This window comes from Macrotis lagotis, chromosome 4 (genome assembly GCF_037893015.1).
Source record: "Macrotis lagotis isolate mMagLag1 chromosome 4, bilby.v1.9.chrom.fasta, whole genome shotgun sequence".
Classification (NCBI taxonomy): Eukaryota; Metazoa; Chordata; class Mammalia; order Peramelemorphia; family Peramelidae; genus Macrotis; species Macrotis lagotis.
The window spans coordinates 19,523,964-19,668,142 of NC_133661.1; the positions used below are offsets into that span (position 1 = coordinate 19,523,964).

Below are 144,179 nucleotides of genomic sequence, written 5' to 3' on the forward strand. Positions count from 1 at the left end.
CTATAAAATGGGCTGGAGAAGGAAATGACAAACCACTTCAGAATTCCAAATGGAGTTTTGAAAAGTTAGACACAACAGAAAAACAACTGGATGCCAACAACAACAACAAATTACAAATATTATCTCACTGATCTTCACAACAACCCTGCGAGATAGGCGCTCTTATTTTCCTCATTTTCTGTAAGAGGAAACTGAGGCAGACAGAAGTTAAGTGACTTGCTCAGGGTCACATGTCTAGTAAATGTTTGAAGTCAGATTTGGACTCAGCTCTTATTGACTCTGGGGCCTTAATAAATATTTGATTGATCCCATAACTTTCAGACCCAATTCCATCTCTTTACTCTTCACCAGAAGTTAATACGATTTCTGGTTCATCCTTTCAATGGAATGTCACAGGAGGAAAATGATCAAATGTGTTGGTGATCTCATTAATTTAGAAATTTCTTCTAATGCTATGTATCACAGGCCATCCATGGTTGGAAGGGGCCTCACCAGGGGAAGTCTTTTTCATATCTGACCACAAATTCATCAAGGAAGTCCACCTAAAATGGACTTGCTTTCTTCTCACATTATCAGAATACCAGAGGATCATTTTGTGAATCACCCCTCACCCTAGCCAGATGACCAAACTACCATCTCCACCAATCATACAATTTCCTTGATAGCATGTTTTCCTTCCTGTTCATTGAACACCCTACCCATTCTCTGATGTTGCCTCTTACTCCTCTCATGAACCTCTCCATGTTTTTTTGGACCGATACTTAATCTTAATTCATTAGAGACTGCTGAGTTCCATTTCTTGCTGCCGTACAGCAAGACCAGTAGGATGTAAGTTTTAAAATGATGGATTCTTTATGGGAGTCAAGGAATAGGTCCAATTCGTTGTCCATCTTCTGATGGACAGACTCTATGGGTCATGTCTCCAAATTTCTTTCAGTTTATGTATTTGTCCTTTGTGCTAAGTCATCTGTGAATGATATGACCTCAGTGACCATTTGTAAGGGGAAGCTCTGGACCGGGGCCACCCATGAAGGTCATATGACCTGGGCCGTGAGACCCCTGGAAGTCTGAACCTGCCTTGTAAGGTATCTTATAGGGTACTGGGACGGCTTCGCTAACAGGATGTGGCTCCGCCCATGGGTTGGAACTTGGGAGGAGCATGTACCCCGGGAAGAAAGGGTTACTGGATAAAAAAAGAGCGCTGTGCAAAAGTTCGGGGGGCCATTTTCTGCTGTTCATGAATAAAGATGCTGCTGTTGTAAACCAGGCTCGTGTGTGGCTGTGAACTTCCTTCCCATCCCCCAGGGCGGAAGCCGGAGTGCACCCGAAGACCTCGGAGAGAGGTAAGCCCGCGGCTAGGCTCATTCTCAAGGCAGTAGCAGGTGCTTGGGTGCACGTTTCAAATGTGCATGTTTCAACCATTGTATCCCTAATCACTGGTTTCCTGTTCTTCAAGATTTGAGCAATTTTAAGTAGAAGAGTATCATATCTAATGGTTGCTTTCCACTGCTAAACTTTGAACCTTTTTCATTTCTTGATCCTGAACCACATTTTCTAAGAATCATTGTTATTCTTTCCTGAATTCACTTTCATAGTATAGTAATCCAGGATCAAGAGATATGTTGATATTTTGAAGGACCTTATAGTCTTTCATAGAGCCTCTCCAGTTTATCTTCCATTATATATAGATAGGTGGCTCATCTGTTGCCATTTTCATCTCTAACCAAGAATCCCAAATGATCTTTGGGTACATGATGAAGGCAACTGCTATAGCCTATGCATTTATTCAACTCTTCAAAGAGTACTCACAAGATGTCTTTATTTAGTTGCAATTTCTTTTGTCTTCTGGCTTATTTTACAATAGAAGTATTAATATGAATGTAGTTTATTTCTTCTAATAGAACAGCTTATCGATGATCATTGAACAAAGATCACATGTTAAGAGAAATCTATTAATCATAGCTAGAATTTATTTAGGTCCTACAATGTGTCAGAGACTCTGCCAAACATTCTACAAATATTATTTTATTCTTACAAAAAGATATAGGGGGTCAGTGATTTGCCTAAGAACATACAGATAAAAAGTGTTTGAGAACTATCTCACTCTATCCTCTGCAGCAGCCTATATTAATGTTTGCTCTGACGTAAGTGGTATAAGATTCTTAAATACTGGAGTATTTGCTTGAAGTATTGCCATTTCCTTCTCTAGCTCATTTTGCAGATGAGAAAACTGAGGTAAACAGGGTTAAATGACTTACCCAGGATCACAAAGCTGTAAGTGTCTGAGCTCAGATTTGAACTTAAGGCCTCAGGGTCAGCACTCTATCCATTATGATACTAGCAAGAGGCAGCTAGATGGTGCAGGAGATAGTGTTGGTCCTAAAATCAGGAGAACCTGACTTCAAATCAAACCCCAGAAACTTACTAGCTGTGTGACCTAGGGCAAGTCATTTAAAGTCCTGTTTGCCTCACATTGAATGCTATCTCCATTCAACTGGCCACTGGACCCAGATGGCTCTGGAGGAGAAAGTGAGCCTGATGACTTAGCATAGCCCCCTTCATTCAAATCCAATTCTTGTACACATCAGGTTACTACTTCCCTGATGTCATAGTTTCCTTCAAGAATGAAGGACATCAAAAAAAAAAAAGGACATCAGGGTGGCTAGGTGGTACAGTGGATAGAGCGCCTGCCCTGGAGTCAGGAGTACCTGAATTCAAATCTGGCCTCAGATACTTAATAATTACCTAGCTGTGTGGCCTTGGGCAAGTCACTTAACCCCATTGCCTTGCAAAAACTAAAAAAAAGAAAAAGAATGAAGGACATCTCTTCAATTGGGGAATGGCTTAACAAACTGTGGTATATGTATGTCATGGAACACTACTGTTCTATTAGAAACCAGGAGGGATGGGAATTCAGGGAAGCCTGGAAAGATTTGCACAAACTGATGCTGAGCGAGATGAACAGAACCAGAAAGAAGAACATTGTGCACCCCAACAGCAACATGGGGGTGATGACCAACCTTGCTTGACTTGCTCATCCCTTCAGTGCAACACCCAGGGACAATTTTGGGCCCTCTGAGATGGAAAATACCATCTGTATCCAGGGAAAGAATTGTGGACTTTAAACAAAGACCAAAGACTATTATCGTCAAGTTATGAAAAAAACATTACATTATTATGTAATTTTACTATCTCATACTTTATTTTTCTTCCTTAAGGATATGATTTCTCTGTCATCACACTCAACTGAGATCAATGTATAATATGGAACCAATATAAACACTAATAGAATGCCTTCTGTGGGGGTGGAGGGAGGGAAGCAAGAATGGGGGAAATAAATAAAATCTTAAAAAAAAAGAATGAAGGACCATCATCATCATCATCATCATTATTATTATCATAAGATTCTTAGCATCTTCTGCCCCCTTTTCTGCCATTCTGCTACCATCACCAGGCAGTGGAAGTGGACATAAAGAAAACACTTTGTCCTTGTAACTATTTAATGGGTAATTATGTAAAAAACCAACAAAACCAACAACAAAAAACCCCAAACCACAACAACCCACATGGTCCCAACTTTCTAATGTTGAACCTCTTCACCTGAAATTCTTAAGTAAGCCTTTTAAACAGTATTCAGCTCATTACTGGGACCAAACTTGGGATCTTTGTAGCTTATGGGAATCCATCACTTTACTGATGTTATGGTCTTCCATACCAAAGGACAACAGCATCCACTACTTACTAAGATCCCATGATCTTCAGGCTCTTTTGTAGGTTGGGCACGAATAATCTGTATGAATATTTAGAGTGGAGATTTCTCTAAATTTGCATAGCTCATGCTTCTTTTGAACTACTGCAATTCTGCTTTGCTCATAGAACATAGCACCTCTTCTTTGATGTGGGTATGATGAGTAATCCTGTGGCAATGTCTCCCATGTCTTACAATCAATTCCAAAATTCTTCAGAGACCTTGAGAATGTCCTTGAATCACATCTTCTGACCTCCATGTGAGTTGGTTTGTGGGAGATCTTCATAAAAGTCTTCTAGGCAAATGTATGTTTAATATTCAAAACATGCGGCCATCAGAGCTGTGCTCTCCATAGTAATGTTTGAATACTTGGCAATTGAAATGGAAAAAGGACCTCAGTGTCTGATATCTTCTCCTGCTAGGTGACCTTCAGAATCTTCCTAAGACAATTCAAATGGAAATAGTTCAGTTTGCTAGCATGTCTGGTAGACTGTCCAGATTTCATAAGCATACAGCAGTGAGATAGCACAATAACTCTATAGACCTTCAGTTTCACAAGGAACCTAATACTTTTTCTCTCCTATACTTTCCTTCAGAGCCTCCAAACACTGATCTATCTCTGGAAAGGCTGGCATCAGCCTCATCATCTATGTGTATATCCTTGGGAAGTGTACTGCCAAGGTAATTGAATTCATTAAAGCATTCAATTTATATACCATTTGCCATAACAAATAGTTCCATATATGGATGGTGTTTTGCTGGTTGGTGGGGAGCCTCTGGGTTTTTTTGGTCTTAACTGTCAGACCAAAATTAATATACGTGTCAGAGAATTAGTTTGTCTCCTGTTTTGTCTTAGCTCAGAGGTTAAACACAAACAACCTCTAATCCTAACCTGAGAACAAAAAGTTGCTCACCAACTGTCCCTCCACTTTAGTCTCAGCTTGTAGCTGTGTTTAGTCTGGTTATAAATATAGAATTTGTATAAGATTGCTTTCTGTCAGGGGGAGGGGGAAGGGAGAGAAGGAGGAAAATTGTAAAACTCAAAACCTTGTTAAAAAAATAATTGGTAAAAACTACCATCGCATGTGGTTGGAAAAAACAAATAAATACAATATTTTTTTTTCTTTTAGGTTTTTGCAAGGCAATGGGGTTAAGTGGTTTGCCCAAGGCTACCCAGCTAGGTAATTATTAAGTGTCTGAGGCTGGATTTGAACTCAGGTACTCCTGACTCTAGGGCAGGTGCTCTATCCACTGACACCTAGCTGCCCCAAAATATTTTTTTAAAAGGAAAATATGCTAAAAACCATGGATCCAACTTGACTCCATTGGTGACTGGAAAATCCTGAGAGCATTGTCCATTATCCAGAGCGTTATATGAATACAAATATAAAGACAGTGCCTTCCATCAAGGATATTATTTCCTTTTTAATTAACTCAAATTCATTATATTTTCAAATCCAAACTCTCTTTCTTCCACCTCCCTCTTCCCCCCACTGAGAAAGCAAGAAAAACAAAACTTGTTATAAACATGACTAATCAAGCAAAACAAATTTCTACATTGACTATGTAAAAAAAAAACACACCAAACACATCAACAAATGTCGGTCACATGCCTCAATCTACCCACAGTTCGTCACTTCTATCTTAGTTTCTAAATCTTTCACAGTTTGTTTTAATGAAGTTAATATTATTGTATAAATTATTCCCCTGGTTCACTTTATAATAGTTCATACAAATTTTCCCAGGTTTCTCTGAAATTCTACCCTTCAACATTTCTTTTGGGTGTGTGTGTGTGTGTGTGTGTGTGTGTGTGTGTGTGTGTGTGTGTGCGCACAAGGTAATGGGGTTAAGTGACTTGCCCAAGGTCACACAGCTAGGTCATTAATAATTGTCTGAGCTCAGATTTGAACTCAGGTCCTCCTGATTCCAGGATGGGTACTCTATCCACTGCACCACCTAGCCACCCCCCCAACACTTCTTATAAAACAATAGTATTGCGTCACATTCGTATATACCATAGCTTTTTTAGTCATTCCCCAATTGATAGTCACCTCCTTGGTTTCCAATTCTTTATCTCCATGAAAAGAACTGCTATAAATATCTTTTACATTATGAGTCCTTTTCCTCTTTAATTTTTGATAAAGAGATATATAATGGTATTTCTGAGTCAAAGGGTATACAAGTTTAATGTATTTTTTCAGCAAAGTTCCAGATTGCTTTCCAGTAACTGGACTAGTTCATAGCGTTGCTAACAGTGTGTTAATTAATATGACCTGTTCCCGACTCCAGTACTTGTCATTTTTCTTTTTTGTCAATTTTTCCAATTTGCTGCTTGTAAAGTAATAACTCAGAGTTTCAACTTGCATTTCTCTGATTATTAACGAGAAAGAATTTTAAAATATATATTCATGGATTGGATATACTCTTCTGAAAGCCACCTATTCCTATCATTTATCAGTTGGGAATAATAGCTTTTATTCTTACACATTTGACTCAATTCCCTATATATCTTGGAAATGAAACTTTTGTCAATGAATTTCATTTTCCCCACCCACAGATTTCTTTCTCTTCTAATTGTAGCACAACTGGGTCTTTTGTGCAAAAGCTTTTTTAATTTAATGTAATCAAAATGGTATCTTTTACTTCCTGTGACACTCTCTGTCTCTTATTTGGTCATGAACTTTTTCCCTGTCCATAGATCTAACAGGTAATTTCTTCTGTGCTTTTCTAATTTGTTTATGGCGTCAACTTTTATGTTTAAATCATGTTCCCATTTTGAGTTTATCTTGATATATGATGTGAGATGCTGCTCTGCACCTACTTTCTGCCAGACTACTTTCCAGTTTTCCCCATAGCTTTTGTCAATTATTACCCCAAGCTAGGATCTTAGAGCCTCTCAAATATTAGGCTGCTATATTCATTCACTTCTGTCTATTTGATTCCACTGATCAACTTATTTTTTTTACCTATCAAATTGTTTAGATAATTGGAAGCTTATAAATTAATTTGAAAATGTTATTTATTGCTAGGTGCCCTGCCTATTGTATAACAAGTTTTATACTAGGAGCTTGGGGCCCAAAGACAAATGGTAGCTTAGAGGTCACAGGCTGTTAGACTTTCAGAATTTGTAGGAGGTCCATTAGTTACCTAGGTCAACTCATTTCTGAAACCTAACAATGGGAGGAAGAATCCCTCCTGAGAACAGGGCAGAAGAAGGCCATGAGAGGCAAGACAGCCAAATGGCCTGAGTTAGAAAGGGAATTGAAGCAATGGATTAGAGAGCCAAGGGTCATTGGAATTCCTGTGTCCACAAAGATGGTTCAGCAGGAGGCCAGAAGAATGGCTGGTGAAAAAGAAGTGACTGATTTCAAAGATGCTTCAGGTTCATGAAACGGAATGGACTGAGCATGCATCCACACCCCAGACTAGCCCAGGGAGTGTTTGTGGTCAACCCCAGAGCAGAGCACAGGCAGGGAGAGCAGGCAGAGCCTCTCCTAAGACAGTGATTGGTCATCAAACACAGATGAGGACAAGCTCATGGATGGGAGTTTTGACAGTGATGAGGAGTTATATGAATTTGATGAATAAAACTTGAGTTCAATAACTTTATATAATACTTTTTTTTTCAAATTTCGGGCCCCAATAGGGGAGCGGCTAGGTGGCACAGTGGAAAGAGCACCGGCCCTGGAGTCAGGAGTACCTGAGTTCAATTCCGGCCTCAGACACTTAATAATTACCTAGCCGTGTGGCCTTGGGCAAGTCACTTAGCCCCCATTGCCTTGCAAAAAGAAAAACCTAAAAAAAATTTCAGGCCCCAAGATTAAGGTGTATCCTAAACATTTGGAAATATGATATCTCATAATTGATCATCTCTGCCTTTCTTAATACAATTAACCCCCCCCTTTTGCTGCCATATCACACTCTTCTTACTCATATGATTTTGCACTAAAATTTCCAGATTTTTTTTTCAAATGAACTGCTACCTCACCATTTATTCTCCCATCTTATATTTAGGAAGGTGATTTTTGGAGTCTACATGAGATTTTTTATTATGTGCATTGAGTTTCATTTTCCTTAAGTTGGTTAAATGTCTTGCTTATCGATTGATTCATTGATTTTAATTCCTGTCCTTCAGCTGTCCCTCCCAGCATTGTGTCATCTGCATACTGGGTGATCATGCCTCCATAGAAATCATCTATAAAAATGTTCAAAGCACAAGACTAACCTATGTTCACATCCGCCCTTTTACGAACACATCCTGACTGATTGTGTCATCATGGGCAAGATGCCACACCCTCTCAGGAGTCCTGGCATCTTTTTCAATTTATGTTACAGGTGAATCACTGGTTGATATAGATGGAGGGAATTTCCACACTAGGAATTTCCCACACTGATGAATCAATGAATAGGCTGAGAGCTGGAAGGGGCCTTAGAGTGTATTCAACCCAACCCCCTCATTTTACAGATGAAAAGACTAAGGTCTTTTCAGAGGAGGTGAGTCATTTGCCCAAGGTCACCCAGGCAGTAAATGATAGGAGCAGGCTGGAGAATCTTTGACCTGATGTCAAATCCAAGGCTCTTTTATCACTCCACCATGCTTTAATAAGTCTTTCCCTCATTCATTAAAAAAAAGAAGATGCTTGTGGCAGAGAATATTGTGTTTTTATCTTATTATATCCAACATTGAATACAGTGATAGACACATAGTAGGCACTCTATAAGGGAATTTATATAGTACCTACTATGTGCTTTTACAAACATCATCTCCTTAATAAATATTTGTTGAACTGATTGTAAAGACACTGTGCAAATTTACAATTTCATATTTTTCTATCACTGGTACCTGATATATAGGAGACACAATAATCTGTGACAATGTCCCTTCAATCAAACAATCGTTCAATGGGAAGGCAATCACTAATCAAAGACTATGTACCAGGAGGTACAGCTAAGTGGCACTGCAGTAGATGGAGGGCCAGACCTGGAGACAGGAAAAATTCATCTTCCTGAGTTCAAAAGCAGCCTCAGACTCTAAGTGTGAGACCCTGGGCAAATTATTTCAACTTGTTTGTCTTAGTTTCTTCATCTATAAAAATGACCTGGAGAAGGAAATGGTGAAACATTCCAATATCTTGGTCAAAAAAACCCCACATTGTAGTTTTGAAGAGTTGACTGGGGTTGAAAAGATTGAAAAAGAGCAACAAAATGTGGCAGACTGTGTAAAATTTTGAGAATGCAAATACAAAAGTGAGAGTCTCTTTTCTCTCCTTGAGAAATCCAGGATGTTCACAGAGAAGGTGAGATAGCAGGGTGAACTGGAAGATTTGGGTTCCTACTGTGCCTCAGACCCCTTGTGGATCTTTGTGTGACTGCAGGCAAGCCAGAACCTCTCAGAGCCTTAGTTTATTCAGGTATAAAATGAGGGGATTGGACCTCCTTCCTGTTTTGATTTGAAATCCTATGAAGTAAGTATAGAACAGAATATCATAAATGCAAATCAATTTGGGAATGAGTGGCACTAATAACTGAGTAAATCAGGAAAATCCTCCTAGTATATGGCTCTGGACTTGTTTGGAAGGGAGCTAGGATTTCCAGTATTTTCTAGATGAGGAAACTGAGGCTCAAGGAGGATTAGTCATTTGCCCAAGATCACACAGGTAATAAGCAGAGTCAAAAGTTGCATCTTTAGTTTCTGATTTCAAAATTCAGTGAGATATTTTGTTGTTTACTACCCAATTACTAACCTCATTTTCTCATAATTCTCCTGCATCATTCATTGTATCTTCACAAGAATGCTAATAAAAGGGACACAGGAATTTCTATTCATTTTTTTAAAAAATCTAGGACTTTCCTGTTGAAATCAAAGTTGTTATCTAAAATTCACATGCTGATACCTCCTTCTTTGGTCACTTTATGCCTCTAAGAATTAGCTCCCTATCAAGAAATTCAGTGCTGGTTTCCGTGGATATAACTTTCACTTCTCTAGAACTCAGAACTTTGTTCATGTACAGTTGGCATCTCTGGCTTGACCAAGAAGAGGTCATTGAAACTTCTGACCAGAACTCTGGCCACTGGCTGCTGGTTGGGGAGCCAACTTCCAACTCTGATAGCTCTGAGATAGATGCACTTGGAAGGTGGGGGGTGTTACTGGAAGAGGTGCCATTTATCAAGATAAGCTGAGATACCTAAATATCGACCTGTTAGTCCCTTTACAAAAGTTTAAGAAGATAAACCTTCCATAGTACATTATTTGACATCTCTCTAATGCACTAATTAATTTGGGTTGAATTTTGACCCCCTGACCAAACTGGAGCAAGCACCTGGTGGTAAGCATCTAGATACCCAGTGGGTTATCTTCCCTTTCCATTTTCCTTCCACTTTAATCTGGCAGGCACTACATATTCCATTGCATTATTGTAATATTGTATGTTAGATATCTGTTTTGAATCATGTTGTTTTACCATATGATCAACCACTATCACATAGAGATTTGTGTCTTACGGAAACTGTTTCCTTTAGGGGTTAGTATGGGAATTTTCATATACTAAGAGTTTGATAAAGATTTATTGCATTTAACTATAACCTTATGTATAATGGTGCACTTGGAAATGATAACTGCTAAGAGCAGGGGGAGGAATTTTAGCTATACTTTATATACCCTTCACTGCCCCTAGGTCGCTCTGCCTTGGACCATACTCTCCAGGAGGTTTTCTTGGCAAAGATAATGGAGTAGTTTGCCATTTCCTTCTCTAGTGAATTAAGGCAAACAGAGGTTAAGTGACTTGACCAGGGTCACCCAATTAGTAAGAGTCTGAGGCCAGATTGGAATTCAGGGTTTCCTGATTCCAGACTCAGTGTTCTATCCACTGAGCCATCTAGCTGCTAGCACAGAGTAGGTGGCACCTAAAATGTTTGGCTTGAATATATTGTGTATTGCGCTGTTTGTGGTGAATTGTACTAATGTTTAGAAGTTAGACAGCTACTTCTGGGGAATGTTAAAGAGAGGATTCCTGTTTGAGAGCAGCTTGGTCCACATGACTAAGGTAGCCTGCATGTTCTAATGACGGGAGTCATTAGAGTGTCATCTGACATTTAGTAACTGGTATGACTGGAGGCAAATCGTTTCTGGATTCTGGACCTCTGTCTTGCATCATCTGGAAGGGAAACATGAACTCCAAGGCCTTCATCAGCTCTGTTCCATTCTTGGAATTCTTGAGATTCTCCGATTCTGGGTCTTCAGCTGGAATGGTCTTTCAGCTTATTCAGTCTGGTCAAGGGGAGGTTGGGCGACCACTTGTCAGGGATGATAGAGAAGAGATTCTTGTCTACGTTGGAGTCAATATAATACATGCTATAGAAAGGGCCATGATCCTTAGCAATTTTCCATAATAACATGCTTGAAATTATTATGCTGGCTAGATTTATTAAGACATGGCTAGATGCAGCTAGCCAGGAAGCCCTGGATTCAAGGCTGGCCTCTGACTGGGTGACCATGGGGAAAGTCACTTCACTTTTCAGTTTGCTAGGTCACAGGTATAAAACATGTCAACCTCATGGCCCCATGTTTCCCACAAAACTTTGGAGTATAACCTGAACCAGATTAAAATGTGACTGGCGTATATTGAATACGAAAAATTATAAATACAATAAAACATAGGTAATGTTACATTTTAAGCCAGTTATATGCGGCCAAGCAGGAATCCTTATGTTACAGATCAATGGCCTCTGTTTCTCTCTTGAGTTTGACACTGCTGCTCCAGGTGACTTTTTAAAACTAAAAGTGCTGGGAAGGTGCCACCCTGCTGCACCTGGGAGTCTCCTAACCTTCCAGCTTCTTATACCAATGAAATCACAGTTCTTCTGTCTCTATCTTTCTCTATGACTCTCTGTGTCTCTGTCTCTCTCTCTCTCACCAGCTCGGTGGCACAGATGAGAGAGTACAGGACTTGGAGTATGGAATGGAAGACAAGTTCAAATCCTGCCTCATCAAAAACTTACTTCGCTGGTGACAGACTGAGCCTCAGTTTCATCATCTATAAAATGGAGATAAAAATAGAATCTTCCTCCCAGGGTTGCTGGTGAGGGCGAAATGAGATAATTATGTAAAATCTAAACGTGCTTGATAAATGCTCACAGTTCATCAGCAACATCTGGGCAAGGTTGATGCCTACAATTGCCATTTCTCTGTATTTCTGCAGGGGGGGCAGGGCGAGAGCAGGCCTGGGCTGTTCACATCAGACTGCCAAGGTTAAAGTCAAACAGTGCAGGAATTTCTTAGGAAGAGATGGCTGTGGCCTAGTGAAAGGGAGGGGTGGGGCGCGGGGATACAAAGTATGTTTGTTAAGGTTGGAGGATCCCCGGGGTGGGGGGCCCGGGACCCCGACTTCAAATCAGCCTTAGACTTTGGGTGATTTCGTTTACCTCGATCTCCTTCCCTGTAAAAGGATGGAAGGAAATGGCAAAGCGCTCCTGTATTTCTGTGGAGAAGCCCCCGTGGGGTCGGGTCCCCCGGACCACACTGCGCCCTGGGACGCGCGGTATCCCTCCCGCCCCGTAGGCCGGAGTCTACACGTGTATACATTGTAGCCCCTCGGTGGACACATTGTTTCCTCCCAGAGGTCTCGGTCGGGTCCCACCGGACCACGCTGCGCCCTGGGACACGTGGTATCCCTCCCGCCCCGTAGGCCGGAGTCTACACGTGTATACATTGTAACCCCTCGGTGGACACATTGTTTCCTCCCAGAGGTCTCGGTCGGGTCCCACCGGACCACGCTGCGCCCTGGGACACGTGGTATCCCTCCCGCCCCGTAGGCCGGAGTCTACACGTGTATACATTGTAGCCCCTCGGTGGACACATTGTTTCCTCCCAGAGGTCTCGGGCTCCCCGATTCCCAGCTCGGGCGCTGAGCCGCCCCCCGCCCGCCCCCATGCCGGCCAAGGGAGTCGAGAGCCCAGGCTGGAGGCCCGGCCCCGCCCGTCACTATGTCTCGGGATCTTGGAGATGCCCCTTCACGCTCGGCACCTCAGTCTCCCCATCTGGAAAATGGCCGGGGCGGCGTTCCTGGGCCGCGGCGGGACTACATCCCCCAGCGGGCCCCGCGGCGTCACGGGGCGTGGCGGGGGCGGGGCCGGGGAGGGCGCAGGCGCCTTCCCCGAAGCGGAAACAAAAGAGCCCGGGCCCGGGCGGCCGCGGCACTCTCCGGCAGGCTCGGCGGCCGGCTGCTTCGCGGCTCCCCGCTCTCCCCCGCTTCGCGGCTCCCCGCTCTCCCGCCCGCTTCGCGGCCCCCGCCCGCCGACGCAGGCACGCAGGACGCGCGCAGGCGCACCGGCGCCGCGCCTCGCTCGCACACGCAGGCACGCAGGGCTGTCCCGGGGCCGCGGGAGTCGCCGTCGCTCGGGAGGCCTCGGAGGCAGCGCCGCTCGGAGGCCGCTCGGAGGCCGCTCGGAGGCCGCGCCGCGCGGAGCCAGGGCCGCTCGGAGGCAGGGCCGGTGCGGGGGCCGCGCGGAGGCAGGGCCGGTGCGGGGGCCGCTCGGGGGCCGCTCGGAGGCCGCGCGCCTCCCACTCGCGCTCGGCGCTCGTCCACGCACGCCCCGCAGCCCCGGCCGCGGCGGCCCCACGCCCCGGACCATGGCGCTGAAGCGGATCCAGAAGGTGGGTGCCGCCTGCGCCCCTGCCCCCAGGGCGGGGCCCCCGGCCGGGCGGGGGGCGCGGGCCCGGGCCCCTCGTGGGCAGGGGGCAGGACCCGGAGGCCCGGGGGCGCCCGGCAACTTTGCTGTAAAGTTTGGGCCTTTGGGGCCCGCGCGAGGAGGCCCCCGGCACTGGGGAGCCGGCCGGCCCCGGGGCTGCCTGCCCGAGTGACCTTGGCCGAGTCGCTTGGCCAGACGACCCCCTCCCCTCCCGCCCGATCCCGCACCCCCCCCCCCCGGCGAGCCAGTGCTGCCCCCTCCTCTGTGTGATGACTGGCTTAGGTCAGGCCGGGGGCCCAGACTCGTCTGGGGGGGCCGGGGAACTTAGACAGGAAGAAAGGGCATGGCCGGGGTCACCGGCCCGCCACCCCGAGAAGGGCCGCAAGCTCCCTTTAAGGAGCCCTGGACTCCGTGGCCCCCCCTGGCCTTCCAGCCCCGAGGAAGGGCCAGCCAGTCCAGATGCTGCTTCACCCTGTCCCACCCAGCCAGGGCATTCCCCCTGGCAGAGGCAGCAGCCTGCAGCCTCTGGCTGAGTGACTGGGCACCTGGTTCTCCCAGCTTCAGCCTCCCCTTCTGCAGAACGGGGACAGTGTTTACCAGTTGTGCCTCCCGCCTGGGTGATTCTTGTCCACATTCTGTAAAGCCTTCCCCAGGGGGCTGACCCAGCACCGAGCGCTGAAGCCCTTCCTCTGCGGCATGTCATATGGCCTGCTAGCGGGTGCATCTGTTGACCTGGCCACATGGCTGGCCGGCCTCCTTTTGGCTGGCTCTGCTCAGAACTTGTAGCCCGATGCTGGCACTTACCTTTGCAGCCGGCCTCCCACCCACTAGCCAGGTGTGTGTGTGTGTGTGTGTGTGTGTGTGTGTGTGTCTGCAACTGAGAGAGAGAGAGAGAGAGAGAGTGTGTGTGTGTGTGTGTGTGTGTGTGTCAACAAGCCCTGCAATTGCCATTTTTCAACAAGGACATAAGAAATCCTACTGATTTCCCACTCCTTGCTATGGATTCCATCTCTCTGCAATGGAATCTTTTCTAGATGGTGAATTGGGAGAAGCTGTACCTCCAGGTACCATCCACGACTGCATCTTTTATTAGAGAAGGCAGCTCATTTCTTTGGATATTTAAGGATCATGGACTCGACTTAATAAAGCCACATCTTCTGGTTTTCCAAACTGATGGGAGCAATGGTGACATTCCAGGTGTTATTTTTCTCCAATCCTGCAGGATTGAGCAGTGATGAGGCATTGTAAAATATACTTGGGTCAAATGGAATATAGGTTCAAACTAAGTTTCAGAATTCCATTTTCTTCTTCAGCAGTGTTTTTCATATGATTTGTGCCTATTTTCAATATTTTTTAAACTTTTATTTAAGGCAGTGGGGTTAAGTGACTTGCCCAAGGTCACACAGCTAGGTAGTTATTAAATGTCTGAAGTCAAATTTGAACTCGGGTCCTCCTGATTCCAGGGCTGGTGCTCTATCTACTGCTCCCTCTAGTAGCCCCATTTTCAATATTTTAATGTCCATAATAGCATGAACTTTGTTCTTAGAATGAGTAGCTGTTATGGAATTATTTTTAGTGTCTTGGATTTAAATCTGGGAGTTAATACACCCTATGGATATCTTTTGCATTTGGTAATGAGTTAATTAGCTTGTGTTTGTATCTATGCTTTATAAAGCACTTTAAGGTTTTAAAAATAGTATCTCATTTGGTCCCCCCCAACAACCTTGGCTTGTTCGAGTTTTTGTGGCCCCATTTGAGATTTTCTTGGCAAAGATCCTGGAGTGATCTACCATTTCCCCCTCCAACTCATTTTATGAATGAGGAAACTGAGACAAACAAGGTGAGTGACTCACTTAGGGTCACTTAGCTAGTAAATGTCTGAGACCTCATTGAAATGAGGACGAGGAGTCTTCTGGATTCCAGGCAGGCACTCTATCCATTGTGCCACCTGACCGCCCTATTATCCCCATTTGACTAATGAAGAAATGGAATCTGAGTGTGGCATGAGACTGGATTTGAACCCAGTTCTTGCATTCAAGTGCAACATGCTGGGATAAGATTTCTTTCTTAGAGGGTAATGACTTGCACAAAGTCACACAGTAAGTATCAGAAACTGGACTTGAACTCAGGACTTCCTGACTCCAAGGTCATATAGCTCAATCCAGTGACTGTTTTCTTGTAAAGTGCTCTTGTCTAGGCCACTGTCCTTTTGCCTGCCGCATAACCCAGCAGACACCACAGGGACACTTGTTTTGGTTGTTGTTTTGACATCCTTGCTATATGCTGTGAGTCACTTAACCTCTGTTTGCCTCAGTTACCTAAGCTATAAAATGGGGATAATAATAGGTCTAACCATCCAGAATTGTGAGGATGAAATAAGATAATGATGTAAAATACCCTGCCAGCCTATTATGGTGGTGGTGAACTAATATTACTCCTTCTGGCCGAACACGTTGATTTAGTGCTTTAAAGTTTTCCAGGCACTTAGCAGCTCTTATCTCACCTTGATGCTAATGACTTCATCTGGTTTTGACCTGCTTGGCTACTTTCGTATTCCTCCTAGAAAGGGAGTCCCCTATAGTCTTTATGTTCCCAGTTGGAACTGGGGGTGGGGGCAGTGTAAATGGTTCCTCTTCTGCCAGTTCTTTATAACCAGGGCCCCTGGTAACTTGCCCACCTTAAGCTTCTGCCCATTGCTTTGTTCTGGCCATCTTTGTGTTTTAAATTCCTTGTCCAGAATTGAAGCTAATGATTACCCCACTTACTGGATGTGAAATTAGGAACAGGCCTGGTGGTTTTCTAGTTCCTCTGTTGAAGAGAGAGACAAGGCTTGTTGTGCAAATATGGCAACCGTGGTAATTATTCCCTTGTGCCTCAACGTTCCCATAGAGAGCCTTAAAGATTGACTTGTACAGGAGCTGACTTTGAGAGGAGCTATTTAACTTGACCCTGTTATGTTCATGCAGAAGGAATATGTGTGATCCATCCTGTACCTTTGAGCCTGCCATTCTCCTTGTCAGGTACTACGTGGGCTAGACCTTAGCCAGGTCTGTCTAGAAGCTTCTCAGAAATGGAGATGCCACTTCAGACCTGGAAATTGGCCCATCATTTATAACTGAGCATCTATGTCCGGGTCAAAACAGTGCTTGGCCCGGGTCTTAGAAAGCACTTCCTCAGGACTTTGCTATGGGGGGAGGGGAGTAGAAATGAAGCCACTGAGGCCCAGATAGCCAGCTCATGAATTGTGGGACCTCAGTCTTTGATCTTACAAGCCCAGTACTGTTTTTCTTTTCTAGCTAGGTAGCAAAGTCTTTATATACTTGGACAATTCTGCATATTGATCCCAATGAAAAGTTCTGTTTAGAAAAGATTTTGTAAGGTAGATTCTTGAACCAAACTTTAATGAATGTTAGAACTTTGTATTGTTTAATAAACATTGTTTTCCTTTAAAAAAGGGAGACTCCTTTTTTACATCCTAAAATATCAGTTCCAAATGTAGGTCATGTCCTATACCTGCTAAGGGAGTTCATTTTCATGAGTTGTCTGTAGGTCCAATTTGTGAAAATGAATCTGCATCCCAGACAGCTGATTCTGGCAGTAGCTTTGAACAGTTTGTCATTATCAACCCAGCTGGTATTTGAGGAAGACTCCTCCAATTGGGAAAATTTTCATCTTGGAAAAAGAAAGATTACCAAATTCCTTCAGGGGAGGGGATGAGATATAACTTAAAGATAACAATGTGAGAAAAAATGTAATCTATTTAAGAATCTCCTTCAGGTGCAGTGGATAAAGCACCGGCCTTGGAGTCAGGAGTACCTGGGTTCGAATCCGGCCTCAGACACCTAATAATGACCTAGCTGTGTGGCCTTGGGCAAGCCACTTAACCCCATTTGCCTTGCAAAAACCTAAAAAAAAAAAAAAGAAAAGAAAAGAATCTCCTTCAGGCCCCTTTGTGGATTCAGAGATTTATAACTAATAAGTCCAGTTTTTCTTTTGCCTCTGATAGCTTTTCTCCCCCCCCCCCCCAAGTGTAATGGTTTGTAGGAAATTACTCAAGCTAACAAATTTGGATGTAGGCCTCTTCAGTTCTTCCTCATTGGGGTTATTAATAGCATATACCAAAATAAGTAGCTAAAAAACAAAAATCAAACCACCCCAAAATGAGGCCTAGCTCTGTGCAGGCTCACCTGCACTGAAGCTGATATAGGGACTTGATTGACTGAAGTTGAGGATAAGCAGAAAATACATTAGTTCAATTCAACTGACTAAGCTGTCTCTACTCTCTGGGATCTTTACTCTCCCTCAGGGTCCCTTGCATCCTTGAAGTCCTCATGAAGCATTCACTGACCAAACTCTCAGCTGTCAACCTGCTCAAAAGATCATGAATTGATTCCTATGTTATTCTCTTCAAGAGTTCATATACCTCTACATACTTGATTTGTCAAATAAATGTTTGTGATTGGAATAATTCTTGATTGCATCAGATGGAAAGCCTGAGGTATGGCTTTGCTTCTGCCAGCCTCATTGGTTGAGTCTGCATGAGCCCTCCTGGTGTACAAGAATGTATCTGAGGAGGGAAGGGTCAGGGTCAATGCTAGCCTGCCTTTGACTCTAGAGGACCCTTGAAAAATTGAGTTACCTCTCTGACCCTTGGCTTTTTCTGCCTTAACTCGGAATGGTGGACTGCTTCTCATCCCATTCTCTGCCTCTTCTGGTAGACTGTCATCACTTTTTTTTCCTGAATTATTTCTTTATTTCTGATCTTATTCCTTAATCAGTTTTCATTGTAGTAGCCAGCTAAGACTTCCAACCCACCCAATTATTTATGGCAGAAGACTCCCAAGGCTTAGTGGAAGGCACTTTGATAAGGAGCAGTGAAGTCCTTCTAAGTAATCCCCCTAGCAGCAAATATAATCTGGTGGTTTTCTCTAGGTAGGTTTGTCTGAGATATTTTAATAGAGAGATTTGTAAGTAGAATGGTGGAGGTGTTAGGAGAGCTCCGATAGCCAGGGCTTGCATCCTTCAAAAGCCAGAATTGAAATGTCGACCAGTATTTTAGCATATCTGCATGGTGATAAGGTCAAAAAAAGCTTTCTCCTGTATACTGTTTGTACACTTTCAAAACTAGTTTTCATGAAAGTCTTCATGATTGATTGTAGTTCGGCATTTTCTGGAAATAACTTAGGCAAAACCACCACCACCACCACCATAGCTCCCCCTTGCCTTGGAAATCATCACTTCCTGGTCCTTTAAAAAGTTCTCTGGTAATTTTTGTCTGTGCAGTGTTGCTAAAGCTTGTGGTTTTTACTTTGCTATTTAGAAAACAGCAGCGTGAGTAAACACAATGTAATACATTCTTATGCACTTCTACCCATGACTGCCTAAGTGTGACTACAAAGTGTCATTGTTTAGTGTTTTCCACTAAAAATGGAAGTGTTTTTGTGACCTCTTTGTCTCCTCTCCAATCTCCAGATTTAGAACAATGGCCATGGTCAGCTTTAGGAGAAACAGGTAGGAATTCCTTAAGTGGGTTGTTGTATAAAGGCAGCCATGATAGTTGGAGGTAAGATATTGTGCCAGTGGATAGTCCACTTAAAAAGTGTTTTTTAAAAAAGTTTTTACACTTATTAAAATGGCTATTTCTAATAGTCCCATTCTCAATAGAATTCTTTCTTCTATTATTGTTAGTAGAAATAATGAACATATGTGTCTAGTGAAAGCATTTGCCTCATAGGGATCGATCTAGTCCACCACCTCTCCTGAGAAGTGTCCTCATTGGTCCTCCGCAATCTAGATTGGTTATTTTAGTTCATCAAGTGTTGAATCTGCCCTCTGATGTCTCTTGTGTGTTTACCATTGCATTATCAAGGCAGTAGTCTGTATTCTCTTGATTTTGTTGCTCATGGTCAGAATCACTTCATTAGAACTTTCCCAAGTTTCTGGGTCTTTTCATTTGTTATTTCTCAAAGCACAGTAATATTCCATTAAATTCATATGCTAGTTTTTGTTTAACAAGTCCCCTATTAGTGGGCACCTACTTTGCTTTCATTTTGTGTATGTTGGTAGAATGTGGGTGTTAGGGATATTTTGTTAGAAATGGGAAGGTTTTTTCCCTTTCTCACTAACTCGGGACATATCGGGACATATACCCAGTAGTAAAATTAATGTCAAAGATTATGAAAACTTTTATTGCAACTTTGTCTCACATAGGTCTGCATTGTTTCCAGGAGGATGTGGCCAGTTCATTATTAATCAGTCTCTACAACATTGATTCTTTTTAATAGATTATTGCTATTTTTAATTTATATGTTTATCTAGATTTCCATCACAAGTTTTTTGGAATTGTCTTTGATCACTGTATTGTTGAGAAGAGCGAAGTCTATCATATTTGATCATTACACAATGTTGCTGTTACACAATATAATGTTCTCTTGGTTCTACTCACTTCACTCAGCATCAGTTCATGTAAATCTATCCAGGCTTTCCTGAAGTCAGCTCCTTAGTGATTTCTTTCAGAACAATGGTATTCCATCACATTCATATACCACAACTTGTTTAGCCATTCATCAATTAATGGGCATTCCCTCAATTTTCAATCTTTGCCATTATAAAAACAGCCATTTTCTATAAATAGTAAATAATGATTGTTAGTAATTAGTCTGTTAGCTAATTTGATAAAATAGGTGACTATCCTGTTTTGACTATCTTTTTGCAGATAGCATTTTATTGAAAGATACCAATCCACCAATGAAATAAGAGGTCCTAACAGGCAGTGAATTAATGGCTTTTCAGGTGTGTCAACTGGTATTTAACTCCATATATAAGATATTAAAGAATATGAAAACATGAATTGCTTCTGACTTCAGCTCAGCAGAAAGTTTTCTACACTTTGTCTTTACCTAGTTCTGCCTGATAGATTGTATCATTCTTGAATTTTCTGCTTATATCTAAAAAATTTTTTTGTATGTATGTGAGAAAAAACAACGAAAACAGTTTGTGTCTTTTTTTTTTTTAAGTTTTTGCAAGGCAGATGGGGTTAAGTGGCTTGCCCAAGGCCACACAGCTAGATTCTGAGGTCAAATTTGAATCCAGGTACTCCTGACTCCAGGACTGGTGCTCTATCCACTGTGCCATCTAGCCGCCCCAAGGAAACCAATTTGACTGAACTGTTATCATTAGATGGGAAAGGAAGGTCAAAGGTCAGAGACACATTGGGAAGAACTTGAAATGTCAACTGTAGGAATCTATATTTGACACTAGAAGTAAAGGGATCTGAGATTTATTGAGTAGAAAGTGATCTAGTTAGACCTTTGCTTTAGGAAAATCACTTTGATCAGTGTGTAGAAGAGAGAGAGAGAGCAGAATCAGGGAGAGATCTTGGGAAAGGAAATTCATGTAGTTCATGCAGTACTAGTTTAGGCAAGAGATTGAGGCCCTGATCTAGGTTAGGAGACCATGTGAGTGAAAAGAAAGAGTCGTGTGTGAAGGTCGGGAAGATAGAAATAGTTTGGGGTAAAGCAGATACCTAGGACAACTTAGTTTGGAAGACTAGAATGATGGAGGGTGAGAAATTTGGAAGGGGAAGGAAAGATAGTGTAATAAAATCCACAATGCAGATAGCAACCCATCCATACCTGATCTTCCTGGGTGAGGAAGCAGGAGGGGTTCTACACTCCATGGAGCACTTTTCTGAAACCACAGATGTTGGGGACTGGAATTGTGTGTGGGTGTTGAGATAGTTGTACACAGATGATAGAAACAGAATCAAATAGACACCAGCAGAAAGATGTGCTCAGTAGCCTCTTTGCAGCTGCTGCTGCTGTGGGTGCTGGAGTCTGGGGTGTTGACTCTGATTGCTCTGAGAGGCCAGTGTCCAGTTCAGAAAAGGGAAAGTGGTAAACTTGCCCAGAAGCCAGGGTGGGGAGGTGTGGTTCATTTAAAGACAAACCTTCCTCTCCCCTTAATCAAGTTCATGGCATATTTTCCACTTTTTTTGAATTTCAGGGTTTTTTTTTCTACAAATGATTATTTTTCCCCTATCTGAATAATTTAAAAGAAAGAAAAAAGAAAATCTTTGTGATAGCCAACCACAGTCCAGCAAAACCAATTCCTGCCTTGACCAAAATGTATATCTCAGTTGACATTTGAAGTTCACTACTGGGGTGGCTAGGTGGTACAGTGGATAAAGCACCAGCCCTGGAGTCAGGAGTACCTGGGTTCAAATCTGGTCTCAGACGCTTAATATTATTACCTAGCTGTGTGGCCTTGGGCAAGCCACTTAACCCCATTGCCGTGCAAAAAACCTAAAAAAAAAAGAAAAAGAAAGCTTTTTTGAAGTCCACTACTACCCTACCAGGAGGGGGATAGTGGACTAGCTTCATTTGGCATGTTCTGAAACCCAGCATTATTATGGATCAGAGCTCTCTAGTTTCTCTGAGCTTTTTAATCTTTTAATGTTGTCATTGTAGAGATTCCTCTGGTTCTGCTTACTTCACTCAGGACCAATTCATTGACGTCTTCTTGGTTTCCTCAGAACCTGTCCATTTCATCATTTCTTATGGCGCAATAATATGCCATTACATTCATAAACCTTATTTTGTTTAGCTCTTCCCCAATACTTGGGCAGTTTCCAGTTTTTTGCTATGATGAAAAGAGCTGCTATAAATATTTTTGTGCATATGGATCCGCTTCCTCTTATTAAACAGATTAAAGAACCTTTGGGGTGTAAAGGCATGGCCCGCGCTGTCACAAGAAGCTTGTAGCAAAGAAGAGACTCCTACTCCAGATTGCCAGCTGTTGTGCTGAGTTGGAAAGGGAACTGCTGATTGTAGGTAATGTGACTTGCCAAGGTCCCACCCCTAATATGTGCAAAAGTAAGACATAAGCCCCCAGATCTGCCTGAGCCTGAGATGGATTATCTGCCCATTACTTCGATGGACCATCTCTTTAGCAGGAATAATACATTCAGATAAGAAGCTACCATATTATTCCTTTTTTTTTTTTAAGCTTTTGCAAGGCAGTGGGGTTAAGTGGCTTGCCCAAGACCACACAGCTAGGTCATTATGGAGTGTCTGAGGACGGATTTGAACTCAGGTACTCCTGACTCCAGGGCCCGTGCTCTATCCACTGTGCCACCTAGATGCCCCTACCAGATTATTCTTAACCATCACAACCATTCCCTCCACTCTAAGACCTCCCCCCCCCCCCCAAAGCTGTGTCCCAGAAATTCCCCAGAATTATTCCAAGTACAGTAGAGAGAGCACCAGGTCCGGAATTGGGAAGACCTAAGTTCAAGTGTGGCGTCAGTTACTTTAGAGCTGTGTCACCCTGGGCAAATCATTTAATCCTCTTTGCCTCAATTTCCTCATCTGTAAAATGAGTTGGAGAGTAAATGGCAAACCAACTCAATATCTTTGCCAAGAAAATTCCAAATTGGATCATGAAGAATTATGCATGGCTGAACAACAGAACAAAATAAACCAAAATTGCTAGCTATGTCTCTGACAGGAACATCATCCATCATGCCTACTTCTTCCTCTTCTTTCCATGTAGCATTTGTCTGTACTTCTTAGGAACTGCCATGGCCACATTGGATATAGACTTCTTCCAGGGATAGACTCAAGCCTCACAAAATTTGGGTAAGGGCCTTTTCTATAATGGGCAATTTCTGGCGGCAACCCAGGTCCTTCAATCCTTCATTTGATTATTACAGTGAAATTATTGGGAAAATTCCAATATTTTGTATTTGTCTGGGGAAAGACCAGGCAATGGTCTGATTTGTAGAAATTCTGCCATGATTACTATTAAGGATGTTCTGTTTCTGAAAGCATTTCTGCCAGCTCTTTTTTTGATTCTTTTAAAAAAATCTTGAAATAGCTACTGTCCCCTGCCTATAAGTGGATCAGAGTCTGAACTGAAAGTACAAGAAATGTTTATGTATGAGTAAGCCAACCATAGCTCATATGTCCCTGTAGTGGAAACACCCAGCAAGGAAATCCAGTAAGAATTGTTCCCTTGTTGTAAGAGTGGGAGGGTCTGAGGAGAACCATGGTGGCAGCTCACTGACTCTTGGCCTGCCTCTTGGTCTGACTGATGCTTTTTGAAATGAGTCAATAGTGGGTGTTTTTAGTCTTTGAGGCTCTTGAGCTTCAATTAAACTAGTACTCTAAACATCATGGACACTAGTTCTTTACATCTTATAGAATAAATTGAGATTTAAGTTGGCAGAACATCTTGAGGCAAAGAAATAACCAAAAGGTCCTTTTAATAGGGTTGAATTTTTTTTTCATTCATTTACACAATTTGGGATAAATATTTGTTTGCTACCATCACACCTGAGAACAATTGTGGGTGGATGACTGATTGAGTAAGCCAACTTTATAACATGTTTAAAAAAAATAAAAGACATCTGAACCTCCACAATAAGCCTTTTAACTATTAACATCCTTTTAGATGTCTTTGGTCCCCATTCATTCGATTGCTTGCTTTGCATTAGTTTATCTTGCCTACTTTTAGATTTTCAGTTCTTCAGGGGCAGAGACTATGTGTAGATTGGTTTAATGTAGACCCTTTGGCATATTGGGTGACTCTTGCACTTTCAAATTCTTAGCTGTGCCTTCTCACTAGTATTTTTATTGTGTGAGGATGATTCAGAGAAACTAGGAAACATTAGGTCTGGGCTGACACTAAAAGAAACTGTTTTGTTTCTTTTTGATTTCCTGTCATCTCTTTGTAAACTGAGCATTACCATACTGTCTTTCCTTGCATAATGATTCATCTTTAAATTTTGGATATAAATCTCTTTCAATACCCTTGGAAAAGGATTGGATAATGGTTTATAGCAGTGCCACTCCTTTTTTTTGTGTGCGGCATGTTGTTATGTACATGTTGACAGACCTCCGCCAACTATTCTTCTCACCCCTCCCTTAGTATGTGAACTTCTTGAAGGTGGAGACTTCAGCTTTTTTTTGTCCTTGTAACCTCATTATTTAGCACAGTGACTGATAGCACTGATAGCACATAATGTATTGCTGATCATTTCTGTTGGGTTTTTTCCTTGATAGGAAAAGAGAGGATTTATTTAGAAAAAGTAAAAGGTATAAAGCAAATCTCTTCATAATTGAGAAGTCCTTGCCAGCAACATTTATGGTGGAGTTTATGAGATGCTGTATGCTCAAGATTATACGAATTGCTCATGGTAAAGGAAATTGTAGCTAGAAGCTTTCTGGGGATTTTACATGAAAATTATTGTCAATCAGTTTGTATATTTAAGTTTGCCAGTTAGGTATATTTAAATTTAATAATTATAGATTGGTTTAATGTAGACTCTTTGAACAAATTATATCTATTAAGTATGTAATTGCTATCCTTAATACATCTATAATTAAATTAAATTAAAGAAAGTTAATTATAACTAAAATTAGAAATATTTTAGAAATATTTCAGTAATTGTAAAGTAGCAGACTGATTGAATGATGAGATTGGCTTTGTAAGCCAAACATACCAGTAGATAGTCTTAGATTACAGTGACATTTTGTATGTTATATAAATCAACTCCCAACTTGCCCCTCCTCTCTCTTTCTGGACTCACCTCAAAGGAATGTAATATCGCAAAGACTTAGCTCTTGATTCCTTCTATCTTATTCATTTCCCACTGTCATGCCACCTGTTCCCCCTTTCTCAAATTGGTTGATGTCAGAGAGTGATAAATCTCCACAGGGAGATATTATATCTCCGGGACATGTCTTGTACAAGGAACAATCTCTTTAAGGTGTGTGTATGGTCTGTCTTTCATGCTCATGACATTTGGGATCAAACCATAATAGCTCATTTCCTTCTCTTAATAGAATTAGAAGTGTGACCTGGTTTAAAGGAAATATTTATAGTTTGACCAAAATGTTGAGATGCTGAGAGTGATACCCTTTGTGAATTGCATTTCAGAAGTTTATTCTTGTTTTTATTTTTGTACATACCTTTCCTTAATGAAGTTTTGCTGTTTGTGAATAAGAGGAAAATAGAAATGAACTTCTGTGTTTCCAGCAGTGGCTTTTGTCCCGGAAAATGAACTTGCCCAAAATGACAGGGCCAAAGTGAAATAAGGTAGGAGGTGAAATCTCTCTGAAAGAATTTGACTTCCAGACACATATTGTTATCCATATGATGATGGATATTGTTCATAACCCCAGCATTAATGTCCTTCATGTTGATTTTTATCATCAGTTTAACAATTTCCAGCAGCTCTGTTTGTAGTGGCTAGGAATAGGAAACCAAAAGGGACACCTCTCACTTAGGAAAAGGCTAAACAAATGATGATACAATGTGGTAGACAGCTAGTTAGCCCAGCAGGTAGAGTACTGGGACTGGAGTCAGGACAACTTGAGTTCAGATCCAGAGTTAGAACTTACTAACTAGATGACCTTGGACAAGACTCCTGAGTAATTTTCTTCTGTGCAGATTGGGGCTCTCTCATAGAGTTGTTATGAGGATAAAATCAGATCCTATTTGTGAAGCACTTAAAATGCTATAAAATTCCTAATTGTTAATGTAATGGAGCACTTGTGAGATTAGAAATGCTCAAAGGAATTGGTTCAGAGACACCAGGGAAGATTTGTATGGAATGATACAAAGCCAAATGATTCCAGAGGAAAAGGATGAACCCCATTACCTCCCTCTCCACAGATTCTGAATTCCCTAGAATGAGGCAATGGGATTAAGTGATTTGCCCAAGGCCACACAGCTAGGTATTATTAAGTGTTTGAGGAGCGATTTGAACTCAGGTCCTCCTGACTCGAGGGCCGGTGCTCTATCCACTGGGCAACCTAGCCACCCCAATGCTTGTAGTTTCTTATCAGACTTTTTGTCCCTTGACTTTTGAAGTTTTTCCTTCATTAGACTGTATTGTTAGATATGGTCTTTCTTTCAATTACCATAAAATACCGTGATTGAGTTCAGTCTTATAATATTTTCACCAAGTATAACCTGGTGTATTAAATGAGTAGCTTTTATAACAGAAAGAAGGTAGATAGAGTGAAAAAAACACTGAATTTAGAGTCAGAAGCCTCAGATTTGAGTTCTGGCTCTGCTTCTGCGACCTTAGATAAGTGACTTGAGTTCCCCACCCTTTCCTCTAAAATGAGTGCATGGGGGGTGCTGCAGGAATTGGACTAGGTGATCTATAAACTTTATACTAGCCCTCCGCCCTGTGATCTAGATTTGCATCTTTTAAAAATTTTTGTCCTAGGCAGATTTTGCTCATTTTTACCCTTCTTTCCCTAATGACTATCTACAAAATAAAAATAGGATTCGAAGGACTATGTCTACCTGACTATTGAGGCAAAACCAAATTTACCTGTACACTTTAAGAACAACATTGTATGATGATCAACTATGATGGACTTAGCTCTTCACAGCAATGCAATGAATAAAGACAATTCTAAAACATCTACAATGGAAAATGCCATTCACATCCAGAGAAAAAACTGGAATCTGAATGCAGATCAAAGCATACTATTTTCATCTTTTTAATTTTTTTTGCTTTTCCCCTCTTATGATTTTTCCCTTTTTGTTCTGATTCTTCTTTTACAGCATGACTAATATGAACTACCTATATAACCTATATCAGATTACTTTCTGTCCTAGGATAGGGGAGGAAGGAAAGGTGGGAAGAAGAAAATTTTACAAAAATGAATGTTGAAAATAATCTCTACATATAATTGGGGGGACCTTGGATGTGCTACTTTTTGCACATTAAAAAATTTTTTTAAAATCTGGAATTGATGATTCAAAATATGGTCCCAAAACTCAAGAGCTCTATATGGAAAGGTTCCCTACTCATGTGTATCTCCTGGATTTCTACGTGATAGCAGAATGTGAAATCCATGGTTGTAAGAGAGAAGTACACAGATTGGCCTTTGAAGTTGAATACCCTAGCCTCAGATGATTAAATCTTATCTCTGACCTCCAGTCTGAGATCACATGAGTACAAATTGTGTATTCAGATGGCAGCTTTTATTTAACACATAGAAGATAAATATTTTTGTGGATAGCAAAACTATCATTGGGCAAAAACATCCATGTACAAAAGCATGTTATTTGACTGAAGAAGATACAAATTGTTGTCTCAAGTTTTGAAAGAATCTCAGATTTCCTTGAGATAGATGGTCACCTGAATACCTCTAGAGTCACGCAGCTCTTTTACCTCTTGAGGCACCTCATTCTAATTTGGGACAGCTGTCATTGTTGAAAAGCTTTTTATCCTGCGCAGGACTTCTTCCTGGTTTACAAGCCCTTTGAGGTATCAGCACTCCATTCCACTCAGTTTACCCTAGCCTTTCAAAGTCATTTCTCCACTTCCTGCAGTTGGTATTCTTGAGACCTGGTTTTTAAACTCAACCCCCATTCTGATTGACTTTGTCTAACTTCTTTGTGTCTTTCCTACATTGTCCTCCATAGACTAAATACTCATAACCCCCAGGAGTGGCAAATGGTAAGTTTTCAGCCACTCCCCTTGTGGGGGGTCCTCCTGTAGCTATTCAAACAGCCTAAGAAGTTTGGTGGTCTAATCTACCAGGCACAGTGGTAGTGTGCAGCAACCAGTCATCAGCTCAGACTCTATGGCCTGTGAAGCCCTTCCCAGCTCTAGGTCTCTGACTAAAAGGTCCCCAAGTTTTTAAAACAACTGGAAGATTTTAGATTGAACTCTACTAAAGTTTATATTACATTCAACTCACATAGTTCCAGCTTGCTGAGCTATTTCTGGTTGTCACTTCTGTCATCTTAGATATTGGCTATCCCTCCCAGCTTTGGGGAACTTTCTTATCTCCTACCATCCAAGTCAGCAATCTTAAGTGTTGAATTAGATAGGACCAACTTCCCTGGAGGTTTCTCTCCAGTCTGATTTCAGTCCCATCATCAAGTACTCTTATGATTTGTCTGGTCAACTGTTTAAAACCTACTGAACTCACTTGCCCATTTCCTACCCTTCCATGTTGTCTATAAGGCTCTTGGGGGAGAATTTTTCAACTGCTTTGCTAAAATTCACATAGATTGTGTATATCCTTCACCAGGTCAGTAACCACTTCTCTGTTCAACAAAAGAATGAAGTTATATATATTTTTTTTTTAGAAAATTGAAATAATTGCTATTTATTGCCTTTTTTTCTTAATGGTTTTGAGATTTTACAGCCTGTTTATTTACAAATATATAGATCTCTTTCCCATCCACTCATGTTATCTTCCCTTGTATGAGAAAAAAAAATTCAGCAAACCCAAGTAACTCATGGACTATTATCTGACAGTATGTATAATACTTCACACCCATCTTTTCTCACCTTTACAGTGAGGGTAGTGAGTGCCTTTTCTCCATTTTTCTCCAAGGCCATTGTAATTACACATGTCTGCTTCATCTATTCTAGTCATCTATGTTGTTATATTTAGTGTGTTTATTGCTTTTCTCAATCTGCTTTTATTCTCTATTAGATCAGGTAAATCTTAGTTTTTTCTGAATTATTTCTGATTGTTTTGTCATTGCATCATAATATTCTATTGTATTCATGTATCATTCTGCAATTGATAAGTATGTACTTTTGTTTCTGGTTCTTTGTAAGCACAGAAAAGGACTACAATGAATATATTGGTGTACCCTCTACTTTATATTTACCTTTGACTTCCTTGGATTATTTGCCTACTAATAGAATTTCTGAGTCAAAGGTATATATCAGTTTAGTAACTTATTCAGCCAATATACAGATTCACTTCCACACTGGTCATTCCAATTTCCTGCCCCAGTAGCAGTAATAATTTTATAACTGTGCCTTTCTTCCTATAGCCCTTATGATATTTTCATTTCCATCTTTTTTTATCTTGGCCAATTTGTGGGATATGAAATAAAATCTCAGAAATGTTTTGATTTGTATTTTGCTTCTTAGTTATTTGGGCCCATCTCTCATGATTGTCAGTAGTTTGCAATCCGTCTATTGAGAGCTATACCAATCCTTTGACCAGCTATCCCTTGTATATTGGTGTTAATTCTTTGTATACCTTGAATATCACACTCTTGTCAAAGATACTTATTATAAACATCTTTTTTCTAATTTACAGTTTCCATTCTTATCCTAACTGCATTTATTTTATTCATGCAAAGGTTTGCAATTTCATGTTGAGCAGTTTTTCAGAGGTGACCAGGAGTGTCTCAGCAACCATATCCACAATTTATTTCAGTATCCTATTGTGTGACTTAGCTGAGCTTGGGAGTGGCTAGAAATTCTTTTCCCTCATTTTGTCTTTACCAACCTAATGGTCGTGATCTTTTCATTCTTCCAAGGCAACAAAACATAAACAAAAAGCACCTGAAAATCATAGATTCAGAACCTCTGGTTGGATGGAACATCTGAAATTATTGAGTCTAACTTTCTACATGAACAAGAGTGCTCTTGGTAACACAGTGAAGAATGGTCATCCAATCTTTGCTTGCAGACCTCCTTTGAGAAGGAGCCCCTCTTTCTTAAGATAGTCTCTTTTTTTTTTTTTTTGCAAGGCAAATGGGGTTAAGTGTCTTGCCCAAGGCCACACAGCTAGGCAATTATTAAGTGTCTGAGACTGGATTTGAACCCAGGTACTCCTGACTCCAGGGCTGATGCTTTATCCACTGTGCCACCTAGCCGCCCCTAGATAGTCTCTTAATTTGGGGGGGGGGGGACTTCAATTGTTGGAGTTTTTCCTTTCAGTTAAAATCTGCTTTGCACCTTCTATCTTTTGCTTCTAGTTCAGTTCTTTGGGGCTGCCAGAACAATCTAATATCTTTTTACTGCTCCCCCCCCCCCAACTCCCCAGTTATATCTTAAAACTTAGCAGTTACAGTACCCAGAACCCTGAAGCATGTGTAAAAAGAGAAAAACTGTAAGATAGTGGGGGGGGGCAGTAAAAAAAGGTCAGAAGATGATTTATTTTGATGTCCTTGTCCAAGTCGATCATGTAGATGCATTCTGTCCTGGTTAAAGAAACACTGAATAGCAAATTGAGAAGGGGCAAAGATGGTCAATGAAGGAGAACCTTCTGTTTCCTGATGCAGCCAGTTCCATTTTTGGAGATCTCTTATTAAGATATTTCTGCTTCTATCCAGCCTAAAGTTTCCTCTTTCAGTTTCCATTACTCTTAGTAAACAAGTGTAATAATCCCTCTTCCTTGTGACAGCCTTTCAACTACTTGAAGCCAAGTATTACGTGCCTCCCCCTAAATCTTACCTTCTTCAGCCCAAGTATTCCCATTTCCTTGAAATCATCCCTATGGGTCATGATATTAAAGGGTTTTCCCCATCCCATTTTCCCTCAGATTATCAGTGTCCTTCCTAAGACAAGGCACACCACAAACAGAACATGGTACACCAGATATGCTCCAACACAGAATACAAGTGGGGCCTAACCTCTTCCTGGCCCTGGACACCAGGCCTTTCAGTATAGCTGAGCACTAGCTTTCTGGGATACATAGGACATTGTTGACTCAAGATGAACTTACTGTCTATTAATACCTTTGGATCTTTTTTCATATGAATTGAGCTGGAGCCTCCCTTTTGGCTTTTTATATTTGTGAAACTGATTTTCAAAAATCTAGCTATATGACTTCACCATTCAATTCCATCTTACTTGATTTGGTCCAAATTTCAAGTCTGTCACATTCTTTTGAGTTTTTGACTCTCATCCTATGTGGTAGTTATTTCTTCTGCTTTGTGTCTGTTACCCTGTCATCTTTCTGGCTTTTTCTCCATCAGATTATTACTTCATCTATCTAAGATTGTGATCTTTTTTCAGCTTTGATCTTTCACATATCTCAGAACATTGCTTTTAAAAAGCCTTTTTTGTTGATCTTAGAATTCACCACAAGCCTCTGCTCTTTCTGTGTGCTTCAGGCTTTCTGATAGCTCTTGTATCCTAATATTTTATAGGGAACCTCCTACTCTTTTGTATTCATTCTCAATGATCTGCCTTTGGTTGTTTTATACCTATCTTTTAAATACTTGAGTTTCTTGTTGTGTATCCTTGTCAGTCTTTTTAAATGAATTCCCTTTTTTCAAAGGCAGAAGAAGATAATAATTTTGTTCCTTCAAGAGGTTTACAGGCCAGTGAAGAAGAAATGTACTTAAATAGAACAGAAAACTTCCAGTTTTGGAGAGTTCAAAGTAGAGGAAGAAAGTCCATGTTGCAATAGGAGGAATAAGGGAGAAGCAGCTGCCATTTTAGCTAGACTTCCAAGAGCTATAGAAATGTCAGTTCAAATTATGTTCTGAGAACAGTGAAGGGAGGTAGAGAAACAGTTATGGAGAGACTGGAATGAGAAGGAAAAATGGGTTGGGAGTTCAAATCCTGTCTCTGCAACTTGTTGCTTGTTAGACCTTGTTTCTCGCAACCTCTTTGAGCCTCAGTTTTCTAATCTGTAAAATAAAGGGTTTGAACTGGATGACTTTCTGGGGTTCCTTCCAAGTTTACATCAGTGATCTTGGAAATGCAAGGCTAAGATGTTTAGATTTTATTCAGTAGTCAATGGGAGGCAATTGCCATTTTAACAAGGGTAGAATGGTATAAGCACATCTGTGTCTAGGCACACTGGAGAGCCCAGGGCAGTGGATTAGGAGACCATTACTGACTTCTAGATGGAAAAAGGTGGTAGCAGGAAGACTTGAAAGGTGGAGAATAAATGGGAGAGAGATGGAAGAGAGAAAACTGACAAAATTTGCCAAAAAGGGAGGGATAGCCAAACATGATGCTTAGTTCTGTGCTGGTAAGAGATGGAAGAAGGATTGGAGAGGGGGAGAATGAATTTGAGGGAGACTTACGGGATTCTAGGTACTAATGATACCACTTAAAGAAGCCTTTTATGCAATTTGAATTGAAGATCTGGATACCAGTAGGGACAGAGATTGAGCTATAGAGATATTGGGGCATCAGGGTTAGAACCTTGAACAATTTTGCAACAAGAGTTTAGCAGGCAGAAGAGAAGGCGAAGAATTTAAAAGGAGAGGTCAGAATGAAAGGAAGAAAACTAGGAAAGTTCATTGTTTTGAAGGAGATCTGTGGGGGTGGGGCAACAGTGCTATACATCATAGAAAGATTGGCATGGATGTGGCCAAAACCATCCATCCTTGGGTTGTGGGTCACATACTGGCTGTGTGACCTTTAGTGTTTTCCTCCTCTGCAATGAATAGCCTATAAAGTCCCTTGACTAACAATATATCTTTTTTTTTAAATAGAGGATACACTTTATTGGCAACAAAGACTTCTACATACAGTACTGTGTAAATTAAAAATGGATCAGCAAAATAATATTAACTATCCAAGTTTCCTAGCACTTCAGTAATACTAATTTTTTTAAAAGTTTTATGCTTTTTGGGCATCAGGTTCCTATGAACAGGTTGTGAGTAAACAGGATAAAGAACATGACAGTCTTACTTAAAGAAACTCAAAATGACTTCAGTTTTGACAGCGTTAACTTTCAATACGGAGCCTTGATCCTGCTACACAAAAGAAAGCATTCAATGTGTCAAAGCCTGCAGAATCAAGAACTAGGTCACAAAATGAACACAGGCAAAGAAAACTGTGGGGAAGAGTCTGAGATTCTATTCATTTTTCCTTTAATCTTCCAGCAGTAGAAGTTGGGATTCAGAAAAATATGAAATTAGAACCTTTAGCAAAAATAATCTCATTCTACTGAAGTGGGCAGAACAGCTGCAGCAGGGAAACAAATTTTTTAGATTTTGCTCCGTCACTCCCTGTCCTTGACTTTCTGAACTGTGGGTATAGAGATGTAAAGAATGAATGAAATTAGAACAGCTTTCTCTCCAAATCTGACCACTAAAAGAAAACATGGCACTTTACTGAACTGAAGGACTAAGACTTCAGTAACACTGTCAACCAGCTCAAAAGGCCACTTGGTGCTTTTCACAATCAAGACAAACATTCCCCTCTCCTGCCTGATAGCTTAGACCTAGTTGATCTGCTCCTATAAGGAGATGAGATGTGGATATGGAAAAAGGTGCGCTGCGGCCCAGTGCAAAGCCTGCCTGGGAGCTAAACAGCATGTAGTGACCACCACTTCTGGAAGTTAAGACTTGCTGATAAAGAAAGCTTTGAGAGGCATTGTAAAAGACTGACAAATTTGACCTGGTGAGAGATCTCCGAAGACCTTTGCCACCAGGAGTCAGATTTTCTGCCTATCAATTTCGAATACCAAAAATAAGATGTGAAAATAATGAAAAGTTTCCATAATTATAACCTGCTTGTCAGATATCCATTATATGTACAACTATGGGAACTGCATGACTGAATCTAATTAATAAGACAAGTACAGTGAAGATTTGTTCTGAAAAATAATAAATGGAGCTCTAAACTTCAAAGAAGGATTGGGGTTTTTTTTTGTCCCTTTACAGAATGGTAATAGGGCTAGAACTCAATCAGTCATCTAAAAGTTGGTAGAGGGGTGGCTAGGTGGAATAGTGGATAAAGCACCAGCCCTGGAGTCAGGAGTACCTGGGTTCAAATCTGGTCTCAGACACTTAATAATGACCTAGCTGTGTGGCCTTGGGCAAGCCACTTAACCCCATTTGCCTTGCAAAAACCAAAAAAAAAAAAAAAAGTTGGTAGAAAAACTTATTTTTTTTCCTGGAGTTTAACCCAGTGATTTTATTTTCAAAATGCAATACCTTGATTGTCCTCCTAAGGCAGCCGATACTTGCTAGGCCCAGAAGCTGAAAGAAATACGAATTTTTTTTCCAGAAAGCTCCATGGTTGAATACAGTATTCTTAGTAGCTAATGCCAAAGTAGTCCTGAGATTTTGAATGTTAAAACTTTCTCCACAGCTACAAGTTCCTTTGGTGTTTGAGTTATTGCAAACAAACTCATCGGACAAGTTATCTTCTCCATAGTCAATTTCTATTCCTAAAAGTGTTCACTGTGCTTTCTTTTTGATGAACACTCCAATTTCATCCTGAACAACTTCATCACTCGTCTTTTTCTAAAGTGTAAGAAATTCCATTCCAATCTCTTGTTTGGACCCCAACTTTCAAGCTTATATTTTCAGGCTTATCTTTATGAAGCTATTTTATCTTATTTCCGGCTGCTAGTGTCAACTTCAGGGCTGCCCGGAGAGTGGGGTGTAGGAGTGTGTCTTCCTCACCATGTCTCTCCTCCACTCTGTGGCTCTCCCCAGTGAAGCAGACCTCCCAGGGAAGTCCTTCTGATGATGAGGAATTGGGAGGGGGCTGGTTCTGCCACAAAGAATCAGGGCTCTTGGAATTGAAACTCATGACTGACCCTAGAGGGGTAAAAGCTCAGATTTTTTTTTTTAATTCCCAAGTCTTTCAAAGTTCACAAATTAAACGTTTTTTTTTTTTCCCTGGAGAGACAGTACATTACTTAAGGATAGCTGAATAAAAAAGACCTAGGCAAGAAGACCTGAGGGAAAGAGAGGAAGAAAAACAGCTATATGAGATGACTGGGTTAGGACCTGAACTAATCCAGCATAGAAGGGAACATGGGCCTCATTTTTATAGTCTTTATAGTACAGGGAAGAGTCAGGAGAAACAGAGTTAAAGGGAGATAACCACCTCTCCCCGCATGAGTGGAGTCAGGTACCCACTTTGGAAGACTGAGAGACTTGAAATTGGAGGAGGGGTGAGGGATGAACTGAGATTGCTTTTATCTTGGTGAATTTACATTGAACCATTGAAGGGAATTTACTTCTCAGAACGGGCTTATGCTGAAAAATTTGAGTCAGAGGAAGCCCTCAGAAACTATCAGAAGGCCACAAATAATAGTTCCTTTTTATTAAAAAACTAGACTATTTCTCCTTCAACACTACTGCAGCTTAGCTGCTTTTCATAGACACCCCCTAACTGTTTCTCTTTGAGAAATCATTTAATTGATGACAGTCATTTATTGGAGACTTATTATGTGTCTGGCATTAGGGAGTCAAAGAAAAATCAGAAGCAATCCTTCCCCTCAAGCATATGCATTCTAATGATGGAGACCAGCATAAGCAGGGAGGGCAACCACCACTGGGGAGGGAGAGTACTATGAGAAAAGCCTCCTAGAGGAGATGGTGCCTTGAGCTAAGTCTTATTAGAAGCCAGGACTAATAAGAGTTGGAGGTTGGATGGGAGAGCATTCCAGACATGGTAGACTGCCAACTCAACACCAAAACTGCAGGTGGAGCTTCAGGTATGGGGGAACAATCAGTGAGTCAGGATGTGTAAGATGTGTGGAAATGAAGCAAGGGACAGGGTTGTGAAGAACATTAAATAGCAAACAGAAATGTTTATATTTGGTCTTAGAGGCAATTGGGAACCTTTGGAGTTTATTGATCCAAGGAGTGTCATAGTCAGACCTGTACTTAGCAGTGCAGAGGATGGACTGGAGTGGAAAGAGACTTGGAGAAGGCCATCCAATTAGAACTCTATTATGGCAGTAGCCCAGGTGAGAGGTGATGAGGGCTTACAGTTAGGTGGTGAGTATGTATATCCAGAGAAGGGAACAACATTCTTTAGAGAAAGAATTGACAGGATTGAAAAGCTAATGGTATGTGGGTAAGGGGAGAATTGTACTTGACCATGAAGTTCTTGTGTACCTGGGAGACTTGAAGTATGCCTTTGGGAAGTTCAAAAGAACGGAGGGTCTGGGTGGGGGGTGAAAGAGAAAAGAAAGCTGTATACAGTTTAAATGTCCACTATGCTTGACTGGAGCTCAGGAGAATAGGGCTGGATAAAAGAGATCTGGGAATCATTAGAAAGATAATAATTGAACCCAGAGGAGTTGATGAGATCACCTGGTGAGAAAGTAGAGGAAGAAAAGAGACCAGAGACTTGGGGGACAGACACCCACAATTAGTGAGTGTGTCATACATAAAGATCCAGCAAAGGAATCTGAGGAGTGTGGTAGAAGAAGTGAGAGAATTGTAAAAACCCAGAGTTGAGAGGGTGTCCTAGAGGAGAAGGTGGTCACCATTGTCAAATGAACTGGGTGGGCGTTGGGGAGCAGAATGCCTCAGAAGGTTGTCTACACCAAAAAAATTTGGAAAATGCTACCTTACTAGAATTCTCTAGTCCAATCAAATTATTGATCTTTTTTCCTTGAACACATATCTTTTGACTTCTGCCTCTTCCTTCCTGGCTTGCCCTTTCTCATCTTCTCTATTTAGGTCCTAGGACTCGTTTAAAGTCCAGTTTGAATCTTCTACCCCTTCACCCTCTGGTAACTTGATTCTTTAAAGTGTAGGTACTTCACTTACTCTAGGGTATTAGCCTTTTTTTCTCATCCTTCCCCATTTGGATTGCCAACCCCTTGGAGGCAGGTCCAAGTTTTCTGTATCCCTTAGACCTTTGGAATAAATGTTTGTTGTTGGTGTGGGTGTTGGGGTGTTAATTAGCAAGAGTATAATGTGTTTAATTTGCTTGGGAAAAGGGGGTAATTATTTCCTGAAGAAATCTTTCCTGTGTGGATGGCCTGGGCCAAATAGTGATTTTGAATGAATTCTGTATCCTTGGGGCAGCTAGGTGGCATAGTGGATAAAGCACCAGCCCTGGAGTCAGGAGTACCTGGGTTCAAATCCGGTCTCAGACACTTAATAATTGCCTAGCTGTGTGGCCTTGGGCAAGCCACTTAACCCTAGTTGCCTTGCAAAAAAAAAAAATCTGTTTATTTGGACGGGGGGGAGAACTTGTGATGGCAAATGCCATCCATAACCAGAGCCTGAATGCGAACCAAAGCAGATTATTTTTGCATTTTAAAATTTGTTGTTTGTTTTTCCTTTCTCCTGTTTTATCCCCCTTTTCGTTTTGATTCTTCTTTCACAAAATGACCAAGATGGAAATATGTTTAGCATAATTGTTCATGTATAAACTATATCAGATCATTCACTGTTGTGGGGAGGAGGAAAGGAGGGAGAAAAATGGGGAATTTATACTCTTATCAAAAATAAATGTTGAAGGGGTGGCTAGGTGGCGTAGTGGATAAAGCACTGGCCCTGGAGTCAGGAGTACCTGGGTTCAAATCTGGTCTCAGACACTTAATAATTACCTAGTTGTGTGGCCTTGGGCAAGCCACTTAACCCTGTTTGCCTTGCAAAAAAAAAACCCTAAAAAAAATAAATGTTGAAAATTAGCTTTCATGTAGTTGGGGGGAAGAATAAAATTGCAGGGGGAAAAAAGATTTTCCTGGGGGGGAAAGAAGAAAATTAACATTCAGATATTTTACTTTGCCACAGGAATTAAGTGATCTGCAGCGTGATCCTCCTGCCCACTGCTCAGCAGGACCCGTGGGAGATGACTGTAAGCTTTGCTCTATTGCTTGCTTTTTGGTTCTCTTAGTATTGAAGGTCTAAACGCTCACTGATGACTCAAACCATCCTTTGTCTGTTTCAGTGTTCCACTGGCAAGCCACTATTATGGGACCTGTAAGTATGCGGTTCCTGCGAACCAGCTGCTCTCTGACTTCCTCTCCCTTAGCCTGCTTCCCCTCGGCCCTGTCCTGGAAGAGGGAGCAGCAGGCCGCCATCCCCTGCCCCCAGATACGAAGGCACAGACAGACACACCCTTCAGAGCCTGCACTTGTGCTTTTCCCTTTTTAACTTCCTCCCACTAAAAAGTATTCTTATTCTCGATGCTCCAAGTAGAACATCCTTATTCTACAAATTGTATTGGCTTAGAAGTTAAGAAAATAGCAGTTTAGAAATTAACACAATAACCGGGTCATAGAATTTCCCCCAACAGCCGGGAAGGCTTCGTTTTTTCCTTTCCTGAGTGAATGCAGGCTGATGATTGATTGCATAGGAGCGCATCTGGCTGACTTACCTTTGTGGTGTCACCGTGGGCTTCTTTTCACTGATTCATACTCTTAATCAAGAGGATTTTTGACCTTTACCAGTTCCTGGGCCTCCTCACAGACTTTTCTATTTAAAAACAATAAAACCTGAGCAGTTTAAATCTGCTTGGTAGGGGCGGCTCTCCCACTAAGTTGTGTTGGCTGTGCTCCTCTCCTGCATGAACTAAATCCAATCACTTGTGAGTAATTAAAACTTTATTTTTACTCTAAATTCTGATTACTTAAAAAGAAATGTCAAGACTGAACCCAGGACGAGAATTTCTAATTAAACATAAAATCAGAAGGGATAGAGCTAAAAAGGACTCTAGGCCAAAGAATATTAGAAAGAACCATGGCCTTGAGAGTCATGAGAACCAGCTGGATTCTGGACCTAGCTCTGGGCTGACCTTAAGCAACTCACTTTGGTTCTCTTTGTCTCACTTTCCTTGTCTACTGGATGCTGTCTGACATTCTTGACTTCTCTACATCATCTAGTCCTTTTCCATCATTTCCAGAAAATGAAGGATGAGAAAGGTCAAATGGTGTGGTTTCCAGGGTTCTTGAGTGAGTTAATAGAAAGAAGAACTGAGAGCCTCTGGACCTTCACTTCTGGCCAGTGCCCTTTCTCCTGTACCACACTTCTCCTAAAATGTCAATTTAGAGTTGTTTCTTTTTTTTTTTTTTAAGGAAGAATAGTAAAATCTATTTTTTAAGTAAGTAGAGTCAGGAATGAATGAATCATTTCTATTTGTTGCCTCTTTGGAACGGTCAGAGTATTGAAATTTAGAGATCCATCAAGACTTGGCTTTAGAGGTATCACATGTAGCCCCAGGTGTCAGGGCTCTTGCCCTTTCCTACATCAATCACTTGCCTGAGAGAACAGAGATGTCACTGAAACTCAACTTTGTTGAACCCCCTTTATTAATTTAACTACTCTTGATGAACTGGATTCTGCTATATTCTTGCTATATGTCTTTGTTTTGACAAATAGCAAGGCGCATATGCATTGGGAGTACCCCCAATTTAAATAGCATCCCTGGTATCCTTATTGATTACTGAAGCATAACTATCAGAATCAATAGCCTAATGATGGTCCCTAAATGGAAGGATTATATGACTTACTTTGCTACTAAATCTTGAATTTGCTTCTTTTTAAAAATTACTTTGTAAATATTAAAACTCATTAAAGGTTGTGCTGAATATTAAAGCCACTCTGTATACCAGTGATGTTGAATGAATCCTAAACCATTGAAGAGCACCATAAGATGGAGGGTGTCACCACTTTCACTACTTGGCAAAGAAGTCACACTGAGATAATATCCATCAGATGGGGTTCGAAAACAGACTTCTTTTATTAATAACTTTTGGTGGTTTTGATTGAAGTCCCCAGGCCCAACTCTGAAGATCATAGATTTGCTTTGTTACAAATCCAAAGTTGGATGTTTGAATTACATGGGATCCATTTCACTTTCACCCTTTTTTTTTGTAGGAAAAATGTGAGTTGTGGAATACAGAGAGACTTGGTTTCCAATTTCACCATGGTCTCTAGCTTGGTTTCCTTTGTGGCTCTAAACCATCATTCTGCATCTATAAAATGGGTGGATTCTATGAGTCCATTGTACCGAATTCCATTTTGGGGATAGGTAGGAATTCCTCTATCCTGCTTCATCCCCACCCCACCATTTATCAGAGCTGTCTTCTAAAGATGAAAGGAAAAGATTTATTCTAGTCTTTTTTTCTCTCCAGTTGATTACCTTTACGTTATGTTTTTTTTTTCATGGCCCATTTTTCTGAGTATCACACAAATCTGCTCTTCCTGATGGATTTGTTCAATGATAGGTTTTTGTGTTGTCCCTGTATGTTTGGAAAATCTTCCTTTATATCTGGAAAAAGAAAGTACTTTTTAAGGTAAATGATTTGGAAGCCTTTTTTTACAAATGGAAAGTCTTAGGGGGAAATAGCCAACAATTTTGCAGTGAGGGTGAAGGAGTGGGGATTCCAAGGTGATGAAGTACATGTCTTCTTCTTCCAGCCGGACAGCGCATATCAAGGTGGAGTCTTCTTTCTCACTGTACATTTCCCAACAGACTATCCTTTTAAGCCACCAAAGGTAAATGTACATTTTAATCTCCCACGTTGGTGATTTTAAATCTTGTCCATTTTATCAGCAGTAGAAGGGGAGTCAAAATATTCAAGGTATATTACTTAGGTTCATTGGAAAGTATAACTGAGTTTGATTTATTGGTTGGTTCTTGTCCTTCATCATCAAAGAAGACCAAGATGACATCACTATGTTTGAGACAAATGACAATGTGCCTGTGGTTGATCAGACCAATATGAGCTCAGAATGTGTTATGATTGTGGAAAGAATTCAGAAATTAGAACTAGGAAATCTAGGATATAATTGTGACTCTGAGACTACTGGCTGTGTGACCTTGGGCAAGCCATTTACATTTTAAACTTCCTTCTCTTCATTTGTAAAATAGGCTTACTGATTCTTGGGGATAACTCTTGGCATTGTGGGAAGTAGAGACTTGAACCATCCTTTCTTATTTGATATATCAATGGAGTGTTTACTGCTTTAATTTTAGAGGTTTTTAGGGGCCAGTTATCTGATTTTCAGGAATCTTAAAATCGATGATATTGTTCGCATAGTATATAAATAAATTTAGGGTCCTGGATTTCCCTATTCTCACTTTTTTCTATGAATTTTGACTTTTGACCTATGGTTTTCATTGAATCATTAATTTTCATTTAAGGGGGAGGGAATACTTTTAGATGTCACTGAAAAGATTTAACCTCTAAACTGTGGAAAGAGTGTCCATACTGGAAGTTTCCTGTCCACACTGAAGAAATTACAGTTCCTCACTCCCTCCCCTCTCTCTTCTCCAAAAATCAAGTCCCAAAGCTCTGTCCTTTAACCTTCTTAACTCCTACTGTACACAGTTAATATTGATCAGTTGAAGGCCTGGAAAAGGGAAATGGAAGAAGAAATAAAGGGAGAAGTTGGAAAGAAGGAGAGTTGGGTGTTGATAGCTTTATCTGGGTTATATTTAGTTTGATCAGTACCTTGACTTCCTACCCCTTCACTCAACATCTTGCTACTAAGATCACTTAGAGAAGAGGAAGTTCATCCCTAAATGAGTTGGTTGATACTCTTTTTTTACTGTTTTTTTAATCACTAGGTTTGTTTGTTTTTTCCCTTTAGATTGCTTTCACAACAAAAATTTACCACCCAAACATAAATAGCAATGGAAGTATTTGTCTTGACATCCTGAGGTCACAGTGGTCACCAGCTCTGACTGTATCAAAAGGTAACTTCATTTCTAAGTTTATTAAGTTGGGAAAAGGAACCAGCCAAATCTATAGTAAGATGAGAATTAAAAGTGGCTGATGAGTGAATGTAGGGACCAGAACCTCAGTTTCTCTCTGTTGCCGCTCCTTCTTCCTTCCAGGGTTTGGACTAGAAACCCACACTACCTAACTCATCAATGATTTGCTTCTCTCTCTTTGCCAGGAAAGTGGCCAGGATTCTTTAAGAGACCAGGGCACTTCTTAGAGCAGGATGAGGTGGTTTGAGGAGGGAATTCTAAATATCCTTGGGAAGAAGTCTAGGTTTTTCAGGTTTGGTATCTCCTTTAAAAAAGGGGGGGATGATGTGAAGAGGCTGCCATGAATCATTCAGTCCTCAGAGGAGATATTAGTGTGAGGTACTAGTGTTACTAAAGTGAGAAGCAAGTTCTGGACTAATCATGAAAAGAAGAGTGTTTAGATGGGCCTGATTGAAAAATTAGACTTGTAAATGGTGAATCTCCAAGTCAGAGCAATGGAGGATTAAAAAAAAAAATTGTCTTTTCACATTTAGGGGTGATAAAAGCAAAATTAATATTTTTGTTCAAAATTTTGATTTAATTTTCAAACAGTGGCAGTTACTGATTTAACTCATTAAAATTCCAGAACATGCAAAGATCCCAGAACCCTTATTGCCTGAATCGACTTGTTACATCTATCAGAATTGTAAATTGTAAAATTATCTTCTGTGTTTTTTCCATATCTCAGACTCTCCTGACTGATAATTTGAGAACAATTACATAGGGTCAGAAAGACCACCCCCTAAAATTCTAAAACACGAAAAAACCCCAGAACCCTCTCTTCTCTTAGTGTTGTTGTTCCACAATAGCATTTCTATAAAAATGATGAAATTAGACTGCTTAGATCTGCTTAGCCAGAGCTAATTCACATGCTAACTTGGTCCTATCTTTTCATTAGTGCAGAATGACAAATTTTCTCATCTAAAACGTCCAAGTGTTTGTTACTGTCCTTATTTTAAAAACAACTACCTTATGATATGAATACTGTGTAACTTATTTATCCAAGATTGATTGACATTAGCACCCCATTTCCTGGATTGGTGGTGAGATGCATCTCATTTTACATAAATAGCTAAGTACGAACACTTACACAAGAGCTGGCGGCCTGCCAAGAGACTGTCTTCTGACACTGCTGGCTTTATTTCAAGAATATTGAGCATCTCTGGCCTCTGGAAACTGTCCTTTGGATTTCAAAATGATAGTGTTGTTTGCCATTCTCATTTGCTTTTTGAAGTGCCCTTGAGGCAAAGGGAGGCTTTTTTCTGCCACTAGAGATAGATGGAAAAGAGGAAACACCATTTCTCCCCCCCACCCCCATCCCCACCCTGTTTTTGACATAATTATAATATTTCTTTGTGTTTTTTGTTTTTGTTTTGTTTTGTTTTTTAGGTTTTTGCAAGGCAAATGGGGTTAAGTGGCTTGCCCAAGGCCACACAGCTAGGTAATTATTAAGTGCCTGAGGCCAGATTTGAATCCAGGTACTCCTGACTCTAGGGCCGGTGCTTTATCCACTGCCACTTAGCTGCCCTTCATTGTGTTTGTTTAAACATTTTATTTTTTCTGAATCCTAAAACTTTAGTTCTGGCCCTTTTCACATAAATTTGATGGAAGTAGAGTATCACTGAGACCTAGACTTGTATATAAGTGAAATAATCTTACGATATCCCAGAAGAATTTTTTAGTTCTTTAATTCTTCTTTAGAAAAATTTTAGTAGTACTTAACACTATGTGCCTTGAATCCTGCTAGATGGGAGAAACAATGGTCTTTGCCTTCTCGCACATTAACTTTTCATACCCTTTTCCTCCCCACTGATTCCACCCTGTCATGATTAACCTGCTTTGGACAGAAAGAGGATGTGGAGAAAAAGGAGATGGGGGAGGGAGGTATTTCATAGTTGTTTTCATTTGCTTAGAAATGAAGGAGTGTGATGAGTACCACCAGTAAAAGCAGCAGCATCTTCCCTTTTGCTCCCTTCCTCCCAGGGCACCAAAGATTGCTATTTAAAAGTAGAATCCTTCATGATAATATTTGAGCATTATAACAGATGAAGCCAACAGTGTTATTGTTCACATGGTGGAGCTTTGGCATATTTTATAAACCTTGGCAAGATATCATTTATTGACACTGGATTTCACAAACTGCATATTAGACCAAAACGAGGGAAAAGGAAAGGTTGGCCAGTGCTTTTTCTCCTTTGTATTTAATCAGTGTGAGACTGTGGGTGAGGCAGATGACAAATGGACTACCCACCCGAGTTTGGACTGATGGCTCCCAGTTTGACTGACTTGGATGCAGCCTTTCGGTATTCAACCCATAGATTTAGTATGTGAGAAAATGCATATTTCCTGTGATTAAAATATACATAAATCTACAAAACATCAGAATTCAAATTGGTATATATTTAGCAAACACCTCCGAGATACAAGCAATGGCTTGATGGATTGTCTGCTGGGCTTTAAGCACCACTGAGCTGTGGCTTTAGTCCCATTGCTGATCCTAGCTAATATGTGTGATCCTGGACAGGTCATTTAGCTTCTCTCCAGCTCCAGTAAGCCTCTGGAGCTTATATAGATGAAGGAGCATGATCTGTATTATGTTGGCAGAGAGAGTTCTCCAAATGAGAAAATCAGTGGTCCTCTGGGGACCAAGTGCTAGCCCCAAAGTGTATCCCAAGGTGCTAGGGATACAAAAATGAAATATGACATAGCCCCTGCCTCAGAAAAGACAAAAACAGTCATCTGGGTGGCACAGTAGATATACTGGCCCTGGAGTCAGGAGGACCTGAGTTCAAATCCAATCTCAGACACTTTTTTGTTCTGTTATTATTTTTGTTTTATTTTTTGCAAGGAAATTAATTGGGTTAAGTATTTGCCCAAGGTCACACAGCTAGGTAATTATTAAGTGACTGAGGCCAGATTTGAACTCAGGTTCCCCTGACTCCAGGGCTGGTGCTCTATACACTGTGCCATCTAACCAACCCCTAGTCTCAGACACTTAATACTTAGCTGTGTGACCTTGGACAAGTCACTTTACCTCATTGTGTTGAAAAAAGAAAAAAACAATCATTTGAAGAAATTTTTTTCTGTTTAATATTTTGGGTATTATAGGTAACATTCAGGATAATTTACTCATAGAAAATTCACAGAACTCATGTCTACTTTGAAGATGTGTCTCATTCCTAACCTCATCAAATTTTCAGTGCAATTTAAAGTTTTGATGGGTGTAATCATTTAGAGAGGCATGGACCAAAACATCAGAAAGAAGTCCCACCTTTGCCACATACTAACTGGGGTCCCAGAACGAGCCCTTTGGCCTGTTCCTCAGTGCTTTCTGTGTAAAAGGAGGATAATAATACTGTTTACCTTGTAGAGTTATGGTGACAATCAGCTCTTAGAAAGTCTCAGAGAGCAAGGGAAATGTCACCTCTTGCTCTCATTAGTCATCTGGTTCCTGGCTAGTTGGGTGGAGTTCTGGTAGAGCTAGTCCCAGGACAAGTGTTGGTACAAGTGGTGGGATTGGTCATTATTCTTCACTCTAATCATCCTCAAGCTTTATTATGTAGATTTTATGGAACATTTTAAAATCTAAATAAGCACTTGTTCAGTCTGGATGAAGAGATAGCATCTCCAGAGATCAGCATAAGGTAGCTGCCTTAAACTACCTACTGTAGAGACTTAGGTATTTGTGTAGTAGCTTGTAGCATGTGAATGTTCAAAGCAAAATCTGTAAGGCTGGTTTGAAACAACAGCTGAACTGATAATTTGTTCTTTCCTTCTAGTTTTGTTGTCCATATGTTCACTACTTTGTGATCCTAATCCAGATGACCCCCTAGTACCAGATATTGCACAAATATATAAGTCAGACAAGGAAAAGTAAGTATTTGAGGCTCTTGTGCCTCCATGTGCCAAATAAAGGAAAAGAAAGATTTTATAGATGTATTTAAATGAATTAAATTATGCTCAGAAAACAACTGTTTATTCATGACTTGAATTTGTATCTTCCTAATCTTTCTTTCCTTGTTTTATTGGCTACTCTTGTCTTCTTTTCTGTGTCTTACTTTTGGTTTACTCCCCCCCCCCCCCCGGATATTTTTTAGATATGTCATTAAACAGTTCTAGTTACATATAAAACAAATTGCCTTCATTTTTAAAAGTCTTGAGTTCCAAATCTTCTCCTTTTCTACCCCTCATTATGTAGGCTATCAGTTATACTTATCAAGTCAGGCAAAATACATTTATTGACCTACTTTTTAGATGTTCTGTGATACAGGGGGGGGAAAGGATAAAGTTTAGTTCCAGAAGACCTAGTTCCAACTGAGCCAACTGTGATGTAAGGCTAGTTTGTCTTTTCCTGTAAAAAGAAGGTCTGAGAGTAGATGCCAAAGTCCTTTCCAGCTCTTAAAGTTGATCTTATGATCCCCCTTTTCAATTCTTCCCTTTACCATTTTAAATATAAAATTTCATTGATTTCTCTTGTTTCTTACATCATCATAGCGATCCCTGGTAGACATTTCCCTTTCTCTCCTAGAGAGCCAGCCCATAGAATGAATAGAATTTTCCTTTCATTCACTATTATGCAAGTTAGTAAAGGTTCAAATCAGCAAGTAATTACTGAGCATGCTCTGCCTGAGGGGTGTTACATGTCCACCATTTTGGGGAGTAGATATTTGTTTTCACTTTCCAGAAAGAATTAAATTCACATGAATTCAGAACTTTAAACACAAACAAAACCCCTAGAAGTGAGCCTTCAGCTCATTTTTGATGACATTGTTTCAGTTGGTATTTTATTTTCAGGGTTTGTAAGAAGCCTGTTCTAGGTGCCCGGTGCCCCTGGGCACTACCCATAGCCAGGTTTCAGACAATCCCTGACCTAAAAGAGACAGGCTTTTCTGAGCCCGATCTAGTCGATTGAGTTCTCTCTGGAAGATGAGTTCTCTATTCTCTCTCTCTCTCTCTCTCTCTCTCTCTTAAGGTTTTTGTAAGGAAAGTGGCTTGCCCAAGGCCACACAGCTAGGTAATTACTAAGTGTCTTTCTATTCTCTCTTGACTGAAATTTTAACATCCTGATTTTATATTAAGTTAGTGGAGAAATCCATCCAGCTTTGGGAAAGAGTCATGCTTCAATGGAGTGAATTCGGATATATTTGTAATTCCAGGGGTGAAGGATGTGACCCTGCTGTTCACCCTTGGGTAGATTGTTGCGGGGTTCTTTTTAAGGACATTTATATATAAAGCCTTTGAACAGATACCTATGTATTTACATATTTTCCCTGTAACTCTTGTATACCTACAGATACAACAGACACGCAAGAGAATGGACTCAGAAATATGCAATGTAAATTGGAAGATTTTTTCCTATATCCCAGAGTACTGTAAATTCTAGGTTTTTTCAATATTAGAAGTAAACCGAGCACCGTTTACTGTTCCAGTGTCCCCTGAAGCCCTTTGATTTTTACCCATTTTAAATGTGTTTCTGGAGCAAGACAAAACAAACTTCCAAAAATAACCTTAAGACTGTGATGAGAGTATTTATCCTTTTGTATGCTTTGCAAAAGACATTTATTATGGTTTTTAAGATACTTGGACATCTGCATCTTCAGCCTACAAGATCCACAGTGCAGTTGTAAAGCAACCAAATTATTTTTTGCTGATACTAGATGTTTTTACATGAGATACTGTATGTGTTTGTCTAAGATGTCGTCAGTTTTATAAATCTGTATTCAGATTTCATTCTTTGTTAGCTCACTATATAATTTGTATTTTTTTACTGTATAGACTAAATATATTTTATTTACCATGTAAGTCAACTCATTAGACGTTCTCTTCCTGTGCACAGTATTGACAAAATACAACTGCGAGTAATGAAATGAATGAACGCTTCGCCTCCTTCTCTTGCTTAGGATATTCTGTAGACTGATTGCAGATTCTTCAACTCTAACGTGATCTTTTACACTGTAATTCTCGGTATGCTGATTGTGGAGAAACACTTGTTTTGATTATGTTGCATACTTGACTTAATTTTATTGCAATGTGAACTAATTGCACTGCTAAGTAGGAAGATATGTAACTTTGATTTGTTGCTATTCACATTTGATTTTTTTCGTACGTTATGGGCAATATAATATTCTCATGGACCTTTTACAGATCTTACTGTAGCTTTTTCCATATAAATAAAATGCTTTTTCTACTACTTGTCATGCCTGTTTTTACAACAAGACTCATTACTAGGTCTATGAGAAAGGATCTAAATATTGTATATAGTTTTGCATGCAAATTGTCGATGAGGAATACTCCAAATTTTGGAAAAATAAGGTCTGCCTTATTCAGAGTTCATGTATTTAATTTTCATTTGTTGTTATTACATTTCCTGTATAAATCTTGTCTGACATTAAATTAGCATCCCTTCACAGGAAATCATTGTTCTTACAGATAATTCCTGTAACTCTCGCTGTTGAGCAGAATTCAGAATATTGTGGGTCTGTCGTGGATCCTGGTGTTGAGGCGGTTTGTTTGTTTATTAGAGAACCAGAAGGAATCTCTTAGAAAAGATGATTATATTTTGGCAGGCCTGGGGGATGGACCCTTGAGGACAGCACTTGTAGACATAAGGCCTAGTTTAATGAATTAGTCAAACTTAATATCTGTCTACAGGTGCATGTTTTAAAAATGAGTTCAGTAGATCTAACTTTCATTTTATCCTCAATATTTAACATAGAATTACTAATATAGTATTTTAGAAATGGATTCTCAATTTTCAATTAAACCAATTTTTTACTATAGAAGTTTTAAGAAGACACTAAAATCATGCATGTTTGAGTCTATTTTTGTGAGTAGCTTGCTTCAAAGCCCCCAATTGACTTGTGTCAAACTCTCGTTATTGCATAATGAAACCTTTGAAGAAAAGAAATTTTCTAATCATTTGACTTTAAAAGCTAGTGATGACTTCCATTTGTCCAGTGAGTGGCAGTTTGGAAAGCACTGCATCCATGATCTCATTTGGTCCTCATGACAAAGCCCATGAGGGGAAGCAGGCCAAGTGGTAGTGAGTGCTCCCCTTGGACAGAGGAGGAAACAGGTTCAGAACAGACAGGTAACTTGCACACGGTCACACCGTAAGGAAGTGATAGAGCCAGAATTTGAACCCAGGTCTTCTGATTCTAGGGCCAGTGCTATTTCCCCTACACCAAGGTGCTATTATTATTGTTGTTGTTGCTGTTGTTGTTGTTATTATTATTATTGTTGGTGTTTTTCCTTTTTCACCGCCTAATGTCTTTAACACGGTCATTTTTCCCGTCGTTACTGCAGTGATTCCATAAACGTACACCTATTTGTGATGGGCTTATGACAATAATTTAAATCGGTTGGCTAGCTTCTGGATAGAAAGTTACAGCACAAATAAGCTTATGGAAAAAATAGAACTGTCATGTGTTTTATAAATGTATGTAAAATATTTAAATGAATTGTGAAATGGAAATTTAAAATGTGATTGTTAAAAAAAAACCACCTCATACTTTGAGTATTCATGATATCATCTGAAAGATACTTTATATTCTGGGCTACTTTCTCACTGAATTTGAAACGGGGTTGAGGTAGCTAGAAAGAAACTCTGGGCTTCACTGGGGTTGGATAATTAAATCTACTTTGGTAGTAAAGGACTTTGTTGGCTGGAATATCCTTATTATAGCTTTTGTTTTGTGACCTTCATTTATGGAAGTATCATTTTTTTCTTGCATTAAAGTTTCTGAAACTTGACAAAACACTGTTTGCTTTGCTTTACTCAATTTAGTTCTCTTCCTTTGCTTTCCAGGCTTTGGGTTATACAGAATAAAGTCACCAACTTGTTGAATCAAGACAAATGAAAAGGTCCATAGTGGCATCATGATGAATCACCCAGTTAGTCTTCCAAATAGCTTTTAAAATGCAAGAAGCCCCTCTTGTAACTTTTAAAAACAATATGGTGTTGGGACCCACTTGAGGTTCTAGACTCCCAGTTCTTTTTTGAAATGTATTTAATAATTTATTTTCCCCTAATTACATGTAAAACCAATTTTAGACTATGCTCCCTAGTATTCAGGTGGAAATTATAATTGGCATGGGGAGAAGAAAGAGTGAATGAGTGCCCCCTTTGGTCCCATTCATGGGGATGTCATATCTAGAGATTTAAGTTCCAAGCAACTGCCTACATCATTTTCTTCTAATGCAATTGAGATTTTATTACTTTGTTTCCTACTGAACATAATAAATGAAGAGAGTCCCAGTATTTTGTTTACTCCGTCATGAATGTTTCCTCGCAGAATATCTAATGGAGGAAAAAAGAAACTGAATTCCATTACTTACCATCAGTTTTACGGAATCCCCTTAATTAGGTGATGTAGCTAAATATGCAGAATGCAAGGAGCTGAGATTTTTTCCCCCTTATAACTCAACTTGTCATGAGAACAAAAATAGTTTCTTTACATTTTACTGATTTCATACTTGATCAAATCCTTGACTTTTAACAAGAGATTAGTCTTAATTTTATATTTTAAAATACAGGAGACATTGAGAAGTTAAAGTTGAACGTAGGCAAATGTGAGCACTTTGATTGTTGTCATGGTGTGATCTGAACATATTTCAAGTTCTTAAAAGCAAAGTCATTTTTAAAAATATACAGACAATGGAAGGAACCTCATGACATTAGATCACAACTTTAAGTTACTTAAAATGACATGTCTATATCTATACATAAACACATGGCGAGGACGCTATAAGGCCTAGAGCCAAGAAGATTCACCCTTGTGAATGCAAATGTGCCCTCAGACACTTAGAACATATGTGGCCCTTGGTAGATCACTTAACCCTGTTTGCCTGTTTCCTCATCTCTAAAATGAGCTGGAGATGGAGTTGGCAAGCCACTCCAAATGAGGTCACAAGTCAGATATGACTGAAACGATTAAACAAAACATATAAAACATTTTTGCTTTTAACTTTCTAAGTTATGTTCTGGAGAATCACAAGCACATATAATAGTCCTAAAATATTTTATACATTGTTTTTTAATAAGACTGATCCATGTCAATTGTTTTCGCATTAGCTATTTTTGAATATTTCCTCCATTCCCCTGGTTTCTCCCCAAGAATTGAAAACTGACAAAAAATACTTTTTATTCAGCATTCTGCCCTTGTATTCTCACCTCTTCAATGTTTAATTCCCTGAGCAGATGGCACATTATGCTTATATAACAAAGTGGAATAAACCAAGAAACCACATTTGTTCTTTTGTTGACTTCAAGCCTGCCCTAAACTCTTGACTTGTATTTCTCCTTGTGATGTGCACATTTCTATTTTGTGTATTTCCTTTGTATTTCTTTTCATTTTTCACAGTTTTGGAGATAAGTGAATCTTGGAACATCAAAAAATCAAGGGTTGCAGATCCAAGGCACAGGATGCAGGATGGGTAAAAGGTTCGCCATATTCCAGTACTGACTTAAGCTTAAGAGGTGCCATGAGGGACATTGTCCAAGAACTGTCTGATTGGAACAGGCCCAGTTCTGCAGCTTAGTGGGGGGCAACATATGGACAGCCCAGGTGTGCTGGTCTTGGACCCATGAAATCTAAAACTAAACAAAAACACTAGTTAAATCCCTGAAGTATTGGGGAGAGGTTCACCAATAGGGAATCCAGTAGGACCTGTGAGAAAACAGGAAAGAGAATCACACAATGAGAAAGTATAGATGGGTTGTGGTGAGTACCATAAGGAACACCCACCCACTGAAATATTGAACACCATTGTAAGATTTTTTTTATCATATTGATATAATTTGACCATTTTCCAATAGTTGGACAAAAGTTTTTTTTTTTATTTCTTATTACAGATGATTAAATGACATTACTATAGAGACAAATTGCAGTGTGTCCAATCAGATCATTATGAACCTAGAATGCTCTATCACAAGTCAGGCACACTTAACGTCCACTGGAACACCTGGGGTGCTTATTTTAAAACTTACATATCTCACATTTCCTTTGGACTGCTTCAATCCTGCCTTCCTCATACAGCAAGATGCAGATAAAACTGCTTATAAACTATCTTTGTTTAGTTGTCCATCACCACCTCTTTTCATGATACCTTTAGTATAAAAGTGGTTGAATCATTTGGCTTGAAGGGTAGGGATATTTTAGGGATATTTCCAGGTTGCTTTCCAAAAAAGTTTGTACCAAGTTTTTCTGCCAAAAAAAAAAGTAATAGAATGCCTATTTCCATTTACTATTAAACCCACCCCACTACAAACTTAGATTGTGTGTATCACCATATAGTATTCTGACTGTGACTTCCATCTGAATTCTAAAAATCAAGAAATATGGAAGAGAATGAGAGAATTGCATGTTCATGCAACTGAGGGAAAGGTAAAAAAAGTTTCCACTTGTGGTTTTAATTGACATGGAGAATTCAACATGGGAAATAAACCAACTCAGATCTGCAGTTTAAAAGTCATGGTTTTAGTCGTCTGGGGCAGTGAGACTAAGTGCTTTGCCCAGGGGCCCACAACCCCTAAGTCAAAGACAGGTCTTGACCTCAATCTTCCGGGATGTTGAAATCAGTGCCTCCATCACCTATTCACAATGTTCCCCCTACTTCTAGAAACCATCATTTCTCATTTGATACATTTTGGGTTCCCTCTGATGAGGGTAGAAATGTGCTTTGTGTTTCACCTATGCCTTGTTCCAACACAACCAGAACAAGAATGTTCATATGCCCTCCCAAAGTTCTTTGGACCAGGTCATATTCTTATAGGTATGATGCATAGTTTTATGTAAATAAGATTCTCCTTACCCCCTTTTAAGAAGATCTTTTCCTTTTATTTATTTTCCAATTACATACAAAGATAGTTTTCAGCATTCATCCTTTGGCAAACTTTTGAATCCCACTGCCATCCCTTCCCACTCCTCTCCCCATGGCAGCAATCTACTATGGCTATATATGTAAAATTGCATTTAACATATTTCTGTATTAGTCATACTGTGAAAGAACTAGAATTAAGAGAGGAAAAACATGAGAACAAAAAACTAAATGTAAAAAGTTTTAAGAAGTGAATGTAGAATGCTTTGCTCAGCATTCAGGCACTAGTTTTGTCTCTGGATGTGGATGGTGTTTTCTCTAACAGGTCTCTCAGAGTTGCCTTTGATCACCGAACAGCTGAGAGGAACTGTGTCCGTCAGAGTTGACCATCTCACGATGCTGCTCTTAGTGTATGTGATGTTCTCCTGGCTTTTTAACAACATCTTTATAATTAGGGTCCTCTTAGTGAGCATCCTGAGTAATGGGTGCAGATCAATTTGGTAACCGGGTTGCCAGATTGTTCTCCAAAGTTTTTTCATTCACAGCTCTGTCATGTTTTTTTTTCCTTTAAATGGAGGCAAGTGTATTGTGATTTGCCCAGGGTCACTCAGCCAGTCTAAAGCTGGAGTTGAATTCAGGTCCTCTTGGTCCAGGGTCAGTGCTCTATCTTCTGTGCCCCCCAGTTGCTCCTCTGCCTATAATTTATCGTCACTCTTCTCACATGCCAGGCATACCCTTGCCAAAAAAAACAAAACTATTTTAAGGAGAACTCACACAAAGGGGTCAGAAAAAGCTAGACCGTGGCACCCTGAAAGAATCTCTTAAGACTTCTTGGGGGGGGTGGCTAAGTGGTGCAGTGGATAGAGCACAGGCCTTGGAGGCAGGAGTGTCTGAGTTCAAATCCAGCCTCAGACACTTAATAATTGCCTAGCCATGTGGCCTTGGGCAAGCCACTTAACCCCATTGCCTTGAAAAATCTTAAAAAAAAAAAAGACTTCTTGGAATTGATTATGCAGCACAGGAAACCCTGGCACAGGAGTGCCCAGGATGGCATGCCCTCATCAGAGAGGGCTGTGCTCTGTGAGCAAGGCAGAATGGAAGGAGCTCAAAGGAAATGTGAGATATATAAGTTTAGAGAACCCACCCCAAGTGTTCACATGGACTATTTGTGCCCGACCTGTGGTAGAACATGCCATTGGTCTGATCAGTCGCCGTCAGACACACTAACTCTAACATAGTAATGTCATTTTGGTCTTCAATAACGAAGGACAGGAATCAACCAAACTTCACTCCTCCCAATGCTATATTTTCCCCATTTGGGATATATTTGCCAAATATATCTTAAAGTTTTCATTTGTATCCCACTGATTATTAGGTTAATTGTTAAATTAGCAATTTGTGTTTCGCCCTTTAGGAATCATCTTCATCTCTAACCATCCAACCATTGTTATTGCTCTTAGGAAAAGACAAGGAGACACAATGAATGAAAGGCTACCTTTGAATCAGGAAGCCCTCACCCTGCTATAGGGCATTTCAATATGAATTTACCCCCCTACACTGATAAAATTCCAGGTCTAGAACCCCTTCCTCTAAACAAAGGGTTTTTTTGGGGGTTTTTTAGGTTTTTGCAAGGCAAATGGAGTTAAGTGGCTTGCCCAAGGCCACACAGCTAGGTCTCCAGGGCCAGTGCTTTATCCACTGCGCCACCTAGCCGCCCTAAATAAAAGTTTTTAATGCAAATTTCTTCATAAAAAATACTTTTAGAGCTTATTCTCAAATATTTAGGTGATATGCCTTAGCTCAGACTGGGTAATATCCCATTTGCCTCAGTTTCTGCCTCTGTAAATAAACTGGAAAAGGAAATAGCAAACCACTTCAGTTTCTCTGCCAAGAAAACCCCAAGTGGGTTCACAAAGCACAGGACACAACTGAAATAAGAAAACAACAAAAATGTTTTCGCTTGAGCTCACAGTCCTAAAACTTATGGGTTAGTTGTCATTCAGGTAAGTCCAGAATTTTGAAGTATTTCCTTTTTACTCCTCTGGCAAGCTATGTCATCAGGGAGATATTAGATAAAAGTTTCTCTCTCCATTTGTAAAAACATTCCCCACTCATCACTGTTTGATGCTGCATCCAAGCCTCTGGATGTACCTAAGAATTTACAGTCCTAAAGGCTTGGGCTAGGGGCTTAGATACAGAATGAGTCATCTGATAACCACTTCTGCTACATTCCCAGAGGCTGGGAATGGCCACGGTATTTTGCATCCCCTGAAGACTGTGTCTGTGTGTGTGTATGTATCTAGTTTAAGCTTTTTTGAGGAAAATACATCTCTAGCATGGGGCTATGAGTCTGTCCTGGTCACTTCAATACTTGTTGGCAATTGTTTGATAATAATTCATGATTTTTTTTTAAAAAAAACCTTATGTTCCCAGCTCAGTGGTAAGTCCTGCGTATACAAATTCAAAAGCAAAGAAAGTCCCTGCCCTCAAGGAAGTCACTTTTTAATTACTTTGATAGCCTGGAATGTGATGTTTGTCCCTCATTCTTAAAGAAACCATGATATCAGGTAGGTGATGCTATGCCATGAGTAAGGTTGGGGGGGGGGGGGGACTAGGCTAAGTCATCTGTCTTTCTCCTCTGGAACCATCTGGGTCCAGTGGCCAGACATGAATCAGGATGATTGGAGATGGCTCTGAGTGCAAGACAATCAGACTTGGCCAAGGTCATATATATAGCTAGCAAGTGTCAGGTATCTGAGGTAAAATTTGCATTCAGGTCCTCCTGACTCCAGAGCTGGTTCTCCTTCCATTTAACTACCTAGTCTCTGGGAAAAGGCATTTTTGTTTAGAAAGTGAGTTCTATAGTTAGAAGAAGCTTAGGGAAATAGGTTGACATGCCCCACCCAAAAACAATGACAGTGAATTAATCTTGAATAGTTTGGGGTTTCACAATTGAACAAGAGAAGGAAATGACAAGATAGTTGTCAGACTGTGGAAGAGGTAACCAAAGATGAATGAAAGGGAAAATTGGCCAGAATTGTCTAGAAATAGTGGTCCAAAGACCAATCACCAATCAGCAGAGTGCTTCCCCCATCCCCAGGTTCTTCCAAAAGGAATGCTTTCCCCCTTGGACAACAAGGTCATTATAGGGGGGAATTATTGGCAAAAGAGGGAGAAACCATTTATAACACTAATAGAGTATTACTCTTTAGCTAGAAATGTTTTGTATTACACTAACCCATAATGTGCAGCAGTATGAGATTAAACTATGAAAGAGTGGATTGATTTGAAATATATGAGATTTCCTAGAAAATCAAGCATTTAGGCCCTTTGGAAAATGCATAGTTTAACATCTAGTTCCTGGAAACCACCGATTTTCCTTCTGTGAGGGAGAGAGAGTTGCTCTTTTCTTTTTTTTTTTTTAATTCTTTAGAAAGATTTTTTGTTTGTTTCCCGTGCCCCACTTGGGGTAAAACTAGAACTTTACTAAAATAGAACTATGATATATATGATTAGACTGAAACATTTAAAAACATGAACCTTTAAGGTAGATATATCTTTTTTAAAAAACTTGTGAATTTTCAGGAATTCTTATGATGATTGTATTAAGTTTCTTGCCTATACACACAGTCACCATTAGATACCTGGAATGTCCCGGCAAGGTTTTATGGAACACTAAGAATCATTTTTTTCTTTTGATTTAAACCTGTGACTTTGTTGGAGTGGGGGACTCTGGAATCTGTGCCCTCCTTTCACACATTGATATCAGTGACTTAACCAAAGCTTAGTCTGAGACTGTGGCCTATGGGACTGAGAGATTAAGTCAGATTAAATGTTAGTTTACTTGTGGCAGATGCTGAATTTAAACTCAGGGCTTCCTGATTCCAAGAACAGAATCCTCTCCCTACCCCCACCACTGTTTCAGCCTATCTCTTCATAAACTTACCTGGCAATTAGGAGTTACTTTATATCATAGTTCACCTGATCCTTCTAAAACTACCAAATTCCATCCCTATTCAGCTTTTCCAAACTCCTCTTGGCTAGTTTCTTTAGACAGTATCTCCATTCTACAGGTGAGGGAACTGAGGTAAAGAAATGGTTATAGTGGCTTCTTGCTCATGGTTGCATAGCTCAAAAAGTGGAAATATCAGCCTGAGTCTTCAGGTTCCAAAGCTACTGCTCACTCCTCCTACTATTCTGCAGCTGCTATTTCAAACACTGTCCAGAGAATATATGTGTAAATATGTATTCATGTATGTAAATATGCATGCATGTAAGGGTCATGATTTCCTTTTATGATCTTGTGATTAGATCACAAACCCTCCCCCACCAGAGAGCTGAAGAAAGGTATGAGTTGAGAAGCATTATGGTATAGAAACCAGAACAGTCACCAAATGGGGTCAAGTCCACCATCTGGCACCTCCTCCCAAAGGGACCATGGGCAGGAAAGTCAACTTTTATAAGTTCTGGCTTCCTCATATGTAAGAAGGCTATAACAAGATCTATGAAGCTTTTGGGACACTCCAAAGGGAGGGTATTGGAAGCAGCTTAACAACTCCAAAGCACCAGTTTAAAGTAATGGAGGGCAGTAGGGCAAGGCCAGAACAGAAAAGTTGGGCATCTGGTGCAGTTGTGGAGAGACTGCTAGAAGGCAGATGCTTTCTAGTGATCTGACCCTGAGCAAATAGCTTAACCTCTATCTATCTCAGTTTCTCCAGTTGTGAAATGAGAAAAATAGTGGCATTTTCCTCCCAGGGCTGCTATAAGGATCAAGTAAAATTAATAGTATTTGTATAGGACTTGGCAAAGTGGTTCCTGTCAGAGAGCAGCCAGATAGAAATGTTTCTTGCCTTTATCCCTCCCCCTGCCTCCTCGGAAATAAATTCTGGTTCCTTTCCTCTGTGGGAGTTGGGAAAGAGCTCTAGTCGGAGCCATTATCTGTATCAGGGATAAACATGCTCACACCCATTGATCCAGCTTTGTGATATATCAGCCTGGGCAGTTTTGGAAGCTGCATTTAACTCTGGCAGCTCACTCAATCAAGGTTGTTTGTATTTAGTAAGTTATAAGAAAAGTCTCTTGTGCTTCAGAGGAACAGAGCTTCTTCAAGTGATTCTGTATTTTGGGAGATTTCAGGGAATAGCAATCAGCTCCTTTCATTTCAAGTACCTGTGTCTGTATTGACCCAAGCACAGGTGAAACTGAAGTCCTGAACAATTAAAACCCCAAAGTATTGGGCGATTGGCTTTTCTTTCTAAGAACACTTGTATGAAGGGGTGTGCTGGTAGATGTTTAACAATCAGATCTCCAAAAAAAGTGGACAAGCAACACATCTCTAAGTTTCTTCTGCATTGATAATGTTTCCTTTCTTTCTTTCTTTCTTTCTTTCTTTCTCTCTCTCTCTCTCTTTCTTTCTTTTTGGCAAGGCAATGGGGTTAAGTGACTTGCCCAGGGTCACACAGCTAGATAATTATTAAATGTCTGAGGTCAGATTTGAACTCAGTTTCTCCTGACTCCAAGACTGGTACTCTATTACCTAGCAACCCCAATATTATTTTCTTTTTCATCTTCTTAAGTCTAGATACTTAACCAAACAATAAATCAAGCCCTGATTTCCAAGGTGAAAATGATTACATTGAAAATTTAATAAATAGCTCTGCCAGGTCATTTCTGCTGCCTCCAACTCACCCTTAAATGTATGTCACTACTAATAGAAAATCAGATTGACTCCAGTTTTTACCCCAGACTTTCAAACTATCAAATTCTATCCCTATTCAGCTTTTCCAAACTCCTCTTGGCTAGTTTCTTTAGCATGAAATATTTTTCATTTCAGAATTTAAGTGTTCACAGTGGTTCTTGCATAATGCAAGGGAATGGCTAGGTGGCACTGTGGCGGGGAGTCAAGAAGACCTGAGTTCAAAACTGACCCAGATACTAACTGGTTGTGTGATTGGATAAGTCTCTTAATATTTGCCTTGGTTTCTTCATCTATATAATGAGCTGAAGAAGAAAATGGCAAGCCACTCCACTATCTTTTACCTCAGTTTCCTTATCTGTAAGATGAGCTGAAGAAGGAAATGTCAAACCTTTCCAGTATTTTGCTGAGAAAACCCACTATGGGATTACAAAGAGTCAGATATGACTACAAAAGACTGAACAACAAAAACAACAGCAGTAGCAAAACACCACACACAAAAACAACAAAGAAAAGATCCTTCTCAAAGAGTTTGCAAACCTTACTGGGAAGGCAAAATATAAACCCATAAAACAACCAGGCCAAAACGCAGTCCCTTTATTATTACTGCATAGAATGTTCTGTTTGGAATCTGATGATCTGAGTTCCAATCCTGACTGCATCACTTAATATTTCTGTGGCCTTGAACAAATTGCTTCCTCAGCACCCAAGGTGCAGGGTTGGTTTAAGGTCAAATGAGATAACATGAAAAGTACTTTTGAGGCCAGAAATGCTAGTTGTGATTATGGTTATTCTTACTATATCTATGACTTTCTGTCACGGAGCCTCAACTATTTGGTGAAATGAAAGGGTTGGCCAAGATGACCTCATCTTCTAGCTATAATTCTTAGATTCACTGATTGCAGTGAGTCAGGGAAGGCTTCATGCAGGCAGCAGAGTATGTGTATTGTTGGCTAAAAATAATAGCGTATATTTACCTAGAGATGGATGAAAGGTTTGCAAAGAGCTTGATGTCTTTTGTCTTATTTGATTTTCACAACAGCTGTGAATCACTGTCTGTCCCTGTGCCTAGAATGTTCTCCTTCTTCAACTCCACCTCTGGGCTTTAAGTTCAGCTAAAATCCCAACTTTCCCAGGAATCCTTTTCTAATCCTTCTTAGTTCCCTTTGGAAATGATTTCTTATTTATTCTCTATGTCACTTGTTTATACATAGTGATGTACATATTTATCACCCTCACCAGATTAATAAATAATAATGATAAAGAGCTAGTATTTATATAGCACTTCTCTACACTTTACAATTTACAATTACAATTTACATTTGAGTCTCACAACCTCCCTGGGAGGTAAGTGTTTATGATTTGGCTCGTAATACAGATGAAGAAACTGAGGTAATCAGATATTGAACTGCTCAGGGTGACATTATATGGGTCTGAAACTGGATTTGAACTCAGGTCCTCCCAACTCAAGGTTCAACTCTCTTTCCCTTGTGCCTCCTAGCTTACCCCTAGATGATTGGGAGGTCCCCAAGCATAAAAACTTTTCACCTCTCTAATTTTTGCCTTTCTTTGTATCTCCAGTGATCAGCATAACACTTTGCACATTACCAGTATTTTAATAAATGTTTATAGTCTGACTAAGTGTCATCATTTTCCCCATAAAACAGGGTAAAGGAGTCGCCCAGGGGCCGGACTGAAATCCAGATCTCCCAGATTCCACATCTAGTTCACCATACTGGCTCTGTTAACTAAGAATGGGGAAGATACCCCAGAGAAGAGAAATAGTGTGAGGTAAGAGTCATGGTATGTGGTCACCATGATGAGGGAGAAGAATGGCCTTACTGGAATCAAGGTTTTGAATTGGAAGTAGCAAGAGCAAAGGTTCATCTGGTACAATGCAACCATTTGATGGAGGATCTGGATTGTCCACCCAGATAATCTCATAGACTCATAGTCAATCTTGGGAGTAATTTAGGAAGGGAGTGGCAAAATGAAAAATGAATCAGTCTAGTGAGGTCATGAAAGATAACTGGGTGTGAGGAAGACCTAGGTCACCCAGAAACTTGCAATAATCCCTTCATGAATCAGGAGGCCAACAAACATATAGCTACAGTGGAAATGGAGAAGAGCAGAAGGAAGAGTGACGGGACTTGGTTACTGATTATGTATGGATAATGAAACTGAGGTAAAGCAGTAAACTGCTGAGGTGTCAGTGAGAAGGCAATTTGAATTTACCAAAGTCATACTAAGGAGAAAGAAAGATGATCCTAAATAGAGGAAGCATACATAATCCTCAGTATAGGAGGTAATCAGTGTGTGTTAGAAAAAAAAAAAAACACTGGCTCAGGGGTCCTATTTTCCTCAAGGAGTAACTTTCTTTTTGCATTCTAAAAGATCATTTGGTAACATTTGGATGCTTCCTGCAAGTTTTGAGTAAATAGTTTGCTTAGCTATATGACTGTTGATATCATGGATCCATGTGTCTGATTGTTGCAGAGCGCTAAGGTCAGAATTCTCAGCATATGATGTCTCTTTGCAAGGAATATTTTTTTGGGTCAGACTTTTTTAATCTTATTTATCTTATCTTTATATTTTATATTATTTATCAGGGTTGGAAACATAATTCATATTTGAAAAGTTATTTATTTGAAGTATTTTAAAAGTTCCTTCCCTATTTTTAAAATTCTAATCTGTCATTAGATTGTGACTTCCTTGAGAGTATTTTTGCCATTTGAGACTATTTTTGCCATTCTTTGTATCCCTGGAACTCTGCATAGAGGCCAGGGTTTGAATCTTACATCTTCTACTTGCTAGCCATGTGATCTTGGAATCCTTTTTTTTTTTTTTTTAAGTTTTTGCAAGGCAATAGGGTTAGGTGGCTTGCCCAAAGCCACATGGCTAGGTAATTATTAAGTGTCTGAGGCTGGATTTGAACTCAGGTATTCCTGACTCCACTGACTCCAGGGCTAGTGCTCTATCCACTGTGCCACCTAGCCACCCCATTGAAACATTTTTTTATCCTCTCTGGCCCTTCAGGTGCCTCATGTGCTAAGATCATATAGTCTCTCAGGTCTTTCCAGAATACATCTTCAGATCTGCATTCAGATTTATAGACTGTCTGGGAAGTCAATGAGCCAATAGGATTTCATACCTTTCCATAAAATTAGAGCTAACCTTTTGTCTGTCCTAGCTTTCTGCTGACTCATAGAATTGGCTTGAAATCTTTAAAAGGCTATATTTATTTTGTATAATGCTGCCACAGCTGTATCTAAAAATACCCACAATGTGCTCCTCATTAGGATTGCATGGAAGCTTTGCTTTTAGGTTGAGAAATAATTCATAAGCTAATTTAGACTGCTGGGAACTATTAACTATCTATAACCTATTTTTTGGCATAGTCATTTTGAAAACAATCCCCCTGAGGCCTAAAGTTCATTCAGTAGAAGCCAAGACCACGAAATGGCTTAGAGATCAAAAAATAAAACATTAAGTATTTTTAAAATAATCTATCCTAGTGTGCCTTGTTCTATGGAAATTCAATATTTGAATCCAGACTTAAACGAGACAAATTAAAATGATTTTTTTACCTTGCAAATGGAGTTCTTTGAAATATGAAGGATTATGCCAAGTCTTTACCAAACTATTTTCCAGTTTTCCCAGGATTTTTTGTCAAATAGTGAGTTCTTATTCCAGAAGTGAGTCTTTGAATTTATGAAACCGTAGATTACTACTGTTTCTTTTGCACCTATTCTATTTCACTGACACGCTTCTCTATTTCTTAGCTGCATTTTGATGACTGTTGCTTTATAATATAGTTTTATTTTTATTTTTTTTAAGGTTTTTGCAAGGCCAATGGGGTTAAGTGGTTTGCCAAAGGCCACACAGCTAGGTAATTATCAAGTGTCTGAGGTCAAATTTGAACTCAGGTCCTCCTGACTCCAGGGCTGGTATCCACTGTGCCACCTAGCTGCCCTTTCTCTTTCTATTTCTTACTGTTTGGCTTTGTTGGTCACACATAGACATGCTGATGATTTCTGTGTGTTTATTTTATATCCTACTACTCGGCATAAACCCATGAATCATGACCTATATGAAAATAATATAGAAATGGGTACAGGATTTATACATAAAGGATGACACTCTAGGTCAGTTAGGAGAACAAGAAATAATCTATCTGTCAGAGAAGGGAAAAGTTTGTGACCAAACAAGAGGCAGAAAACAATATAAATTGTAAAATGGATGATTTTGACTACATTAGATTATAAAGGCTTTACACAAAGAAATCCAAAGCAGCCAAGATGAGAAGGGATGCAGAGAGCTGAGAAACAATTTTCATAGCTAGCATTTCTTATAAAAGATTCATTTTTAAAATTTATCGAAAACTGAGTCAAATTTATAAGAATACAAGTCAAATTTCAATTGATAAATGGTTGAAGGATATGAATAGGCAGTTTTCAGATGAAGAAATTAAAGCTAACTATACTCATATGAAAAAATGGTTCAAATCATTATTGATTAGAGAAATATAAATTAAAACAATTCTGAGGTTCCACCTCATACCTAGAAGATTGACTAAAATGACAAAAAAGGAAAATGACCAATGTTGGAAGAGAAGTGGGAAAACTGGGATATTGCATTGTTGGTAGAATTGTGAACTGATCTAACATTCTGGAGAGCATTTTGGAGCTAGGTCTAAAGGGTAATTAAACTGTAACCCTTCGACCTAGCAATACCACTACTGGGTCTATATCCCAAAGAGATCATAAAAATGGGGAAAAAATTCACATGTACAGAAATATTTATAGAAGCTCTTTTTGTAGTGACAAAGAATGGGAAATTGAGGGGATCCCCATCACTTGGGGAATAGCTGAGCAAATTATAATTTATGAATGTGATGGAGCACTATTGTACCATAATAAATCATAAGCAGCTGAACTTTAGAAAAGTCTGGAAAGGTGCTGAGAGTCAAAATGGAGGCATGAGGGCAGGAATTTCTGGAAACACATCCCCCCTCCCAAAACTCCAAAAGCCATCAAATGATGACTCTGGTCAAAATTTCGAGGGGCAGAACCCACAGAAAGGAGGAGTGATACAATTTCTCAGTCCAAGACAACTTAGAAGATCTGCAGGAAAGTTCTGTTTCACCAGGACCAGGGGCTGGAAAGATCTGCAGTGCTGCCAGGCTGCAGCACAGCTGCAGAGCAAACTAGTCCAGCCTTCCAGGAACAGCCCGAGGGGCACCCGAGTCCCTGGGGACACCTGAATCCTTGGCAGAGGGAGTGGTTTCCAGACCTCCTGGCCCAAAGATCTCCTGGGACATTTAGAAGGGGTGGTGAGAGATCTCTGTGGCACCAGAGAGAGAGCACAGAGCTCCAGTCAGCATTGGCCTCAGAGCAGCCCTGTGGTGGGGACCCTACAGAGTCACCCAGCTCTTGTAGAGTGTTCAGCCTATAGAGGGTAAGGGGGTGGGGAGAGACTGCAGAGATCTCTCTGCTCTCCCTGGTTGCAGGACTCTGCAGTTTGCCCACACTCAGATTCAAGTCACAATCTAGGCTTGCATACTACCATGGAGGATCAGGTACCCTTCTCACAACTTCAGGGCAATGGGGAGGGCTTGTGGTCATCCACAGACCAGAGCACAGGCCAGGAGAATAGTCATAAGACCTTGGAGGAATTAAGGTCCCTGTGGGGTGTCTCCAAAACCCCTCAAAGCATTAGAAGTGCGGTAAATCAGTCATAGGCTGAGGAAATGAGCAAACAACAGAAAAAGAAGAACCTGACTAAAGAAAATTGCTTTGGCCCTATGGAGGATCAAAATACACATTCATATGATGACAAAGTCAAAGCTTCTGTATCCAAAGCCTACAAGAGAAAAAGGAAAAGGGCAGAGATTATGGATAAGCTCGGGAAAGACTTTGAAAAACAAATAAGGGAGGAAAAGGAAAAATTGGAAAGAGAAATGAGAGCAATGCAGGTAAATCATGAAAACCAAGTCAGCAACTTGGTAAAAGAATTATAAAAAAAAAAATTGAAGAAAATAGCATGTTAAAAACCAGTTCAGACCCATCCCCAAAAGACAAATGAGGAGAAAATGCCTTGAAAAGCAGGATTGGCCAGCTGGTAAAGGAGATAAAAAAGCTCTCTGAAGAAAATAACTCCTTCAAATGTAGAATGGAGCCAAAGGAAGCTGATGTCTTTGCAAGAACTGAAGAAACAATAAAACAATACCAAAAGAATGAAAAATTATAAGAAAATATGAAATATCTCATTGGCAAAACAACTGATCTAGAAAAACAGATCCAGAAGAGATAATTCGAAAATTATTGTACTACCTGAAAGTCATGACCAGGAAAAAAAAGAACCTAGGCTTCATTTTTCAAGAAAAAATGCAGCAAAATTTCCCTGAGATCCTAGAAGCAGAGGGTAAAATAGAAATTGAGGGAATCCACTGATCACCCCCTGAAAGAGATCCCAAAAGAAAAACTGCCAGGAATATTTTAGCCAAATTCCAAAACCCCCAAGTCAAAAAGAAAACACTACAAGCTGGGTTAGACTCTAAAGAAGCATGGAATGACTTATGGGATCTGATGCTGAGCAAAGGGAGTAGGGTCAAGAGAACAATGTAAAAATCAACATTATGAAATGAAAAACCTTGATGGAAGCAACTGCTCTCAACAGTCTAGAGAGCTAAGACAACTGTATTAGACTGATTATGGACTATATTATCCCCAACTAGAGGAATAAAAACAAAACAAAACAAAACAGAAAGGAAAAAAACACCCCTATCAAAACTGATGGAATGCTTTATAAAAATTACCTCATAAATATCTCTTTCCCTTAATCCTAATTCTTCATGCCAAAGATTGCTAATTTGTAAATATGTTTAACAAAATATGTGTGTAAAATACTAACCTGACTGTTCCCTTACTGAGGGGGTGGGGTGGGAAAGAAGGGTAGAGGGAAATTTTGTAACTTGGAAGTATGCATGTACAAATGGTTGAAAATTTAAAAAATAAATTTATTTTTAAAAAGAAAATACTACAAGCTGCCAGAAAGAAGCAATTCAATTACCGTGGCTTTACAGTCAGGATTACACAGGATTTGGCAGTGTCTACTTTAAGCATTTGTAGGGCTTGGAACATGATATTCTGGAAGGCAAAAGTGCTTGGATTACAATCAAGAATCAAATTTCCAGCTAAACTGAACATTCTCTTTCAGGGGAAAAGATGGACTTTCTTTTTTTTTTAATTTATTTATTTAAGTCAATGGGGTTAAGTGATTTGCCCAAGGTCACATAGCTAGGCAATTATTAAGTATCTGAGGTTGGATTTGAACTCAGGTCCTCCTAACTCCAGAAATGGTGCTCTATCCACTGCCCCACCTAGCAGCTCTGAAAAGCTGGATTTTCAATGAAACAGGGGACTTTCAAACTTTCCTGTTGAAATGACCAGAGCTGACAGGAAGTTTGATCTCAGCTAGAAAGAGAAATCCCATTTAAAGTAACTCCGGGCAATATAAAATACTTAGGAGTCTACCTGCCAAGGCAGACTCAGAAACTCTATGGAAACAACACAAAGCACTTCTCACACAAACAAAATCAGATTTAAATAACTGGACAAATATCAACTGCTCATGGATAGGCCGAGTTAGTATAACAAAAATGACGATTCTACCTAAATTAAACTACTTATTTAGTGCCTTACCAATCAAACGTTCTCTTTAATGAGCTAGAAAAAATTGTAAGTAAATTCATATGGAGAAACAAAAAGTCAAAACTATACAAGGATTTAATGAAAAAAAGTACAAAAGAAGGTGTTTTAGCCCTACTAGATCTAAAATTGTATTATAAAGCAACACTCATCAAAACTGTCTAGTATTGGCTAAGAAATAGAGTGGTGGATCAGTAGAATAGATTAGGTGCAAAAGAGACAGCAGGAAATGATTAAAGTAATCTGCTGTTTGATAAACCCAAAGAGTCCAGCTTCAGGGATAAGAACTCTCTCTTTGCCAAAGATTGTTGGGAAAATTGGAAATTAGTATGACAGAAACTTGGATTAGACCAACATCTTACTATACTAAGACAAGATCAAAATGGGTACAGGATTAGACATAAAAAAAATAATATTATAAGCAAACTAGGAGGTCAAGGAATAGTTTACCTGTCAGATCTTTGAAAAGGGAAGCAGTTTATGACCAAGGAAGAGAGATGGAGAACATCATTAAAAATAAACTAGATAATTTTGATTACACTAAATTAAAAAGCTTTTGCACAAACAAAAGCACTGTAACCAAGATCAAAAGAAATGTAGTAAATTGGGAAACAATTTTTAAACCTAGTATTTCTGACAAATGACTCATTTCTAAAATATATAGAGAACTGAGTCAAATTTATAAAAAAAAAACAAACAAACAAGTTATTCCCCAATTGAGAAATGGTCAAAGGATAGGCAGAGACAATTTACAGATGAGGAAATCAAAGGGATTCATAATTATATGGAAAAGTTGAACTAAACCATCATTGATTAAAGAAATACAAATTAAAGCATCTCTGAGGTACCACTTCATACCTCTCAGATTGGCCAATATGACCAGAAAAGACAATGATCAATGTTGGAAGGGATGTGGGAAACACTGGCACCTGTGAACTCATTCAATCTTTCTGGAGTGCAATAAAAATGGGCATCCCTTTTGATCCAGCAATACCACTACTGGGCCTATACCCTGAAGAGATCATGAAAAAGGATAAAAACATCACTTGTACAAAAATATTCATAGCAGCCCTGTTTGTAGTGGCAAAGAATTGGAAATTCAGTGAATCATTTTGGGAATGACTGAACAAATTGTGGTATATGCACATTATGGAACACTATTCTTCTATTAGAAACCAGGAGGGATGGGAATTCAGAGAAACCTGGAAAGACTTGCATGAATTGATGCTGAGCAAGATGAGTAGAGCCTTGTACCCCCTTACAGCAACATGGGGGTGATGATCAACCTTGGTGGACTTGCTCATTTCATCAGGGACAATTTTAGGGGATCTGCAATGGAGAATATCATCTGTATCCAGAGAAAAAATTGTGGAGTTTAAACAAAGGCCAAAGACTATCACTTTTAATTTTTTAAAAAATTATCTTATGTATTATGTAAGTTTGCTATCTCTTGTATTTTATTTTTTCCTTAAGGATATGATGTTTCCTCTCAACACGTCCAATTTTGGCAACAATGTAAAGACTAGCAGACTGCCTTCTGTAGTAGGGGAGGGAAGTGAGATTGGGGGGAAAATTGTAACAGCCAAAAAATAAAAATTATGTTTGATCCTCCAAGTACAGGACTCAGGTGAAGCAAAGAGAAGATGGATGGGAAGGGCAAATTCTGAGGAATTTAATTATGTTGAACTACATGTATTCCTGCATGGGAAGAAGAAAATAACTCATATGAATCTTCTCTTTTATAAGAGCAGTTAGAAGGAGTATATATGGACAAGGCACAGATGGGAGCTGAATATGATGGTATTGTGTGGTATAGAGATGGAGTCAACGGGTGATAAAGTACTGGGAGGAGGGGAAAGGAGAGGTAGAGTGGGCTAAGATATTTCATATAAAAGAGTCAAGAAAAAAAGCTTTTGCAATGGAGTGGAAGGGGGGGAAGCAAGGGGGAAATTCTCATCAGAAATGGCTCAGTGAAGAAATAACAAATATACTTAATAGAGTATAGAAATCTATCTTACCCTAGAGGAAAATGAGAGGAAAGGGATGGGACAAGGGGGCCGGGGAAGCAGGTGGGGGGAGGTGATAGGTCAGAGAGAGGGGAGTCAGATACAACACACTTCTGAGCAGGGACAGGGCAAAAGGAGAGAGAGAGAACAGAATAAATAATAGTGAGGAGGAATAGGCTGAAGGGATATACAACTAGTAATAGCCACTGTGGGAAAAGATAACAAAGCAACTTCCTAGGTGGACTTATGATAAAGAAGGCAGCTCAACTCAGAGACAGAGCTGATGAAATCTGAGCACAGACTGAAGTACACCGTTTTTTCTCTCACTTCATTTCTCCTGAGGTCTATATTTTTTGGGGGGGAGGGAGGTTTATCTTTACTTTCACACCAAGATTATTGTAATAATACAAAATAAATACATAATATGCAAAAGAAGAAAAAAGTCTGAGATGACGTATGAATTGATACTGAGTAAAGTGAGCCGAACCAGGAGAACATTGTACACATTAATGGCAACATTGTGAGATGAATCAGTGTGACGGATGCAGCTACTCTCAGCAGTTCAGGGCTCAGGGACAATCCTTAGAGACCTGTTATGGAAACTGCCATCCACATCCAGGGGAAAAAACAAACAAACTATGGAGTTTGAATGCAGAGCAAAGGATACTATGTTCACTTTTTAAAATTTCTTTTATGTTTTTCTTTCTTTCTCATTTTTTCCCTTAGTTCTTTCTACCTAGTTCCTCTTTTTTTACATGACTAATATATTAGCAGATTATTCTATGTTGGGAGGGGAGAAGAGGTGGTTGAAAAATGTGGAACTCAAAAGCTTTTAAAAAGATGAATGTAGAAAACTACCTTTGCATGTAATTGGAAAAAATAAAAATAAAATAAGAAAAAAAAAGAAATATGAAGGATTTCATTTAATGACAAAGTATTCATGAATGTGTGTGTGTATATGTATATATATATATACATTCATGAATATATATATATATATATATATATATATATCCATTAGATGATTGCTTCTGGTATAAAGTCAATCTTAGTATACACATATTTATTACATACCTTCTATATGCCAGCTATTTATTAAATACCTATTAAGTGCTGGGGATACAAAACAAACACAAAAGACAGTCCTTGTCTTCAAGGAGCTTACAATCTAAAAAGGGGTCAGAAATAACTTACAGAGGAAAGGCACTAGAAAGAAGAGAGGTTGGGGGAGCATCCCTGTAGGAACTGGATTTTTAGTTGGGACTTAAAGGAATCCAGGGAAGTCAGTAGTTGGAGTAGAGAAGGAACAGTATTCTTGGCATGAGGGAGGGGCAGTCAGAGAGAATACTGGGAGCTGAGAGATGGAGTATCTTGTTTGTGGAATAGCCAGGAGGCTAGAGTCATTGGATTGAAAGAGTGCATGTTGGGCAAAAGGTATAAAGAGACTGGGAAGGTAGGAGAAGGATAGGTCATGAAGAGATTTGAATGCTAATCAGAGCATTTTGTATTTGATTCTAGAGATAATAGGGAGCCACTGGAGTATTTTGCATAAGGGGTGACATATTTGGAACTGCATCTTAGGAAAATTTCTTTAGAGACTAAATGAAGGATGAACTGAAACCAAAAGAGCCTTGAGGCAGGCAGGAAGGCTATAATATATAATCCAGGCATAAGGTAATGAGGGCCTTCATCAGAGAGGTAGCAGCATCAGAGAAGAGAAGTGGATGTATTTGAGAGATGCTGCAAAGTTGACATTGATTACTTTGACACCATTTTGGATATGGGGAGAGAAAATGAGGGGTCCAGGATGGTTCTGAGGGTGTGAGTCTAAGAGACTGTGGGGATGGTGCAGGAAAAAATGGACGGTGCAGGGAAGGAGGAAGAGTTTGGAGAGAAAGCTTATGGATTCTGTTTTGGACATGTTCAGTTAAAAATAAACCTCAATATTAAAACTAAAAAAGTATAATTTTATGACTAGAGCTCTGTTCCTGTATTATTGAATATGTATAGCATTGAGAGTCACCCCTGCTATGCGAATGTGGATTTCTTCCAAGCAAGTTCTCTCAAGTTCAAGGTACCATGTGTGTATTTATCTCCTTCACAGTACCTGCTTCTCTTATTGTTATTGAGAGGATTGAATTATTTACAAAGGCTTAGCCCAATGCTTAGCCAGAGTAGAGGTTTAATAAATGCTTTTTTTTCTTTATTCCCATTCAAAAACCATAGCTCTTAAGATCTTATCTGTGATCCAGTAGCGTTGGTTATCTTGGCCATCCTCCTATGGACCCTCCATCTCCACATTCTGAACATTTTCACTGGCTGCCCCCCCCCCCCCACTTTGGCCTCCTTTTCCCTGCCTTTCTTCAAGTCTCAGCTAAAATTCTACTTTTTACAAGAAATCTTTTCTGATTGTGCTTCATGCTAGTGCTGTGTGGGGCATCGCCAACTTACACTGCCCGGGCCTTGTTTGTACAGAATTATTTGTCTGCAGATAGTCTCCCTAGTAGACTGAGAGCTCCTTTAGAGTGGGGGCTGTCTTTTGCCTTTTTCTGTATCCCCACCGTAAGGCACTTCATAAATGCATGTTTACTGACAGGTTTCCTCGTACTAATGAAGCAGAGGAGGTGAACCACTAGGTGGCACAATGTATCGAGGACCGGATTTGGGAAAGCCCGAGTTGTATAAGTATCAGACATTTACAAGCTGTGTGATCCTAGGCATGCCACTTGCCTTGTTTTCTCAATTTTCTCATCTGTAAAGGGAGCCTTACATCATGGTGTTGTTATAAGGATCAAGTGAGATAAAATATAAAAAGCCCTTGGCAACCTTAAAATATAAGAAGTAGCAGCAGTGGTAGTGGCAAATAGCAGTAGCAGCAGCAGTAATGGAAGCAGCAGTAGTGGTAGTAGTAAAAGAAGTCAGCAGCAGCAATAGTAGTAGTAGTAGTAGTAGAAGTAGTGGTAGTAGTAGTAGTGGTAGTGGTAGTAGTAGTAGTGGTGGTGGTAGTAATAGTAGTAATGGTAGCATCAATAGCAATAGTAATAGAAGCAGCAGTACTGGTAGTAGTAAAAGAAGTCAGTAGTAGTAGTAGCAGCAGCAGTAGTAGCAGTAGTAGCAGTAGCAGCAGCAGCAGTAGTAATGATTGTAGCAGCAGCAGCAGCAGTAATAGATGCAGCAGTAGTGGTAGTAGTGAAAGAAGTAACATCAGCAGCCTCAGTAGTAGTAATGCCAGTAGTAGTAGCAGGTGTAATAGAAGCAGCAGCAAGAATAGCCATGGTAGCAGCACAGTAGCGGCAGTAATGGTAGTGGTAGTGGTAGTGGTAGTGGTAGCAGCAGCAGCAGCAGCAGCAGCAGCAGCAGCAGCAGCAGCAGCAGCAGCAGCAGCTGTGGTGGGTAGTAGTTCTGGTAACAGCAGGAGCAGCAACAGTAGAAGCAAAGTAGCTCTAGTCTTAGTAACCGTTGTAGTATAGTGGTAGTAGTTGTTCCCTTCATGCTCCCCCCTTTCTTCTTCCCTCTTCTTCTTCCTCTTTCTCTCCCTCCTCCTTCTTCTAATTCAATCCAGTTCAAAGTTAAGGCATTAAATAGCTCATCTCACACTCAGCCCCTGAATCTGGGCCACACTATTCTATAAGAATACCCAGTCACAGGATCAGCTCAAGGAACGTATATGATTAAGGCAACATGAGGAGAGAAGCAGACACCCAGGGAACATGCAGATCACATGTTGGGTGCTCTCATAGATGGCCAGTGATGGGGCCACCTACACTCCCACTGCAATAAGGCTGTCCCCATTGGGCTTACATGATAACCAGTCTTTTCCAGAGGATCATAAGGAGCTGCCAGGGCCAAAGCAGGGCCTTTGTCTCAGGACATGCCTCCTCCTGCTGCAGCTGCCACCCAGGTGAACCTCCTTCTGCCTCCTCCTGCTCCTCCTCTTTACTCCAGGTGCAAAACTGCCAGTTACTGTTTGATTATCATCTTATACTCTTAATTATCCCAGCTCCCCAATGAAAGCTATAGATTACAGGAGCCAGGAGAGTTCAGAGGAAGTGGGGAATAACCTTGTCTGTGGCGGGAGATCAAGCAGGGCTTTCCAGGTGTGAACTGGCAAGACTTGAAGCCAAGTAGGTGTGCACCAACAGGCAGGGGTAAATGGTGTGGCATAACCAGAGGTAGGGAGGTGAGCATCAATGTCCAATTTGTACATATTTCTTCAGGCACCACCTCCCATAGGAAATCTTTCCTGATCCCTCTAATTATTCACGCTTTCTTCCTCTTGAAGGGTCCAATTATGACTTTACATATTTGTTTATAGAATAATAAAAGGGACCCTTGAAACAATTGAGTTTATCCTACTTACTTTACAGACGAGGAAACTGAGACAAAAGAGGTTAAGCAACTTGCTGAAATCTAACAGTTAACTGTCTGAAAATTGGAAACTGGGTCTTCAAGGTATGGTAACACACACCTGTAATCCCTGGATGACTTGAATCTGTGAATTCAGAGTTATATTAGGGCTAAAGTTTTTTGTTGATTGGGTGTATGCACCAAGTTTGATGATCTCCCTAGGAACAAGGGACCACTAGGCTGCCTAGAAGGAATGGAACAGGTCAAAGATTCTATTTCAATTAGTAGTTAAATTGAATCCATGGTGGCTAATGAGCTTCTAACCTCAGTAATAAAGGGGATTTAGTCTCAAAAATTCATGAAATCAGATCTTTTTGAATCTATGCCCACTCCCCAAATACCACAACACATGACCTCACACCTGAGTTTGTGTGCTCATCTATAAAATGAGGGGGTTAAATTTGACCAAGGTGGCACAGTGAATAGAGCACAGGATCTGGAATTCAGTCTCAGATACTTGCTAGTTGTGTGACTCTGGGCAAGTCACTTACCTTTGCTTGCTTCAGCTGTCTCATCTATAAAATGAGCTGGATAAGGAAATGGCAAACCATTTCTTTGTCAAGAAAACCACAAATAGGGCCATAGCCAGACATGGCTAAAATGATTGAATAACATCAAAACTGATTCATCTGGAGTCACTGAACTTGTTTGTAAAATTATTTTAAAATTATATTTTAACACGGTTTCCTTTGTAATCCTTTGTATTTTGTTTCATGCATTTAAAAACCTTGTTCTGATGAGTGATTCATATTCTTCCCTAGATTTCCAAAAAGGGTCCATTATCCACACAAAAAAATTAAGAACTCTGACTCCATTTGAGGTCCCTCTGAGCTTTCTCTCTGTAATCTCGAAGAGATTAATTCCCAGAGGTAGGGAGAGTTAATATTTGAACATGGTCCCCCAGCTCCAAAGGCAGCCAACCCTTTTGTTATCTTTACTATTACTTATTTGGACCCAGAGGATTTTGGAATTCACTTTTATCACCGTACTGTGTTCGCCACACCTTGCTGCCTTTCCTAAAAGATTGGAGTATTGAAATACGAAATGATTCTAGTTCCAAGTATAATTAACTCCGCACTTAAAGATTATTCCCCTATTGCTCTGAGGCTAGGCTATCTCAAGACTGATAGCTTTTGTCTAAGTTAATAATTACCAGATGGGGTATGTATTGGTCTTTCTGCAACAAAAGAGAGGTCTCTTTTGTTGGGAAACCTTACTGGCAAGGGAAATTGTGACAGACATTTAACTTTCAGTATGGGGTGATTTAAACGAATGCTTAGAGAAATGCATTGATCTCTCCCTAATTATGAAATAGAGGAGTTGTTTAATTAATTTTTAATGTATCAAGAACAGAACTCTGCTTTCAAGGGGGAATGTCGACTTTAATCCAATATGATCCAGTCAACATTGATTAAACTTATTATTCCACTAAGTGCTGGGCATCTAAAGACAAAACACCAATTTAAAACAAATCTGCCCTCTAAGAGTTTACATTCTTCTAAATGGATGGATGGTATTTTAAATAAATTGAAGATGGCACAGATACTTACCTACTGATTCTGTGGATAATCTAGGGAAAACTGCAATAATGCCAAAAGAGACTTACCAATACTATAACTAATCACATGGAGGAAATATGAAAAATAGAAGACAGAAATGACATTTTTTGAGAATACAGGTAAGATCCCACAATGCAAAGTTCTGGGGAAGAGGGAAGCCTCCAAATTGTTTTGTCTTTTTCGGACTTTGTGAAGAATACTATTTTCTGCTAAGAATCACTTTCTTACTGGTTAGGACTACACCAGAAACTTAGGAAATTATTCTTTCTCTCAAGGAAATTAGCAAAAATTGGTTCCCAAGAAAAAGTTGTGCCCACAGTCCCTCTGTGCTTGGCTCTAGCCATGAGTTAAGTTTTCATTGTTAGCTTTTTTTTCTTTTTCTTTTTGGTGGGTGGTATGGGATAAGGGACATCTTCTGTAAAAAAATTTTGGAATCATGCTGAAAAACAACCAGTAATTACAATTTATAAGAAAAACTACTAAAATATTCATAACATTTGATGATGTTTGTATTCTATTCTTGAAGAAGTCCATGCTACTAGATGAGGTGATGCCCGGACAAGTGCATGAATTGGATTTGAATGAGAGGGTGTTGTGCTAAGTCCCCAGCCTCACTTTCTTCTCTGGAACCATCTGGGTCTGGTGACCAGATACGGATCAGGATGACTGGAGATGGCCCTGGATGTGAGACAGTTGGGGTTAAGTGACTCACCCAAGATCACACAGCTAGTGAGTAACAAGTATCTGAGGCTGGATTTGAATTTAGGTCCTCCTGATTCCAGGACCAGTGCTCTATCCACTGCCCCACCTACACACACACACATAGATAGATAGATAGATATAGATACATAGATAGATATATTTTAGTTAGTCCTTAGGCCCTATAACAATCATCAGTCACATTGAATCACTTTCTTCTCCTCCTCCTCTTCCTTCTCTTTTTCCTCCTCCCTTCTGTAATTTTTGATCACTTATATATAGGGATCTTGGGATTTTGGGAACTAGATTTCCCTCACTTATTTATTTTTATCTTTTTTTTTCAAAAAGGTGGGACAGTTAACTCTTTGTCTCATAGTTTTCATTTATGATTTCTTAAAATATAACTCAGAAAAACAGACTTGGAAAAGTCCATTGTGAGCTACTTGACTTTTGCCTTTAAACCCAAATCACTGATTTTTATTGATTGGCTAATGATAGATGCCAGTCCAAACTTGTCTTGCTCATGGGTTCTGATGATCTGAAGGAATATACATACATACATACACACACACACACATATATATATATATATATATATATATATATATATACATATATTAATTGTTTTCTGTTCGGATTAGAAACTTGGAGGGTCTTCCCTACCCAGATTGAGCCTTTTGTGATAGCAAACTAGGCCTTCTTTTGTCTCAATTCCTACTTAACCCTTATCAGTGAATGGGTGTTGCCTCTGACAAAGACTAGGAAAGATCTTGGCCTTTTCAAACTTTGGTCTTTCCCTGTATTTTAGGACATAGCCATTGTCTTGACCTATGTCTTGCCACTGGACTCCAATAACTGGAGGAGAGAGTCAGGCTGACAACTTGCTCATGAAGTTATTGTTGACTTGAAGGAAATTCAAAGTACTTTTGGAAAGTTCAGGGATCTAGTCCCATTTCTAAGAGTAGAGGAGTTCATACTTTTCCTTATAAGGAGTGATTGAAGCAAGATTAGATAAGGCATTTGTTGTACAGGATTCTTACATAGGACCAGTTTAACAATCCATAGTTACTATGTTTTCTGCTAAGATATAGGAATGTTTCATTATTTAGAATCCTTTTTCGTGAAGGTGTTTGCTAAAATGGAAGTGTCTCCATAAAGAATTGATGGTTTGGTCTGAGGATACTTGTATATTTTCCCATATATCAGTGTTCTACTGATATCATCATTAAAGTGGTTAGAAGGGTGTGGGGAAGATGGGATATTTTATGAAACACTGTTACAGGAGACAGTTAATGATTCTACCAGTGAAACATCAGAAATGTTACAAATCAGCTGGATGATAACCATTAGCATCCTCATACCTTAAATTTCTAGAGAATTTTAGAGTTTAAAAGACCTTTCTATACATTATTTCATTTGACAATAATATTTCTATTTCTCTAATAATATTACTGTTTCAGTTTTCAATGTACATTTTTTACAGCAGCTCTTTTGAGTAGATAGTTCAGAATCTATATCTCAATTTTACCCAGGAGAAAAATGAGTCTGAGAGTTGAAAGCAATTTACCTAAGATCCCATGACAAAGATTGGTAGATTGAGGACAGAAACTGAGGTCCTCTAATTCCAACTCTCACTATCCAACAAAGTAGGGATTTATGACTGAAGATGGTGGTGGTGACATTATACAGGGGAAGCCTGTAATGTCTTTAGTTTGAATGGAAAATTTTCAAAACACACTGAAAGCAAGTTGCTTTGAGGTCAGTGAGAGAGCCGAACTTGAAACCAGGAAGAGATCCAATTCAAATTCTATCTCTGATGAAGTTTACTAGTTGTATTACCTTAGGCAAATTTGAACTCTTTAGGAATCAGTTTCTTCATCTGGTAATGGTGGTGATGATGATGAAAATTATAGAATTTAGCTCATAAAATTATGACTCAAAAGAAATAATACCCATGAAAGACTGCAAAATTTTTATATAAAGCCACGACCTCCTTATTTCATATCTGTGATCTCATCATGTCCTCATAACAATCTTTTGAAGTAAGTGGGACAGTTTCCATTTTTATTTAACACTCTAGGAAGCTTAGTATAGAGAAATAAACTTAGATTGGCAGTAGACTGCCCTGTGTTCCTCTCTCAGATAATATAATAATGCTGTCTTGCATTTATATAATACTTTTGTTGTTGCTTAATCATTTTTAGTTATGTCCAACTTTTCATGATCCCATTGGAGATTTTCTTAGCAGAGATACTGGAATAGTTTGCCATGTCCTTCTCCAGCTCATTTTATAGATAGGGAAACTGAGGCAGACAGGGTGAAATGACTTGCCCAGGATCACACAATTAGTAAATGTCTAAGGCCAGATTTGAGCTTAGAAAGGCGACTCTTCCTGACTCCAGACATAGTGCTCTATACACCTATTTGATCTGTATAATACTTAATGATTTACAAAATGCTTTACAAGTATTGTCTTTTTTTAAATTTTTTTCATTAAAGATATTGTTTGAGTTTTACAATTTTCCCCCAATCTTGCTTCCCTCCCCCACCCCCACCCCACAGATAGCACTCTGTCAGTCTTTACTTTTTTTCCATGTTTTACCTTGATCCAATTTGGGTGTGATGAGAGAGAAATCATATCCTTAAAGAGAATAGAATTCTCAGGGGTAACAAGATCAGACAATAAGATATCTGTTTTTTTTTTTCCAAATTAAAGGGAATAGTCCTTGTACTTTGTTCCAACTCCACAGCTCCTTATCTGGATACAGATGGCACTATCCTTTGCAGACAGCTCCAAATTGTTCCCAATTGTTGCACTGATGGGATGAGCAAGTCCTTCAAGGTTGAACATCACCCCCATGTTGCTGTTAGAGTGTACAGTGTTTTTCTGGTTCTGCTCATCTCACTCAGCATCAGTTCATGCAAATCCCTCCAGGTTTCCCTGAAATCCTGTCCCTCCTGGTTTCTAATAGAACAGTAGTGTTTCATGACATACATCTACCACAGTTTGCTTAGCCATTCACCAGTTGAAGGACATTTACTGGATATCTAATTCTTTGCCACCACAAACAGGGCTGCTATAAATATTTTTGTACAAGTAATGTTTTTACCCTTTTCCCCCATCTCTTCAGGGTATAGACCCAGTAGTGGTATTGCTGGGTCAAAGGGTATGCACATTTTTGTTGCCCTTTGGGCATAGTTCCAAATAGCTCTCCAGAAGGGTTGGATGAGTCCACAGCTCCACCAACAGTGTAACAGTGTCCCAGATTTCCCACATCCCTTCCAACAATGATCATTATCCTTCCTGGTCATACTGGCCAATCTGAGAGGTGTGAGGTGGTACCTCAGGGAAGCTTTAATTTGCATTTCTCTAATAATTAATGATTTAGAGCATTTTCTCATATGGCTATGGATTGCTTTGATCTCCTCATCTGTAAATTGCCTTTGCATATCCTTTGACCATTTGTCAATTGGGGAATGGCTTTTTGTTTTAAAAAATATGACTCAGTTCTCTATATATTTTAGAAATGAGTCCTTTGTCAGAATCATTAGTTGTAAAGATTGTTTCCCAATTTACTACTTTTCTTTTGATCTTGATTACATTGGTTTTATCTGTGCAAAAGCTTTTTAATTTAATGTAATCGAAATCATCTAAGTGGTTTTTAGTGATGTTCTCCAACTTTTCCCTGGTCATAAACTGTTCCCCTTTCCATAGATCTGACAGGTAGACTAGTCCTTGATCTTCTAATTTGCTTATAGTATTGGTTTTTATGTCTATGTCCTGTAACCGTTTGGATCTTATCTTGGTAAAGGGTGTGAGGTGTTGGTCTAATCTAAGTTTCTTTCATACTAACTTCCAATTATCCCAGCAGTTTTTATCAAAGAGGGAGTTTTTATCCCAATGGCCAGACTCTTTGGGTTTATCAAACAGCAGATTACTATAATCCTCTCCTGCTTTTACACCTAGTCTATTCCACTGGTCCACCACTCTGTTTCTTAGCCAATACCAAACAGTTTTGATGACTGATGCTTTATAATATAATTTTAGATCGGGTAGTGCTAAGCCAACTTCGTTTGCATTTTTTTTCATTAAGCTCCTGGCAATTCTTTACTTTTTCTTTCTCCATATGAATTTACTTACAATTTTTCTAACTCATTAATTTTTTGGAATTTTGATTGGTAGGGCACTAAACAAATAGTTTAGTTTTGGTAGAATTGTCATTTTTATTATATTAGCTCTCCCTATCCATGAGCAGTTGATATTTGCCCAGTTATTTAAATCTGATTTAATTTGTGTGAGAAGTGTTTTATAATTGTTTTCAAAAAGATTCTGAGTCTGTCTTGGCAAATAGACTCCCAAATATTTTACACTGTCTGAGGTTACTTTGAATGGGATTTCTCTTTCTAGCTCTTTCTGCTGTTTCTTGCTAGACATATATAGAAAAGTTGAGGATTTATGAGGGTTTATTTTATAACCTGCAACTTTGCTAAAATTGCTAATTGTTTCCAGTAGTTTTTTAGATGATTTCTTGGGATTCTCTAGGTAGACCATCATGTCATCTGTGAAGAATGATGGTTTTGTCTCTTCCTTCCCAATTCTAATTCCTTCAATTTCTTTTTCTTCTCTAATTGCTGATGCTAACATTTCTAATACAATATTGAATAGTAGTGGTGATAATAGGCACCCTTGTTTGACCCCTGATTTTATTGGGAATGCCTCTAGCCTCTCTCCATTGAATATAATGCTTGTTGATGGTTTCAGATAGATACTGCTAATTATTTTAAGGAACAGTCCATTTATTCCTACATTCTCTAGTGTTTTTAATAGGAATGAATGCTGTATTTTTTCAAAAGCTTTTTCAGCATCTATTGATATGATCATATGATTTCTGATAGGTTTGTTGTTGATATAATTGAGTATACTAACAGTTTTCCTAATATTGAACCATCCCTGCATTCCTGGAATAAATCCTACTTGATCATAATGTATTATCCTAGTGATAACTTGTTGTAGTTGTTTTGCTAAGATTTTATTTAGGATTTTTGCATCTATATTCATCAGGGAGATAGGTCTATAATTTTCTTTCTCTGTTTTAACTTTTCCTGGTTTAGGTAACAGTACCATGTTGGTCTCATAGAAGGAGTTAGGCAGAGTTCCATCTTTCCCTATTTTTCCAAAGAGTTTATATAGGATTGGAACCAATTGTTCCTTAAATGTTTGGTAGAATTCACTTGTGAATCCATGTGGCCCTGGAGATTTTTTTTTAGGGAGTTCAATAATGGCTTGTTGAATTTCTTTTTTCTGAGATAGGGTTGTTTAGGTATTTAATCTCTTCTTCATTTAACCTGGGCAACTTACATTTTTGTAAATATTCATCCATTTCACTTAGATTATCAAATTTTATTGGCATAGAGTTGGGCAAAATAATTTTGAATTATTACTTTAATTTCCTCCTCATTGGTGGTGAGTTCACCTTTTTCATTTATAATACTAGCAATTTGGTTTTCTCCTTTCTTTTTTTAATCAAATTGACCAGAGGTTTATCAATTTTATTGGTTTTTTCATAATACCAACTTTGGTTTTTATTAATTCAATAGTTTTTTTGCTTTTGATTTTATTCATTTCTCCTTTAATTTTTAGAATTTCTACTTTGGTATTTGATTGGGGATTTTTGATTTGTTCTTTCTCTAATTTTTTTAGTTGCATGTTTAGTTCATTGATTTCCTCTTTCTCCAATTTATTCATATAAGCATTTAGAACTATAATATATCCCCTGAGAGTTGCTTTGAATGAATCCCATAGACAAGTATTGTCTTAATCCTCATAGCAATCCTATGAACTATATTCTACAGTTATCATCATCATCATTCTCATTTTACATATGAGGAAACTGAGTACCATACTGTTACAATTGACCCAAATCAGCAATTCTTTTTTTCCCCTAAGATTTTATTTATTTTGAGTTTTACAACTCCCCCCCCACCATTCTTCTTGCTTCCCTCCCCTCACCCTCCACAGAAGGCAATCTATTAGTCTTTACATTGTTTCCATGGTATACATTGATCTAAGTTGAATGTGATAAGAGAGAAATCATAATCTTTTTTTTATGAAGGACAGAAAGCAATCTGTCACTCTTTACTTTGTTTCCATGTTGTACATTGATCCAAATTGAGTGTGATGAGAGAGAAATCATATCCTTAAGGAAGAAACATAAAGTATAAGAGATAACAAGATCAGACAATAAGATAGCAGTTCCCCCCCCCCCCCAAATTAAAGGGAATAGTCCTTGAACTTTGTTCAAACTCCACAGCTCTTTCTCTGGATACAGATGGTATTCTCCATTGCAGAGAGCCCCAAATTGTCCCTGATTGTTGCATTGATAGAACGAGCAAGTCCATCAAGGTTGATCATCACCCCCATGTTGCTGTTAGGGTGGACAGTGTTTTTCTGGTTCTGCTCATCTCACTCAGCATCAGTTCATGCAAATCCCTTCAGGCTTCCCTGAAATCCCAGTCCTCCTGGTTTCTAATAGAACAATAGCGTTCCATGACATACATATACCACAGTTTGCTAAGCCATTCCCGAATTGAAGGACATTTACTTGATGAGAAATCATAATTTTAAGGAAGAAAAATTAAGCATAAGAGATATCAAAATTACATAATAAGGGGGCAGCTAGGTGGCACAGTGGATGGAGTACCAACCTTGGAGTCACAAGTACCTGAGTTAAAATCCAGCTTCAGACACTTAATACCTAGCTGTGTGGCCTTGGGCAAGCCACTTAACCCCTTTGCCTTGCAAAAAAAAAACCCTAAAAAAATTACATAATAAGATAAGGTTTTTTTTTTCTAAATTAAAGGTAATAGTCTTTGGTCTTTGTTCAAACTCCACAATTCTTTCTCTAGATACAAATGGTATTCTCAGTTGCAGACAGCCCCAAATTGTCCCTGATTGTTGCACTGATGGAATGAGCAAGTCCATCAAGGTTGATCATCACCCCCATGTTGCTGTTAGGGTGTACAGTTTTTTCTGGTTTTGCTCATCTCACTCAGCATCAGTTCATGCAAATCCCTCCAGACTTCCCTGAATTCCCATCCCTCCTGGTTTCTAACAGAACAATAGTGATCTATGACACAGTTTGTTAAGCCATTCCCCAATTGAAAGACATTCACTTAATTTCCAATTCTTTGCCACTACAAATAGGGCTGCTATGAATACTAAATCAGCAATTCTTTATGAAAATATGTTTCTATTTTAATAGCACCTGGGAGATAGGTGCTCTCATTATTTTCAGTTTATAGATGAAGAAATTGAGGGAGAGAGAGCGATTGAGTGACTTGCCCAGGTTTAGGGAGTTTATGTAGGATTGCTCTATCCACTGTACCACCATGACAATGAGACCTTATAGAAATGCCATCCCTTTCTAGAGCTTTATTTGTCAACCAAAACAAGGCAGTTAGTCTTTGTAATCTCTATTGTCCTTTCCAGAACCAAAAATTCTGTGTATCTGTGAATAAGTAGATAGCAATGCTCCCTAAAGTCCAGTCCCTCCTTTATCTCATTCTTTCTTTTCCCATGTCCTCCTGAACTTTGTTCTGTTTGTGGTGATTTTAATCTTTCCTGCTCTACTGATCTTTTTTCTTGAATACAACTATACTTAGATCTCCTAATCCTCAAAGATTTTATAAGTACTAGTCTATATCACCTTCCGCTTCATTTTAACCAGTTTTTTTTAAGAGGAATCTTCTTACTTTAAATTTTTATTTATTTAAGGCAATGGCATTAAGTGACGTGCCCAAGGTCACACAGCTAGGCAATCAATAAATTTCTGAGGGTGGATTTGCACTCAGGTGCTCCTGACTCCAGGGCAGGTGCTCTATCCACTGCACCACCTAGCTGCCCCCTTTAATCGTTTTTTTTTTTTTTTAAATAATTAAAAATCTATTTTTCTCTCTCTCTCATCTTATCCTCCTCACTGGAAATAAAAAGAAAATTCTTGTAACAAATATGCATGTGCTGCCCTTCACATCTGGATTCTATGCCATTCTATGACCGTTCTAGTGAAATATTTATTCAAATGTCAGACTATTAACAAGCATTTTTTTTAAGGCTTTTTTGCAAGGCAATGGGGTTAAGTGGCTTGCCCAAGGCCACACAGCTAGGTAATTATTAAGTGTCTGAAGTCACATTTGAACTCAGGTCCTCTTGACTCCAGGGCAGGTGCTCTATCCACTGTACCACCTGGCCGCTCCTACAAGCATTTTTAACGTACCTACTGTGACATACTTATGGAATGAAACCAGCTCTACTCATGATGAAATCAAAGGTGGCTCAATGGATAGAGCACTGGCCTTGGAGTCAGGATGACAGGAGTTCGAATCCAGCTTCAGACACTTGCTACTTACTAGCTGTGTGACCTCGGGCACTTAACCCTGATTGCCTCATCCAGAGACATCTCCAGTTGTCCTGATCCATATCTGGCCACTGGATCCAGATGGCTGTGGAGAAGAAAGTGAGGCTGGGGACTTACCCTGGTTCTATGAATTACAGATTGTTATTGGGAATACTGTCTGTCCTTTGTTCTCAAAGAGGACTAATGATATAAAAAGGATGACATCTTGATTTTCAAGTGAATGAACTTAAGTGAGACAGAGCTGTACAAAGTCATCAACTTTTCTCTGTTTTCCAGAGTCATCCTAGTCCAGTGGCCAGACATAAGTCAAGATGACAGGTGGTGGCCCCCACAGAATCTTAGAGCTGGAAGAGATCAGAAGAGTTTAAATAGCTCTGAGGAGAGCAAGAATCTTCTCTTATCTCTCAAGTGATCATTTGGTTTTTGTTTAAAGACCTGGTAGTAGGGGAAAGGTATTCTGGTCCCAGGCAGGCCATTCAGCTTTGGGAAAGTTCTGATAGTGAGAAAGACTTTCCTAACATCAAACTGAAACTGGTTTCTTTGCAACTTCTAGCCACTGCCCCTGGATCTGCTGGATCTGTCCTCTGGAATCACAGAGGGCTGGTCTAATCTTTTCTCAGCCACTGATAGATTAATTAAATAAGCATTTACTAAGTGCCTTATCTTGTACTCAACGGAACCAATATGTTCACAGCTAAGGAATATGGGAGCTAATTGAAATATAGACACAATTTTTTTTTAAGGGAGAGGAAATATTGACAACTGGCAGGGGATGGGGGGGGGGGGGAGAATCAGGGAGAATCTTTTAAAGGAAGTGTCACTTTAATTAAACCAGGGAAACTGTCAGGGGTTCCTGTAACAAAATCCAGGCATGAGAGATACTTTGTGCAAAGACACTGTCAACCCTACCAAGATTAGTCCCTAACCTGTGACTGGAGTCAAACAAAGCAGGCCAGAGGAGAGTCAAGACTAAAACGGAAGATTAATGTCAGACAGAGGAAAACAGTTTTGCAAACCAAGTCTTTTAGAGAAGCAGGGATTGTGGCTTGTGGCAGGGGTGGGTGTTTAAGCACAAAAAGCCTGGACCACAAAACCATACTTAGGTTTCCAATAAACAGTTCCCATGGCCTTCACGGGCAGGCATTTTTGGGACAACACAGGTGTTCTTATGAGAACAGTCTTTATTTCTCAAGTTGTCAGGGTGGTTAAGCCTTGTGATTGTTCAGTGGGATACAGAATCAGAGTTAGGGTGGCTGGAACAGGAGTGCAGCACATGTTCAGTTCACTTTGTGGTTACAGATGCAGGATTGCTTTCTGCTGTAACATTTTGGCTGCTTTTAAATCTCAGTCCCTGGAAATAGGGAAGCTCCAACAAATCTAATTAGTTATTAATATGAAAATCAGAAATTCCTCAGAACCATTTGTGCTTGATTAAAAAAAATACATTTTGCCAGAAGGTGAGATCATTCAGAAGGTGAGCACAAAGGATTGGTGTTAGGCTAAATTCACAGCACAACAGTTATCTCCTTAATATTTTTTATGTTATTTTAATTTTTCCAATCACATATAGTGAAAGTTTCTCAACATTTATTCACTTGCATATTTATTTTATTTGCTATTTATTTATTTATTTATTTTTAGGTTTTTGCAAGGCAAATGGGGTTAAGTGGCTTGCCCAAGGCCACACAGCTAGGTAATTATTAAGTGTCTGAGATGGGATTTGAACCCAGGTACTCCTGACTCCAGGACCCTTGCTTTATCCACTGGGGCACCTAGCTGCCCCTACTTGCATATTTATGTTACACAATTTTCTTCTACCCTCCCTTCCCACCTTGCAGCAGCAGTCTTAGTGAATGTTGTATATGGACATTTGTGTTTAACATGTTTACATATCATTTTGTGTTTGAAGAATTAGGATCAGGGGAAAAAGAAAGAAAACCATGGGATAGGAAGTAAAAACATAGGAGAGATTTTTTTTTAAAGTGAACATAATATTCAGATTCTGTAGTTTTTTGTTTTCTTCCCCCATCTGGATGTGAATGGTGTCGTCCATAGAAGGTCTCTTGGGGCTGTCCTAGCTCTCTGAACTGCTGAGAGAAGCTGCATCCATCATACTGCAATTCACAATGTTAATGTGTACAGAGTTCTCTTGGTTCTGATCCCTTTACTCTGCATCAATTCCTCCAATTCTTCCCATGTTTCTCCAGAGTCTGAGGACAGCTAGATGGTGCAGTGGATAGAGCGCTGGCCTTGGAGTCAGGAGGATGGGAGTTTGAATCCAGCCTCAGACCCTTGATAGTCACTAGCTATGTGACCTTGGGCATGTCACTTCACCCTGATTGCCTCACATACAGAACCATTTCCAGTCGTCCTGATTCATATCCTGGCCACTGGATCCAGATGGCTCTGGAGAATGACATGGGGTGACTTACCACAGCCCCCTTACTAAAATTCAATTCATATACTTGTCATGGCATCTCCTCCTTGATGTCATGGTCTTCTTTGAGAATGAAGGACAAATATCAGGGTCTGACCATTCATGATTTCTTATAGAACAACAGTGTTCCATAACATCCATATACCATAATTTGTTCAGCCATTCCCCAATTGATTGACATTCCCTTCAATTTCCAATTCTTTGATACTACAAAAAGAATCTTCTATTTTTTTCTGTCTTCTATTATCTAAACCCTGAGGGGTAATGTTGTCTTTGGGGGAACAGCCCAAAGGCCAATTTGAATGGACCCTAGGGGACACCAGAAAGGGGTCATATGGAACTAACTTGAAACACAGGTCACAGTCAGATTGGGAAGGGCTTTATATATCAAACAGAAGGGGCGGCTAGGTGGTGCAGTGGATAAAGCACTGGCCTTGGAGTCAGGAGTACCTGGATTCAAATCCAGTCTCAGACTTAATAATTACCTAGCTGTGTGGCCTTGGGCAAACCATTTAACCCCATTTGCCTTGCAAAAACCTAAAATAAAAAGAATGTGAAGGAATTCACTTAAAAGACCAACTAGACTTGGAGTATTTAGGAATATATATCCAACAGAAAAAAAAGTTTATATCAAGTCAGAAATCTGTTCCTATTCTACCCCCTTTTGGGTAACAGCCCTTTTTATCTTGTACCTTTGTAAGGCTTCTTCCTCCTTCACTCCCCAGTCTTCTCTTCTTTAGGCTAACCATTCTCTTTAGCTCCTCCCAGTTCACCATAACCTTCTTGGGAAGCTGGAAGTTGAAATCTTAGCTAAGGATGCCTGACTTTCTTTCCTTGATGGCTCTCCCATTCCCAATGGTCCCTGCTTCTGACTTCTCTTTTTCAGTTAACCTTAGACCCATTATTACCACCCAAGCATAAAAACTCTGATTTGTCATTGATTTTTCCCTGTTATTCTTCCCCTTTGTCTGCCTTTGCCTCCAAATCCTGGGAGGCAGTCTCATGTTGGAGTTGACAGAAGTCTGGGTTTGGAATGAGGAATAAGCCACAGAACACCTGGGTGACACTGGGTACTTAACCTGTTCTTGCCTTAGTTTCCTCGAATGTAAAATGTGCATGTGTGTATATTTGATGACTCCTGAGGTCTTTCTAGCTCAGAATTCATGATCCTATCCATTCTTCCACATAATGTCCTGTCTCGTTTCCTAATCTACCGCCATCATTATATCATAATATCATTAGCTGACTTTTTAGCTAATCTCCCTGCCTTCAAGCTTTCCTCTTACAAAACGTCTTCTATACTATTATCTGATTATTTTCCTGAAAATAACACTTTGTAGGTCGGCACTCAAGGTCATTGCTCCACAAGGGCTTCTTCCCTAGACTCATCTTGTATTTTAGCAGGGTTGTTCAGCCATTTTCAGTCACGTCCGACTCTGTGATGCCATTTGGGCTCTTCTCCAACTCATTGCACAGATGAGGACACTGGGGGGGCGGGATGAAGCGACTTGGCCAGGGTCACACAAGTGCCAAGTCTTTCTGATTCCGGGCCTGCCATTCTACCTCCGTGCCGGCTCCAATCTTAGTGACTCCCCTGCTAAGGAGATTCGGGCTTCAGGGTCTGAAGCCGCGCAGCCGGGTCTCTGAGGAGGGGGTTAGGCGCGTTGCTCAGCCCGGTTCCCAAAGCGCGGTCACGGGGGCTCCAGTTTCTTGGGGTGCCCATCACGGGGTGGCGGGCGGGCTGCGGCAGTCCGCTTGTAATCCTGAGCCCCCATCCGACGGGGGTCCCCCCGGCGCTGGGAACCGAGGGCAGAGGGCACCAAGCGGCAACACCCGCGTTGATCTCGGTCCGTGGAAGGCGATGGCAGTGCCCCGCGCCTCGGGGCAGAGGGCGGGAGAAGGCGCCGGGCCTGGCGTCGGGAGGGCCTCAGGCCGCGCGACCCGGCGCCGCACCGGGCAGCCTCAGTTTCCCCATCTGTAACCCCCGGAGAGGGCCGTGGCGCGGCTCCCGCTGTCTTTGCGGGACCCCCCCCCCCCAGTCGGGCGGCTGCAGGAGGGCCGCCGGGTCGCGGGGGGCTCCGAGGCGGCGGGGCGGGGTCTCCCGAGACGCGCAGGCGCGGCCGGAAAGCCCCCGCGACCCCCCGCCCCCGCCCGGGTCACCTTCCGGGGCCGCGCGGCGGCCGTGCCGGAAGTGGGCCTGGGCCGGCCGCTCCCACAATGCCTCGCGCGCGGCGGGGCCCGGAAGCCGCTCGCGGTCGGACCCCAGCGCGCTCGGAGCCCCTGCGGGCCGCGGCAGGACGCGAGCGGGGCCGGGGCCATGGCGGCCAGGGCCGCGGCGCTGCTGCTGCTGCGCGGGAGCCGGGGGGCGCCGGGGGCCCGGGGGCTGCTGCAGCCGCGGCCCAGGTGAGAGGGGGCGCGGGGGGGGAGGGGGAGGGGGGGCCGCGGGGCCTTCCGGGCACTTCGTCCTCCAGCCGGGAGACCGCGGCCCCGCCGGCGCCCGCCGCTGCCTTCTCCCCGTCCCGCGTGCCTGCGCGCCCGGGCACACGCGTGTCTGCGTGCATGGGCACACGCGTGCCTGCGTGCATGGACACACGCGCCCGGGCACACGCGTGTCTGCGTGCATGGGCACACGCGTGCCTGCGTGCATGGACACACGCGCCTGGGCACACGCGTGTCTGCGTGCATGGGCACACGCGTGCCTGCGTGCATGGACACACGCGCCTGGGCACACGCGTGTCTGCGTGCATGGGCACACGCGTGCCTGCGTGCATGGACACACGCGCCTGGGCACACGCGTGTCTGCGTGCATGGGCACACGCGTGCCTGCGTGCATGGACACACGCGCCTGGGCACACGCGTGTCTGCGTGCATGGGCACACGCGTGCCTGCGTGCATGGGCACACGCGTGTCTGCGTGCCTGGGCACACGCGTGTCTGCGTGCCTGGGCACACGCGTGTCTGCGTGCCTGGACACACGCGTGCCTGCGCGCCTGGGCACACGCGTGTCTGCGCGCCTGGGCACACGCGTGTCTGCGTGCCGGGGCACACGCGCATGGGCACACGCGTGTCTGCGTGCCGGGGCACACGCGCATGGGCACACGCGTGTCTGGGCACACACGTGTCTGCGTGCCTGGGCACACGCGTGCCTGCGTGCATGGACACACGCGTGCCTGCGCGCCTGGGCACACGTGCATGGGCACACGCGTGTCTGCGCGCCTGGGCACACGCGTGCGGCCCTTCGCCCCTGCGCCCAGCGACCCATTGTGGGGCCAGGGCGCCTTCGTTGTCCTGGCGAGCCGAGGTCACCGCCCTGGTCCAGGAGCCCCCAGGGCTCTGGGGAAGGGCTTTGCTTTTTTGTTTGTTTTCTCCTTGTGTAATTATATTTAATGCCCCATTTTTAAAATGCCCCAACTCCTTCAGAAAGCATAGCCCTCCCTGCCCCCACCTTGGTTCCCTTTTATTCCATATTCATACCCCTGGCTCAGGGCGTGGGCCACGGGTGCCCTCTAAATAGCCAGTCTAGTCTTTGAACTCTCCCACAGGGTTAGAGATCATAGACGGCTCAAATTCAACAAGACCAAAACCCAACTGGTCCATTTTTCGTGCTCCACACTTGCAGGTGGTTGTCGGGGACCCTCCTCACAGCCTCATCTCCTCCCTTTCAGCCCCCCCCTGCAGCGCCTCACCTCCAGTTCATGCCCCAAGCTCAGCAGCATCTCCCCGGGCACATCTTCTTTTGCTCATGCCCGGCTCTTCTGGTGGCTTTGCCCTTGGTCCTCCTTCCTCAGGCCTCTTTCACTCTACTTCATCTTCCATGCAGGTGACATTATAGGTCTGCTCAATTCACCAGGGGCTGCTTCTCAGCTTCAGGTTTGAAAGGCCCCAGCCTGGCTCCTTCCTCAGCTTACCCCTTCCACACACTATGATCCCTTGGCCCATTTCTCCTTGCCCTTGGCTGAGCCTCTGCCTCTGAAACTCTCCTCATCTCCTCCACTCTGACTTCTTTCAAAACTCAGCTCACATCAGCCTTTTGCAATCCCTTTTACTGATGTTCATCCCTTCTCACTCCCACTTCATCTTCACCTCTGAGGTTACTTGGTATCTTAAATGTGTAAAACACATGTAGCTGTTTATATTTTCCCTGTGAGCTCCTGGAGGACAAAGACTGACTTTGCCTTTGGTCCCCAGTAATAACACGTGGCTTAGCACATGGCATGCCCTTCCAAAATGCCAGTTGACTGAATGAAGGCATTTTTATTTCCAGCTTTTGGTTATCGTTGATAATGTTATGCTTTGTTGTACTTTCCATAACCCCTGTGTATCTTCAAATAGTTACATTCCATTGTCTCTGTAAGACAGTCACTTATTTATCTCAAAGCACATCTGATCTCTTTCTTTGGTGCTCTCAGGTTTATAAGCTATATTTCAGAAGTAGTACAAGTGTCCTTGTACCATTCATACTCCTTAGGTATAAACAGGTCATATTGTGTTCACATAGGTGACTGGGGGAACTTGGGCCAGCATGCCACCTTGACTGCCATAGGCTGGCAATGATTGGGTATTTCCTCAAATTGTCTAAATTTACTGCATCTTCTCCTGTGCCTTCTGTTTGAATCCTTAAATGGAACTCCAACACTTAGAGTGATATAATCAGGGACAAGCCATATAACATCTCTGACCCTCAATTTTTTTGTTCAGTAGAACATTAATAGTGATCGCTGCATTGCCTACCTCTAAGAATTGTTGTGATTAAGCACCTTAAGGTTAGTGTTGCATAAATGTGAATAAATTATGAGATCATTAACATACATACCTGAATCTAAATGCAACTTTTATTCAAAGCAGTGCTCTCTGTGGATTGGAATGGTTTATGAAAGACTGTACTTTATCTAATGCTCCAAAGAAGCCTTTGACTGCATACCTTCGTTTTACAGTGGAACAACGACCCATATTCAAAGAACAAAATCCAGGTAACTTACTTTGGGTGGGGGTTAATGCAAGGCAGTGGGGTTAAGTGACTTGCCCAAGATCACACAACTAGATAATTATTAAGTTTCTGAGGCTGGATTTGAACTCCAGGACAACTGCTCTGTCCACTGTGCCACCTAATTGCCCCTGGTAAGTTACTTTTTGTGGAAGTCTACTCTGGCACTGTGGAAATAAAACAGAAAAGAAAGCATGAACCTTCTGTGGCTTATCTGGATCTGCCATTGACATCCTGAGGCTGTCATCTCACCCTTTTCTGTTTCCTTGTTTGTAACAAAGAAACAATCATTAGAAACCATTCCTTTCTCTCCCTAGGCAGAGGACTATGATGATATCAAGAGATTAAGTGAAAGGCTTTGAATTTTTTAGAATCTATATAACTTTGTAAATAAATACTTTTCATGAGTTTTTAACAAGAAATTTCTTGAGGAATAATTAGAGATGAGTTATCATGTTATATCTTCAAAAAGATGGCATGTGTGACCTTAGGGCTAGAAACCAGCCTATGCTTCTTTTTTCTGTCTTGGTCCTCACCTATTTTATGGTGTTGCAGTGATTCTCAAGAGGAACAGCAGCAGGATAGGCATGAATGAAGGCAGAGCAGCCACAGAGAGTGACTGTGGATAAGGTATTCTGGAAAGGTTTCATGACTGGTGAAGCTTCTTCATGGCATAGGTGATCTTGGACATTTGAAGACTAACCAGTGGAATATAAGTGCTGGCAGGACCCAATAACCTGGAAAGTCTCTTGTCTAAGAACACTGGGGGCCAAGTTCAGAGAAACTGCATCTCCTAGTTCACCACAGGGAGATGGAGTTTTTGGCCATTCAGTAAGCTTTTATTAAGTGGTGGCTTTGCTCCACGAACTGTGCTAGGTGCCCAGCATTTAGAGATGGGTTTCATTCTATGTTTGGGGGGCGGGTACTTATACATCACTGAAGACTTATAAATCACTGAATTTCTGAAAGACTAGGGACACTTAGACATTTGATTTCATTTCTCTGCAAGCATAAAGACAAGAAAACCACAGTAAAGCATGCCAAGGAAGCAGAAACAAGTAACATATCCCTTTAAACTAGGTCATTTTTGGAGTCTGAATGCAGACCAAAGCATACTATTTTCAGTTTTTTAAATTTGTTTTTTCTTCCCCTCATGGTTTTTTCCTCTTTTGTTCTGATTATTCTTTCATAATATGACTAATATGGAACTGTTTAATATAATTATACTTGAATAAACCACATCAGATTACTACAGTCAAGGAGATGGAGGGAGAAAAATGTGGAATGCAAAATCTTACAAAATAGTGAATGTTGAAAGCTATCTTTCCATGTAGTTGGGGAAAAACATAAATTTTTTAAAAAATGAGGAGCTTGGACTTTGAAATGGCTTCTGAGGTTAATTCCAGCTCTGTTGTCATCATTCTATAAAATTATGGGAATGCCCAGATAGGAAACATCATTTAGAGATGAATTTATCCATATTAAATATAATACAATATAGAATAAATATAATAAATTATTTGTGATGTTAAAAAAAAAAAGGTAGGTCACATTCCCAGCTGTATTGTGGTCTGGGAGGGGGAAAATACCCTCTTTTTTAAAAAAAACAACTATATTTCACTCTGATAGTTGAGGGAAGAAATAAGAGAGTAGTGGGTGAATTTGAGAGCAATATAATTTGTTTCAAGATATTTTCATGAAGAGATACAAGATAGTATCTAAAATAAATCATTGGAGCATTTTTTTTTTACAGGTTGCTTGATATAAAACTTGAGGTGATTTGCAGCCTAGCAAGATCTCTTCTGAAATTTATCTTGGATGTGATATAAATTTAACATGTCTGAAGACTTAACTTTTGTATAGTTACCACCAGCTAAATAAACAGTAAAGACTAGAGAGAACTTTGAAGTTGTTTAGGAAATTTTTGTTTGGAATCATTTAATTAAAGATAATAGTGTTTTAGGTTATTTGTATAGTGATTTCACAATATAAATTAGTTTGGGAAAAAAGTAGAAAAGAAAACAACAGTGAATTAAGCTTTTTAAAGGAATTTTTAGTCATGAGAAAAGTAAAATTGAAATATTATTTAATTTCATTCTTCAGATTTGAAAAGCAAAGAGATAATAAAGAAGCTTGCTGAAGCTTGGAGGGAGCTTCCAGAATCACAGAAGAAAGTGAGTATAGTTCCTTGACACTACCCTGGGTTGTTGGTAGTGACATGAATTTTAAGGGTCTGATGGTCAGGGTGTTGTTGGCCAGTGCTCATGAGCCATGACAAAACTGAATCTCATAACCTGCATTTGTTATAGCCTCTGTAGCATAGTTGGAAAGATTCTTTAACTCCAGTTGGGTCTAAGCTTTGAGGCCAATATTTCTTAGCTCTAAATCTGGATTATTCCACTTTACTCCCTTCAGCTGTAATTGGAATATGAGATTACTAATTCTCATATAGTCTGCCTAGCTAGGTGAATGTGAGAGAAGTATCTTATACTTTATTCTATAGAAATGTCAACACTTAGGATGATTAAGTCCTTAGATAGAATTAGAGATGGTAAAGCAATTATGAACACCAAGAAAGCCATAACGAGTCTTATATGCACCAGGCTTTAGGGAAGGATGTCTCCTACTTTCCAGAAACCTTTATTAAGTAATCAAAATTCTATTTTCTTCTTCCCTTGGGGGAAACCCCCAAAACAATAATGTATAGTCCAAATATACCTTATTATTAACATGAAAATATGATTTTAAGAAAGATTTTTTTGTGCTTAAGTGATGCTGTTAAAGCTCACTTGAGTAGGTGGCGCAGTAGATAAAGCACCAGCCCTGGAGTCAGGAGTACCTGGGTTCAAATCCAGTCTCAGACACTTAATAATTACCTAGCTGTGTGGCCTTGGGCAAGCCACTTAACCCCGTTTGCCTTGCAAAAACCAAAAAAAAAGCCAACCAAATCTCACTGAGTAGTATTTGCACTCTTGAGGTTTAGTTCAGTTTTCAGGGAAAATGTTTTCAATATTCCTTATACTTGGACAAAAAGGGTATCTGTGCATACGTGCCAACATGTTTATCTGCCTAGTCAGTAACTAAAGTTGCCTCTGCTTAAAACTTTGTGACTTTCTGTATCAAGTTTAGTGTCATATACTTGGTTGTAACAGCTTACTGATAATAGTTCTTTTGGCTATGATGTTTTCTGTATATTTAGGTATATGAAGAGGCCACCAAGGCAGATTTTAAAGTATACAAAGAGGAGGTCTCTAAATATAAAGCAGAGCTTAATCCTGAGGAAAAAAAAAGTTTGAAAGAAGAAAAGCGTCGAAAAAGGGCTAGAAAAGAAATAATAAAGAAAAAAAGGGTGAGTATATGAGCCTGGTTTCTCCTAAGGCAGTGGACTGAATTTGGCATAAATGTGTAGCTGTTTGTTCTTCTGGTAGTGTTTTTTGAAAAAAAGTTTCCTTTATTATAAATTTGACAAACATTTTTCTATACTGCATCTCTACTATGCAGTTTGTATTTTAGTTTTGCATATTTCAAGTTTAACATGATAATTTCAATTGTACGTATTTATATATGTATGTATGGGTGGATGGGGGAGGTATTTCTTAATCTGTCTTTAGATTAAGGACCTTAATAATTCGGACTATTTAGGACTGAGAACAATCGAACTAGGCATAACAGGATATCTAGTTTACAGAAAGATCTGCTTTCAACCTTTATCGGTCCTTGATCTCATTGCATTTGACCCTGGAAGCAGTGATGAATAAGACCTCACATGGCAAGTGGCAATCTTCTTCCCATCATTGATAGCATCTACCAAGCTCAAGATCTTTCTTCCAGTTTCATGACTAGTACCTGACCCATTGCTTTTTGCCTCTTATCTCCTGTTATTATAGGAACTTGAATGTTTATGTGGACATCTTGGTACTTGGTTCTTAATACCAATGATATAATTTTTATGTGTTACTTTAATGTTACTTTAATGCCAATGATATAATTTTTATGTGTTACTTTAAAGTTTACTGAGTGTTAAGAATTGGAGATACTTTATTTATATTTGTCACCAAAATATGAGTTAGTTCCCCGAAATTTCTAACTCTTCTTTTTTTGTTATTCAGGAGTTAACTGTCTTTGGAAAGCCCAAAAAACCTCGTTCAGGTTATAATATTTTTATTTCTGAACACTTTAAGGAAACAAAAGGACTTTCATCACAGGTAAAGTAAAATTATATTTGATAATTATATAGTGTTATCTTATTGCTCCTTAAACTCATTAATCAAGCATCATCATCATCATCATTTTATAGAAAATCTTTAAAGCCTCAGTTTCTTTTTTTTTTTTTGAAAGCCTCAGTTTCTTAAGTGATATAGCTAAGGTCTGGGGGTAAGTGATAGATAAATTCAGAACTTCTCACCCTAGGTCTAGTCTTCCACTTGTAGAACCATCTTGGTTACAGTGGAATCTCAGATTTGATTGTCATTGAAGATCGTTGTCTAAGGCTGGACAGTTCTGTGCCACATCTCAAATGTTGAAGACAGTGCTAGTCTGAACGTATGAAGGAGTGAGAATTTCCATGTAAAGATTTAATTTTTTGACCATGTTTTCCTGTTAGTCCATTTCATTTGCAAATCTAATTGGTCAACATTTCAGAAATCCTTACTTTTTTTTTTAAACTTAGAGACTTAGATATAATTGAGTTTGTAAGATTATAGACTTAGAACAGAACTGGACCTTGGAGTTTGTCTACCTCAACCCCCTCATTTTACAGATAAGAAAATGAAAGCCCATGGAGGGAAAGGAAATAGAAATAGAAAGCCCAATTAGGTTTCAAACCCAAACCTTTTGATTCTACATCCAGCAATATTTTTTTAATAAGTGAGGCAATTATGGCTCAGATGAAATGACTTATCCAGAGCTAAAAGACATGTGTGTATTAGGATGGCTTTTGATAGAGAAGTTTCAGAATGAAAAAAGAAGTGAAAAATCCTGTAGCTTTTGCAGTTGGGATGATTATATGTGCCTGACTTTTGCGGGTTCTCCTTTCTATAGATCATTAGCTACCTTGTATGTTTAGTTTAAAATATGGTTCAAGTTTAGAGTAGAATGATGTTAGACATTGGTCAGGTGTTAACTGTTTAGAAAATATTTGAATTTCTTGAGTCCCAAGAGGCACCATACAATTATAGTTATTTTTCTTTTTTGTCTCTTCCATCTCTCTTTATCTTCCCTCCCAAAGAGCTAATCAAAATGAATGTTATTTTTTAGGAGACGATGAAGGTTTTAAATGAAGAGTGGAAAGCTCTGTCATTATCTCGGAAGCAGGTATGATTATTGCATCCTAGATTTATATCGGGGATGAAGTTTTTATTGTTTAAAGAGACCTTGGAGGTTATTCAGTCACCCCTCATTTTACAGATGAAGAAATTGAGACCTAGAGGAATTAAATGACTTGATCAAGCCTACACTGGGTGTAGATGGCAGGATTTGAATCAAGTTTTCTAGATTCCAAATCCTGTAAATCTTTGCGTTGTGCCACAATTTTTGGTAAAATTTTTAGTCTTAAATACTCTAATAGTAGAATATTTGTTCCAAGCTTGGTATACAAAGCATCTGATGGTGCCAACAAAACAGTTAAAATATTTTGAAAGAACTTTTGTGTTTGTTCTGGACCTGGCCCAGATTTTATTGCTGAGGAAATTCCTTGTTTCGGTAGGGCAGCACCTCCTCTGCCATTTATACTTTTCTAGATCTTGACCCAAAGCACTGAGAGTGGAAGTGACTTGGCCAAGGCTTCACGGCCAGCAGGTATCAGAGGTGGGACTTAGAAGACCTGAAGTCTTCCTGGCTCTCTTAATCACAAGAGCCTATTGCTTTTCTTTTATACATAATTGTAAAGTTATTTTTTTGGCATCATAGAATTTTTGCTCTGTAACTTTAAAACCACAGAGTTGTTCCTTATCTAAATTTAAATTTGTCCTTTATATGTAAATTGGCAGAAATGTTTCCCCAACTCTTCCCCCAGGAATATGAATTTTTCTTTTTTAAAAAAGTTTCCTTGGTCATACATAGCATAAAGGTCATCATTTCACAAATCCCTCTGTTCTAATAAAAAATACAGTGAAGCAAAACAAATGAGCACTTTACCATGTCTAATGACATATAATGACATATTCTTGTAATTCATTGCCTTTTCTCTAGACTTCCCTAATAGTCATGCATTGATCAGGTGTTTGATGTCCTTTGTAGTCTTGTCATCCTACAAAATGGCCCTTCTGTTTCTGCTTATTACTTCCTTGTTTATCAGTTTCATACAAGTCTTTTCAAGTCAATGGATTCCTCATGCTTTTCATTTCTTATGGTGCTATAATTTCTATTCGTTCCTTTAGTAAACCCTTCCTCGTGTGATGAGTATCAACTTTTCTGTGCTGACATTTTTCCCCTACCAAAAAAAGTGATGCTATCTTTATTTTTATACATGATATACATGTGGCTTAATAACCTGAGGTTATTATTATTATTATTATTATTATTATTATGTTGTCAGTTGTATATTCTTAAGTTACTGAACAACTATATATATTCATTCTTCAGGTATATATGCAGCTTGCTCAAGATGATAAAATTCGTTATGCAAATGAAATTAAATCGTGGGAAGAAAAAATGCTTGAAATTGGAAGAGAAGATCTTTTACGTTTTAGAAGGCTAAAAGCCAAAATTGGAAAACACCTTGAAGAAATCTATTGATGTTTGCATCTTCATAATGAATATGATAAATACTGAAGGAACCAATCAGGTTTCACTATATTGGACTGGCAAAATTTCAAAGAATGATGTTGAACATTTTATATTGATCTCTTTTTGTTAACGCACGGACTTCAGCCAGTATGCTGACATATTTTTTGTTAGCACCTAGTTATGGATACTGTGCTGGTATATACTCAGTCGACGTTCAGACAGAATTTGCTTTTGGAACTACTGAATGCCAAAAAAAATTCATCTAGGTATAGGAGAGTTTAATTTTACCCTTGGCTAAAGGTAAATCAAACTGTGAAATATTTTTGATACTGGATGATGACAAGAAAGTAGTCTTGTTTCCTAATGAGGAAATAAGTATTTGCTTTTCTCAAATTGTCTTAAATTATAAAAGGCACAGTGGTCTAAACTATCACTGTAGTGTATTTTTAACTGGCCTGGGTAAATTTCAATACCTAGGCAGGTTCTAATTCCTAGGTAATACTAGCTTATGTAGTATTTAGAGATGACGAGTAGATACACATAGAATTGCTGATTTCATTTATGACTTTTTAAAAAAAAAACTACTGAAGGATATTTGTAAATGTTTCCGTCCATCCTTTTTTTTGTAAAGTAAAAAGATTATGCCAACTCTGTGCACATTTGTGTTTATATCACAGAGAATAAAATCTTCTAATCCATTCTACCTAATTTACATACTTAAATATGTACTAAAGATTATGTTAAAGCCTTTTTCTTTTAGTGGGTATTAGGTTTAAAAAATATTTTACCTTTTATAAGTATGTTTAAGTATGGAACCATATTTGAAATGAGCTCCTCTTAAATAGAACAGTTCCCTGTCCATTATCATTCTTTATTGGGATGTTTGAAGATTTTCATTTTCTCTAGCTGTGCTCCAGAACATTTAGAAAGTATAAGAAGAGAAAGAATTGTTTTAAGCCCTGTTTCAGGAGTTGTACATTTTTATTAGAATGCTTTTTCTCTCAAGGGGTTAAAAAAACCCCAAGCCTGCTAGTGATGGAGTCCTTAAACTAGAATCTAAAGATGCTGAAAAAAAAAAGTGGCTGATAATTTGTTTCTTATAGGTAGAGATGTTAATTAAGGAACGACTGAAGCTGGGGAATATTGACTCTTTAAATACTGACTTTGGAGTTGATAAGCATCCTAAAAAGGGGTAAAGTGGGGCTAAAGTGGTGAAGTTAGGGGGTATAAGTAATATTTCTGTGAGCATGTAAAAAGCATCCTGTAACCAGAATTATACCTTAGCTAGTCTGGAACCAGTTAATACCAGGAAGACAGAAACTCTCAACTCACACTCTTCATTTTATCAGAATACCTGAAACAACTTATAGATCCATTTGTCTGTTTCCCACCAAGGCAAATATTTTTGATGATTCCAAAGAAATAAGTACAAAGCATGCTTAAAAGAAAGATGAGAATGTATCATATATTTTTTTCCTCTCAAAATGTCATTGTCAGTATTTAAAATTTAAATTGGTTAAGGTGAGAAGATGCCCTCTCTTAGTGACCAGTGATACTTATGTATATAATGCTTTTTGATTTGCAAAATGACATATGCACATTGGCTCATTGCATGGCAGTTGTATGAGGGAGGCATGTTTGTTATCCTTTTCTTGAAGGACTGGAAACTTTAGGTCCAGGAATGGGAGAGGGAATTAATGATGGATTCTTCAGTGTAAGCATTTAGCAAGAATTTGAGGTTCTTACCATGTGTCAGTTGCTACAAGAAATAGTCCACATTCTATTGAGAAAGATAATGGCTGGCACAGTGTTTGTAACATAATAGATTAACAGACTTGTTCATTGACATGTACAAACGTAGGTTTTGTTTTTGTTGGTGGTGATGTAGTAGGGGAAAATTTGAAAATACTTAATGTATCTGAAGCGACACTTGACAGTGAACTGAGCCTTGAGAGATTTCTGAGAAATCAAAGTGAGAAGGGAGTGAAATTCATATATATGGAATAACCATTATGAAGGAGATAACTGGAATGAGGCATATGGAGTGTGCGGTGAATTTATGCTGCAGGGTATGTGGACAGGTAAGGTTGGACGAGTTGGGAAGACCTTTGGGCATAAGAGCCTACTTTGCTCTTTAGAAGTAATAGGAAGCCCCTGGAGTTTGAGTAGGGAATTGCACAGTCAGACCTGTGCTTGAGGAAGATGGATTAGAGTAGGGTGAGTCTTAACACAGGGACACCAGGTTCTAAATGGGACGTGATGGGTTGCTACTCTAGAGATTGAGTACGTGAAAAGAAGAGGATGAATCAGAAATGTGAAAGTACAAGAGACAAGATTTGGCAACTGATAGATATGGGAATGAAGAGTCTAGGGGACTGGGGAGGGGTGTTGCTTTCAGCAGTAATACAGGTTTGGAATTTGGGGAAAGCTAAGTTGTGTTTGGTACATGTTGAGTTTGCGACTCTGTTGGTGATGTGGGAGTGAGAACTCCTGAGAGTCAGAGACCATAGATAGATCTGGGCAGTCCTCTACTTAGAATAATTAAACCTGAGGGAGGGGGCAGCTAGGTGGCGCAGTGCATAGAGCATCGGCCATTCATGAAGTCAGGAGGACTGGAGTTCAGATGTGACCTCAGAAATTTATTGATTGCCTAGCTGTGTGAACTTGGGCAAGTCACTTAACCCCATTACCTTAAATAAATTAAAAACCTAAGGGAGCTACTGAGGTCACCAAGTGAACTAGTGTAGAGATGGGGGGGGGGGCAAAGCAGGGGAGGGTTCAGGACAGCACCTAGGAGAGTACCTGTAGTTAGAATGTGTAATGTAGAGGTACCAGCCAACAAAGTCAGAATGAAAGAACAATTTTCCAAAATAGACTGGGAGAGCAAACCCAACTAATGGTCAGCGATGTCAGATGTCAGAGAGAGAATGAGATGTCAGAGAACAAGAAAGCATTGTGATTTGGTACTTGAGGGGTCCTTGATAATTATAGAGAGTTGTTTTGATTGAGTGTTGTAGTTGGAATCCAATTTACAAAGGGTTGAGAAGTGAGAGGACGGATTGAAGGGAGTTGACAGCATCTCAGAAGAATTCAAAGGCAGGTCTCTGCAATATCTACTCTTAAGATGCTTCCTCTTTGTAGGAGCAGTAAACAGTATATCAACTATAGTAAGGACTAAAATAAAATCACTTGAGCTTCTCATGTTCTGCAGGAAAACTAAAGCATCTTGGCATTCCATTGCCTTTGTCCACAAACCTGATGCTTGGAACCTTCGCTCCTTTGATTTCACAGAGTGGATATGGAGGAACAGCAGATAGGGAAGAACTAGAAATGGGTGAAACCACAAAGGAACAATGGTTTCCTAAGCAGAAAGAGGCATGCTTTCTATTCAGGAAAAAATACCAACATGAAAAATGGAGATTGTTCCATGGGACCAGATGGCAGTGACTTTTATCTCTTCCTTTCTGTAAGTAATTTAATAACTAGAAAATGTTTAGAAGTTTAATAATGATTTCAAACATTTTAATATGAGAACTTAAGTTAACTTTGCTACATTATTACATGGTGAAACATATCAATTGACAAACATTTTATTGATAGTATTCTGTACATGTCTAAGACCTGTCATTTCATACCACCAGGCTGGGTGCTTTAGTCTTCAGGTACAGATAGCTAGTAGTTCTTTTCATTAGAATCTCTTATACTTTTTAAGATTTATTTAAAAGTGAACAAATAGTGCTTTCTCACAAGTTAGACCCCATCCATGATATTATAATTAAATTTAGGTTGTGAATGATTATTGCAGTAGCTTTAAAATCACTTTGGAAATATAGTGGGTTAGTGCTATCATTTTGCTTTGAGATTTTTTTAACTGAAAAGTCTCATAGAATGTTAGAATATTTTCACCAATAAGAAACAAAATTTGTCAAAATCTAAAAGTTTTCTAAAATAGAACTTTCAAGAAAGTAAGTATCCTAAGTGGTTTCTTTTGACTTTACATTGCCTAAATTTACCTAGAGCCATCTTTTATAATGAACTATTTAAAAGAAAAAGAAAGGAAAGAGAAAAAAATAATTAATATTTAGGGGTTTTTTTTGTTTTTTTTTTTTTGGCAAGGCAATGGGGTTAAGGGACTTGCCTAAGATCTCATGGCTAGGTAATTATTAAGTGTCTGAGGCCAGATTTGAACTCAGGTACTCTTGACTCCAGGACCTATTCACTGTACTACCTAGCTGCCCCTAAAAATCAGTATTTAGAAAAAAATCTGACAATAGATGCAAACATTTCTACAAAAGTGAGGAATTTTTTTTTTAACTTTTTTTGCAAGGCAAATGGGATTAAGTGGCTTGCCCAAGGCCACACAGCTAGGTAATTATTAAGTGTCTGAGACTGGATTTGAACCCAGGTACTCCTGAGTCCAGGGCCGGTGCCTTATCCACTGCGTCACCTTACTGCCCCAGGAAGGTATTTTTGAAGTCATTCTTGTTCTTTTTAATTTTGCAACATTTTTCATATTTGTGGTGATTCTTTACATTTAGATTTTTGTAATTCAGTGTATTGTTTTCTTGACTCGTTTCACTTATCAGTTCATGTAAATGTACTTTTCTATAGTTGTCATTTTTATAATTCAATAATGTATTGTTTAGATACCACAATTTATTTAACTGTTCCCCATTTGTTGAATTTCCCTTTTTTCCCTAATTCTTTACTATCCTGCAGCAAAAGTGCTGCTTTATAAATATATATTTTTTTAAATCACTGGTCATCTTTACCTGTTTACCTCACAGTGGAGGTAATTCTATTTCCATTGTTGACATATCATCTTATTGTTTAATTCATATGAATATCAGTTCATATAAATCTTTCCATGCTTTTATTCTTTGATTTTTTCTGCTTGGTTACTTTCTATTAGATTCATATACCACAATTTATTTACCCATTATATAATTGATGGACAATTACTTTGATAACACAAAAGTATTATAAATATTTTGATGTGTATGAGGCTTTTTTGTCACTGACCTCTTTGGAGCTTATACCTGATAGAAGAGTTTCTGGGTCAATGGACACTTTTTTTGGTCTAATTTCAAGTTGCTTTCCAAAATATCCACAGCTTAACCAACAAAGTGTTTGTCCTTCCACAACTCTCCAGCATGGACTATTCCTATTTTATGAGATCTTTGTCAATTTGCTGGATGTTAACCAAAATAACTGGGCTGTTGGATTGTTTTAATTGTATTACTTTGTTAGTAGGAGCATCCTTTCCTATGACTTTAAAAATAAATTTTATTGGTTTTTTTATTTGGTTTATTTTTATGTAGCCAAAGTTTTCCCTGGTATTCTACCTTCCCTTCCAAGAGAACCATGCTACATGCATTTTAATTAAAAAAAAAGGAAGAGAAAAATTAAAATCCATCAGTATATCAAAGTCTGAATATACTTGCAATATTCAGCGCCTATACCTTTTTCAGCTCTTTAAAGGAGTAGGGTGGTGGTGTCTTCTCATATCTCTTTGATGCCATGCTTGTAATTTGTAATTTTGTGCCTTTTACTATTTTAAAAATTCAGTTTTATTTTCAGGTCTGAGTTTTCTCTCCCAATTTCTCTTCCCCTCACCCATTAAGAAAGCAAGAAAAGCAAAACCTGTTACAAATATGTATAAGCAAAACAAATTCCTGCATTAGCCATGTGATGTTCACTTTTGATTGTTTTGTGGATCTTCCCATTTTTATTGTTACAGTTGAGTATATATTTTTTCCAGATTTTTAATTCACTCTGCATCAATTAGTATAAGTTTTCCTATGTTCTACAAGGAAAATACTATCTCATTACATTCATGGACATTTGGTTTTGCCATTCTCAAATCATGGACATCTGCTTGGTTTTCAGTTCTTTGCTACCACAAAAAGTTCTGCTATAAACCTTTTGATTTATTAGATGATTTTCTTATTAATGATCTCCTTGTCATATATGCCTAATAAGAGGATATCTAAGTCAAAGAGGATGGACGTTTTAATCCATATGCATAATTCAAATAGTTTTCTGTAGTAGTTGTCTTCCCCACAGTCACCTTCCCATTGTCTTAATAATGGTAGTGTCCAGTGATTTATGGTTCTTTAAGCTTTGCAAATGACTTTATAAATATTCCATTTGCTTCTCATGACAACCTGAGGGGTTAGGTGCTGTTATTCTATTTTATAAATAAAGAAACTGAGGTAGATGGGTGGTTGCATTGGCAGGTCCTCCTCTAACTGTTGACTGACTGGCTCCTTCATTTTCCCTGATTTGAGGTGAAACAATAGGACTATGTTTTCATAGATATTAGCTTGATGAGAGAGCTCTTCCTCACCTAAGGAATCCACCTTTCTCCCAAATTAGCACCTTAGAATTGCTTGGGGACCAAGGATCAAGAGCTTGTCTATACAGGGGTCTTTCTTCCCTAATGGTCTTCTCTATCATCTCTTAGTCACACGTTAAATATTCTTGTTTCATTACCTTTCTTTGCATCGTTCTCCCCTCTTCCTTCTGTGTTTCTTCACTATGCGTTAAATGTTGCATTATAGTTCTTAGGTTCACTGAAGTTCTTTCTTGTCAAGATAAAATTTGGGCCAGTCCATGTCAACAATTTCTCCGCGCCTAATTGCATCACACTGTGTCACCCAAAGCCTAGGGTAGTTGAGGATTCTTTGGGATGGGGAGAAGGGACACAATCCATCCTAAAAAAGTCTTTCCTCCCTGTGATAGTGACTCGATTCTCCTCCACCCCCCCACCTTCCCATAACCAAAATAGCTCTGCCCTTCCAACCAATTTACCACTTTAGTCTCACCCCTTTCATATGTCCTCAACCCTTTCTCTTCATTTCTGGCATTCAATTTTCCTTTCCTTCTTTTGCCTTTGTCCTTGTCTTCTCATTTGTTCCCTGTTGTATAGTTTAGGGAGCACAGTGAATAGAGAAGTGGACCTGGAGCCAGGAAGACCCTTACCTGCTGGCAGACCCTGGTTATGGGATCAAATGAGATAATCCTTGTGCCTGAGATACAGCAGGTGCTCAATAAATGGCCTGTTTCCTTCTTGAGCCCACTTTGCTCTCCTGTAAAACAGGTTTCCTAACTATCCCAAAAGGTTGTGAGAAACAAATGAGTCGATGCTCCGGGCATTGCAGACCTTAAGGCTCTGGTGATACTTGCAAGGCTAGCTAGCACTGAGTGAGGGGCTTGGGCTGGTTTGTTATCTTGGGGCCTTCTCTAAGCCCTTTGGCCTTAGGTCTGACTTGAGAGTCAAAAAGATGAAATCAAATGGATTTTGACTTTTGCTTTGCACGTGAAAACTGTCCTGAGCAGGTTGACCTCTTTGAAGTTGGGCTGACCTCAACATGCCTAGGTCAGTTTTTTTTTTGCTTTTTTTTTGCTTTTTCAAGGCAGTGGGGTTAAGTGGCTTGCCCAAGGCCACACAGCTAGGTAATTATTAAGTGTGTGAGGCCAGATTTGAACTCAGGTACTCCTGATTCCAAGGCCAGTGCTGTATCCACTACGCCACTACGCCACCTCCCAGGTCAGCTTCTGAGTGAGATCAAAGGGACCTGCTTTGGTGGTTCTCTGGCTCTGCTTGAGCTGGGTAGATTTCTAGTATTCAGTTGTATGGATTTAAAAACATGAGTGATTGAAGAGACGTGAATGTTACCTTGAGTATTGAGGGAAAATCTCAATGTGTGTCTTGTCTCTGGACATTGGCAACTGTAGTTAAGAGGGTAAGAGGAGAGGGAGGGGCATCTTCTGTAGATGACTTTTTCAAGAAGTTTGGGCACATCCCTTTTGGGGAACTAAAATCTTGTTAGCGTACAGGGTCTGAGACGAAGGGACTCTGCTTATCTAAAGGGCCAACATTCACTGGGTGCTTATACTTCTGAAAGCAAATAAACCTTGTCAGTATAAACGTGACTGTTTTAGTTACCTATAACATGATCCTGCTTTCTCAGTAGGGCTAACTCCAGGCTTTAGGGGATCGTGGGTCTAAAGGTAGCAAATCGGGAAGTGACATTATTTGACAGGGTAGTGATAATTCAGATCTAAGGGCTCCCTCTCCATTTCTAGTCTTTAAATTCTGCACCTTCTACTGGTGCTGACTTTAGGAATTAAAATTCCTCTGATTTTCTAAAAGGGTTTTTATTTGCATGGCCTTATTTTCATTGACACTGACATTTTCTTCTGTTCTTCCTTTCTTCCCCTGGGGAGAAGTAGGCAAAAAAAAGTTACACAAAGGAAAATGATGTATGTGCCGTTCAAAATTATCATTCTCAATTTTCACTGACTGTTGATTGCTCTTAAAATAATTGAAAGTCCACTGAAAGCTACATTTGTCTGTAACTTTTCTTTTGTAAATGAACACAAATGTAAATTCACCGGATAGTAAAAAAAAATGTTTTGGCATAAGGGCAAAAGAGAATAATAGCAGAGATGGAAGAATTAAGTATGGGGGGGCGGGTCTCAGGATTGAGCATACAATCACATTTGTAGACAGTAGGGAATGAGCTGTTTGAGATTGTAGATAAGAAAATGAGGATGGTATGGGGGGCAGTCTGATGGAGGAAATGGGATAGGATGGGATCTCTTGTGCAGATCCAAGGGTTTGCTTGCCAAGGAGTAGTGCCATCTCTTCATGTGAGATAGGAGTAAAGGAGAGGCAGAAGGAATGTGAGATGAGGAGAAGAGAAGGAGCTCTTCATCATTTTACTATAATAATAACTTGCTCACAACATCCCTGAGAGGTAGATGCTGTCATTCTCCCAATTTTATAGATGAGGAAACTGAGGCAGATAGAGATTGACTTATCCAGAGTCACTCAGCTAATAATTGTCTGAAATTGGACTTGAATTCAGGTCTTCCCAATGGCTTCAGCCATCTCTGCTCATGTAACTCTTGGCAAATAGCCTCACTTTCTTTTTTCTTCTGTAAAATTTGAGGTAAGATTCTCAGCTGAGAGTGGAGACAAGGGAGCTATGGGAGTCTTGAGGAATAAAAAGGTTGGCAGAGTCACTGGAGAGTGGGAGAGTGAGATAGGTATAGTAGAGTTGCCCAGCAATAATGAGGACCTGGATGAAGTTATGAATCACAAATTGATAGTGGGACTAATCAAAATGGTTGCATGAGGGGGTGTAGGATGTCACAACTACATTTTGCCTGGAAGAATGGAGGCACCTGTGCCAATAATAGGGACCTTTGGAAGAAGGATGGTTAGGGATGAAAGATAATGACTTCTCTTTTGGACACGTCGAGTTTGAGATGCCAGAAGGTCATCCATTAAGATGTCTAAAAGGCAGTTGCTGATACGTGAGACTACCTCAGGAGTGAGAATAGGTGGGGGTGTTTTACTCAAGAGAAAATGATACCAAAAATGAGAAGAGAACTATTGTCTTTAAGAGAGCAGATCGCTTTCAGTCCCCAATTTTCCCTTTCTGGGAGACCACATAGGTCTTGTTAGTGTGACTTGTAAATAGTTTGGATTTATCCAATCTCAATAGCTCTTTCCTTCCCCTCATTATCCCAATGGAAAACTCATTGATCTCTAATCATGTGGCCATGTCCTAATGTTACCTACCCTGTAGCAAGTAAAAGTACTTTGCCTGCACCTTTGGAGATAATGGAAAGACAGCTCAGTTAAGCCTCACTGGTTGCTTCCCATTCCTCAAACTTGAGGAGTAGGCAAAGGGGGTTCTGGCATTTAAATTATAGACAACTAGGTGGGCTAGTGGGTTCTAGGAACCTGAGTTTAAATCCAGCCTCAGACACTTAGTATCTGTGTGACTTTGGGCAAATCACTTATCCTTTCTGCTTCAGTTTTCTCATCTGTAAAATGGGGGTAATTAGCACCCATCTCCCAGGATGGCTGAGAGGATCAAATAATATTTTTAAATAGGCTCATTGTAGGTGCAATAAAAATTTTAGCTATTCACGTTATGCAGTTCCCAATGTGCTCTCACTCCACCTCCACTGACCTGGCTCCTGATGCTTCCCTTTTTTCTGCTAAGTACTGTCAACAGTCTATTGTACCATTGCCCCTTGACTTACAGGCTGGATTGAAGTGGGTTCTGGTTGCTTCTTTCAGCTATCTCATATGGCCAAATGCTGGAGCAGAGTCAGTGGCAGCTTCTTGTCCCCCAACCTCCTTGAATTTCCCTCTTTCTCTGATGTTGAAGTTTCACATGATTGATAATGAAATCACTTTCCTCTCTCGCTCATCTCTTGGAGGCCACTGGGCTTTATGGGCAGGCCCAACCTGAGGCCTGGAACCCCAATCACCAATATTTAATAAATGCTATTTGATTGATCCTTGGGAAAGTCATACCTATAACTAGAAACATTATGGAAACATTATGGAAAATGAATTAAAGGGTGTAGAGATGAAATGGAAAGTCTTAATTAGGAGGCTGTTCCAGGTGAGATGGGATAAAGATTGCAATAAGTTGGTGCCTGAGTGAGTGGAGAAGAAGAGATATAAACCAACGGAGTTGTAACTGATTGTCTATAAGAAATGTTGCAGTAAAGTCATCAAATCTGGATGACTAGAATGTTTTTAGAATTCTATGATCTTTTTAACAAGAAAATTATACCTCTAATATGTAAATCCTGGGTGAACAAGGAGAGTTTTTCATTAATAATGTTTCCTTTAAATTATCATTGATCATGAAATGTGGTGTCATAATATTTGATGCCATTTCCCTTGAATCATTTTTCTAGGTGAGCTCCTAAAAGTGCTATAGAGTATAAATTTAACTTTTAAAATAAAGTTATTTTTATTTGGGAAAATTAGAGCTGTGCATTTCTTGGGGTCATTGGATTCTTCATTGCTAAACCCCAAATTTATGGGGACCAAGGATAGAAAAATGAAATTAGAATGAGGAAAAAATCTGAATTATTGAAAAGACTGCACAGATAGAAAGGTAGAATGGCAATCTCACTGTTCTCAAGAAAATAGTAATTGGAATAGGCTATTTGTTGCCATGTATAAGTGCTTTAATTTTTTAAAAAATCTGTTTATTTTGAATTTCACAATTTTCCTCCTAATCTTGCTTCCCACTCACCCACAGAAGGCAGTCAACTGTTAGTCTTTACACTATTTCCATGGTATACATTGATCTAAGTTGAATGAGATGACAGAGAAATCATATCCTTAAGGAAGAAAAATAAAGTATAAGAGACAAGATTACATAATAAGATAACGGGGTTTTTCCCCCCTAAATTAAAGGTAATAGTCTTTGATCTTTGTTCAAACTCTAATTCTTTCTCTGGATACAGATGGTATTCTCCATCATAGATACCCAAGATTGTCTCTGATTATTACACTGATGGAATGAGCAAGTCCATCAAGGTTGATCCTCACCCCCATGTTGTTAGGGTGTGCAATGTTTTTCTGGTTCTGCTCATCTCACTCAGCATCAGTTCATGCAAATCCCTCCAGGCTTCCCTGAATTCCCATCCCTCCTGGTTTCTAATAGAACAATAGTGTTCCATGACATACATATACCAGAGGTTGTTAAGCCATTTCCCAAAGATGAACATCCACTCGATTTCCAATTCTTTGCCACCACAAACAGGGCTTCTATGAATATTTTTGTACAAGTGGTGTTTTTATCCTTTTTCATCATCTCTTCAGGGTATAGACCCAGTAGTGTTATTTGCTTTAATTTTTTGGTAACAATGCTTATTCCTCCACTACTTAGCATAGCGTAGAACACAGACTATGTTTCAAAACTTTGAAACGTCTCTGTAATTTCTTTTTTTTTTAAGGTTTTTGCAAGACAAATGGGGTTAAATGACTTGCCCAAGGCTACACAGCTAGGTAATTATTAGGTCTGTGTAATTTCATCCCTGTGGGAATGTCTGCTACCCAGGCTGACTACAATACTTTTGTGTCTTAAAATGTGACTTTCATGAATGATTGTAGCCACAATTTCACTATCTGGTAGCCAACCTTCTGGTGATGAGTCTCTGGGATGAATGTCTTCAGTTGGTGGACACAGCCATTGGGTACTTATTCAGACCTTTTCAGTTTAGTTGTGCATGTGTGATCTTTTAGACTTTTAGAAGAGGATTTTATTTGGGGCACTGTCCATGGTCTGGTTTAATAAATGTACAAATGAATGCGTACTTGATTTTTTTTTTTTTTGCAAGGCAATGGGGTTAATAACAACAGCTATGTTGTTATTAAGTATCTGAGGTTGTATTTGAACTCGGGTCCTCCTCACTCCAGAGCTGGTACTCTATCCACTGCACCATGTAGCTGCCCCATGAATGTATACTTGAAAGTTCATTGGCTCTTTAGTATCTAAGAATCACAGAATCTCAAAGCTAGGAGGACCTGCAGTGGCCATCTAGATGAGCCCAAACCCAAACCCCAATTTCCTGCCTTTGTTTGAAGACTTCCAAAAGAGAGGCACCTCCCACCTTCTATCATAACCCATTCTACCTATGGATGGCTCTTCTGGTTGGAAAGACCTTAAGAGCTCCTCTTTGATTTCCACTGGGAGCAACCTCTGCCCTGTGAGACCGAGAAGATCAAATCTAAGCCATCATCTGGCTGACTTCCCTTCAGATGCTGGAAGGCCATGATCATGTTTCCTCTGAGATATCTAATTCCTTCAGCCTGTCCCCAGGTGACATGCTCAGGAGACCCTGGGCCTTTCTGGTGGCTGCTACCAGATGATCTCCAAGAATGAACATCCTGCCTAAAATGTAGAGTCCAGAATGGAATACACCAAAGATTCATATATTTTGAACTAGTAAGAAGTATAAAAATCATTTAGTCAACCCCTTAATTTCACATGTAAAAGCAAAGCCCTTAGTTAATAATAGCCAACTTTGTCATCTAATCTCTAAATGCTTCTCACAGCACCAGTGGTCTGACCAGGACATGGTTCAGTGGGACTCACATTTTCTTAGTCCTGAAAAGCCTTTGATTTGACTCCCCCCCCCTTCTCCCCAACTCTGCATTTTTGCCAAACTGCCCTGCCTACTCTTGTCCTTTTCTGACTCCCCACCCCATCCCCTTCTAGCTCAGGCAACATAACCAAATCAAGTCTGTCGTTGCTCCTGAAAAGATGTGTCCCTGTACTTCCTCATGGCTCTACTCGCTGGTCCTGTAACTTTCCCATTCAAAATATTCTTCCCTAGAACCTTTCCCTTTATATATTGTTTTTTCCATATCAGAATATAAACTTCTTGAGGGCAGGGTGCCTTCACTTTTGTGTTTGTATTCCTGTCTCTTAGCATATTAGTAAACATAATATGAGCTTAATAAATGCTTTTTCCATTCATTCATTAGCTTTTTCAGTTCCAATATAGTTTAAACTCGATTCAATCTTTATTTTCATTGCAAATCCCTTTCCTGTAGACCTAGTAATATGTGAATTCTCCCAGATTCTGAATGAATGGATTCTAAATTCATGTGGCCTTTACCATCTAGACAACATCCCAAATTGGTTGGGATTCAGTGAGTGATAAGAAAAAAAAATCTTTCTGTAGTCCATTAGAGTATATTGCTAATGGCAACTCAATTATAAAAACACATTATTTATCTGGCTGATGATATTATTAAGACATGGTGTATTATTTTCCCTCTGGATTGGTTAAGCTAACACTATGTTAAGTGGTCCAAATGTATTTATATATTGCTCTTTTCAAGATAGAAAGTATATCAAAGGATTATTTATATCTCTAATGCTTTCAAGATGTTTATTGCTTTCTTCATTAAATAAATGTTCATCTTCCTTAAAAAGGAATGTCTATGTGTGTGTATGTATATTTTGGGGGCCCTCCAAAGAAATTCCACTAGCTTATCAACATTCTAGTTGATTTCTCTTTCATCTTTTCCTGATTCTCTTTTTTAAAAGTATATTTTATTGATGTCTTACAAATATTTTTTAATTCTGTGCTTGGACACATACAAATAAATCATTTCCATTCATGTAGAACAAAAAAAGGGATTCATTGGGAAACTATAAACCTTCATTTCATACCATTTTTGTTGTTTGTTTTGTCTGGGGTCTCCCTATCATAGAAGTGCAATGACCACTCAGAACTCAGCCCCAGTAGAAAGTGGCACAGAAGCTTTGGCCTGCTCGGTTCAAAAAGTCTTCTATCTGTCAGGATCTTGTATCCATCACCTTCCTGTCAGCAGTGGGATAACCTTGGTCCTCCAGAAATGAGCTGCTCATTGCTTTGATCACTTCTCAAGCTTTTCAAAGTTGTTTTTCTCTGTAATGTCCTGGTCCTTGTAGAAATTGTTCTCTTTGAGTAACTGAAAACATCTCTTTTTGTCCTTTCTGACAAGGCAACATTATTGTCTTATGTTCATATATTCTGATTTGTTCATTCAATCCCTGATTTTTTTTCCCTTCCCATCTCCCATCACTCCTCTGGTCTCAGGAGGCATATTTTGCTTATGACTATTGTGGCTGCTCCCTCCAGTAGATTATTGTCCCTTGCAGCCTCCCCTTCTCCAACCCCATGTTTCCCAATTGAATTTGATGTATTTCTATAGCAAACTGTGTGTGTCTATGTGTGTGTGTATGTGTTCATATAATGTGCATGTGTGTATGTATGTGTGAGTGTGTGAGAATGCATGTGAGTGTGAGAGTGTATGAGAGTATGTGTGTATGTGAGTGTGTGTATGTGAGAGTATGTGTGACAGTGTGAGTTGTGTGTGTATGTATGTGTGAGTGTGTGTGTGTGTGAGTATGTGTGTATCTGAGTATGTGAGAGTGTGTGACAGTGAGTTGTATGTGTGTGTATGTGTCTGTATGTGAGTGTATGTGTGAGTGTGTGTATGTGAGAGTGTGAGTTGTGTGTGTATGTGAAAATGTGACAGTGTGAGTTGTGTGTGAGAGTGTGTATGTGAGTGAGTGTATGTGAGTGTGTATATGTGTGAGTGTGTGTATGTGAGAGTGACAGTGAGTTGTGTATGTGTGTGCATGTGAGAGTGTGTGTGAATGTGTGTGAGAGAGTATGTGTGGGAGAGTGCATGTGAGTGTATGTGAGAGTGTGTGAGTGTATTTGAGAATGTGTGAATGTGTGTGTATGTGTGTGCATGTGAGAGTGTGTGAGAGTATGTGTGGGAGAGTGTGAGTGCGTGTGAGTATATGTGTGAGTGTGTGTGCGAGAGTGTATGAGAGTATATATGTGAGTGATTGTGTGTATGTGTGTGTGTATGCGAGAATGTGAGTGTCTGTATATGTGTGAGTGTATGAGAATGTGTGAGAGAGTGTGTGTATGTGAGAATGTGTGAGAGTATGTGTCTGAGAGTGTGCATGTGAGTATGAGTGTGAGAGTGTGTGTGTATGTGTCAGAGTGTGTGTATGTGATTGTGTGTGTGTGAGAGAGTGCATGTGAGTGTATGTGAGTGTGTGAGAGTATGTGAGTGTGTGTGAGTGTGTTCACCTTTCAGTTCAGTGAGGTTTCCCTGCCTCCCTGTCTCCTTTCTCCACGTTTGTATTTTCTTCTCAAGTACACCCATTCTGAGAAGCTCAAGTTCTGCCCTCTTCTTCCTTTTTCTGCCCAAGTTTTATTCTTCCCTCTCTTTCTCCTTTTAAAGCCCTGAGAGCAGAAGCAAGCCACCCTTGCAATCTCTGTTTTTCATATTGAACTCCCTCAAACTCCTTTGAAAACTGGAAAGTTCTGAAGGGACAATTGTTTTTTTCTCCTCCAATGAGACTCTTAGCCCTATTATCATCATCATACAGCTCCTTCCAACTGCTCAAATACATTTACCCTTCTAGGTTTCTCTGTACTCTTATGTTTGTACTTCAAAGGGCCTTCTCAGCTCTGTTTTTTTCATCAGGAATTCTTGAAACTCTTCTAATTCATTAAAAACTCATTTTTTCCCCTTGGGGAAATTTTTTTCTTGAGGAAAACTAATAATTTATTTTTTCATTTTCTTTTTTTCAAGTAAAATAATTATTTTTTTCTTCCTTCCACCACCACCACTGGAAAAAAAAAAGAGAAAGAAAACTTTTAAAAAATATTCACACTTAAGAAAAATATATTCCTGCTTTGACAAAGCTTATTTTGAGAACTGTTCATTTCTTTTAACCACTCACCTATTGGGGAATGCCCTTTGTGGTTATCTGCTTGCAACAGTTTACGGTATATTTTGGATATCAGACTTTTATTAGTGATACTTGATGCAAATATTTTTCTCAACCATTTCTCTTCTATTTTATTTATTTATTTATTCTCTCTTTTTTTTTTGTTTCCATGTTGTACATTGATCCAAATTGAATGTGATGAAAGAGAAATCACATCCTTGAGGAAGAAACAAAAAGTCTAAGAGATAACAAGATCAGACAATATGATATCTGGTTTTTTTTTTCCCCTAAATTAAAGGGAATAGTTCTTGAAATTTGTTCAAACTCCATGGCTCTTTCTCTGGATACAGATGGTATTCTCCATTGCAGACAGCCCAAAATTGTTCCTGATTGTTGCACTGATAGAATGAGCGAGTCCTTCAAGGTTATCATGACCCCCATGTTGCTGTTAGGTTGTACAGTGTTTTTCTGGTTCTGCTCATCTCGCTCAGCATCAGTCAGGCAAATCCCTCCAGGCTTCCCTGAATTCCCATCCCTCATGGTTTCTAATAGAACAATAATGTTCCATGACATACATATACCACAGTTTGCTAAGCCATTCCCCAATTGAAGGACATTTACTTGATTTCCAATTCTTTGCCATCACAAACAGGGCTGCTATGAATATTTTTGTACAAGTAATGTTTTTACCCCTTTTCATCATCTCTTCAGGGTATAGACGCACTAGTAGTATTGCTGGATCAAAGGGTATGCTCTCTTGTTTTTTTAAATGTTTGACCCTTTTGTATTGAGTTATGTAACCATTTTGAACTCAATGTGTTATATGCTGTAAAATAACAGTCTAATATTGATTTCTGCCCATCTATTTTCCAGGTTTTCCCCTCCAACTAATTTTCCGGTGACTCCACTCACTGTCCCTGTAACTTCCCTGTCAAAAATACTCTTCCCTGGACACCACTACTCTGTCTATATAGTATCTCCATTTGAATGTGAGCTCCTTGAAAACTAAGGATGCCTGGTTTTGTTTGCATTCCTAGAGCTTAGCACTCAGTGTATAGTAATCAAGATAAATCAAAGCTTTGGCATTCATTTCTTTAGTCACGTCCTGAGGTTTATCAAACACTGCTGTCATCTATTTAATTTTTATTTGTTTATTTTATTTAATTATTTAATATTTATTTAATTGGTGGAGCATCTACATCCAATGCCAGGTACTTTTGTTACAAGGGTCTGAGGAAATAAAGACAAAAACAAAAATAGTCCTTTTCCTCAAGGTGCTTACAGTTGAGCCCATGGACACAACCTATAGATCTTTGGCCTATAGGCCAAAGAACCATAGATCTGTATTGAAAGAGACTCCGGAGGCTGTCTAGTTCAACCCCCCTCCATAGTATAAATTAGGAAACTGAGGCTCAAGGAGATTAAGACTCAGTAATATCGAGGTGATGCAGTGGATGAAACTAGAGAGACCTGAGTTCAAATCCAACCTCAGATACTTCCTAGCTCTGTGACTCTAGGCCAGTCACTTAATGTCTATTGGCCTCAGTTTCAGCAACTATAAAATTGGGATAAGAGTAGAATCTACCTCTCAGGGATGTTGTGAAGGTCAAATGAGATATTTGTAAAGTGCTTATCATAGTGTCTGGTATTCAGTAGGGACTGTATAAATGCTTATTCTCTTCCCTATTCCTTCTCCACCATTCCGTCTCCCTTTTGTGTTGAGTAGAATTTTATGACCATTTTTAAATATTGTGTATACACCCATGTAGACTTTTTAAGATAATTTTTGAACTAGTTGTTCAGTCCTTCATTCCAAAGAATCCTAGGACAATGGGACAAGTAAAAACGAAGGCATCATTTGTACAGCATTCTGACAAACTATAAAAGGGGAATAAAACTGTTAAGTGGAGGAAGCTCTTCAGCTTGGTTGTGGAAGGAGTCTTTCATTGAGTGATATAGGTTAGGGGGAGAAGAGCGTTCAGGACAGCACCCTAGGGGTCTCCTATTGTTAGAGGTGCCATCTGGAGGAGGATCCAGCCAAGGAAACGGAGAGGTAGGAAAAAAGCCAGCTGCAAGGAATGTCTGAATACCTAGAGACAGAAGAGAGCATCAAAGAGGAGAGGTGATCGACTATCTGAGGCTTCACAGAAGTCAGAGAGAGTGAGATTGGATAAAAAGCAACCAAAGATTATTAGTAATTTGGAGAGATCAATTTTGATGGAGTGATAAAATCAGAAGCTAGATTGTAAGGGTTTAAGAATAGAGAAAGGTGAGACAATTGTAGATGCCACAAAGAGCAGAAGAGAAATAGGATGTTGGTTAGCAGGGAGGGAAAGATCATATGAGAATTAAAAAAAAAAAATTTTTGTTTTTTGTTTTGGAAGGCAGTAGGATTAAGTGACTTGCTCAAGGTCACACAGCTAAGTAAGTATTAAGTATCTGAGGCTGAATTTGAACTCAGCTCCTCTTGACTTGAGGGCCGGTTCTCTATTCACTTTGCCACCTAGCTACCCCATATTAGAATTATTTCAGGTTAGGGAGGTTTAGAATATTTTTATAGGTGTACATAAGAGAATGGAATAATAGGGAGAGATGTTTAAAATAAGTGAAAAAAGTGGGGATGACAGAAGGGGTGAGTTGTTGGGGGAAATAAAATGGAATGGGATCATTTGAATTAATAGAGGTTAGCCTTGGTAAGGACTAAGGTCACTTCATGTGAGACAAGAGTGAAGGAGGGGAAAGTGTGCTAGTGTACCTGAGTAATAGGATATGAGAAAAGCAGAAAAGAGGTGTTTATAGAGCATTGCCTCAGTTGTTTTTGCAACTTAAGAGTCAAGATTCTTAGCTGAGATAGTGGGGAGGGTGCAAGTTTAAGGAGGGATGAAAAGGTTTGGAAGAGCTGTTGAAAGTAGGATGGTGAGCTGAGAAGGAAGGTCGAGTAGGACTACCTAGCAGCAGTGAGGGCCCTTGGGACAGCCAGGTAGCATAGTGGATAGAGCATTGGGCCCACAGTCAGGAAGATTACTAACTGCATCACCCTGACCTTTAACCCTCTTGCCTCAGTTTCCTCATCTGTAAAATGATCTCGAGAAGGAATTGACAAACTATTCCAGTATCTTTGCCAAGAAAACCCCAAATAGGATCATAAAGAGTGGGATATGACTGAAATGACCAAACAAATGAGTGTTGGCCCAGTTGAGGTTTATGTAACAAATGTAGGGAACCCTGTTGGAAGGGTTGTGGGATTTTCTTCACCTTCTTTCAGTAGCATCTGTGTAGGTACAAAGGTGATGAATGGTGGGGGCTTGGCTAAGTGTAATTGGTGAGCTAATCCGGGTCCTAGGAGAGAGTATATAGATCAAGGTATTGGAGTCACAGTGAGGGTAAAGAGTAGGTTTTTAGAAGGAAAAGTAGAAGGTAGGAGAGGTGATTAGGTTCAGTTAAGGGGATTTCAAAATTCTTGAACACAGAGGCAGTATGTTTGTGGAAGATGGCAAGATGAAGGGTTTAACCATCTTTGTATGTGACTGTGGTGGAGTAGAGGAGGGGCTCATCGGAGGGGGGAAAGTTGAAGAACCTAGTGGTTTGGGTATTTGAGAGAGCATCAATATGTATGTTGAAGTCTCCTGGGATGAGGACAGAAGTTGAGGAGGAGAGCAACATTGTGAGCTGATTTCAAACTCATTGAGACAGGAAGGAGAGGGTCCTGGGGTCTGTTATCCTTCCCTTCTCCCCACTTGTCCTACCCTGAAGGAGTCAAACCCTGGAACAAATCATTTTTTTTTTAAATGGTGAAGAGGAAAGCGGCAAAACTACTCAATACATGGACTGAGATGACTCCAATAGTTCATTCCCCAAACTCCTAGTATACCCTCAGATGATGTCCCACCCAGTCTGCCTTTTCATCTCACAGTGGCATGCCATTTTAAAAAAAAGGTTCCTATTTTTCTCCTATTCCACCTCCATTCTCTATTACAAAAGGAAGGAAACTGAGTCACAAAGCTATTCCGATGAATCTCCCAGGAATCTTGGGATGGGAATTGAAAGGCCTTAGAGGAGATGAATCCCCCTTCAGCCCCAGTTCATCCTACATAGTGCATGGATATTTGTTGCTTTTCCCCTTGTGATGACATGTGTGTCATTCCAACACCTTCATCCAGATTAAGAAGCTTGCACCCAGGCATCTTAGATGATCCCCAAGGTCACATAGGGAATTAGAAGCAAAGGCAGGGTTACATTTCACTGTTCTCAAGTTACTAATCAACTCGCTGAGCCTCTGATGACTTTTGTGGAATAGAGGGACTTCCTTCTCAAAGAATTTGAGCTGCCCCCTCCCTCAGGCTTTCCAGTTTTGGGGTAAAAAAAAAAAGCCCAGAGGACTTTAAAATACCATTTTATTTTAATCATAGTTCCTTAATTGGCTTCTTAAAAGATTTAGGAATGCATCTTGTTATTCTTCCTTCAATTAGAATTGTTAGCACTTCAGTTGCCTTCCTATTTTGTAGTTTCTAACAATTCAATAAGCATTAATGAAGCACCAACTATATTTTAGGTTTTGTATTACCTGCTGAGGATACTAGTCTCATGACTTCAAGGGGCTTACTTTTTTCAGGGGATGGGAGACCGGCATACCTTGGAAATATTGCAGGTTCTGTTCCAGATCACCAGAATAAAACAAATATCCCAATAAAACAAGTGGCATGAATTTTTTGGTATCCCAGTTCATATAAAAGTTATGTTTACATTATGAATATGTAATAGTGTTATGTCTAAGAAAACAATGTACATTCTTTAATTAATTAACTTATTGCTAAATTAAATGATCAACTTTATTGCTAAAAAGGATAACCATTATTTGCTCCTTCAGCAAGTTAGAAAACAATGTCTTCTTTAATTAAATAACTATTGCTTGATCCTTCAGCAAGTTGTAATCTTTTTGCTGAGGGTCTGACCTCATGCTGATGGCTGCTGATGGATCCATGTGGTAGTGGTTCAAGGTTGAGGTGGCTGTGGCAACTTCTTATGATAACAATGGTGTTTGTCCCATAGATTAACTCTTCCTTTCACTTGAAGACTTAGAGGCCATCATAGTGGGATGGGGGGGGGGGGTTAAAATTAAGGACATGAGTCCACCTTCAGCCCCAGTTCATCATCCATATCACACGGGCACTTATTTTCTTTCTCCTTATGATTAAAGAGGAAGATATACTTAAATTTTAAGTGGCCTAATTTCAATATTGTGTTTCTGGGAATAGGTAGGCCCAAGAAGAGGGAGAGAGGTATGAACAGCCAATTGGTGGAGCAATCAGAATACATACAAAACATTTATCAATTAAGTTTACCATATGGTTTGTAATGTCCCCAAATAATTACATTAGTAACATCAAAGATGATCACTATAACAGATATAATACTTATGAAAATTTTTGCAATAATGAGAGAATGACCAAAATGTGACTGAGAGAAGCAATGTTAGTACTTGCTTTGGAAAAATGGCACTGACAGAGTGGCTCAGTGTAGGGTTGCTACAAACCTTCAATTTGTAAACAAACAAACAAAAACCCCTCTATATTTGATAAACACAATAAAACAAAATATAGTAAAATGAGATGTGCCTGTATATAGAGAAGGATATTTAAAGTAATTTGAGGGGAGGGGGGTGACAATTGGGAAATTCAGGGAAATCAGTGAAGGCTTCTTGGAGGAGGTGGCCTAACATGGTTGGATTGTATGACATACAAAAGATACTAATATAAAATAACCAAAAATAGTTTTATCTGGGATTGTAGGAGATTTTACATGCCTGGCTGAGTTTGTGTTCTCTCTCTAGGAGGTGATGATGATGATGATGATGTTCTTCATTCTAGAAGAAGACCAAGTCATTGAGAGATAATGCATGTACCTTGGATTTGAGTGAGGTGGTGCTGTGCCAAGTCACCAGGCTCATTTTCTATTCAGAAAAGGAGATATAGGAGAAGGGCCCATGAGTAGATATGAGAGAGAGAGAGAGGGAGGAAATTTTCAATGAAATGATCTCTTGGATGCAATGGGAGGGTGTGGGATCAAGGGCACAAATAAGAAAGGTTAGCCTTGGCAATGAGTAGGACCACCTCTGGAGAGGACAAGGGAGGATGTAATAAGTTCTATTAAATGGAAGGAATAGAAGGAAGAACCTCAACTTTCTGTGCAAACTTCCAGTCACCAGATACCTAAATTAAACATCTGGCTTTGCTAGTGTAATCAACTAAGCAATGAATCAATAAATATTTATTAAGTGTTTAATCTGAACCAGAAACTGCATTACAAATAGAATGAATGAAACAGTGCCTATCAAAAGAAATTTATATTCTGTTGGGGGAAGCAAGGTGGGATTTCATAAGTGCATTCAGAAAAAACAAAAAATCAATTTAAATAAATGCAAGGTAGTTTGAGAGGAAGGGCAAATAGTAGTTGAAAGGATCAGGAAAGGTTGATGTTAGAAAGTGGTGTTTGTCTTAGTGGAAGATGGTTATCTGAGGCAAGGCTATTGCCCAGACATTGCTGCTGGAACACCAGACTCCAGAAATGGCCAAATAAACGGTTTCAGAGTTTTGTACCATCTTTTCAAACTTATCTTTGGTTTTTGTAGAGGAAAAAAGGAGCAGAAGAGATTTTGTATTCTGTGTGCCATTGTAGAGGATGGGAGATGGGCAGGATCCCAATTCTGGCTCTCCAGTGCCCCTTCCTACAGGACTCTGGTAGACCTTGACTTCAGTATGGTTGCATTCACAAATGTAGGAAATTTGCTATTGGCTCCAGATTATTCTTAGCTCAGTGAGGGAGGAAAAAAGGTGAGGCAGAGGGCTGATCTTCCAGCTGCTACAGCTTAGCTCTTGATAATATTCTTCTGCTATATCATGAATGCCCAGTATGTGTGATTATGACATTAACCCAATTGACTACCAATCTCCCTGGTTGTATGATTAATACCTGGGTGGGAAAAGATTTGGGAAGAGATATGGTTTCTTTTTAAAAAGACAGGTGGCAGCACCTGATAGTTGAGGGTTAGTGGAGGGGTGTGTATGGATCCCCTTTGGATTTCCCTCAGATAGGAAGATTGGCTATGATCATATCCTTTAGGCCTTTGTGAATAGGCCTTTGATGCCCCACTGGGGCAACACTACTTCCCTCCCTCCCTCCCTCCCTCCCTTCTTTCCTTCCTTCCTTCCTTCCTTCCTTCCTTCCTTCCTTCCTTCCTTCCTTCCTTCCTTCCTTCCTTCCTTCTTCCTCTCTATCCACATAGCGTATCATACTATTATCTGCAGGTGCTCTGCCAAAAAAAAATATAATTTTGATTGCTATCCACCCCCCCCCAATGATATCTTGTGGTTTACTGTTAGATTTCTTTCTTATCACTGGCTCTCATTGATTGACCAACTATGGGTCCCAGGTCAAACCTTACTTGGTTATTATTTGGGCCCTAATTGGCTCAGAGTGAATACAAATAGCACTTGTTTCTGTTTTTTTTTTTTTTTTTTTAGGTCTTTGCAAGGCAAACGGGATTAAGTGGCTTGCCCAAGGCCACACAGCTAGATAATGATTAAGTGTTTGAGACCAGATTTGAACCCAGGTACTTCTGACTCCAGGGCCACTGCTTTATCCACTGCACCACCTAGCCGCCCGACTTGTTTCTGTTTTGACCAGAATGTTTTGACCTGAGGATGATTCTCCTCCCAGATTGATTTTTTTTTTTTGACTGAGAAATCAAGGCCATTCTTTGCCTCATTTGAGGAGAAAGTGAGGTTAATGACTTTGCACAGCCCTCTCTCTCTTAAATCTAATTCACTTTCATGTCATGTCATTACAACTCTGATGTCATGGTTCTCTTGGAGGATGAGAGCGAAGGACAAACCACTGCCACCACAACAATAATCTTTCTTACCTAGTCTTAATCATTGAATGGACCTTGTCTTGGTCAAACTGAGACCTGTTAAAGACCAAGGTCATCCACTGCATCCAGGGCCATCTCTAGTCATCCTGATCCATCCTGGTTCTAGATGGCTCTGATGGAAAGGGTAAGGCTAGTGACTTTGCACAGCCCTGCCTTGAGCACTTCAATTCAATTCACTTTCATGTCATAGTATCACTTCCCTGATGTCATGGTCTTCTTTAATAGCCAAGGAAAAATGATCCCCTAGGTCAACAAAAGTTTCACATAATTATTTCTCATAATTAGGATATTATATCATCATGATCATAATTTATATACCTTGAGACCTATCCACATGTCTCCTTGGGACAAACCAGGGTCTAAGAAGGGAAAGTTTTATGAAGGTGGGTCTTATACCAACCTCTCTTTGACCAGCCTCAGGTAGAGTGTTTAGATATCTGGGGACTGGCTTCCCTGCCTATTGCACAAGACAACAATGAAACTTAACTGACCTAGGAGCTCCAGCTTTATCTCCTTTCTTCTCAAGCAATTTTAGCTACATTCCTCATACTAAATCAGGGGCAGGTTATTCATGATGGTGGTCCCAAGTCTATTTTGCTCTAATTCCTGAGAGACTATAAAAGGAGAAAGTTGAGATGGTCCACATACTATGAAGAATGATGTTTCTTTTCTATCACCTTACACCTTGAGCTTTCCCCCTAATATTCATGTATCTTGTACATGAACAGTTCTCTTCATATTGGCTCCCTCACTGAAATGGGAACTCCATGATGGTGAGGACTTTTTGGCATTGTTTGTCTTTCCATTGCTTGGCACATGATAATGACTCAAAAAGTGGTGACTGACCAACAGACTGACTGATTGACTGGTAGTATGGCTTTTCCCATTGAGCTGAATCATTCACTTGGTCTCTCTTTTCATTCTTCATGATGAAGAAACAAAAATTCAGTTATAAAATTATATACTTAGAGCTGAAAGGAAGGAGACAAGTATTTATGATAGGTCCACATTCAAATATTATCTCATTTGACCATTACAACAACCCTGAGAATTAGGTGCTCTTTTTATTACCACTTTGAGGATCTAAGAAAGACAGTTCAGTGACTTGCCAAGGTTCATACAACCAGTAAGTGTCTGCAGTCATATTTGAATTCAGGTTCAGCACTTGGGACTTGAGAAACTAGGAAAAAACTGAAGATCTTGGATATACAGGAAAAATACCATGCCCACATCCCATGGGCAAGTTCAGAGATGCCAGGGAATATCCAGTCAGATTTTTGTACCTTTTGTACCTTTTGGATATGGCTATTTAGGACCAGCATCTGGAGAATTCCTTTCTCCAAGTCAATGTAACTGCAACAATAAATAGTGTCTCTCACATGGTTGACATTGCCGTCTATTTGATAAGGATAGCAAAGAGCTGTTTGCCACATGGATGGCATTCCTAGACTGCTGAGAGCCAAAGATGCTGTTTTCCCTTCTCTGGCTCCCTGTGCCCTTCCTGAAAGGAAACATTTCTGTGGGCTAGAAAATTGCTGGTTCATTTTGGAAGGAGATGATTTCACAATCCAGACTGTTGTCTCCACTGGAACATCTGATTGAATGTGACATCTGATATTTCAAAAGTTTCCAAAAGAATGAATCTCCCAAAGAAGCTAGTTTAGTAAGATTCTGATTGAGAGGTTTTAATGCACTTTTTGTTTGGCTTCTCTCTTCATCTTCATCTAGAAGACCCTTCTAGCTTTAAAATGATTCCATCTTCTCTCATTCTCTTCGACTCAAGTCTTGTTTATTCTGTAGGTCAAGACTCCTATCTTCCATGATCAAAAATTCATTGATTTTCCTTTCTTATAGCATTCTGTTCTAGTCTATCCTCTTAAGGCAATAGGATTTAGTGGATAGAAGGCTGATCTTGGCATCAGGAAGACCTGTGATTTTGCCTGTGCCATCTTGGGCAATTCACTAAACCTTTTTTTTTTTTTTGCCCTAGGTGACTGTAAATGTATCAAGGCATGGTTGTTGATTGTTATTGGTGGAGGGAGTTTCCATATTGGAAGTTGCACTGGTGGAGAGAGTTTTCATATTTAAACTTATACCTACAAAAAAAGAGGCCTTATCATCTGCTTTGCTGCTGCACCTTAAGGACCATGGGGCCTTTCTGTTTGACTTTAAGCTGACATTTTTAGTTACATTGTCCTTCCTCTTAGAACATGAGTTTCTTGAGAAGCAGGGAGCTTATTTTATTTATTTGTATCATCTGTGCTTTGCAGAGTTTTGGAAATAATAAGTATAATACAGTTATTTATTTAATTAAATTTGATACTTATTTATTCATAAAATTGAAGATTCAAACACCAGTCCTCCCTGTAAATATTCATTGCCCCTTTTGAGAAGAAAGAAGGGTATGATGGGAAAAAAAGGTGATGATAAACACAACAGTCGTCAGAATACTAGATTTAACTTTTGTGTGCCAGAGGTCAGCTCCTGACACAGAAGACCTGAGTATGCTTTGGGGAACCCTTCTTTCTGTGGCCCATTGCCCTTACCTTCATAGGAATGTCCATATCTGACACTTCCCAAATGTAACCACAAGTTCCCCCTTACAAGCATATGTCCTTTTCCAAGGTTCAAAATCTGATGGTTTTGTTTTAGAGTCAGTGAAACATCTAGGACTCCCATGTGAACTTGGCAAAGCTTCTAAACAGTACCTCAGCCCAGTGAGCATCCCTCCCCCAGAGACAGTGTGTCTGAGCTGAGCTGCAATGGGGGGATCTTGGTTTGGTGACTTGAGTGAGTGCTCCCCTTCATTACTCCTTTTGTGCTTTGTGGCTGCTGCAGCTCTCCTCTAGGTCCAGGAGGAGTCCGTTGGTGCCCTGCTCAGTCTGAATGACTGGATAACTTTGAACAAGTCATCTCATCCCTCCCCCGGAGCCCCAGGTTCCTTATCTGTAAAGTGAGGGGATTGGATTTGTTGACCCATGAAGACCCTTCTAGCTCTGAATTGCTTTCATCTCTCTTTAGCTCTCTCTCTCTCTCTCTCTCTCTCTCTCTCTCTCTGTCTCTCTGTGTCTCTGTTTCTCTGTCTCTCAATCTTTCCCCCTTCTCTGTCTCTCTTTGTATCTCTTTCTGTCTCTGTCTGTCTCTCTCACTCTCCCCTTCTGTCTTTGTATCTCTCTCTGACTCTCTCTCTCTCTCTGTCTCTCTGTCTTTGTCTCTCTGTCTCCATTTCTGTCTGTCTGTCTCTCTCTCTCTGTGTCTCTTCTCTCTCTCCCTCTGTCTCTCCCCTTCCCTCCCCCCTCTCTCCCCCATCTCTCTGTCTCTGTCTCTCTGTCTCTCTCTGTCTCTCTCTATCTCTGACTCTCTGTCTCTCTCTGTCTCTGTCTCTATCTCTCTGTGTCTCTCTGTGTCTGTGTCTCTCTGTCTCTCTGTCTCTCTGTCTCTCTCTCTCTCTCTCTGTCTCTTTCTCTCTCTGTCTCTCTCTCTGTCTGTCTCTCTGTCTCTCTCTCTCTCTCTCTCTCTCTCTCTCTCTCTCTCTCTCTCTCTCTCTCTCTCTCCCTCCTCCTTCTGGCAGTTCATGTGTCTTCCAGGAGATGGTGCCAATTCCCCATGTCAGCCGAGCTCCTCCCCCTCCTGTCTTGGTTCATTCAGCTGGTCATTCTTTCCTCTGGGGGTTTAACTGACTAACCTGAGCCCGGATGGAACCAATCTCTGACCGTGGTTTTGCAGATGAAAGGGACACAGCTATGTGAACTTCTCATAGTAGGTCTGTGGGCAGGCAGGCCTTCATTCTCCACCTTCCAGATGACTTGCATCTCTTTTGAGCAGATAGCTCCTACTCATGACAACAGATTCGGGTGTCTTCTGCCTGATCCCTCCCATCTTGTCTCTTTGTCTCCCCTATTCCTCTGGGGGCAACTGGCCTCAGTTACTCAAATGACCATGGGGTTGCTTTGGGATAGATCTCCAAAAGGGAGGGCAAGGGGTAGAGCTGGCTAGCCCCCCCCCCCCCCCCCATAGTCCTTTGTTATGTTTTGCTTGATTGCTACCCACGTGGAAGCTTTCATTCAGTAGATATGGAACAAAAACCTGTAATATCCCCAGTCCCAGACTTCTTATATGAATCTTTCTTCAAAGAGGTTTCAGTATTTCCATACACTGAACTCACAGATCCAGACCTGTGCCATCTCTTTCTTGATTGTCAGCCGGGCATTTTTTTTTTAAAGAAAGTTTTTATTTATTTTGAGTTTTACAATTTCCCCCCATTCTTGCTTCCCCCCAACCCCCCATGGAAGGCATTCTGTTAGTCTTTACATTGTTTCCATGGTTTACGTTGATCTCAGTTGAATGTGATGACAGAGAAATCATATCCTTAAGGAAGAAAAATAAAAAATAAAGTATGAGATAGTAAAATCACATAATAAAATAATGCCCCCCCCCATTTGACCGTAATAGTCTTTGGTCTTTGTTCAAAGTCCATAATTCTTTCTTTGGATACAGGTGGTATTCTCCATTAAAGACAGCCCCAAATTGTCCCTGGTTTTTGCCCTGATGGAATGAGCAAGTCCATCAAGGTTGATCATCACCCCCATGTTGCTGCTGGATCTTCATTTCCTCATTCATCAATTGGAAGGGTTGGACAAGAGAACTTCTAATGTCCATGCCAGCTATAAATTTATGGTCCTATGGTCTACCATCTCTCATGTTCCTTCCCCCTCCAAATCCTATGATCTTAGATAATGCATGTAAAGTACTGTTAGAGACTATGATTTTAGAAATCAAAGGGAAATGAAGGGATTCTCTTATTTGACTCTGTTGTTTGAACATAAAACTCAGAGATGAAGCAAGTTGCCCAAGACCACATGGTTTCTAGTAGAGCTGGATTAGATACCAGACCTTCTGCTTCTCATCCCAAGTCTCTTTCCACTACATCACAGAGCAGAGAAGAGCTGACACTCATATGGTGTTTTATGATTGGTGCAAGCACCAATCGCCAGAGATAGATTCTATGGGAATTGATTACAGATGAGGCTTCTGGAGGTCAGGAAACTTGCTCACATTTATTAAGGTATGGTTAGAAAGCAGCTCTCATTGACTTCTCTTTTTTTTGTTAGCATGATGCTTCTTAGTGAGCTCTTTTCATTTGTATTCTCAATCATACTGTGGAAGGTAATTTTGTTCTCTCTTATTCTTTGGGCCCTTGGTTTGTAGAGCAGCTCTTTGTGGGGAGTTACAGGCATGAGTGAAGAAGAAGGGATATCCTAGAAACACTACTGTTTTGTCAGGAAGTGAAACAAACTTAGTTGTTTTTTTTTAACTTCAAAAGGTTACCCTGACCCCAGTTCCTGGTTCTAACTATATCCTAGACTTGTTTATTCCAATGAAATGTTTGGATTTATCTTGCTTTTCTTTTCCTTTTTAAAAATATTTTTTAAAAATAGTTTTTCCAACTACATGTACTGGTAATTTTTAACAAATCTTTTTTTTTTTGCAAGGTTTTGAGTTTTACCTTTTTCTCCCTCTCTCCTTTCCCTCCCTCTCCCCCTGATAGAAAGCAATCTGAAATAGGCTCTACATTTAAAACCACGGTAACATAGATCCATATTGATCATGTCATGAAGAATCAGATTCAAATGGAAGAAAGAAAAGTTTAGAAAGAAAAAATAATTCAACTTTTAAAAACTGAAGATAATAAACTTTGGTCTTCATTTAAACTCCATGGTTCTTTCTTTCATTATAGATGGTGTTTTCCATCACAAGTCTTTTAGAATTATCTTTGATTATTGTATTGCTGAGATGAACATGTCCATTATGGTTGACCATCACTCCATATTGCTGTTAGTGTATAGAATGTTCTTCTGGTTCTGCTCATTTCACTCAGCATTGATTTATGGGACTCTTTCCAGGTTTTTCTGAAATATCCTTCATGATTTCCTACAGAACAATAATGTTCCATCACATTCATTTATCACAATTTGTTCAGCTGTTCCACAATTGATGGGCATTCCCTTAATGTTCAATTCTTTTCCACTACAAAAAAGAGCTGCTATAAATATTTTTGTACATGTGGGATTTTTGTACTTTTTCATGACCTCTTTGGGATGCAGACCCAGACTTGCTGGGTCCAAAGGTATGCACGTTTTTTTTTGCCCTTGGGCTTGATTCCAAATTGTGATCCAACAAAGGTTGGATCACATCACAACTCCACCAACAATGCATTAGTGTTCCAGATTTCCCATATCCCCTCCAGTAATGATCATTGTCCTTTCTAGTCATATTGGCCAATCTGAGAGGTGTGAGGTGGTACCTCAGAGTTGTTTTAATTTGTATTTCTCTTAATTTTCTTTTCTTTTCTTTTTTAAAATTTTTACTTATTTAAGGCAATGGGGTTAAGTGACTTGCCTCAGGTCACATAGCTAGGCAATTATTAAGTGTCTAAGGTTACATTTGAACTCAGGTCCTCCTGGCTCCAGGGCCAGTGCTCTATCCATTGCACCACCCAGCTACCCCTTAATTTGCTTTTCTTGAAAGCCCTTTCCCATTTAGGCCAATGATTTTCCTATTCACTGCCTAATTGACCTAATTGCCAGCACATAATTATCAATATAGCTTTTTTCCTTGTTTTTCTTGCAAACCTCAGCTTTTTTTTTTAGTATTTTTAACACTATTTTTACCTGACCATACCGTGCCCTTCTACTCTCTTTTACCTACTTCCAACCCATTTCAGAGGTTGTTCATTTGCAAATCATTGATCCCTGATAACAATCATAAAAACATACTCTGGAGAAATCTAAATGATCTGTCCACTGAGGGGGGGCCCAAGTGGTTTCTTCTTATCCCAGAACACCTGGATTGTTTCTAGATAGTCAGTCTTAGAATCAGGGATCCCTGAGCTCTAGGCTCAACTCTGATACATACTAGTTATGTGGACCTTAACCTCTTAGTACTTGAGAACAGATGTGTCCAATATGTAGTCCACAATACTCTTGAGGAACTGGAACCAGATTAATTGGAAAATATTTTATAAAATAAAAATATCATATAATATACATAATATTGATATGTGTTTTTGTAGCTACTGGAGTACTTGTGTACAGTTTGGTGGCCCCATTTCTTTTGGGGTCTGACACCAAAGATCTAATCAGTTCTCAAATTGAGATGGTTCATCTGACCTCTTTTAAAAGAGTATTCCCTATGTTGTGAAAAACATAAGTATAATCACCATTTCTCTTCTTATAAATGAGGAAGAAGAAGTTCAGAGAATTAATTGACAGAATAAGGTTTCGAGGTGGGGTCTCCAACCACAAGGCTACCTCCATGGCCCTTCTAAGAACTAGATAGAGTTTTGGGCCCTAAAAGATCTTTGAAGGTTTGACAGAAGGCTACTATCTACATTGTATATCAGCAAAAGTGTGATGGAAAGTGAAGCAAAATTCTTAGGATACAATGGGAGATAATTCCAATGAGAGAAGAAAATGGGAGTTTTCTGAAGAGATCAGTGAGGATGCATAGGGAACTCACCAACCAACTTGGGCAATTGTGGAATTAGGACAACAGAACAGGTAAAAGAGGATGAGTAGAAGGGCAGGGTATAGTCTGATAAAAATTGTGTCAGGATACTAAAGTTTAAAAGTTTAAAGTTTTTTTTAAAGTTTAAAAAGCAGAGGTTCGCAAGAAAAGCACAAAGAGAACAGAAAGGTGTTTGTTTTTTAAAGCTACATTGGGGAAAAGAGGAATCAGAGGGGATAAGACTAAGGATTGGAGTGGATGAGACAGGCATAACTAATGCCATGGAGAAGAATTGCTCATTTTTAATTTCACTCCCATTTTCTTTGCCAAGAAGAACATTGTACTAGAAATGGTGGACTCCAAATGGTGAACAGGAAGTATAATCAAGGAGTAAGAAAAATGAAAAAAGCATCTAGTTTTTTCTTCACATGAATTATAACCTTGAGTACATAGACTATACTAGGTATCAGGAAGATTTCAGGTGAAATACCACTTCAGAAAATGAACACCCATGTGATATGGAGAACTCAGGCAATCTCTCTGAACCTCAGTTTCTTTATCTATAAAATGAGTTTAATAATAACACTTACCTCCCAGGGTTAGTAGGATCAAAGGCTCATAGCTCTTAAGATTTTTGAAAATTTTAAATTTTTATAAAATATGATCTATCATTGATAGGACTAGTGAATGTCACTGCTGTGCCAGGATTGAAGATATTTGAAAGATAATGGAGAAATGGAGAGGTATTGCAGGGCTGGAGGATAACTGTCACAATTTTAATAAAAAGGGGGAAGGAGAGTAGAGTTTGAAGACTGGAAGACTGAGAAAATTCTAGAATATTTCATGGAAAGAATCATAGGAAGCTTCTCTTTAAAGCAGCCTGACTCCATCACAATAAGTCATGTCAGCCCAAACTCATTTATTATTATTATTATTATTATTATTATTATTATTATTATTATTATTATTATTACTTTCATGGAATGTTATAGATATAATTTCCTTGTGAAATCTCTGTAAGATCAGGGTAGATGCTGGCATAATTGAGATTGCTGGTTCCTCTACATCTTCTACATTCAAATCCTCTAGATTTGACCCAGACTCTTTTTTTTACCCTTTAGGGACCTGAGGAGATTTGGGAACCATGTGTTTTCTCTCTCAGAGCAGGAAGCCAGAAGATCAGCATCTGTCTTCCTTCAAACTTTCAACATCCCTGTCATTCAGGAAGTTGAGGATCATTGAGTAATCAGTCTCCACCAATGAGGTGGAGTTTTATGCAAATGGCCTTTGAGCCAGCAGTTACAATTAATTTTAACAAAAGAATTTAAACAAAGTCTGTTATACCATTCTTATAGAAAAGATGGGGAGGCTGAGTTAGATAGTATCAGATGGATTCACAAATGGCTGAATGTCTAAACTCAAGGAGAAGTCATTTATTATTAAATACCAGTCAGCCAGTGATCTCCAATGGAGTATCCTAGGGATCTATGCTTGGTCCTGGAGTATTTAACATTTTTATCTATAATTTTGGGTAAAAGTCAGAGATGGTGTGCTCAGCAAATTTGCAGATGACACAAAGTGTGGAGGTATAGCTAACACACTGAAAGAGAGAGGATCCCCCCAAATCTTGAAAGGGTAGAGAACTGGGCTAAATAGAATAGATGAAATTTAGTAGAACTAAATGTAAAAGTTATATACCTATGTCCAAGAAATCAATGTTACAAGATAGGAAATTAGTTTAAAAAAAGATATTGGGGTTGTATGAATCAGCATGGGATGAAGCCAGCTCCAAAAATTGATTTAATCTTGGTTTTCATTGAACACCATTGCTTCCAGAACTGTCTTAGTCCAATGGGTTTCTGCTCTGATACATCACAGCTCATGTATTAGGTTCAGTCCTGATGCTGAAGATTAGGAGGGACATCGAAAGGCTAGAGGGTATATGAGGTGTCTTACAGGGCTTTGATTATCATCATGTGAGGGTTCATCAAAAAAAAGGGACATTTAGCTTGGAGAAGACCATGAGCCCATAGTATAATATTTAAGCTTCAAGATTAAACATGGTGGGCAGATGTGGATGAATTATAGTAAAAGTCATGAGAGCATCTTATGGCCATTGTTGTGGCATTCTGCTTTTTAAACTTTAATGTGTGAGGTAGGGTGTCAATGGGAAGAACCTGAATTGTAGTTTTAGGGCCCTAGCTTGAGCTCTGACACTGCCTGTGTGACCTTTGACACCTCCTGTCCTCATCTTTATAGTGACAGCAACAGAAGAGTAGTGAGTTTTCTTTCCTAACATGAATTCTTCACACCTGTGCTTCACATCCATTGTACTCGTAAATTCAAGTCTATTTTCTCCATGGACTCTTGTATATTTATTTATGTGAGAAGGCACCCTATATTGGAGGTTGAAGGGAATGTTTTGTAGCAACTCTTTCTACTACATCTTTCCTAAAAATAAAATAAAAGAGTAGGTTGGATTTGATGGTCTCAGAGGTCTTCCTTTGGCCTTTGGTCCCAACCACTCATCTAGAATGCATGCCTCTAGAGTCCAAGCAGAAGTCCCAGGGGCCACCCGTCTTGTTTACAGCTACAAACAAGGAATCTTTCCCTCCATGCCAACAGGGAAGCTGTGGGGAAGCCGGAAACAAACCTCCTGTCTCAACACACTGACCCTGAAGGTGACATCAGCCCATAGCTATGGAGGAAGTGGCTTTCATTGAGTGTCTTGGTCTGGTAGTGTTTTTGTTACTGTTCCTCTCTCAGTCTCTGAGGGCTTTACGCTGTTTACTGGAGAGCTCTCCCACCCAGTGAGCTGACGTGGAGGTCAGTCTGAAAGGGATCACTGGTTCCCCTCAGGCCAGGGTTGCCAACAGAGGCTGGGCATGGGCTGGTGAGACTTGCAAAGCCATTTTCCTCCTGCCTCTGGTGAACATTCAAGAAGGATCTCTTCTTCCCAGTCTTGCCAGCTTCCTGGGGTTGAGTGGCCTGGAAATATAAGCCAGGGTTTCTCTGAGAAACTTAGAAGAGATCCATCCCAGAGAAAGCAGGGCTAGAGGACAAGAAGACCCAGAAACTCTATTTTAGGACTGACCACGGAAAGGTGGAGAGTAGCTAACAAAGCAGTGAGGCTGCCGAGAGCACTTGCTGTCTTGGGAAGCGGGTCTACCCCAGATTCCGTCCTTGCCACATGTTACTTCAGTCACCTGGGACCCCTGAGCCATCCTCTGTGGCATCTGTAAACTGTGAGATAGACTAGAGCAGGGACTTCTAACCTGGCGGTGGTCCACAGAGCTCCGTGGAGGCCATGGGGAAATTTCATAGTGTTCCTGGACTTAGATGGGAAAAGAAATGGCATCTTCATTTTCACTGACCTCTATCTGCAGTTCCTTAGATGATTGAAAGACCTCATTCTGCAAAGGGGTCCCCAGGCTTCAGCAGACATTGCCTGGGAGGTCCAAGAGACAAAAAGGGCTCAGTTATCCTTGACTAGAGGATCAATCATTCAATCAGCATGCATGTATTAAAAATCTCCTATTATCTAAGCACGGTGCCTGTATTGGAGGATACACAGACAGACATGAACGAGTCTCTGACCTGCAGTTGATATTCTACTGGGGAGATAAGTAAGTACGTGATATGAGATGAGGTACCTTCTATAGTAGATGGGGAGGGTAGATCAGGAAAAGCCTCATGGAGGAGGCAATGCTTTCCTCTGAGCTGACCCTCCGTGTACATTGCCTAGGTCATGAATGTACAGGATTGTTTTTGTATGTTCCTTCCTGCCTTCAACCATGAACCTCTTGAGGGCAGGGACCATGGTTTGCCTTTCTCTTTGTCTGTGGTATGACAAGTAGCTGCCATACAGTAAGCACTTAATAAATGCTTATTACCTGTTGATTGACTGGAGCTTTGAGGGAAGGATTCTAAGAGAGAGCCTCGAGAAGGCAGTGGACTTCATGCCACATAAGGAACAATAAGGTCAGTTTGGCTGGACCACAGAAGCTGTCTAATCAAGCTACAAGGTAGGTTGGGGCTGGGTAGGAAAGAGAAAAGAAGATTGCATTGATCCCAGAGGAAGGAGGGGCCACTGGAGCTTGGCAGAATAAGGGCAGCTAGGCTCTAGGACAATGACCTTGGCACCTATGACATCCTATGGTTTTTGGGAAGATCCCTTTTCGATTCTACCGTTCCACACATCTGAGATTGTTTGAATCCTAGTTCTGGCACTGTGCTGAGAATCTCCCTCAGAAGCGAGGGATCCTCTTCTGATCCAGATTCCCTTTAAATTCTGCTTGTAACATCCTTGGTGCTGGCTATAATCCAGGGTTTCATAATCTTTTGTATCTTGGACCTCTTTAGCAGTCACTTTGGTGGAATTGTTGTGCCCCTTTGCAGAACAGAGTTGTCTTTTTTTTTTTTAATAATAGAAGGAAAAGCTAAAGTTCAGGCAGAGACAAATGAAAATAAAGATGTGAGTCTCTTATCCAAATTTACCAATCCTCTGAAGTCTAAAAATCCCTTCTATAATTAAATACTATTTTTGTGTGTATATCTATTGAAGGCAGAAATGTCTTTTTTGCTTCTTTTTGGGTCACAATATACTATATATCTTAATAAATATTTATTGATCAATTGACGTAGACAAGGTAGGTATCCCCCAAATTTTGAGTAGCATAAAACAGCAGTAAGATTTTTGTGACACCACGTACGCATGTGCATATACCCATATTTATATATTTGCATCAATATGTGTACCTAATTCATGTTTCCTTTCAAAGAGACATTGTTTCAAGAATGTGGCCTATCTGTAGGCATGTCCTATCTATCTGGACTAAGACTGCATAGCATCTGTCTTCTAAGAGTTTACTATCCATAGTATGGAGAGGGAAGACCAGGATATACAAAATTCTTAGAGATTTCCTGGGTTCTGGGAAATTGTTGAATTTGGAATTGTACCATCTGGAATTAAAGAATCGATTCAATGTAGAAAGGAAAAGGAGCCTGGGTTAAATTGGGCTGTGTATGGGATAAAGATCAGAAGATCTCAGAGAAAAAAGGAGACCAGAGGAGGTCTATACCCTCCTCATTTCTGTTTCTTGAAAACTTGAGTCTTGGGAGCCAACTGTCTTGGGGAAGACTTGCCCCATCTTCAAGCTCTATTCAGTCTCCAAGTGTGGGGCAGTGAAAAGATCAGGGGCTCTGGAGGCAGAGGATTTGAGTTCCAATGTGGCCTTTGAAGCCCCCCAAATGGGGGACATTGGGCAAGCTCTTTTATTTGTGTTGAAGGGGCTAATTAAATATCTCTCATTCCCCTTCTAGTGCCATGTTTCCATGCAATTCCGTTTATCTGTGTGTGTGTGTGTGTGTGTGTGTGTGTGTGTGTGTGTGTGTGTGTGTGTGTGAGATTTTTTGGCAGGAATGTAAGCTGCTTGATGGCAGACACTACTTTGTCTTGTCCTTCACTTCTGGTTCTCCCTGACATCCCAGGCTTCTCGCACACACTTCACCTTGTTGACTTATGTTTAGCCCAGTAGGTTAGCTTGCCCTTTCATCAGAGAGTCTGTCTAAGCTATCCCCCAATACTGGGGTATACTCTCTGCTCATCTTCATAGTTCAGCTATCTCTCCCCCAAAATAGGAAGCATAACCTGATACCTACAGGTGATGGTGCCCTCATCCCCTGCCCCTTGCAGATCACTTTGGATTCATTTTTTATTTAATTGTTTGGGAATATATTGTTTGCCCCAACAGGCAGGACCTGTTTCATCATTGTCTTTGTATTTTGTCTTTGTCTTTGTCTTTGTGAGGTCCTGTATGTGGTGGATGCTCACTATGTGTCTTCTGGATTAAACTGAAGGGATGTTCAGAGATTGCTAAAGATTATGTTACTTTACAGGAGGTTCAATGAAAACAACCCACAGATCTCCAGCACCACATAACTGTCAGGGCCCTGCCTATCCCCAGACATTTTTTTGTTAGAGTTTATACAACTCTCCCAAGGTCTCACAGCAAATCCAACCAGAAAGAGATATGGGGGCCTGATCCTCAAACCAACCTTCCCCAAAGTCATACATCCCTCTGTTTGTTCTTAAAATGTGACAGGCCCCAAAACGGTTACAGGCAATGGGAAAAGCCCTCCGCCTCCTTGGCCTGTGGTGGGCCCAAAGAGGCTTTAATGAGAAAAATCCTCAGTCATTTTGGTCAGGTCCAGGAAGCCAGCCGGCTCGGGGCTGCTGACTCAGCACCAGTGACTCCGACTCCCAGGGCCCCCTTGACCACATCAGTGAGGCTGGCACTGCCAAGAGACATAAACACAGACCCTGGTGTGGACATCAGCTCTGCTGTAGAAAGGCAAGAGCTGAGGGGATGGAGAGGAGGGGGTGGGGAGGAGGAGAACAAGGGCCGGAGGCCAGGGGAAAGGAGGCAAATTATGAAGACATGCAAAGTAGTAGGCACGCTGAAGTAAAAACATCCAATGAATTTAGCCCCAGGTCCCAGGCGGCGGAAAATGAAAGGTGATGTGTGAAAAAATGTTTGCCCTTATACAGAGCAAGGTTCCACATGTTTGGGCCTAATTTGGGCCTGGTTTGTGTGAATGGGCAACGGAGAGATTTGAAAGCGCTCCTTCTAGAAGAGGCTGCCCATGGCTTCTATCTTTAAAAAGAAAATTAGAAGAGCATGTGTAGCCTTGAGAAAGGACGTTTCCTTTCACTTTGGGGGGACGTGACCACAAGTAATTCTCTTGTCATGACAACTGACCATGTTCAGAGGCAGCTCAGTGAAAACCACTTCCTCACAAGCTTGGTGAATGGGGGCTGGGCACCACACAGGGAAGAGGGAGAGCTTTGGTTTGAGTCTCAAGTCAAAACGCTTTTACCCTTATAATCTGAGTTGTTGAACTTTTTTTTTTTTAATAAAATGGACCAGACCACAGAGTTGAAAAAATGTTCGAAATTACTACCAATAAAACAAATTCAGATTAAAATGACTGACAACTTGCTTCATGCCCATCAAACTGAGAAAGAGGACAAAAGATGGAGCTCTATCTAGGTCATGTCCACTAACTGTGGGTATCTCACAGGGCTTTCTCATGGACCCTCTTCTGTTCTGGACCCTCTTCTATCCTATTTACCTTGATGATGTCATCTCCCATGAATTCAATTTCTATTGTTATACTGATGACTTACCTGACCAAAACCTCAATGCTGACCTCTGTCTCATGTCTTCACCTGCCTTTCAAATGTCTCAAAAGGGCTCTTAAACTCAACATGTCTAAAACTGAACTCATGATTTTCCCCCAAATCCTTCCTTCCAAAGTTCCCCATTATTGTCCAGGGCACCGCCAAGCTCCTAGGTGCCCGGATTCCCAACCCAGGTACCATGGTCAGCTTCTCCTTGTTCTTGCTCAGAAGCAATGTGAGGAGGAATGTGAGGCCCAGGCCTGGCCATATGACCTGTGCCACATCCCTCGTGGATCTCACCTCCGGGGGTCTCCGGTGGATCTCACCTCCGGGGTCTCTGGTGGATCTCACCTCCGGGGGTCTCCGGTGGATCTCACCTCCGGGGTCTCCGGTGGATCTCACCTCCGGGGTCTCCGGTGGATCTCACCTCCGGGGGTCTCCGGTGGATCTCACCTCCGGGGGTCTCCGGTGGATCTCACCTCCGGGGGTCTCTGGTGGATCTCACCTCCGGGGGTGTCTTTGGTGGATTTCACTTCCTGTGTCTCTCTCATCAGTTGTCCCTTCTCTTCTCTGACTCGCCCTGCCTTGGCGCAGACCCCCATCCCCTCATATTCTGATTATTCTGTCGACCATGTGCCACCAGTCTCTCCTCATCCAGTTCTTTCTCCATTCGGTTGTCTGAGTCCTCTTCCTGAAGGTGCGCCTGGCCATGTCAACTTCTCACTCAGCAATCTCCCTGTCACCTCCAGTATCCAGTGCAGCTCCTTTTTGATATCTCATCCCACTGATGGCTGCTCCCCCTCCCCAGGTTTCTTGCACTTTCTTTTCCCCATATACTTTTTGATCCGATGACACTAGCTTCTTTGCTGATTGTTCTCATCTCCCTCCTCATCTCCTCTGGATTCCCTGACTTTCTTCACGTTCCAGGTAGAATCACACCTTGATAGGGAGCCTTTCCTTTTTGTGTTTGTTTGTTTTTGCAAGGCATTGGGGTTAAGGTCACACAGTTAGGTAATCATTAAGTGTCTGAGGTCGAATTTGAACTCGGGTCCTCCTGACTCCAGGGCTGGTGCTCTATTCACTGCGCCACCTGGCTGCCCCAGGGAGCCTTTCCTAATGCCTCTTAAGTTCTTGTATTTTCCTTCTATTGATTATTTCCTACTTATCCTTATATAGGTTTTTGGTAATAGTTATTTGCATGCTTTCTCCTTCTTTAGACTTCTTGATCACAGAGACTGTCCTTTACCTTTCTTTTGCTTTTCCTTACTTTGCCTTGTACCTAACCCTTAGCACAGGGGTTTCAACAGGATTTGTTAACTGACTTGTCAGTATTGGGGAGACTCTGGTGAGGCAGTTGTGTGAATATATTATTGTTGGAGCAGTGGATTCATCCAATACTTCTGGGGAAACTATTTAGAATCATATAAGAAAAGGCCCTAAATCATTGCTGCTTTTTGATCCATCAATCCTTTATTGGACATCTTCCAGGAAAAAGCATAGAAACTCCCCATGTTGTTGTTTAGTCGTGTCCAATTCTTCATGACCCCATTTGGGGTTTGGGGTTTGCCATTTCCTTCTTCAGCTTATTTTACAGATGAAGAAACTGAGGCAAACAAGGTGAAGTGAATTATAATTAATTATAAAAGTGAAAGATACATTTACCCACATCATCTTTTTTAAAAAAATATATAAGTGCAGTTAAAATTTTCCACCCACTGGTCCAAACCCACTCTAATGAGAATGGGCAAGGTGACTATAGAAACCATTATCTTTATGAATAGCCATAAGAGTGGTCCAGATCCATCAATCAAAGAGAGTCTTTTCTATTTTGATTTTTTTTCTTGAGAAGAAATTAATTTCTAAGGCTTAAAATATTATGAAATGTAAGTTAATATGTAATTTTGTTCTATAAGCTTTTATTACATATCACCTACCTGCCTGGCACTATTTAAGGTGCCAGTAGGACTAGAGCAATGGATTTGGAGTCAAAGAGATATGAGCTCAGAGAATCAACTAGCTCTGAAGCCTCTTACTAGCTGAGTGGTCCTAGACTGACCACCGGACTCTGCTCCTCAATTTCCTCATCTATAAAATGGGGATAATGGGACCTTTCTTGCAGGGTTGTTGTAAGGATAAAAAGGAAACTATATTATATAAATGATGGGTTTTTCTCCCATTATTATTCTGTGCTGCAGTTGGGAATGTGTTGAGTAGTAACTGAGACCAATCAAGTCGCTGTTGAGCAAGTCAGGTAAACTTGGCCTCACCTTTTGGCCTGGCTCGGTCCTTTTGCCTGAAGAGAATATATTAGCATCAGATTAAGGAGCCAACCTCATAAACATGTGTGATGGGGCATTGACCAATCAAAACATACCAAACATTCTTTGCTGAAGGATTGGGAAATGGGATCGTTTTGGAATCATTCTTTGGCAACACACTCAGCCTGAAGGAAACAAACACGGACCCATAATTATTTTTTAACGGGGCCAGGGAACCATTCCGCCTCCTTTCTGACATCCCATATTGATTTCAGAGCCCAGGGAAGTTCAGGGATGTGTTTTGTGTTCTGAGGGCAAAAAGCTCATGTCTGTTTAATTTCACAACACAGGCTGGAAGGTCTTGTGGGACGGGGTGTTGTTTTTGTCCGCTGGGTCGTTCCAGGTTCCTGAGGAACTCGATCCAGGAGCTGCCTTCAGCTTTAAGAAATCACATTTCCATGTGGGTCCCTGATCCAATGTCTGCCTAAGCAGATTTTTGTGTTTTTGATGCTCTGTCCTCCAGCAGGAGTGGTTTTGGGCAATCCATCATGGACATTCATCACAGACTCTGGCTTCAAGCCCTTAGAAAGGCCTCCCTGCCATTGGCTTCAGGGGAAAGTTGATGGTTTAAGGGTTCTGGGGTTGATGTGGAGTAAAACCCCAGATTTATAGCTCGTGGTTGGTCATGGTTGAGATGAGACCTGGGTTCCTTAGGTTCATTCTCACGTGTAGATCATTCTTTGTGGTGTGTGTGTGTGTGTGTGTGTGTGTGTGCATGTGTGCATGTGTGCATGTGTGCTCATGTGTATGTATGTGTATGTGTGTGTGTCTGAAGGAGAGAGGGAGAGAACAAGAGCATAAAAGGGAGAGTCTGATTCATCCACATAGTGACCAACTCATCTAGTCTTTCTGCACGTGTCTCATCTCCCTGCTCAAACACCAGAAAGCATGGCAGCTTTTCATGACCTTCTTTGAGTATCCAAGGATTGACACAGTTCTATCAGGAAGACCTGAGTTCAGATTTGACTGTGGACACTTACTAGCTACATGACCCTAAGCAAGTCATTTCACCTTGTTTGCCTCAGTTTCCTCATCTGTAAAATAAGCTGAAGAAGGAAATGGCAAACCCCAAACCCCAAATGGGGTCATGAAGAATTGGACACGACTAAACAACAACATGGGGAGTTTATGTGCTTTTCCTGGAATCCCTCAGCTTTCCAGGGACAGCTGCTGGACTCGACTCTGTTGATTTTGAGGCCAGCTCTCAATGCACCACACCAGCTGCCTTCCAGTCTTAAGATAGAATAATATGCTATAGCAATTTGTTTTTAATATAACTAGTTGATTAAGCGTCCATGAGGAATGCTCTCAGTAACTGCTCTAGAATCCAGCAGTTTCCTCATCGAGCAGCTCCACCATTTACTGGCCTCAGGACAGGTTTTCTTTTCTAGCCTGGGAGACAACACAAAGCTTCTTCCACTAAAGTATATAGGGGAACTTGAATTTATTAACAATTATGTACCACTGAGGTTTGGAAAGTGTTTTACAAATATCTCATTTTTATCCTCATAACAACCCTGGTAGGTAGGTACTATAATTCTCTCTGTTTTACAGATGAGGAAACTGAGGAAAATAGAGGTTAAGTGACTTGTCCAAGATCACCCAGCTAGTATGTCTGCCCAGGTTTTGAAATTTCCAACATCAGGCACAGTGCTTTATCCACTGTATTACCTAGCTGTCCCTCCTCTCCTCTCCTCTCCTCTCCTCTCCTCTCTCCTCTCCTCTCCTCTCCTCTCCTCTCCTCTCCTCTCCTCTCCTCTCCTCTCCTCTCCTCTCCTCTCCTCTCCTCTCCTCTCCTCTCCTCTCCTCTCCTCTCCTCTCCTCTCCTCTCCTCTCCTCTCCTCTCCTCTCCTCCCTTCCCTCCTTCCCTCCTTCCCTCCTTCCCTCCTTCCCTCCTTTCATTGTTGTAGCTGTGTATATTCTTTTAAAAATTTTTTAGTTGTATACATTCTAACATCATTTTGTTGAATGTCTTGAATTTTTCACATTTACCATTACTAGTGGATTAGCACATTCATGTTCCACAATTTGTGTGATCATTCCCTGTTGATGGATGTCTCCTTTATTTCCTGTTCTTTGTTCCCCTTTGGTGGATCTGGGATCTTTCATTCTGACCTTGAGGTATATGAGGTCAACCCTCCAAGACTCTAAATTATAGAATTGTTGTGTGTGAATAGAGAAGGAGTTGTATCAATTCAATCAAACAATGAAAATGACTGAAAGTTCTTTGGAGGTAGAATCTGGGGGAAAATGAAGTATGTTGGATAGAGTGGTAGACTTGCCCATTACTAGCTATTTGACCATATGAAAGTCACTTACTCATTTTGAGCTTCAGGCAAGTCTGCAAGGAGTCTAAGCATTTACAAGAAAATTAACAATTTTCTTGGTGGAAGAATTCCCCCCATGAATGAAATTAGGAAGCTGGAAATTTCTTGCAATCTTTTTCCTCTTCTAGTCTGCCATTCCTTGCAGCAGAGTCTATGTCTATCCAAACTATTGATCCTCTCCAATACCCACCATGATCCTTTGCAAACAGAAGATGTTTCAGTATCAAAGTATTGTATATCTATTATTTTTTTGTATTTAATTTTCTACGTACATAGTATCTCCACCCAGGAGAAAGGAGCTCTCTGAGGACAGAAATTTTATCTTTGAGTCTCACAGGACCTGGCCTATGTTAGTGCTTACTAAAGGCATGTTGAATTATTTTACATTATTTTATTGAATCCCAAGTCCAATCCATCTCCCTATGCTATTATTGGTGAATACTATTCCATACTATGGATCACTCTCAGTTTGTGGCAGCTCCTTATAAAATGAAAGCTCCATGAGGCAAGACCATCTTTGTATTTATCTCTCTTAGCATCCAACACAGGGACCTGAAAACAGTCTATGTTTAATTAATGCTCATTGAATAATTTATTATTGCTTCTTGAATATCTTCATGATGCCCCCTCGCTGCCCAGATGTTGTTCAGATCTGTCCTTCTCTGCTAGACCTTTAAAGCTTCTAACTCTTTTTTTATCATTCCCCTCCTTCAGTGCCCATTACCCTATTATCCAAATGTATCTGGGCATCTATCCTCATTTCAGCTGGCTGCAGGCTTGGAAAGTGGGCTGATAAATAAGTCCTGTTATGTGTTAATGGCTGACTCGCTCCTAGTTAATGTTTAAGGTATTTTAACAGGAAACTCCTGGAGATAGGCAGTCTCAACCAAAAAGAAAAACCCTCTAAGGATGAGATTTCAGGCACCTGGGGCATGCCAGTAAGGGTCATTGATTTGGGGGGCATCTACTAGTGGCCCTCCAGCCATGCTACCTGGGTGGTCATCTGCCTTGTTTCAGTTTAAGGCCTGATTTGCCCAGGTGCACTGACTAGATGTCTGAGCACAATAAAATGATGATTTTGGAGTCCTTGGGTCTGTGCCACATTAGAAACAACCACGCTAACCACAAAATACTTGGTTTTGCAGCAGTTCTTCAAAGCATTTTCTCCCATTGAATTTCTCACAGTGCAATGACATTTTCCTCAGATCTTCATCTCACCAAGTCAGAGCAGTGATTTCTTTTGGACAGAAGATTCTCAAGTCTTAGGCTTTTGGAAAGTCCTCTCTGAGAATTCCAGGCCTAAGGGAGTTGGTTTTCCTTTGATTATATATTTGACCTCCTTAGGAACACTGGCAGGATCCTTGCTTATCCTTCTTATGTATACCACTAGTTGAAATACTATTGTTTGGGCTTCATTTCTGAAGAGGACCCATGAAATCATGGGTGATATGTTGACTTGTGAGTGAATTGAATTTGTCATCAGCCTCATTCTCTCTTGCAGAGTCACTGAAATCCAGTGGTAAGACCAAAGTCAGGATGATTGGCCATGGTTTGGGATGCAGACCTTGAAGTCTTTAATGTCTGACTGAGCCCTAAGCACCCCAGAGAGCCTGTTTTGACCACCGTTGTGGGCACTTGGTGGAACAGAATGTTTCATCTACCCATTCTGCCAAAGGAAGTCTTCAGATGCCTGGAGTAGACATTCCCCTAACTCATTGACAAGTTTGGGGCCTATTGGTTATCTTTAATCTGGTTTAGCCCATCTGTTTTAAGTCTGTTTACCAGAGTAGAACTGATGTCCTTACTACAACTTCTTGGAACCATAGGTGAGTGTTGGGTGAAGGGTGGACACCAAAGGAGGGCGAGCAACCTGAAAAGGGCAAGCCTTTACATACCTCCTATTCTCCATTGTTATTTAGGAGGCACAGTCAGGAGGATCTGAGTTCAGATCCAGCCTCAGACACTTGACAACTAGCTGTGTGACCTTGGGCAAGTCCCTTCACCTTGATCACCTCCTATGCAGGGCCATCTCCATCTCTGGACCCTGATGGTTCCTGAGGAAAAAGTGAGGCTGGTGACTTAGCACAGCTGCCCCTTCACTCAAATCCAATTCATGTGCTTGTCATGGCCTCATCTCCCTGATGTCATGATCTTCTTTAAGAATGAAGAATATTCAACTGGGGAATGGCTTAGCAAACTGTGGTATATGTATGTCATGGAACACTATTGTTCTATTAGAAACCAGGAGGGATGGGAATTCAGGGAAGCCTGGAAGGATTTGCATGAACTGATGCTGAGCGAGATGAACAGAACCAGAAAAACACTGTACACCCTAACAGCAACATGGGAGTGATGTTCAACCTTGAAGGACTTGCTCATTCCATCAGTGCAACAATCGGGAACAATTTTGGGCTGTCTGCAAAGGAGAATACCATCTGTATCCAGATAAGGAGCTTGTGGAGTTTGAACAAAGTTCAAGGACTATTCCCTTTAATTTAGGAAAAAAAACAGATATCTTATTGTCTGATCTTGTTACCTCTTAGACTTCTCTTTAAGGATATGATTTCTCTCTCATCACACCCAATTGGGATCAAGGTACAACATGGAAACAAAGTAAAGACTGACAGAGTGCTTTCTGTGTGTGGGGGGGAAAGCAAGATTGGGGGAAAATTGTAAAATTCAAATTATATCTTTAATAAAAATAAATTTAAAAAAATAAAAAAAAGAAAGAATGAAGGACAAGGTAGGGGTGGCTAGGTGGCACAGTGGATAGAGCACCGGCCTTGGAGTCAGGAGACCCTGAGTTCAAATATGGCCTCAGACACTTAATAATGACCTAGCTGTGTGGCCTTGGGCAAGCCACTTAACCCCATTGCCTTGCAACAAAACAAAAAGAATGAAGGACAAACAATAACCTTGTTAAAATAATATCCTTGCTAAAGAGCCATGTTTTTTTAGGTGCAGTCGAGTCAAATCAGTAGAAAGAATGGTCCTAGTGAGGATATTTTTCTACCAATGCATATCTGGTCCACAGTTGATAGTTTTAGAGAATGGTCTGTAAGAGGTGAAGGCATTTTCTGAGGGTCACAGATCAGACCTTGACTGCAAGAAGCTTTGGTTCTCCTATTCCACATTGTCTCTTAGAGGATGGTGATAGGCCCTCCCAAATCAGGGTTAGCGCCTCTAAAAACTTATTATTATCTAACTGTAGATGAGACCACAAAAGACCGCAAAAACAAACATCCAAGAAAACAAAATGTTCAACACAAACATTCAAATATACCAAAAACATAAAATAAGGCCTTCCTGGGAATAGTAAGCTTCCATTGTTTATAGCTTGCTGAGGAAAGGAGGGGATCTGTTACTGTTAACAAGACAGTTGGCCGATTGGTGTATATGCTTTTCTTTCTGAACTCTTTCCCCCTCTTTCATTCTTTAGTAGCTCTTTGCATGGGGGAAGGGAGGCTATATCAATCTATTGGCAAATGAAGGAAATGAGAAAGTCAATGATAGTGATAAAAATGAAAAGAAACAAATCAACGAAATAGAGGGACAAAAACATTTGTTCCATCTGAGAAATATGCTCTATATTCCTTCTGAGTTCCTTTTCCTTCATAATTTTGGGCATCTTTTTGCTATTGTGTCTCATTGCTGTGATATGGACTCCAGTGGTATGTATTAGAACCTAGATAGTCCTTTGTATCCTGTGACTCATGTCTAGGTCTCCCATCCATC

General features: G+C 40.1%; 2 protein-coding genes and 1 long non-coding RNA gene across 5 annotated transcripts; all 3 read left to right on the forward strand.

Annotated features, from left to right (window-relative positions):
* The first annotated feature begins 383 nt into the window (after positions 1-383).
* Positions 384-11,960, forward strand: LOC141522986 (uncharacterized). Its single transcript, XR_012478285.1, has 3 exons — positions 384-1,343; positions 4,345-4,429; positions 11,665-11,960. It is a non-coding gene; the product is annotated as an uncharacterized LOC141522986 (long non-coding RNA).
* Positions 11,961-13,295: 1,335 nt separating this feature from the next.
* UBE2D1 (ubiquitin conjugating enzyme E2 D1) lies at positions 13,296-49,405 on the forward strand. Of its 3 annotated transcripts, XM_074232280.1 has the most exons (8): positions 13,798-22,266; positions 22,988-23,073; positions 37,682-37,745; positions 37,839-37,870; positions 40,310-40,387; positions 41,486-41,591; positions 45,428-45,521; positions 46,942-49,405. In XM_074232280.1, exons 4-8 carry the CDS (start codon positions 37,862-37,864, stop codon positions 46,985-46,987), a joined length of 333 nt encoding a protein of 110 aa, XP_074088381.1. In that variant the 5' UTR covers positions 13,798-22,266; positions 22,988-23,073; positions 37,682-37,745; positions 37,839-37,861; the 3' UTR covers positions 46,988-49,405. The 3 variants fall into 3 exon arrangements, with proteins under 3 accessions (XP_074088382.1, XP_074088381.1, XP_074088380.1); XM_074232281.1 differs by lacking the exons at positions 13,798-22,266; positions 22,988-23,073 and adding an exon at positions 13,296-13,400; XM_074232279.1 differs by having other exon boundaries at positions 13,798-23,073.
* Positions 49,406-87,709: 38,304 nt separating this feature from the next.
* Positions 87,710-105,452, forward strand: TFAM (transcription factor A, mitochondrial). The gene is made up of 7 exons (XM_074236161.1): positions 87,710-87,795; positions 90,237-90,361; positions 92,479-92,549; positions 93,575-93,724; positions 94,485-94,580; positions 95,632-95,688; positions 96,958-105,452. The coding sequence occupies exons 1-7, from the start codon at positions 87,710-87,712 to the stop codon at positions 97,108-97,110; spliced, it is 738 nt and encodes a 245-aa protein (XP_074092262.1). The 3' UTR covers positions 97,111-105,452.
* Positions 105,453-144,179: the final 38,727 nt, after the last annotated feature.

What these genes read in the sequence shown, in the direction of transcription:
- UBE2D1 (XM_074232281.1), top strand. Translation starts at nt 13,377, where the DNA reads ATGGCGCTGAAGCGGATCCAGAAG. An exon ending in CGCTGAAGCGGATCCAGAAG is followed by an intron (nt 13,401 to 37,681) that starts GTGGGTGCCGCC and finishes ACTTTGCCACAG; the next exon opens with GAATTAAGTGATCTGCAGCG. An exon ending in AAGCCACTATTATGGGACCT is followed by an intron (nt 37,871 to 40,309) that starts GTAAGTATGCGG and finishes TTCTTCTTCCAG; the next exon opens with CCGGACAGCGCATATCAAGG.
- TFAM (XM_074236161.1), top strand. Translation starts at nt 87,710, where the DNA reads ATGGCGGCCAGGGCCGCGGCGCTGCTGCTGCTGCGCGGGAGCCGGGGG. An exon ending in AAATAATAAAGAAAAAAAGG is followed by an intron (nt 93,725 to 94,484) that starts GTGAGTATATGA and finishes TTTGTTATTCAG; the next exon opens with GAGTTAACTGTCTTTGGAAA. An exon ending in TGTCATTATCTCGGAAGCAG is followed by an intron (nt 95,689 to 96,957) that starts GTATGATTATTG and finishes TTCATTCTTCAG; the next exon opens with GTATATATGCAGCTTGCTCA.